This window comes from Cupressus sempervirens, chromosome 1 (assembly GCF_028749045.1).
Source record: "Cupressus sempervirens isolate cs-2001-9-10 chromosome 1, ASM2874904v1, whole genome shotgun sequence".
NCBI lineage: Eukaryota > Viridiplantae > Streptophyta > Pinopsida > Cupressales > Cupressaceae > Cupressus > Cupressus sempervirens.
In genome coordinates this window covers 676,361,019-676,505,197 of record NC_143118.1, presented here as the reverse complement: position 1 = coordinate 676,505,197, position 144,179 = coordinate 676,361,019, and the positions used below count along the sequence as shown (strand labels likewise).

Genomic DNA, 144,179 nt, shown 5'->3' with positions numbered 1-144,179 from the left:
AAAATTTCAAGTTTCAATTGTGTACTTTGCAAAATAATGGAAACATAATAAACTAATGATGATAATTACAGAACAACAAATACATGCAAAAAGTAAGTTTTTTAAAATTTTATTTAGATTAGTCATATAGATTCAGTACATACTATGACTTATCAGCAAAGATCTGATTTATTAAGTATTTGCTAAATTTAACTCTAAAAGTTACAAATCTGATATCCTCTCTTGAACAGCAATGGACAACTGTTTTCTTCTATTGCCTAGTATTGTCGGGCAACTCAAATCCCACTAAAATTAAAATATTAACACAAGACAAACTAAACTAATAACAAAACATAACTGCTCTTATTAGTTAGGTTTTTTGTTCATGCAGAAGATTCAAAAATACCATAGGCATGCAACTTAATCAATTAATTTGTTTGTGCGGTTAAGAAGCAACTTTGCACTGAGACATAAATCTTTTTCTAGTATGACCTTAAAAGCTAAAAGTTAGAATTGTGACAGTCCTAAGCACATGAAAATGATTACACTAAGTTATTAGATGGTAAAATGATGATTTCTTCAGTTAATGCTTCATGCTCAAAGACTACAGAGATCTCAATGCCCTTTTTATGCCCAAAATATGGCTTTCTGTAGTTTATAATTATTATCAAAAAATAATATTTATTTATTTTTCCATATTTCACGATGATGTATGTAGCCATGTGATCAAGAAATGTACATATCTGATATGAAGGCTTTAAAAGGATTAAAATAGTTTTAAGATAGCAAAACTAGCAAAATAGATGTTTCCTTCTTTGTTGTTTGCAATGTAGGTAAGGAGTAAATTATGTCCACAAAAGATGTTCTAAAAAATTACAAAAAATTAGAATTGATGCTTATAGGAATGAAGTCCAAATCTGATATATAAAGAGATTAATTTTAACTTTTGACATCGAGAAACTAGCATAGAAGAGAACATTGTTCCAAGTCATGCGAAGTCCATTAAGGATTGTTCGGAGGGAGGCATATTCTCAAGCATGAAATATCATAGAATTTGTTGAGAAGAGGGCATCACTGGCCAAGCAATACCATATGAGGAAAGTGAAGAATGGGTCCCTTGCACTTGCTACCAAGTTCAAAAGATAAGAAAGAACAAGGGAAAAAAATGCCCATCAAAGAAAGAAGAAGGAAAAAATACCCATCAAACTGATGGAAGAGAATTGGACGTAATGACTCCTTGGATTGAAAAGAAGTAGCCATGTACAAGTTATACAAATGCATTGAATAAAATCATGGAACAAATGATAATGAAGAGATGAAAGAATAAGAAATTGCTTTTGGCATATGTAAAGGCAACAAATATAAAGAGAAAACAATTGAAACTCTACCTTATGCATTCAGCATTGCTATTTCCAAATCTAAACTTCCAAAAGACCAATCACCTCCTTTTCAAAATATCAAGTTTCCAACTCCAACTGTGAGCAAGCTAGGGCAAAAATAGGGCATCCAATTTTTTGTCTGGTGATAGCACATCAAGTATCCAACTCCAACAAAACATCCCATGTGCGCAAAAAACAACAAACATGAAATGTTTTTATTTTTGACATCTAAGCCCCCCATTTTGACCAAAATGTGTTGGTCGAAATTTCAACCAATATGGGGCTTAGTTTTTTTTTTTAAATGAAAAAATTGCCTTCTACATTCCGACCAAACTAAACTTTTTTAGTTGATGGTCAAAAATTTTGGTAGAAAAATGATGTCAAATGTAGTAGTGTATTTTGATCTGATTATTGAATGAAAAACATTTACTAGTGAATAATTTCTAGTTTTCTTTAACTGTGATATGAAAGAGAGTATTTTCACCTCTGCATTAAACAATAGAATACAAACATTTCTACTTCTACTAGCATTTGTTCCTTACATTCAATCTCGAGTAGATCTATTTTTATAGTGTTTAAATATTAAACAAATGCTACTAATTAAACAATTAAAATGCATAAATGTTCGGTCATAGTTCCATTAAAATAAAATTAGAATAGAAAATAAGCAGCATAATTTATTTTCCAAATCTTTCCTAACTTCATATCCATAAAATTTGATATTTGAAAACAATTTGATGCATTTTTTTGTAATGAAGTATTATGTTATATAGCTTATTGATTAGATGCATTCTCAATTATTCCACAACCACATCAATGCAGGAAATGTGGCCAAGCAGTCCCAAATCATATTCTGAAAAATGACAATCTAAAATTATTGGTGAACCAATCGATTTGAAACTAAATTCTAAAAACTATAATATGAATTTCAATTTTCAAAATAACAAATCCAAAATATCAAATTCCAATTCCCAACTCTAATTCTAGCAACCAAATGGGCCTAGGAGATACTTGATAAGCATCAATATTTGGAATAAGTATACCAACAATATAGAATACATAATATATATGCATTACAACACACCCATGTTGACACAAAGATGTATTTTTAATATATTGTTACATCTATAAATGATTAGTGTGGGTAGTCTCAAATGGTAAGTATTCTATTAAGGAAGGTTACTCATCTCTTCAAGGTAGAAACAATAGAAGGCCAATATCTAGAGCATTTTCATTTTTTTAGAATAATGTAGTATTACTGAAAGCTACTTTCTTTGCTTGGTTGGCTTTAAGATAATGGATTTTGACAGTGACAGGTTAAATAAGCTAAGTATAACACAACCCTTTAATTGTGTGTTATGCCAAGATGAAATTGTGACAGTAGATCATTTACTTTTGAATTGTCCATTGATTCAAAAATGTTGGCAATCTGTACTCTCAAAACTAGATTATGTAATGCCTCTTCCAAATAATATATGGGATTTGTTCTAGTCATGGCCTCTTTAATTTTCAGAATCCATGTTTCATTTTATATGGAAATGTACTCCTCCAACAATAGTTTGGGCAATATGGTGGGAGAGAAACAAACATATTTTTAGGCACAAGATTTCTTCTTTAACTCATGTGTTAGAATGTCCTAAGGATAAAATTTTGGAGCCTATGAATGCAAATCTAGTCAACAACAGATGTAATCATTATTTTTCACGGTGGGATGTTAGAGTTTTGAGAGGATGGAAAGGCATCAATATTCCAATGATGATAGTACCTAAGTTTGGGACACAAAGGTAATTGATAGAGCTTCGGTTAAATGGGATCCATCTACTCATGGATTATATAAAATCAATTTTAATGGCTCCTCATGTGGAAAGATAAAAAAAATATGGGATTGGAGTGTGCATAATGGATCATGAAGGAAAACTAAAAGCAATTAAGCCTAGTCTCATTCCTCTAGGTACTAATAATGTAGCTAAGGCACAAGCATTGATAGTTGGATTAACATTAGCAAAGTAGGGTGGCTATATGAAGGTGCACATTGAGGGTGATTCAATGATTATTACCAATGCTTGCCTTACTAAGACTTTGCTTAATTGGTGAATGTCATACATTATGGATCAAATATGGAAACTCTTAGATTCACTTAATGACTATACAATATCTCATACTCTTCGAGAAGGAAAAAAACTTGGGATGTGATGGAAAAAAAATTTACTCCCTTAATCAAATTGAACTTCATCATCAATATCATGTTGTCATACAGTTGGTGATTCTAGAGAAACAAGGGCATGATAATATATGACACTTTGAGTTTCATTTACTGCTAACCGTTATCATCTTCCTTGTTGCTACTATAATGGTCAATTGATATGACCAAATATGCCATGCTTTGTAATATATGAGTGTTTAATGAGATTTTTCTTTCTAGTTCTTTCCCTTTGGAGCTCCTTTTGAACTAGTTATATTATCTAATATTTAAACAATGGTCTTCCACTTTTACCTTAAAAAAATGATCAATCAAATAAAGGTTAAATAATTAAATAAACTTAATTATTTGATTCAAGTTAGAGAATGATTAGATGATGCAAAGATTTAAGTTTTAGAGGAAATAAGATGATTGATTAATTATTACAGATAAATTAATTAATATTATAATTATTACTGCACTAAATTTGAACTCGCATGTTAGTCTATTTTTGGGTGTCTACATTTGCCCCTCTTTGATATAATGTGATTATGAGTGTTGTATCAAAGAATTTTAGGTGAGGTTATGTCCCAACTTGCCTGAGTGATAGCAAGTAGATTGTATGCCCCCTCAAGAGATTATCTATGCAAGAAAGGAATGGATGACCTCTCAATAGAAGATAGGAAATGTTAGATGAAATAATGAAAGAGAAGAATAGTTAGTAAGAAGTGAAGACTTAGTAGACGATGATGATTGTTTGATTAATAGAGTTTATTTGAAAAGAATAATGTCTGGTTTCAAGAAGGACCCATCCTATATATGCTTAGCGATAGTGTTTGATTTAAGGGAAGATACACTCTATATAAGACAAGTGAAAACACCTTCTTTTATAAAAGATACATCCTATATAAGACTTATGACAATTGATAGATTGATTAATTGATGGATTGATTTATTTAATTAATAGAAGAAATGTTAGTGAGAAGCATGGATGAGCTATAAGAATGAATTAGGAGATGTGATTTAGAGGAATTGAACTTGTGCTATCAACATAGATGATGTATTGAGTCATTGTTGAATATTTCTCATAGGTTTTCATCATTGTGCTTTATTAAAAAGAAAGAGATAAGAGTACACCTAGATATTGCCCATCAAGATACCACTACTATCTCTAATTAATAAGTTAAAAAATAAGGAATGTTTCAATATCCTTCTAAGTTGTCTTAGATTATGGGTGTGTGTGGTTACTAGATGAGTGACAGCTCTTAATTACATTCACCATAAATCATCCTTGCCCCAAAATTTTATTAAAATACTTCACAAATACAAACAAAGAAAATAAGATGATGAACCATATAGCCTCTCTCACCACTCATTAAGAAATACCTTGAGGAGCATAGGAACATAATCATGAAGGATAAATCAATAATGGACTGACATAAAGGACTTTGACAACAACCTTACTAATCATTAATTGGGTTGATTTGATGTTTTATTGATTGATCTATCTCATGAGTCCATTGTTGATTTGTGAAGCCCATTGTTTGATTTGGTTTGATGTTTGAACATCACATTTTTCTAATTTTCATGATGCAGGGATATTTTACTGCAAAACAAATTGATGTGCTTTGCTTTTATTTGAATTTTTTTCAAGACTGTGTGCAATGTTTTGAAAGAATTTTTCAGGACATTTTTTGAATGTTTTTGAAGAATTTTTTTAGGATATATTTTTTTAATGTTTTTGAAGCTTTTTTGGGACTTTAAGATTGCCCCATATGTCTAGAAAGGTAATAAAATTATGGATGGATGAAGACCAAAGGTTCCTTAATATGTCTTGGATATGTTTGGATGTTAAGGACTATCCACAAGATATGATAACATATTTCTAACAAGCTTATAGATTGGATTACGACAAGACAGGGTAATGATATGGTGCACTCATTTGCATCTGGCTTATAAGAATGGACATGTCAAGATGATGTTGAAAATATATTTTCATTTTTAGGTCTTTTTTTACTATCAAGATCAAGAAAGGAATTTAGATATGATAATAATAGGACAAGAAATATCAAGAATGGAAAAGATGATGGATATGGACTCGAGATTTTAATAGGATACATAATATGGGCCAAAGGGATATGGAGGGATAATGGATATGGATAAAAGGGATGCTTCTAAAGATATTCCTACCCTTGTCAAGATCAAAGTTGGGAAAAGGGGGAAATGGGTACTAATAAGATAAGGGATGTGAGTGACACAGATTAATGGAGGAAAGGAAATGTATATGATATGATAGGAAAACATGGAAGAAATTTTCCCCTAGTATGGAATGTAAGAAGTTCATAACTTACACATGATGCTAGTTTCCCAAGTTTTCTTCATGGTACTCATCCAAAGTGCATGTTTGCTAGGTTTTCTCTTTTGGATGAAATTATTTCTCTTGATTTCTTTTTTCTTCTTTTCTTTTTTGACTTTAAAAAAAAAAAATGGAAGATAATGGACACATGATAGGACATAGAGGAAGGTCTTAAGGATATTTTTCCTTGGAAAATTATCTTGAAAGATATGAAATAATGGACCATAGCTTTTGGTGGTATGCTCAAAGATGTTGGTAGGGTAATGACAAATAGAAATGAAAAGGATGTCTGGATGACGTGGGAGAAGGGTTTATGCAAAGGATTGGATATGGGGTATGGAAGGATTAAATGCAGGAGTTGAACAATATATGGGATATTGGGAGACTTGTGTAGGATTATATGGAAAGGGTGATAGGGTCAAAATTGGCACACACCTTGAAGGGTGATGTAGAAATGAAGGAAAAGTAGATTTGAAAGCTTCTGATTTTGATAGATAAAGTGCTACAAATTTTGGATTTGATGGGGAAGTAAATATGGATTTTGATTTTTGGGTATAAGGACTCAAAATAGATTTGGAATTGGATGGAAATTGTTTAGATGGTGAGATTGAGGAAGCCTTGGAAAACTTGAATTTTAATTTTGATTTTTCTTTAGTATGAAAGTCATTTACGAGAGACTTGGGAATCCACATAGTTCTTGAATACTCTTTTCTTTGTGATCCTTTTGAACATATTGCTTCAACAAGGGATTTAGGAACATGAATTGTCTTTGATGTTTCTTTCTATTCAATGGGCCATTTTGACCTTTTCGATTCTTTTTTCTTTGGATAAACATGTCAATTAGATTGGACATGTTGATTATTTGATTAATTTAAATTTTTGGACTTGTTAATTTTATGTTTGGCATCCAAGTTTCTTTCCAAGGTATTTGGATTAATGAAAGTATAGGAATGATTTGGAGGCATTTTGGGTGAGTGGATGGTTATCTAAGATATGTTCCTTTTCTAACTTTGATTTGGGAAAGGATAAGTGGATTGTGAGATACTGTATGAAGGAATATATGGGCCTAAGATGGATGGAAGAGGTGAAGGGGAAGGTATGGGTTCAAATCTTGATTTGGAAGGGATACCAACACCTTTAGAATGAGCTTTGTAGCTGAGATAATGATCATTTGAATTATTTTTTATGCAGAAGGCTTTTGATATACTTTTCCCATGGAGGTTTAACCCTTTGGCTTGATAATTCTTTTGACTAGTAGGATATTTCTACAAGATGTAATTCCCTTTCGAGGTGGATGGGATATGGAAGAAATAATAGGATTTGGAAGTAGACTAGACTTGATGGAAGTAGATAAACTTGTTTGACATGTATAGGGTTCATGAACAACTTGCACATATTTTCTTAGATTACAAGGAAAATCGAGATGAATAATGGAATTTGACAATGGAATAGGAGTGATAGGATCATATAGTATTATAGGATATTGTGGAAGGTATGGAGGATTAGGAAATGGAGTTGATGGAATGGTAGCATCATGAGGAGGATCTGGAGAGATGATGGTAACTTGTAATGGAAATGACTATGAAGGAATACTTTTATCTTGACTTTGAAGGTGGTCATTGGACTCCACTTTAAGGGTGGTTTTATCTTGACTATGAATGAAATTATTTTGAAGAATAGATAAGATTTAGCTATCATGCTTAGGAATAGGAACAAGAAGGTCCATAAGACTTGGAAGGAAACTTTGTTCTTGAGGTATATGGGGATCCTCATTGATAGGATGGACATGGATGGTAGACTCTTTATGAAACTCCAAAAAGATAGGTTCTTGGTCAAATATTGAATAGTGTGGTGATTATTGGGATCTTGATCTTCATTTGTTTAAGGAATTTTTTCTTGATGCTTTTGATTATCCTCATGGCATGGGGTATGAAATGTGGATTTTTGGAAGGGTTCAATGTTTTGACATGAGGGGAAAGGATTTTGAATGAGACTCTCAGATATGGTTTTTTGTGGGAATGGAGTATATGGTGGCATTTGATCTAGGAAAGTTGAGTTGCAGTAGGGAATTGCATCATAAAAGGGATTAACTTAGAAATCAATTATGGGTAGCCCTTGGAAAGTCTTATTACTTGACATATCATTAGTTGAAAATAGAAGAGATTAATTTTGTGACTTTTTAGAAAATGGGAGAATAGTGGGAATTATGAAGGCTTCTTGAAGGAAAACTTCAATACAACAAGTATATGTGGCATTGCTACACATGGGTAGATGACTTTGATTCTCTTGAACAATAAGCCTATGGTTATCCACCATTTTTTGACACAAATGATTGAGATAATTGGATTGGATTTTTTGTTGGTTATGTGATCTTGTTGGTGATGTCATATTCATTATTGTGTGTTGCAAGTCATTGGTTGATTGAATGTGTGATGTCATAGATTTATTCTTGATTATACTTTATTATTGTCTAAAGAATGCCATATTTTCAACTGAATTTTATTTTTTCTGAAATCCTTTGTGGTCGATTTGAGGAAGTAAATAATTGTCCATTGACTTGTGATGTGACTAAAGGCATGTAAATTGATTTATTGATAGGGTAGTGATTTATGTCCTTCATGGTGTAAGACTTTGGTTGCCTTTGAATTTTAAAATTATATATCTTAGTTCACAGGCCTTGCATTTGTTGTATGATGATACCATTTTTCCATAATTGTAGTATCATCTCAAAGGAACTCTATGAATAGACAAAAGGGTTTATGTCATAACAATAGTTAGGATCTAGTTCCTCTTCATAGGTGGGAAATAGATCAAAGTATATGTCATCTCTGTTGTTCCTTGTTTGTGATTGCATGAGTGGTCTTTAACCAAAAGGGTATGGAAGATACATCTTGCTATTAATTTGAGGTGGGTGAAGTGTGACTCAGATTGTTGTTGCAATTATTCCAAGGTTAAAGTGTGTCTTCATGATGAAGTCTAATAGAGAAAGGTTCATCTCTATGATTTAGACTTTTTGGTATTTTGATTATGATCTCTTGGTTCTAAGGACTTGGGATCTTTGATGGTGTACCTTGAATTTTGATTTGAAGGTTGTTTGACAAAAAAGTAAATAAGCACAAGACTAACTCCAACCAATAGTCCTAAGAGATAAATATTGAATGTTCGAAAAAAATTTGACAAGTCTTTTGCAAAAATTGATTCCATAAAATATGCCTAGTTCAATTTGGTTTGGACATGGCCAAAAAGGTGGTTTCTAATTAACAAGGATCTAGTTAGGATTTTTCGTTCAAAGATACTATTTTTGCCTCTCTTTCAAGATCTTCCCACCAATTCTAGGGAGGTTTTGCATAATATATGAGGACTGTTAGAGGAAGGCTATTACATGCTCTTTTTTAGAATTGTGCAATTAAAGTAGTTATGTCCAACTCTTTGATTTTCCTTTCATCAGTCTCGTTAAGGCAAGTCTCGAGAGGTATTTCCCTTAAGTTTTTATGCCACCTACTAAAAGAAATGAAACTAAACTAAGATTAGGTCTAGGATTTTGATCATGTAGAAGGATGAGATTATATCCCTAGTACTTTTAGCTTCAAAGCACAACAAATATGGTTGTTCTTTCCAAACCTTATCTATTGGAAAATAGAAGAATTTAATTTAATGATTATTCATTCCACAGAAGGAAAAGTGATTGATTAGATCATGAACTTGAAAATTCCATAAATTAATGACATAGAGAAATATTTTGAGGCCTACCTAATTCGAAGCTAGGCAAGCCTAGGTACATTTTTTAGATTTTTTATTTTTTGCATGTACCTTGGTGATAATTCCAACTCCTTAGTATCCACAAAAAATTCCATAAATGTTAGTCCAAAACAAGACCAAAAAAGTGAAGGATATAAATATAAAATAAAACCAATGAACTTTAGAAAGGATACACACATAGATTGATACTTTACTCCATATTTAATGTGATTTTTTTATAATTTTCAACCTAGTCATAAAGATGCAAGTTTTTGATGTATTATTGATCCGAAAAATAGAAGTGAAAGAAGAAATCCCTATCAAAATTAGTTATATTTCCAAAAATACAAGAATTTTTGGAAAATATTCTCATTTGTGGCCTAGAGACCCAATTTTTCAAAAAAGACCAATTTTCAAATATCTATTTATTTTGGCTATTATTTGTCATCAAAAATACAATCATAGAGAATATACATCCTCTATCATATTAAGACCTTTCTAGAAATGTAATAATTTTAGAAATATTATCTAATTTCTGATGAGAATTGCTATTTTAAGAAAAATAATTTTAAAAATTATTAAGAAACAAAAAAAAATTAGAAAATTTATAATAGATATGATTTCAAATGATAGTAAGATGATAGGAAATTGACAGAGGTTTCATACGAAAGCAAGTGATGAAATTGTGAGATAGGAGGATTCTCTATAAAGATTTTCAAAAAAAATCATAAATGATTGAGATCAATTTGGGAAATTGTGATCAATGGACAATGATGAAAGTCACTAGAGAGATATTAGGAAAGTTTTTAATTTTAAACTAAAAAAGACAGAGGATACAATCTGAGATATTTTCAATTTTTGGAGAGATAAAGTTTTCAAAAAGTGAAAATAGAAACTTTGAAATATTTTTTGATTTTGGATTTTCACAAAAAAATGATTTTTCAGTTTATGAGGATTTTTTAATTTCAAAAATAACAATACCTCATTATTTTGATATTTCAGTTTTTTTTAGAAGATTTAATTGAATCAAAAATTCATTTAAATTAGAAAGATGATATTAGTTGAATTTAAATGGAAATTCATCGAAATTGAAATTGAAAGAAATAAAGACAAAATTAAATTAAATTTGGAATTTGATTTAATGAAGATGAACAAATTAGTTAATTTAACTAATTAATAATTATTCTTTAGTTATGGGAAAATGAATTTAATTAACTAATAATGATCAATTAATTAAAGGTTAAATAATTAGATAAACTTAATTATTTAATTAAAACTAGAGAATGATTAGATGATGCAAGTATTCAACTTTTAGAGGAAATAAGATGATTAATTAATGATTAAAGAGTCATTAATTAATATTAGGATTATTAGTGCACTAAATCTGAACTCATATGTTTTTTTTCTATTTTTGGGTGTCTACAATTACATTGTGTTGATTTTTTTCTTGTGTTGATTTTTTTCTTATAATGTGGACTAGGATCTATCTTATATGTTTTGATGATTAAACATATGCTTTTAGTTGTTCATTGAAATGATGGAAATTGAATCATGTTTGCATTTAGAATGTTAGAGTAGTTATGTTTTAAAGTTAAGAATTGATGTTGTTGAGTATATCATTATGTTTGGATTTTGCAAGCATTTTATATGAACATTGCCTTAGAAAAGAAAAAGTTAATTAAAATTGAATTATGTATGTGAAATGTTGATTTCAATTATGTAACATTGATTCTATTTATATAATTATATGTGATATTTCCTTGGACTACTAATGCTTAGGTTTAGTGTGTAGCGAAGTAACCATGGTAGTAACTGGAGAAATAGGGATAGACCTATGTGCAATCTATAAAAGCCAAGGTCTAATCTATTCAAGATATTAAAAACTCATTGTGATGCATTTTATTTGTAAACATAATTTGAAATTATGTTATTAGATTAAATTCATTTTGTGATTAAATATGTCGCTTGTAATGTGTAATGTATTTTAATGGTGTCACTTGACACTTGTGATATCTCTGTAAAAGTGACATTTCAATTAGGGCTTGGCAAGAAATACATAACTTAATATTGAATATAATAGGCTACCTAAGTTAATCTCACTTGCTAATAGATGTCATGTGAGCTCCCATCAAGTTGAATTTTGAATTCAAACTTCATAGAGACTTTTTAGGGCTAAAAAGTTACCCTAGAATGTCATTTTTAGTGAAAAATTCCAACCTTTGTAAAGGTACTATTAATTAGGGGCCTAATTTTACCCATTAAAAGGTCTAGAATACTTTTATCACCCTCCAAATGAGCCACTGTTCAAAAGTGGTGAAAATAGAGAGGTCATAATCACTTAACCTTTCCCCCACTCTCAGTTGAGCTTACATTTTTAAAAGGAGAACAATAGTGGAAGAAAAGGGAGAGTTTTGTCACTACCATTTTTAGCTAGGGTTTTGATAGTGAGTTTGGAGGTCTTTTTAGAGGATTTTGGAAGAGTTAGTGAGTGTTCACCCACTCTCTACTTTTAGAGACACCTAGGGTTTTGGAGTTGGAAAAGCTAAGGAAAAAGAAAAAGGGTTCTTCTAAAACCTAGTTCCTATTTTCTTTGGAGTAAGTTTGGTGTTCTTGCCATGGAAGAGTAGCATTTTTTAGTTGCATTGTGTTAATGTAGGAAATAAATATGTAGTTCTATCATGGTATTCTTATTACATGTAAATTACATTTTTCATGTGTTTGTAAGTATTGGGTATGATAGATTATTGCATAATTTTATTATTGTTATTTTGAAATTTATGTTGTTCTTGGGTGTGCAAGGCATCACTCACCCTTGGGAGGGAATTTGTGGTCTTAGATGAAGGATTTCATTGGGAGTCTCATTATAGTGTAGAGTCTGATCTCTTGAAGAAGATAAGGGAAGATATTGTGTATGGACCCATAATTTTTATCTTGTTGCTCTTACATTTTGGGGGTGATAAGGGAAGATATTTTATGGCAAAAATTTTGTATGTGAAGCCTTGAAGATACATGAAATTCTTTGGTATCATCACTTTGTATGGTATCTCCCTTTTTATGAGGCCCGCCTTCACCCTTTCTTCATAGTTACATAGGTGATTCATTGTGAAGCTCATGTTTAAGGGAGTTAAATGTTGTGATTGTTTTATTAATGCATTTGTGAATTTGGTGTGTGTGTGTGTGTGTGTGTGTGTGTGTGTGTGTGTGTGTGTGTGTGTGTGTGTGTGTGTGTGTGTGTGTGTGTGTGTGTGTGTGTGTGTGTGTGTGTGTGTGTGTGTGTGTGTGTGATTTTTATCCTTGGCTACCCAAGCTTGGGATGGTCGTCTTATAGAGACCTAGGATGGGAGGTGAGATCTCCATGGTTTTGTTCAAATGTATTTGTAGGTTGTGTGCATCAATGTTCAAGTGGAAAAGCTTTGGAAATAAACTCCATGTTGGTTTTGTTGTGAAAAAAGAGGGATTATTTTAGATTAATGTAAAAATAGGTTTTCAAGGGACCCAAAACCCCTTAAAAAAGCATAAGATATATGAGAAGAATCACAAAGTTTTACAAGGACCTGAAACCTGAAGTTCATAGCATAGCATCGAAAACACCAAGTTTTATAGGGACCTAAAACCAGAAGAAAGAAAGAGGAATTGTTTCATTCATTTTCATACGTGTAATGAAGAATCCTTCACCTTGTTCATCATTAATGTATTTCAATGTTGCAAACTTTGTATTGAAATAAAGGATTTTAGATCTATTTTGAAATGTAAATGTTGTATATAAGGCATATGTATTCAAAGGAGTTATAGAAATCATTTCATTATGAAAGTTGAAGTGTAATGTATTGAATTATTCCTTCAAAGATTGCTTTCATTGCATTTAATGATTCTTGAAAATGAATAAAATTATGTGGAGTTGATTTCATATTTGACTTTGAAATTTTCTAAGTATATTCAAGTTTTCTTTCATTAGTGAAGAAAGGAAAAAAATTGATTTCTAAAAACATATTATTATTTGCAAACTATTGATACTTCTATTAGTTCTCAAGTTAAATAACATGCCTCATTTCCTAAGTAAATTTCTTAAGTCTTCAATAGTTTCAATAGACAATTCGATCAAATGAATGGCCCTAATAAGTATTAATAAATTAACATTTAGTAAAATTGAGACCTTAAAGTTAAATCCATGAAGTTACTAAAGAATATAGTAGGAAAATGAGAAAGAAAAGTGTTAGTAAAATGTATGAAAGGAAACAAAAAATGAGACCTAGAGGTCTCTGAAAATTTTATGGGAGGAAATTAATACTCCCACACAAATGTATAGAGATTAAAATATTCAAGTAAATTCCTTAGAGAATATTCACTTGCAATCGAAAAGTATTCATACGGTTAAACAAAAAGAGGAGCAACAAGAAATTCCCATACTCCAAGCTTCTAAATATATGTGAGTTGACAAAAAAAATGCATAGTGTTGTCTTCAATTAATTAAAGCAAAGAAAAATATAACACATACATATTTTACAACAAAAAGAAATATATTATCACATGGATTACACCCTATCCTAAAAGATTGTAGGTCTCACCCATTGGAGAAAAGAAGATTTTATTTAATAAAAGAATTAGGCTCCTCATGGGAACCCAAGCCCCTTTGTCTTGCAAGTTTTTTTTGGTAAAAATAAACTATCAATCACACCTTAGGGTGCAATGGGTACATCAAAGAGATATTAAAGTTAAATTAGAGGGAAAAATTGGTATAATATTTTGTATATAAGTGTGCAACTAATAAGGTCCAAAACCTCTTAAACCATGTTAGAAACATCTAATCATAATTATAAACAAGATCATAATAAAAAATATTAAAACAACCCTAACCTTGATCATGACATAAACCTAATCTATTTCCATTATCCTAATGTAACCCCAATAAAAATTACAACTTTGTCCATAAAAATAACTATATGTGTATGTCCAACCTTAAGACTAACCCTAATCAACATTCAAACATTAAACTTAATGTTGACTATAATGTAACCCCTCACCCTAACCATAATTATAACTCTAAACTCTAGTCACAACTCTAACCTTAACCCTAACTAAAACCCTATTCCTAAATAATAATAATAATAGTTCTAAACTCACTCCTAACCTTAGCCATGTCATAAAACCTAAATGTTTAATCTAATTACTTACTCACTCCTAACCCTAGCCATGTCATAAAACCTAGATGTTTAATCTAATTACTACCTCCAACCCTAAAAAATAATCGTTAATCTAATCTAACCATAATAATAACTATTGTACAACCCCTTACCCTAACTAGAACACCCTAACCATATTTACATCCCCTTACACTATCCTATTTCTGACCCTAACCTTCAACCAAACTCTATATCTAATCCTTATCCTAGCCATTGCATTAACCTTAACTTGTACATAATTCTAACCTTAAATATTAATCATAATTAAATCCCTAACCCTAAACCTAACCTCATTCATGATATAAATCTTAAACATAATCATAACCATAAATATAACCCCAAACACTAACCATAATGATAAAAGAAAAAATAGAAATGATTCAAACCTCAATCTTAATTAAGATTCTAATTATAATCCTACCTCTAAACCTAATTGTGAACTCTAATGCTAGTCAAAGTCTTACCTCTAACCATAATAACAACCATTATATAAACCATAACCAATGGGTGGTGTTTATTAATAATAAATAATAAACATGTTTTCTCATATACAACAAGTTACCATTTTAGAGTTATGGTTTGTATTAGGATGTTTTCATATGATGGTGTGTACCATGGTAATTGTTAGAATTCAAGTTTTAATTAGGGTTAAAGTTTAGGATTAAGATTATAGATATATTCATTGTTAGGGTTGAGCCTTATTAGAGTTAAAAGTGATAAACAAAAGAAAGGTCAATAGAGTTATAAAGTATCATGATTTAATTAACAAATAGAAATCATATTTATTTATTTTAAATATTTTAAATTAAAAAAAAAGAACATAAGTGAAACCAATTTCAACAAGTGCTACATAGTGGCTTAGTACTTGCCTTAAATAATTTTAATTTGTAAATTTAATTAAGTATTTAATAAAGTATTATATGTATTATTTTTAATTCTTGCAATATTTATAATAGATTTTGTAAATTTTATTGATAAATTAATTATATTAAAAATTAAACTTAGTTATGATTATTTAACAAAATAATATAATAATCTAAATTTTATTTTAATGTATAAAGTTATATATAATATTTTATAAAATAAAAAATATAATCAAAGTTTTAATGTAAATAACTACAAACATTGAAAAAGAAAAATTGTAAAAAATTAATTATTTCAATCTATTAATAATTTAACATATAAAATTGTTTCTATATGGTTAATTTTCTTAATTATCACAAAGATCTGACAAATTTGGGGAGACATGGTGGTTCCTCAAAATTTGTTTATAAGACCCCAATTTGTTTAGCCAATAAAATCAAAGTAAAATTATTTTGTAAATTTATAAATTTAAGAATTATGCATTTAAGATATACAAAATATTTATTTTTGATTGATAATTGTTTTTGTATTGATATTGATAAAGAGAGTATATTATGGAAATATGGTTAGGAGCCTTACAGTTTAAACCACCCTTGCCCTTACAGATACCATTAGATAAAATTAAAAAATAGAGTATTAACACTCTAATAGTTCAAAACACCCACCCATACATTAAACCGATCTTTAAAACAAAAAGAGGCACCACCACCTCCATTATTAGCTACTTCCTAAACCAGTTTGTCACTTCCTCACAAGTAAAATTTGGGTTTGAGCGATCATCCTTCATTGAGAACCCCTGACTCATCCTACGGTGCTTTTCGCAACCTTTCCCCTCATCAAGAAGCAAAGAGGCATTGACCCATATTCCCTCTGTTGTGGACACACCCTCATGCAGATGAGATTTCTTTGCAATCTAATGGCAAAGTTGTTATCCAGGGGCCAGCGTGCTCTTCCTCAGCATGGCCTTCATAAAGCTTTGCTCCTCCTCCTTTTTCACCCAAATGTTCTTAGCTAGATATTCCATGATCATTTTCCAACCCTATTTTACCTTGGGGATATGAGCACCTTTCAAATTTGAAGAAAGGCACACCACTAATGGTTGAATGGAAGAGTCCCCACCACCAATCAGTTGCCAAGGTTCAGTACCCATCTTAATTCCAACACCCAGAATAGCTTTCTCAATAATGTCATCCAGTCCTAGAAGCCATTGCCTATTCATGCTTGCAGCCACGACCCAACAAACCTCTTCTTTCAATCCCCCCACCATCAATGCAAGTGCCACAAACAGTGATTCCACATCCAAATTTGACCTCCTCTTCCAAAAAGTTTCTAGATACTCTGGCCCTAATAACTATTGAATGCCTTTTAGAAAGCTTGGGTCATCGATTACAAAGATATTTTTCAGGTGCCGCATGGATATTTGGCCTTCATAGGTTTGTATTTGAGAATCTGAACCAAGAGAAAAATTTGCCTCCATTTCTGTCTTAGAGGAAAAACAATGAAATTTCCCTACCTTTAGCCTGAATACAAATTCCTTGGAACTCTCTAAAACAAAGTACCAAATCAAACCAAACACTCCTTTGACATGTGTGAGTGATACATTGGAGATCTCTACTTACCCAAGGATGATTAATGTCCCCGTCATTTGAAATCATGATGACATTCCTATTAGACTCCAAAATGAGGTACCATGAGTGAATTATTAAATCTAATGGCCAAAAAAAAATTCTCTCTTTATTTAATCTCCAAGATGACAGAAGTCCTCAAAATTTTCATATTGAGGGCCTAATGTTGAATTGAAACCTAAATTGGCTAGTCGATCCACCACTCTATTCGCTTCCCAAAAGCAATGTGAAACTTTAAAATCATCAAAGTTCAGAAGAAACTCCTTGATTTGTCGTATACTTTGATCCAGATGCCATGTCTCCATTGTTCCTCTCTTAATGCCATTGATAATGATTTTCGAGTCTCCTTCCAAATGTATATGTTTACATCCAACTTTTGCTACTAATCCCAAAGCTTCCTTGGAAGAAAAACATTCTACAATGTTATTTGTACCATCCTGCAAGTGTTTGGTTGTAAACGTAAGTATGTTACCTTTATGGTCTCTTGTCACGCATCCACACCTTGATACACCTAGTTTTCCCATTGCTGCCCCGTCAAAATTAATTTTAACCCATCCCTCCTCTGGAGGTATCCATAATGTCTTCTCCCTTTTTGAGATTGGATTAACCCCAATATGCCCATGAACGGGCCATGATATACAAAATATTAATTGTATTATGAAATTAAAAATATATATATATTTGATTGGTAGAAATGGGTACTATTAATCATTAGTTATGAAATAGTGATTACAATAATACCATGCCTACAACAAGTACTAAAAAGTTAAAAACTAAAGTAAAATATTAAATTAATTAATTTTGTGAACTTTAAGAATTTAGAGGGATATTTTTTTAAATAAACATATTAATAATTGATTTATTTTAAGACATTAGCAATCATATTATGTAAATTATTATTTTAAAAAATTGAATTCTCAAAAAAATGTAATAAAATATTAGATTTTAAAAATCAATCAACAAAATAATAAAGTTTATATATAATAATTGAAATTATCTAATATAAACTAAAATATTATCTTTAAAATTGATTTTAATCTATTATATGTAACAAAAATTCACAAAAACAAAATTTAAAACATATGTATATAACTATTTTTACTCAAAATATTATGCAATATTTATTTATTTATTTATTTAATTATTTAGAATAATTTTTAAATTTTAAAAATTTACACTATTATATCACAAAAATAAATAAGAACAAGAATAGAACAGAGATATAGACCTAATTTTATTGATAAATTTTTGCAATTACAACAATACTCAGGTTGTGGCTATGCTTCTATTTATAGAGGACTTGAACAATCATATACTAAAGAAACTTCTAGAATTCAAATTAAAAACTACCTACCTTATATGTGGGCAACGATAGGATGTGGAGGAAGAAGTCTGCGTAACTAATTTTGATAGCAGTGATAGTTAGCTAGGAAACGCAACAAATTACGAAGTCAAACGACAGTTTCATTATAATAGATTGTCCCAGCAAAATTGATTGTCCTTACCCTCCTGGAATGGATATATTAGTCGTTGCCCAAACCTCTTCGTTGGGCTATCACAGTGTCTTTGCTCATGGAGTTCCTCACGACTCCGCATGATTTCTGCACGTCTTTGTCATTGATTTTGATTTGCATGGTTGTTGATCAAACATAAAAATGTAACCGAAGCAATACAACGTTCAAATTTTGTCCAATATCATTTGCAGGCAAGGAAAGGACGCTCATAGAAGGATCCTCTCATAGACTCAAATTGTCCTCCACTTTGTCTTTGCTGCCCTCATATTACTCATTTTCCCAATCCATGTGGAATTGAACTTGGTTGCATTTGAAGTGGGGTCTGAGGGTTTTCTGGACTCTCTTTTCTTTGTAGCTGGGCCTTCTTGTTTTAGTAAAGCCTATGTCTGGCATCAGTGTGCAGGCACTGGATAATTAAAGTGATTGATATGATATTTGTTGACCCCCAACATGCCATAAATATATTTTATTTTTAGTTTTTATTAACATATCAATTTATATATATGTGTGTGTTTGTAATATAGTATATAGCCTAATATATATTATATTATATGTTATTAAATATTGGAATGCATATTATTTAATAACAATAATATATGGTACAAATATTAAAATGTATTTTATTTTATATAAATAATATGTGTTATGAATTATTTTATAATGTATATTATTTTATCTAATTTTAGTATATTTATTATGAAAAATAAATTTAATAAAAAATATATCTTTTATAGGTGTTTTAGATAAGTGATTTTTTAAATATATTTAAGTAACATATTAAATAAAGGTCAGGGAGAATTCTATTGAGTAAATATAGAATTTTCTAAATTTCCTTCTTTATTAGTATTTGCCCATAGGCATATGCTATTGTAATTAGTTTGGTTTAATTAGTTATTAACCATACACATTTTAACCAATTAGAATGAACTCTTTTTATTTATTTTTAAGTTCTTAAATTATTTTTTAAAGTAATGTATACAATATTTAAATAACAAAATGAAAACAATGGTTTTTCTTCACTCTTGTTGGTTAATAATTTGACATCTTATGGATGGATTTTACAAAAAGCTAACAATTTTTAAGCCAATTTGTTTGCATCCGCTACCTCATTCAAATTTCCATAATATTATAAAAAAATATTGAAATTATTTTATTTTCCACTATTACATTTAAAAACTTAAATATAGTTTTGATCTATTATTATGTAATTACTTCTAAATTCATAAAATTTAATACAAAGTTAATTATTACTTTTTACGTTTTACTATTTATGCATAGATTAGATATTAAGTAAATATTATTTTATAAATTTATATTATATTTTGACATTGTCATTTCTTTCATTTATGTGCTCTAATTGTATAATCAATTATATTTCTACACTATATTTTTATAATTAAATTTTGAATATTAAATATTATAACTATAATTGACAATCACTAACCACTATGTGGCACTTGTTATTCATTATATCTGATAATCAAATTAGAAAATAATAATGTAGGATTAGTAAAGTCCTAAATGATTTTGGTAAATAAAAAAGTTAAAACTCTTAATGACAATTGTTATGGTAAAACTACGATCATTGTGATGATTGATCTTAATATTTACTTAACCTTCTAGTAAATTAAAACTTAAAGAAAATTAATTAGATTACTTATAATTGTAAACAAAACTAAAACCCTAAAACCTTGTCATGGTGTTAACATCAAATAATGTCATTTAGCTAGTAAATGTCAATGATAACCTAAAACCTAAACAATGTACTTAGACATTCATCTTGTTATTACAAACATTCAATTTTGTCATCATAATAGTTGCAACTCATATTTGTTTTGCATGCAGTTAACCTAGATCAACCTTTAAAAGAAAAAAATTGTTGGTTTGTTCTTTGCCCTAGATTTTTGGGCATCATATTTGATATTTTTAGTTTATCATATCTTCATGAGACATATATTTATATGTGAGCTCCATACCTTGGTCTATAGATAATTGTGTTTTACATTTATGATTTAGTTTATATATGCATTTATAATTTAACATTTATGATTTAGTTTATATATGCATTTATAATTTGACATTTATGTTTTATGACATTTTACATTCATATGATGTATGTGTATGTTACATTTATGGTTTGACATTATATATATATATGTGTGTGTGTGTGTGTGTGTGTGTGTGTGTGTGTGTGTGTGTGTGTGTGTGTGTGTGTGTGTGTGTGTGTGTTTATGAAGATGATGCAATTATATATTTAATGATTATATGAATTGATTTTACTAGATGATTGTATTTGATTAGTTGATTTATATACATGATTTTATTACATTCAATTTTTTTAGATGATTTGATATAAAGATTATTTGATTTGATGATTTGAATCTTAGTTCATATAGAATCAAATTTTACATATCTAGGTCAATAGATAGAATTTCACATGTATAATTTTAAAGTAACATGCACATGCACACACACATTATTTAAACATGTAAGATCAAAAAAAAAAGTATATTAAACTTGAATTTAAGTCATTGAAATTCAAATAAATGTTATCACTCAACTATATAATGAACAATCAAGTAAAATATACATATTAATCAAGTGACATCTATATATAGATCAAGCAACATATAATAAATATGCTTCTTGAGCATCATATAATTTAATATTCGAAAAATGTGTGTCTATCAAACTTAACATCTATAAAGATCAAAAAATAAAGTATATCAATCTAGTACAATCCATGTCATAAATTAAAATATATATCACCAACTTGTATTATATCCATCATAAATATAGATCAAATCCCAAAACATGAAATATGCATACGTAATATTATTTAGACCATTTCAAGTGGTTTAGAACGCTTATGGAGAACATTTAATATTTTTACATGATCTTCACTATTTAGTCTCCACTTATGACGTCTATGTTGAGACTAATAGGATGAAGACAAAGGAAGGAAGCAACTAGTTGGTGGCTATATTGAAATACCTTATTGACAAGTTGATGATAAGAAAAGTAACTCCATGTTGTATTATTTTTATTTTCTTGAAATGTGTTCCTTCTAAGACAACTAAACATGTACACCAAAAATGTTAACAATGCAATTAGAATAATTTTTTTATTTATTATCTATATATTTGAAACATAAAGAACAATTTATAGACATCCAAAGCATGCATAAATGTGTAAGGAACAACATTTCATCACTTTATTTGGTTTCAGTTAACTTTATTCTCTCTACAATACAATGCAATAAATAGTAAGTAACTCTGACATTGCCAAGCTCAATAATCACTGCAAAGTCATCTCCTACACAAAAAACATGTACATACATGAGAGAAAATACTTCAAAAGACACACATACACAGACACACACACACAATTTAAATTATAAATCTACCAATTTTGACCAATCCTAAATATGTTCATCATAGTCAATATAAATCTAAGGAATGTCATCAAAGTTTGTATCTTCATTTTCATTAACTATATTAGTAACAAAAAGTGGCACCAAATTTTATGCACCTACATATCCACATTCTTGGTAGATGCATTCATAATATTTATTAGCAATGCAATGACAATAAAAGAATATGAGTAGTCCCTCATGTACAGTGTCCAATTGTGAAAATTGGCACTTGTAACTAAATGTAGAGATTGTGCCTTTTCTACCCTCTTGCAACCATGCATTTTTTCCTATCTTGCATGAACACACAAATATTTATAACATAAAAATGAGACAAATTATGAATTTCATTTTTTAAATTGAATAAAGGACACATAAAATTTAAACAAGAAAAAATATGTATAAAATTAAAAATATGTGTGCTTACTTTTTATCTCCCAAAATACTCTATATGGTACCACTTAACTCATTCTTGATGATGTGCCAACCTTGTTTGATATAGAATTTGTGTTACACCATTCAACAACATTAGTGCATTATTTATACAAACTCCCTAATAATTCATTTGATACTTTTGTAGAGTACAATTGATGCAATCTCCAACACCATCAAGATCACCTTTATTATGTTTATTTTCAAAGAATCACCATACATGTATGTTTTCTCTATGATGATATCTACAAAATTCATAAAATGGTCTAGAATCTTATTTGAACTTAATAATTCATTTGATATTTTTGTAGAGTGCGATTGATGCAATCTCCAACACCATCATGTTCACCTTTGTTATATCCATATTCAAAGAAACAACATACATGAGGTATGTTTTCACTATGATGATATCTACAAAGTTCATAAAATGGTCTAGAATCTGATTTGAACTATGCAACACACCCATATGACCAAACATAATGTTTATCAAATAATTATACCCCTTTCTTTCAAATTTACAAAAAAAATCTTAAAGGATTGTTCTACATAATGAATATCATGTTCTTTATCATCACTTATGTAAAAGTGGTATTCTTTCTTGATGGCTTGTACTTCAAATTTCTTATAAATATCATCCAAATCTAACTATGGATGAAGAAAAAACACCTAGATCATAATAGTAACATGTTCTAAAAATAAAATTTTGACTAAATTGTCTTTTGATGACCAAAAGAATGGTTTTCTTCAAAATCAACAAATGATAAAATAGTTCCAAAAGATAAATTATCTTTCAATGTTTGAAATTGTTGTGATTATTGCTTTCCAAAAAATAATGATGAATGTATGGTTGATTTCAAAAAAATTTAATTTATACATAAATTCTCCAATAACTATCTCCTCTTCAACATATTATAATCTTTTGGATTCTTTCCCAAATTTTGTTTCATTCAGGTTACTTATTTTTAACTCATGTAGTTTAAACTCTTTGTCACATCAATATCTTCATTTTTCAAATGGAAAAGAATTAAATATCACATTGTTGATCTCTAAGCCTTGTTGTGCATTAGTGTCCAACACTTTGTCATGTCCTAGGCAACGTTGGTTGATCATCATTGCGATGGAGTCATCCAAAGAAGGTCAAGCTACATGGATTTGTTTGGATTTCACTACATATCAAACAAGTCAAAGGTTGTTGAGTACCCCAATATAGACCAAGTCAAAATAAATGTCAAGTGAAATATATGGAGACCGAGTGATGTAAAGATAATTTATATCAAACATGATTCAATACATTCTGAGCCTATAGAAGTTGATGAATAGCATAAATATCATTAATGACCAAGTGTCAAGATGTTAGGAACCTGTGTGTTCCTTCTGTTTATTTTGTTAGAGTAGTGTTGTTGGACGCATATGCTTTGTAAGTCATCCCGTGAGTATATTTTATTATCCCACATGCATAGGTAGTATTACTTTTCTAGATCGTACTCAGTATATAAGAATAGGTCGAGGCCCTTGATGGGCACGGACGAATTTATTGTATTGAGCTTGCTCAAAGGAGGTTACCCCCTCGAAGTGGCCTGCGATCAGTAGATTCATTCTGAGTTCTGCTATCACTTTGTATTCTGTTATTTCGAGCATTCTCACGATATTGCTATAAGGAGGTTCTTCACATCTGGTATCAGAGCACTCTCTTGGGCTCGCTGGGTGGAAATTACATCAAATTTTTTTTTTTCTGTCGTGGCCTTCAGGTTCCTCTCACTTCTAATATCTCTTGTTATTGCAATAACTCTTTTCAGTTGTTCTGTCTGTGAGTGAATTTTTCTAAGTCGACTGTTCAAAAAAAAAAAAAAAGAGTAAAAATTTTTCTGTTTTTTAGTCGTAGCTTCCTTGTTTGCTTTCTGTTTCTGCTCATACTTCCGCAGAACGTCTGCAATATCATTTCGCATACTTCCTTCCTTGGCAACCCAACCCCAAATTTTACATATCAAAGCCCTAAATCCCTCATTTATCTAATTTTAGGGTTTGCCCTATCTTTTTCACCTCTCATCCAATCGCCACCAAACTGAGCCACAAGATTCAATTCCTCATTTTGCTCCCTTATCCCTCTTGGACTGTTCGCCTCATTTCGCCTCCCTACCCTTGAAACCCTCATTTTTCTTTTTCCCTTGTCCCCAGATAGTCTCCCACCACCCGTCGAACACCCATTTCCTATCTGAGTTTTACCCAAATCCAAGTTTGCCGTAACTAAAAAAGTTTTTGTTTCTCATCTTCTACCCATTCCAAAAAAAAAAAAAAAAAAAAAAAAAAAAAACCTTGCTTTATGGTTGTTACACGTACAGGAGCAAAAATCATGGAAGAGGAAATGGCATCCCTCAAAACCAAACTTCAAGATCTGGATGACAAAATTCTGGGTCTTAACTTTCAGCAGTCAGCCATGAGCCGAAACCATTCAGGAGATACTGGGTCCTCTTCTGGCAATTTTCGTGGACCAAAGCTTGATTTTCCACGCTTCGATGGTTCTGATCCGACTGGATGGATCTATAGGGCAGAGCAGTATTTCAGCTTGCATAATACTTTGGATAACCACAAAGTCCCCCTTGCATCTTTTCATTTGGAACATGAAGCTCTTCAATGGTTTCGTTGGTACATCAAGGCTAATGTAGGCCCAACGTGGAGAGAATTGTGCACCCTCATTTTGGAGCACTTTGGCCCTAGTTCCTTTGATGATTTCACAGGAGCACTCACTAAACTGCGTCAAACAGGCACTGTAAGAGAATACCAGACAGAGTTTGAAAAATTAGCTAATTACACAGAGGGCTTGTCTGATGAATTCTTTCGTAGTTGTTTTGTCAGTGGTCTGAAGGATGCACTTCGCTCAGAAGTCAAAATGTTTCGACCTACTACAATGATGGAAGCCCTTGGGTTGGCTAAGTTAGCGGAAGACAAGATTAGTGCTCTACAACGCTCCAGATCTAATTTTGTTCCATTCAGAAATACAGGTTCTCACAACCCTCCAATCATACCAGCTCCCAGAACTACTCCGATCAAGCACTTGTCTGAAATAGAGATGCGAGTCAAGCGAGACAAAGGGCTTTGTTATAATTGTGATGAGAAATGGTCTCGGGGCCATAGATGTGTTCAGCAAAAGCTCTATCTCTTGGATGTGGATTCTCCACCGGAACTGGAAGAATATGTAGATGCTCAGGAAACAGTGGATGATGAGGTTGAGCCTCACCAGCCTGAACCTCCTTCACCAGAAGCTCCACCAGAGATATCTGTCCATGCTTTGGCAGGAGTCACTACTCCACAAACCATGCGGGTCCAGGGTTTCTTCAAGAAGATCCCTCTTACTATACTCATTGATTCTGGTAGCACTCATAACTTCATTGATCCACGAATAGCCAAACAGGCTGATTGCTTTATCCATCCCTGCTCTAGCTTTGAAGTCATGATTGCCAATGGGGGCACTTTACCTTGTAAAGGGAAATGTCGCAATGTGCGTCTCTCTATTGGAGATTATAACATGCGCTCTGACATGTTTGCCTTACCCTTAGGTGGCTGTGATGTGGTTTTGGGTGCCCAATGGTTACGCACTCTTGGCCCCATTCTCTGGGATTTTGCTGAACTTTGGATGCACTTTTCAGCCGAGGGGCACCAACACACTTTGAAAGGCTTACAACCAGGGTCTCTCAGCATCATCAGTTCACACCGTATGGAAAAACTTCTTAAGAAGAATTCACATGGTGTCATCGCTCAGCTCCATTCCATTCAGATGCAGCCATCAATAGTCTCTAGCACTCCTGCCGATCTCCAACACATTTTGGACAAGTATTCTGGTGTATTTGCTGAACCTATGGGATTACCTCCTTCTCGTCCAGAGGACCACCGTATTCAGCTCCTTCCTGGCAGTGTTCCGCCCAACATCAGGCCCTACCGCTACCCATTTCATCAGAAGACCGAAATCGAGATACTTGTCTGTGACTTACTGAAGCAAGGTATTATTCGCCCTAGTACCAGTTCCTTTTCTTCTCCAGTTCTGCTTGTTCACAAAAAAGATGGGTCATGGCGACTCTGCATTGATTTCTGAGCACTTAATCATCTCACTATAAAGGACAAGTTTCCCATTCCAGTTGTTGATGAACTTCTTGATGAACTTCATGGGGCTCATTTTTTCTCCAAGTTAGATCTTCGTTCTGGGTATCATCAAATTCGGGTTAATGAGGAGGATATACCTAAAACTGCCTTCCGCACACATGATGGTCACTATGAATTTTTAGTCATGCCCTTTGGCCTCACGAATGCTCCTTCAACATTTCAGGCAGTGATGAATAACATATTTCGACCATACCTCCGGAAATTCATTCTGGTCTTCTTTGATGATATCCTCATATATAGCAAAACTTGGGCTGAGCATCTCCATCATCTGGAGCTTGTCTTGCAACTTCTCTCTGATCATCAACTCTATGCAAAACTATCTAAATGTGTGTTTGGCCAGGAGGAAGTGGAGTATCTCGGGCATATTGTTGCACACCATGGAGTGCGGGTGGATCCTACAAAAATAGATGCCATGAAAACTTGGCCGCATCCTAAAACTCTCAAGAGCCTTCGGGGTTTTTTGGGGTTGACTGGCTACTACCGCAAGTTTGTCAAAGATTACGGGAAAATTGCAGCACCATTGACAGCTCTGTTAAAAAAGGATGCCTTCTCCTAGACCCCTGTTGCTGACACTGCATTTGAACAACTGAAACAGGCTATGTGCAGTACACTTGTTCTCGCGATGCCAGATTTTTCCAAACCCTTCACTATTGAGAGTGATGCTTGCGGAAATGGATTGGGTGCTGTTCTCCTGCAAGATGACCATCCTATTGCGTTCACTAGCAAAGCCCTCTCTGGTAAGAATCTAGCCCTCTCTACTTATGAAAAAGAAATGATGGCTATTTTGCATGCTGTACAGAAGTGGCGGCCATACCTCTTAGGGAGTCATTTTTGCATCAGAACCGATCACCAAAGTCTGAAATACTTGCTGGAACAACGGGTATCCTCTCCTACACAACAGAAATGGGTTAGCAAACTCATGGGGTATGATTATGAGATCACCTACAAGAAGGGTAAGGAGAATATTGTGGCAGATGCTCTTTCTCGCACATTTGATAATCAAGCTTCCCTTTCCGCTATTTCTATGCCCATTCCCAATTGGTTAGCGTCTGTTCAGCAGGGCTATGACAGTGACTCTTCTTTATCTCAAATCATTCACCAGCTAGCCAATAATCCTTCTGCTATACCACATTACTCTTGGGATGGTGCTTCTCTTCGATACAAGGGTCGGCTAGTGCTTCCTCAGAACCCAGCTCTACATCAGGCTATTTTTTATGAACTCCATGCTTCTCCTTCAGCAGGGCACTCAGGCTTCCTCAAAACTTATGAGCGAGCAAGGAGAAACTTCTTTTGGAAAGGGATGAAACAGACGATTCAACAGATGGTGGCTGAATGTGATACTTGCCAACGCCACAAGGGTGAAACGACCCTCCTTCCTGGCTTGCTCGAACCATTGCCCATCCCTACACGGATTTGGACTGATATTTCTATGGATTTCATTGAAGGGCTTCCTAAATCCGGTGGCAAGACAGTGATCTTGGTTGTGGTTGATCGTCTCTCGAAATATAGTCATTTTTGTGCCCTCAGCCACCCCTATACTGCCTCCTCTGTTGCACAAATCTTCATGGACCAGATATTTCGTCTTCATGGACTCCCTTCTTCCATTGTCTCTGATCGTGATGCAACTTTTACCAGTCATTTTTGGACTGAACTGTTTCAGAAAACTGGCACCAAACTGAAGATGAGTTCGGGCTATCACCCACAAACTGATGGTCAAACTGAAATTGTCAATAAATGCTTGGAAACTTATCTTCGTTGCTTCACTTCCGAACAGCAACATCAGTGGGCCAAGTGGCTCCCTTTAGCTGAATGGTGGTACAATACCTCTTACCACACTGCCTCTAAAATGACTCCATATGAAGCAGTCTATGGTCAGGCACCTCCAGTGCTCCTTCCCTACACTCCCAACAGCTCACCAGTCCAGGCAGTTGACATAGTTCTCCGCAGCAGGGATCAGATTCTTCGTACCTTACAGGATAATCTTCACATGGCCCGTAATCGGATGAAACAGCAAGCAGATCAACACCGTTCTGAGCGCTCATTTCAAGTTGGGGATATGGTTTTTCTTCGTCTACAACCATAGAAACAATCCTCCCTAAAGCTGAAAGGGCGTCATAAGCTGGCCCCAAAATTTTATGGGCCTTATAAGGTTCTGCAGAAGATTGGTTCAGTTGCTTATAAACTGGAACTTCCTCCTTCTTCCCGCATTCATCCAGTCTTTCATGTTTCTTGTCTAAAGAAAGTTCTGGGTACCACTGTCAGAGCACAAACTACTCTCCCTGAAATGGATACGGAAGGATCCATTATCCTGGAGCCGGTGGCAATCATTGACCAGCGCACTCGCCAGCTTCGCTCTCGCTCCATCTCTGAGGTCTTGATTTAGTGGCATGGCATGCAACCAGAGGATGCTACCTGGGAACCCCTTCTTCAGATTCAACAACAATTTCCACACCTTAAGCTTTGAGGACAAAGCTTTTTTCTAAGGGAGAGGGGATGTTAGGAACCTGTGTGTTCCTTCTGTTTATTTTGTTAGAGTAGTGTTGTTGGACGCATATGCTTTGTAAGTCGTCCCGTGAGTATATTTTATTATCCCACATGCATAGGTAGTATTACTTTTCTAGATCGTACTCAGTATATAAGAATAGGTCGAGGCCCTTGATGGGCACGGACGAATTTATTGTATTGAGCTTGCTCAAAGGAGGTTACCCCCTCGAAGTGGCCTGCGATCAGTAGATTCATTCTGAGTTCTACTATCACTTTGTATTCTGTTATTTCGAGCATTCTCACGATATTGCTATAAGGAGGTTCTTCACACAAGACATTCAATTGCCAAGTAAACTAGTTTTGGCATATATTTTTGTAACGATACAAACACTTATGTAAAAAAATTTGGCCAGCTTCTACACAATATTTTTTTATTATAGAGATAGCTAAGGATCTAATTACATGTTTATTCAAAGGACATCAATCGCCAGGAATGAAGAGTAACCAATCAGAACAATAGGACTAAGTAGACAAAAAATGAATTGTAGATTGTTGATTTTGACCTAGAACCTTCCACGACTATCTACTTAAGAAGGGATCAAACCCTAGATCATTATGAAAGAAGTGGAAAATCATGAATGCATGAAAAGGCTAAGGACAAAGCAAGTGATGGCATAGAACAATAGATGATTTTTAGCCCTTTTTATGAACATTTGTCTATATCTTGTTAAAACTTATCATCTTTTAAGCGTGGTATTTTGAACCTTTTGATGTATAAAGTATGAACTTATGACATGAAAATGATAGTTGATATTATGTTTAAAAAGGGGTTCATTATGTTAAATCTTTCTTCATGTATGCTTAACATGGGTAGGTCTTCCTACAGCTGAAAAGATTGTAGAATCGTTAGTTGAATGGTTAATGCTTTTCTTATAAATTAATAAATATGAATAGATGTTGGCAAAAGTTTTTTTTGTATCATTGATATCCATAGGAATTCAAGCCAAGTGGGAATCAACTAAATGACCACGAAAGACTCGCGTTGAGGAAGCATTGATGTTAATGGACTTGGCGGCAAAAATCAGAAGGGACCTATTTTCATGGATGACAAGTAGGACCTAACAAAGTAGTTAAGCAGGAAAGTAAGCATTGAAGCAATTAGTTAAGCATGCATGGAGCTGTTATGGATACCTGGATTCCTGGAGGATGGTTTAAGTCAGAGGAACAAATATAGCATCCTTTGTGCTCTATATTTGTGGGAATTCAAGGAATAGTTAATGCTTTTATTTTTGCATGCTGTAACAGACTATCCTTCAAGAGGAAGTTGTAAATTTAGGAGTTTGTTATTCCTTCTTTTTAAAAAGAAGACATTGTCTATATTCGGGAGGTCAAGAGAGGAGAATAATAGAAGGATAGTAGAATTGTTGGTTATCTATTTTTTTGTGTACCACTAGATATTTGAATGAATATATGGTTTTGCTAAGTTCTTATACTTTTATATAAGCTTATCTTTTCGTAATTCTTCCATGGGGGCCCACGCGAAAGGTGGAGTTTACTTTAGTCATTAGGAGTTGTTCAGTTTTCTAAGCTAAGTGTAGAACTGTTGTTCCTGCAGCCACTAGAAACAGAACCAGTTACTATTCCTACAGCAATAGGTGCATAGATGAATGGCTAAGTAGTTAAAATCTCCTTCTAAGCATTTGATAACTATCTTTTCTATTGGTAAAATAGATTTCCTTAATAGCACTTGCATTCAAAGTAGTAGTGGCTTTTAGTGGAAATTAGAGCATATACCTTGTAGACATCATCTCAAGTTCATGCTCTTGGATTGATATTTAATGGAGATCATCATAGTACTTTGGTAGTGAAGGATGTCTAATCCTATAGCTAAAAAGGTGTTATGTTGGTTAGACATTTTTGGCATCATTGCCGGGGATGGTGTCAATCTAGTATTCACTATAGAGTCACCTAGTTAGTTTCATTTTTAGTATTTTGCACGCATAGGAGAAGAGATCATCTTGGAAGATTTCTTCCCAACTTCAATTAGGAAGATCCTTTTTTTGAAGAAGAAGAAGAAGAACTGTTTGAGAATGTGTTTGCAAAATACTGAATCAAGAAGACTCACCAACCACATCTGAAGAATCCCTCCATTTAAATAATCTTTTGTTGAGCCTGAATATCAAGATAATCCACTAGCTCTGATCATTTATCAACCCGCACTAGGACACCCACAAATGGCAGCCGCTCAACCTACCTTTCCATTTCCAATCCCTCCTTAGCAGGGTAACTAAAATCTAAAGAATATACCCTCTACTGTCCTGCCAAAATTTTATGGTCTTATTATCAAAGATCCAGAGACCTTTCTCTTCGAGTTTGACCTTTCTCAAGGAGGCTACTTTGAGATAGTTTATGAGTCTAGGTGCCAATGTTGTGACAAACTGGCAACAAAAGAAAAATCTATTCCTTGATAAATATAAGGAATATTGTATAGGCCATGATTTAAAAGGAGATGAAATTTTAAAAATGTCATAAAGGGAGGGATGAGACTTTGGAGGACTATGTTTCCTAGTTCATGTTTAACTTGCAATGTAATACACAGCATCAGTTAAATGAGGAATCTCAAAAGCATCTCTTTTTGAAGGGAGTTCATGATAGGAGTATGGAAGCCTTAGACTTGATGGCTAGAGGTGACATTACATAGAGGACATGGGCTGAAATTCAGAATATTTGCTCAAATTATTCTAGAGCAACAATAAAAAAGGGACGAGGTGTAAGAGACTTACTCCAAAAAAATCCTGGTGCAGGAGTATCCAAAACAGAATTGTCATACCTCCTATCAAATTTCAAGCAAGACATCATTAATGATGTCGCTACACAACTAGATACCATGCAAGCACAAAGAAAGAAGGAGGATGTTGATCTTATGCTGGCAAACTATTGTCCTCACTACAGAGAGAAGAAGTGCAATTGTCGATGCTAACTTGTCTCCAGCATGGACTCACAACATGTGCCTACTGAGTTCGGGGCAATTGATGAAGATGAAGAAATCATCTATGTTGCTCAATGAAGAAAATCAAGAACTCCTCAAGACCCACTTCATAATTATAGTGGTAATAGTCAATGGAAATAGCAACAAGGTAGTCATAATAATTGGCAGCAGCCTAACCAAGGGTGGCAGCAGCCTAACCAAGGTTGGCAGCAGCCTAACCAAGAGTGGAAAAAACCTCAACAAGGGTGGCAACAACCTAACCAAGGTTGGTAGCAACCTTAGCAAGGTTGGAAACAACCTCCTCCAGGTTCTCAAAACTGGTAGCAACAGCATCAGCCAGCCTTGCTAGAGCCTCCCCAACAACAAGCTTTAATGCCTCCTGTAGCCAATATAGCCCCTCATAAACAACCACAAACGCCTGCACAACCTAGACCTAACCCTAATAATGTAAAACCCTCAGCCCAACAAAAAATTTATTCCATCACCTTGAATGATATTAATCTACAATTTGGAACAACACTTGTGTCACTTCAGTAGCCCATTATAACATAAGTAGATCATACAAATGCTAAGTCAGTCCAAGAACCTACCAACATTGTCTCTCCTGCAGCCAAGAAACCACCATTCCCTAGTAGGTTGGCAGAACAAGTATTGCCAAATGAGAATCAAGTTGTATCATATTTACTTGATCAACTCAAGCAAATGATGGTGAAAATCCCCTTGCTTGATGCAATAAAAGAAGTTCCCATATATTCAAAAGCTATCAAGGAAGCATGTCTTAAAACTCTCGGAAGGAAAAAGAAAGACCCAAAGACCATCCATGTCCTTGGCCAACTTTCTAATCTTATGCTTGATAACCCAAGGATACCCAAGTATGCAGATCCTAGAAGTCCAGTAGTAACCCTTGCTATTCAAGGAATACAAGTGCAGAATGTCTTGATAGATTTAGGAGCATCCATTAATGTAATGACCAAGGAAGTGATGTGCAAGCTAAACATTATTGGTCTTAGACAAATTCCAACAATATTGCAATTAGCAGATAAATATACTATTGTTCCTGATGGTATGTTGGAGGATGTCATTGTTACATTACCTTCATGGGATTACCTAGTTGATTTTCCAAAAACAAGTATTGGAGGATATCCTATCATACTAGGATGACCTTGGTTAGCAATAGCAGATGCCTATATTGCATGTCAATTAGGAAAGATGACCATTTCAGATGGTATGAATACTAAAAACTTAACCCTGTATTCTCCTACTCAACCTCTACTCCAAGATGACCAAGTTGTCTGGCCAAACATGGGAGATCCTGAAATGGACTTGGATTCTATTAAACAACTGATGATGATCTCAAGAGAGTCATTTTTAAGCATCAAAGAAGAAGATGATGTCATTTCCTATATCATCCTAAATGAGTATGGAACACAACCTGAGACATCTTCTAACCATGAGTGTGTTTTAGAAAGCATCCTGCCTTTTCCATTTCACTCTCATTATTCTGAGTCTACACAATCACTACATTCTCTCCTTCCACATGAAATAGATTCATCACCAATTGCTCACATCTCAATGATTGAAAAAGTAGTCAAGATGGAAATTGCCCCAGGGAAAGAACTTAAGTAAATCCTTATCTCAAGAACAACATCAAGCTGTCCTATAGCTATTACAAAAACATCAAGATGCTTTTGCATGGGAATATACCAATATGAAAGGTTTGGACCCTACACTCTGTACTCATAGAATCTATATAAGTCCTAATTGTAAACTCGTAAGTCAACCTCAACATAGGATAAACCCAACATTGTGGGATATTGTCAAAAATGAGTTGCAAAAACTACTTAATGTTGGTTTCATATATCCTATTATAGATAGTCAATGGGTTTCACCATTGGTTATTATACCAAAGAAAGGAGGAAAATGGTGAGTTTGCATAGATTATGGAGAACTCAACTTGGCCACCAAAAATGATCATTTCCCATTGCCATTTGTCGACCAAGTTCTTGACAATCTTGCAGGAAAGAAATATTTTTCATTCCTGGATGGGTTTAGTGGCTATAACCAAATTTAGATAGCACCTAAGGATCAGGACAAGACTACATTCACATGCTCGTGGGGAACATTTACTTATTCTGTCCTACCATTTGGTGTGCGCAATGCACCTGCAACCTTCCAAAGAGTTGTCATTAGTATTTTCTCTAATATATATGTAGACTGTTTAGAGGTATACATGGATGACTTCACTACATATGGGCAGACCTTTGAGAAAGCCAAAGAAAATTTGGATAAGGTCCTACAAAGATGTAAAGAGTACAACTTGTCTTTAAATAGTGAAAAGTGTTTCATAATTATGTAGGAAGGAGTGGTGTTGAGGCACTTTATTTCTCCCAAAGGGATTGAAGTGGATCCAACAAAGACAAAATTTATCCGTACATTATCTATACCGACCAAATTGAATGAAGTTAGGAGTTTTCAAGGGCATGCAGGGTACTATCAGCACTTTATTGAAGACTTTAGTCAAATTGTAGCCCCTCTATACAAGTTGCTTTGAAAAGATGTTGAGTTTGTATGGGACTCTGATTGTACACAAGCTTTCTTGTAGCTTAAAGAAGTCCTTTCAATGGCACCAGTCCTCTAAGGACCAAATTGGGAGTTACCTTTCCACATACATACTCATGCCTCAGATCATGCCATTGGAGCATTGCTTGGTCAAAAGTTGGATTCATGCAATATATTACATTAGTAAAAATCTTTAGGGAGCCAAATATAACTACATTGTAATAGAGAAAGAGTTGCTTGCTATAATTTATGCTCTAAATAAGTTCAGACATTATATTACAGAATATCAAATATTTGTACACACAAACCACTCTGCTATCAAATATATGATGAATAAACCAACAATCTCTGGATGATTGGTCAGATGGTTGTTATTGATGCAAGAATTTGACATAACCATTATTGATAAACTAGGTAAGGAAAATGTTGGAATATTCAAATGTGGAAAGAGTACTTATGAGAGGGGGGGGGGGGGGGGGGGGGGGGGGGGGGTGAATCAGAAGTACTAAAATTTGTCCTTTAAAACTTTTATGTGGAAATACATTGCATGCATGTAATTACATTAAGTAAACATGAATAACACATAACACCTGAAATTGGTAACTCGGAAACCCTCCAGGAATAAGAAGGTAAAACTGGGGTGGGGATGATACCCACAAAAATTACTGCAGCAATATTGTTTAACCACTTCTGATGGTTTGCCCTGTTAAAGGCCTGCCCTGTTAAAGGCTTTACACTGTGTCAATAGTGACCTGGTTAGAGGATTTACAAACACTTAACATGAAGTGTCACCCTGTTAAAGGATTTAATCACCTATCTCTAGGATCAATGAAATAGTTGTTAAGCTAACCTATTACCATAGGATTTCCATGCTAATACAATGGCTAGAAAGTATTAGGTAAAATGAACCTGATAGTTTACAATCCTTGATTGTTGAATGCAGGCTCTGTTCTGCTTCGTCTGATCTTGATCCTTTGTGATCTGATATCTTTCGCTTCTGAAAATAGTATATCAACCACTCTATATCTTCTCCTCTATATCATCATCTTCATCATCTCCTTCTCTATCATATCTTCTCTATGAGATATCGTCTTCCTTATAAAGACATTCGAGGATTTAGGGTTAGGTCTAGATCTACGATCCATATTCAATCTTCATTTCCTCTTAATACTTATCTTTTGCTGATTGGTTGCATGCTTTTATCATTTTTCTTATTGGTTGCATGCAAATTACATAGGAAATATAAAAGATTCGATCTGATCATTAAATCCTTCGAGATTTCCTTATGTCGGCTGTAAAGACTGTTTTCATCATAGTTTGTGCGATTCCAAACTCTTATGCTGATATCCTGGATTAGTCGGCTCCTGAAATATTTCTGTTGCTCAACACATGCTGTTCTACTAAGTTACTCGGCACTTACAAAAAACTGTGTTACTCGGCATCTAAACTTTACTCGGCACCTGATCTTCACTCGGCATTTACACTTTACTCAGCACCTACACTTTACTCAGCATTTACACTTTACTCGGCACCTACACTTTACTCAGCACTTACACTTTACTTGGCACCTACACTTTACTCAGCACCTGAAGATTACTCGGCATCTATTGCACTCGGCACCTATTCTTGATCTTGGTTAAGTGTATTGACACTCAGTTGTCAAATTTATTCTTTAAGCTAACAATCTCCCCCTTTGACATGAGTGGCAAAAACACTTAACCCATGTGACTCAGTAATTAATCCTTCATTCAAACTTTGCTTTTTGCTTCCCAAAATTTGCTTTCTCCCCCAAAATTCCAAAATTTTCTTATCTCTGCTATCTCCCTGTCAAAATTTCAAAATTGGCTATCTCTGCTATCTCCCCCTTTTATTATACTTATCATTTCATTCCTGTACTCAACTTATTTCTTTAATTACTTATTCTCCCCCTTTTTTGACACTTATGTCAAGGGTCTTTACAATGAAATGCCATATTTGGCCAAAAATGTGTTATTTACTTCAAGGAGTATCTTCAGAGCTGCATCCCAATTTGCTAATGCGACATCTAATGTCTTATGCTGGATGGCAATCTCTGCTGCTAGGTGTACAAGTCCATCAAATGAAGAAAGATTGGGGTCTTTCCTGAGGACTGTCTCTGCATTTATTTGCTCCTTATGAAGTAATCCCAAATGAGGAGTAATTGATGATTGCATTTGTATCAATTTGGCTTTTGTAGTCGCCTCTTCTGCTGCCAAAACGGCTAGCTCTCTTTGTGTGTGAAGCGATTGGACAAAATGCTTCTCACTCTGAGCTAGATCTGTAGGGAGTTGCATACTAGAAGTTTTCAGATTGCTTTCCAAACTCAGTATTTTCTGGCTAGTGTCTTGTGTGAATGTTGAAAAATCACACAACTTGTTGTACAGGGAAAAGATGTTTCCTAGTACAATTTTAACTGTTGTAACTTTCTTTGCTAGTTCTTCTTGTGCTAGTGCTATATCATTGGATATTTTACTGTTTACTTTTCCTTGGAACTTTTTTTCTGACCATTCAAGTAATTTTACATTTGTTTCCTGGTCTTCATTAGTCACCTGGTCAACTATATCAGAAAGTTGTTCCATGATTGGTCTTGACTCATCTGTAGATTGTAAGCAAAAATCTTCTGTGAATATGTCCTTAATTTCATTCAATGTACGCTTATGCTTGTATTCCTTTCTTAGTGCTTCTTGTCTCCTTCTTTTGTCTAGTGCACTCTGAATTTCATTAATCTTTTCTTCTGTAAGAGTGCTAGATTCATAATATGGGATTTTAATTTCTTCATCAAGCTTAGGAACTCCATAGTGAAGTCTCCTGACTACTTTTGATGAACTCGAGCCTGGTGTTCTGATTTTCAGCTGTAATCCATCTGTGCTCGGCTACTGAAGAGTTTGTGTTGGAGTCCCAGATTTGGGTAATGCAACTAGTGTTTGTATTGCAGTCTCCTCCTTTTTCTGTGTCTCTTTTTCTTCAGCTTGAGTATCCCTTTTTTAAATGCTAGATGGGGTTAAACTTGGTGGCTGTTCAGATTTTTCTTTTGTTTCCCCTGCTGCTGTACTTGGCACTTGGAGTGTATCAGTACTTATACTTGGTGAAGGTGGTGGTGGAAGGAATAGAATACCAGTAGTTTGTGTGATCAAAGGTGGCATTTGTGCTTTTACCCTTGCTTTTGCTTTGACTTCTAGATTCTGTAATTCATCAACACTGACCAATATAAGATTTGAACTTAATTTTGCTACTAAAGATGATTGGTCAAGGATTTCCAAATCCTCTGCAGTTAATGGATTGATGTTTTGAACTGAAATTTTTGTAACATCCTTTATTTTTATGAAATCTGCAGGTGTGATGGTGGCATGAGGAGGACTAGGAGGAGATACATGTATGTCTTGCATACTTTGATCTTGTGGCTCAGTTGTATCTTTCTCTTCCTCTTTCTCCTCATTGAGTGCCTCTCCTTCCTTTTCTCCTTTACTCTCCTACTCCACTAGTTTCTTCTCTTTTATTTCTGATGATCCCTTTTCTTTTATCTTGGCAATTTCTTCTACCTTATATTCCTCATTATATACATCTTCAATCTTCTTGTAAACTATTTTCCACAATCTTGTGGATTTGGTAACTACCTCTTCAATTTTATTCTGTAGAATACTGAATGCTCTATACTTGGGAGTGAATCTGTTATTATGCCTTTTTATGGCATTTATTATTTGATCTCTAGTCAAATCAGGCAACAATCTTGCCAATGTTGACTCCCTTATTTCTTTTTCCATTTGTAAACAAAAATGTCATTTATCCTCTATGATTGTATACAGTTCTCTCGGCATAGAGTCATCTAATTCTAGAGGTGTATGCTTATATTCAGCCATCATAGCATACATAGACTCCTCTAATTTATTTTGCTCTCCTTTGGTGAGCTTAGAAAAATTTAGATTCTTTAATCCTTTCAAATTATTATTTCTAATTTTTGTACATAATTTATCAACATCAATCTGGGGTATTTGTCTTACCTCTTGAGATTGACTGTTGTCTTCTAACTTTGTTTCCTCCTCATCTGTTTTAGGCTGGGGAATGAACTTCCTCTTCTTTGACTCAGCAGCAGTCTTCTTTGAGTCTTTCTTCTTCCCTTTAGCCTCTTCTTTTTCTTTTTGAGTTGTGGCCCTTGTGGTTGGTCTTTTTGGTGATTTAGGAGCAGATGGAGTTGTGGTCTTTTTCTTGACTGGTGCTTCCTTGGCTACTTCAACCTCAACACTTTCCTCTTTGTCTCCTTCTGACCCTTGAGTCTAATCCTGAAGTTTGTCTTCTTCTTCTTCAATGACTTCTTCTTTTTCAATGTCATCTACTTCTTCTTCTGCTGTCCCTTCTTCTTCTACACCAAACTTTCTTTTGATTTGTCTTACCATTTTCTCTTTCTTCTTTACTGTTGAAGTAGTCTTCAACTCTGTTATTATCTTTGATTTGATAACATCATAAGTTCCAAAGATTTTTGCATTTTTGTCTACTTCTTCTGCAAGTAAGGCTGTTATTGCTGCAGAGGCTTGATCAACATCAAGTTCATATCCTAGTGGCCTAAGCCATCTTATTCTAGGTATAACTGCTTGCACATAAGTATAATCTATATCTACAAGAAAGCAAATATCTTTTTCATATTTCTCAGTCATTGAAACTGGAATTCTCATTCTTTGTTTCATGGACTTTTTGAAGTCCTCAAAATAACTAGTCATTTGGGCATCAAAATTTTCACTCATCTGTTCAATGTATCCATTAATTTGTTCAAAAATTGTTTTGTCTGGATTCCATTTAACTTTCCCTATAGAAGGAAATTCTTTCATCAGATAGAAAAACATAAATATCAAAACTGATCCAAATTTACATTGAGCTCCTTTGCTCTTCCTTATAGCTCCCAGATTTTCATTAATCTGTTGAAACATGAGCTCTGCCAGATCATAAGTGTGATCCCTTTTTATTATCTTGTATGCAACATCAACTGCTATACAATGTACACTATTTAATCTGCTTGATTGATAGAATTTTTGTGAAATAATTCTTACAACAAAGTCTAGTAGAGGATCAGTGACTGTGTCGATAGTCATCCCTCTATTGTTCCATTTTGCACCTGTATTTCTCTCAATTACTTCCCTTTTGTCACTTCGCAGGGTCTTTGGCCAATCTAGGGTTGGAATACCAGTAACCCTATGAACGATTTTCTTGGTGAATTTTACTGGCCCTGACTCTAACCAAAAAGCTCCATTATGTATTCGGCTCAAAACTATCCGTACCCATTCTATTTTGAAGACAGTCAGAAATGCTAGGGTTTTGGTTAATCCTTTTCTTTCTACAATGGAAAACACATTTTTCAGTACTTTGTTTTCACATAATTTATCATATGCATTATGAATTTCTAAGTCTCCTATGGCACCAATTTTACAATTGTAGCATCTGCGAACATCTTCTACCATAACAACTTTATCCGGAATAACTGATAATGCACCTGCAGGATCATTCTTGTATGCTACTTCAGGTATGGGCTTAAATTCAGGTTGTTTTACTTCGTTGCTGACCAACTGAACTTCATGGCTTTCTAAACCCTTAGTGGTTCCTAACCTGGATGCCATTGTTTTCCAAACTAGGGTTTTATAATTCAAACAAGTTTGTGAGACCTACGTAGCTCGAAACTTAAGAGAAATACCTTGAATCAACGAGATCATTGTTGGAATCTTTCACAAATTGCTTCTGAACTTTTCTTGATCTTCTCCGCTCCTTTTTCGGCTTTGCTTCTTGATCGTGATGCGAAAAACTGATTGAAATCGCGATAATATACCCTGATTTCATCACATTAAATGCTCAACTGCCAACTCATCTTTTGAAGAAATTTCAACCTAACTCGACGTCTACTAAATTTCCTTTCTACTTGGCTTCCATTGGAGTTTTTTTTTTTTTAACTTGGCATCAGTTATCAGCTCGGTCGCTGTTGGGAGCTCGGCATCTGTTTTGAGTTTTGACTCGATATCCAAAGGTAGCTCGGCATCAACATTTAGTTTTTGTCTTGACATCTTGTTTCATGTAGATTTATACTTTGAATTGCTTCTTTGTCCTGGGACTGATGTCTGATATAACTTTGTATATCAATCCCATACACTTCTCATGCTTAGTTTGATGAAGTGTGATCACTTGACCCATTGGGTGAAGTGATCCCTTCACTTGATGTATTGCACTCATCTCTCTTTTTCCAAGTCTTGTTCATTTGCCCCCTTATCTTTTCAATATCAATCTTTTCTTTGCCTTTATTATCTTCAGACTTGGGTGCCTTTGATCTTGTAGGAAATTTTTTGCTGATATGACCAGTTTTCAGACAACTGAAACATGTGGTTTGGTTCAACCATCTTTTGTAGTTCCCTCTGAAATGTGTTCTTATGCAGTTCTGTGGTGTATGTCCATATTCTTGACAATAATGACAACTGTACCTGGTATTGTAATCCCAATGATGATGACTTTCTTTTCCTTCTATTTTTGCTGGTTGATTTGATGTCCACATAGGTTTTGATCTGCATTCAAATGCCCTATGTCCATACTTATTGCAATTATAACAATGTCCATCAAATCTCTGAGTCCTTGTTAAATTGGATTTGCAATCTTGTGTCATATGTCCTTGCATGTTGCACTTGTGACAGAAACTCTTACTCTTGGGTGTGTTTGGTTGATTGAATCTTCTGCTCCTACACACATTAGCAGTATGTCCCTTCTTATTAAAATAATGACAAGTGGGTTTAGTATTCTTACCTTTGTCACTTCTTTGTTCAACACTTTTTGATGATTCTCCAACTTCAGTGCTATTGTAACCAAGTCCTGATGTATCATGGGCAGATCTTGGAGTTTTCAGCAACTGTTCAAAATACTTGATGGCTTCACTTGACTTGTTGAGATTTTCTGCTACCTCTTTTTCTCTGTTCAATTCATTCTGCATTTGTTCATTCTGCATCTTCAGAGTAGAGATCTCAATGTCCTTCACATTGAGTTCATGATGAAGGTTCATCATTTGAGCAAGTGTATCCATCTGCATGTTTGAGATCCTTGTCAGTTCAGTACATTTTTCTTCAAGTCTGTTTGCAAGATTCCTTTTGTCATTTTCCATCATGACCTTATCATCAACTGCTCTTTTCTTTTGTTCTGTAATTTCACATATCATTATGGCCTGTGATTCATGTTCCATCTTGAGAGATCTAATCTCTTCTGCTTGAATTTTGTTTTTCTCCATCAGTTCTACTATTGCTGCATCAAACTCTTCGGTATCTTCGTTGGAAAATATGTTGGTGGTATCAATTTCCTTGTAGTGTATATCATTCTCATCTATGGCTAGATCTTTCCTTTTTTTTAATGGGTTTCTCAAATTGATTCTAAATTCCTCCAAGCTATGTAGAGCAAGTTGCACATCTATCACCTGATTTTCAATGATCTTTCCAAGTTTGAAAGCTTCCATCTCTAGATCTTTTCCTCCAAGCTGTTAAACTTTTCCTTATGAGAACCTAGTAATGCTCTTATACCAATTGTTGGAATATTCAAATGTGGAAAGAGTACTTATGAGAGGGGGGGGGGGGGGGGAGGGGTGAATCAGAAGTACTAAAATTTGTCCTTTAAAACTTTTATGTGGAAATAAATTGCATGCATGTAAATACATTAAGTAAACATGAAACTAACACATGCATCAATAACACATAACACCTGAAATTGGTAACCCAGAAACCCTCCAGGAATAAGAAGGTAAAATTGGGGTGGGGATGATACCCACAAAAATTACTACAGCAATATTGTTTAACCACTTCTGATGGTTTGCCCTGTTAAAGGCTTTACACTGTGTCAATAGTGACCTGGTTAGAGGATTTACAAACACTTAACATGAAGTGTCACCCTGTTAAAGGATTTAATCACCTATCTCTAGGATCAATGAAATAGCTGTTAAGCTAACCTACACCATAGGATTTCCATGCTAATACAATGGCTAGAAAGTATTAGGTAAAATGAACTTGATAGTTTACAATCCTTGATTGTTGAATGCAGGCTTTGTTCTGCTTCGTCTGATCTTGATCCTTTGTGATCTGATATCTTTCACTTCTGAAAATAGTATATCAACCACTCTATATCTTCTCCTCTATATCATCATCTTCATCATCTCCTTCTCTATCATATCTTCTCTATGAGATATCGTCTTCCTTATAAAGACATTCGAGGATTTAGGGTTAGGTCTAGATCTACGATCCATATTCAATCTTCATTTCTGCTTAATACTTATCTTTTGCTGATTGGTTGCATGCCTTTATCATTTTTCTTATTGGCTGCATGCAAATTACATAGGAAATATAAAAGATTCGATCTGATCATTAAATCCTTCGAGATTTCCTTATGTCGGCTGTAAAGACTGTTTTCATCATAGTTTGTGTGATTCCAAACTCTTATGCTGATATCCTGGATTAGTCGGCTCCTGAAATATTTTTGTTGCTCGGCACATGCTGTTCTACTGAGTTACTCGGCACTTACACAAAACTGTGTTACTCAGCATCTAAACTTTACTCGGCACTTGATCTTCACTCGGCATTTACACTTTACTCGGCACCTACACTTTACTCGGCATTTACACTTTACTCGGAACCTACACTTTACTCGGCACTTACACTTTACTCGACACCTACACTTTACTCGGCACCTAAAGATTACTCGGCATCTATTGCACTCGGCACCTATTCTTGATCGTGGTTAAGTGTATTGACACTCAGTTGTCAAATTTATTCTTTAAGCTAACAGAAAATGTTGTAGCTGATTTCTCGTCTCGCTTTTAGACACCTAAGGATCCTACAGTCATAAAAGATAGTTTTCCTGATGAGCATCTCTTCCTTCTATCAGCAAAAAATCCTTGGTATGCTGACATTGCCCACTATCTAACCACTGGAAGAACACCCCCATACTTCTCTGCAAAGGAAAAATGGTTGCTGGTAGAGAAAAATTTTAACTTCTCATGGATCTCAAGGTTCATTTTTATACTGGGCTAGATCGGGTGACACATCGATGTCTCAAAAAAGATGAAACTTATGATGTTCTTTGTGCTTGTCATGATGAGCCTTGTGGTGGTCACTTTGCTAACAAAAGGACTACATTAAAGATTCTAAATATAGGTTATTATTGGCCCACACTTCACAAAGATGCAGCTTATTATACAAAAAGATGTGACAAATGCCAGAGAATGGGTCGACCAACAAAGACAAATGAAATGCCCCTACAGCCACAGATAGTAGTAGCACAATTTGATAAATTATGGGGTATTGACTTTGTTGGTCCTATTGAACCACCATCAGAAGGAAAGAGTTACATCTTGGTATGTACTGATTATGTTACTAAATGGGCAAAAGCAAAGCCTATGAAGCACCCTCATGATAACAATGTTGTAAGGTTCCTATACGAGTGTATCTTTACTAGCTATGGTGTTCCAAGAGAATTACAGTCAGATCAAGGGCCTCAATTTACATCCAATCTGATAGCTGCACTTATGGAGGAGTACAAAATCCAACATGGTAAATCTTCCCTATAACATCCACAAGCCAATGGATAGGTTGAAGTGACAAACAAGGAGTTGGAAAATATGTTCACTAAAATAATGTTCTTACATAAGAAGGATTGGGCAGCTTGACTTCTTGAAGCTTTATGGGCATATCAAACAGCATGGAAATCCACTACTAGGTTTACCCCTTTTGAGCTCCTCTATGGAAAAAAAAATTTCATGCCCATTGAGTTTGAACACAAGACTCTGTGGACAACCTTAGAACTTGATATCACTCTTCCTACAGCACAATAGGACCGCATATTGCATCTTAATGAGTTAGATGAATGGCACAAGTCATCTCTTCATAACATAGAATTGATACAAAGATAGAGGAAACAATGGCATGATAAATTTATTAAAGACAGAGAATTCTTAGTTGGTGATTGGGCACTCCTATATGATTCATGCTATCAACACCATCAAGGAAAATTTTAGACCAAATGGCTTGGACCATATGAAATTGTTACAATTTTTAATAATGGAGCAGTTCAGGTATCTACAATTGATTTGGTCAAATTCAAACTCCTACTTAATGGACATCATCAGAAACTATATCATAAACCAGCCACCCAGGAGGAATTTCTTCAACAGTTCCAAACAGCAGAAACATTTCTTCCTGCAGCCCCTTGAATTTATTTCAAGGTCCTCATAATAAAAATTTTGCATTTATGCATAATTCATTTCTTTTCCGTTTCATTCCATCTCATCTTCTTGTCTTCCCATTATCACTCCATCCCATCATCATTCTATGGCATGGTATTCTTCTGAGCACGCTTCCTATCACACTCTAGGTTGGCGACACTTAACTTCTCTCCATTTATTCATTTTATTATTTATTTAGAAATGCATAATTATTTTGAGTTTAGAACTTGCAATCTTTAAGGCCTGGTGGGACCTAGTCCATGATAGGTTGGGGGGGGGCGGGGGCGGCGGGGGTGGTTGCGGTGTGGGGAAATTGAAGTCATAAACAAAAATCAAGTGACTTGAAATCATAAATGAAAATCTGAGAAAATCTTATGTTGGCACAAAGAATGTACGGGGTAAGCTCATCTCAAGGATGAGCTAGCATCACTTCATAATTCCTTTGTATGTGTGAAGTAATTAAGCAAGTGTAGTCATTATTTTATGATTTCATCAGTGCATAACTTCTTATTAACACCCCCCATTATATTAATGTTGTTATGTAGTACTGAGGAGATATGATGTGATGTTTGAAAAGTGTGTTTTAAAACTTTTGTTTCATTTTCAAATTCCATTGTAGCCATTGTTGAAACCTTGTAGCAATCTCCACCCCACTTTTCAGTCATTTTCAATCCCTTTTAGTTTTTTTTAAATGGGTGGAGAGCCTCAACGAAATGAACCAACAGACCATAGAGTTTTGTTGGTAGATTCTGCAACATGCAATTTATTTCAACAACGAGGCTGGTTGGCATATTCTCTCAGTTTGAAGTAATTCGACCAAAAAATTGTGCTTCAATTTTACAACATGTTGAGGGATGGGTATGCTACTGTGAAAGGAATTCATATAGAATTCACAAAAGAAGTGGTTGTAAAAGTCACTAGGTTACCCACAAATGGGGAGCGATCGATAGAAGACATGGATGTGTGGGTAGAAAAAGAGCAATTCTCAATGCATGGAGATCCTCAGCTAGAGGAAAATAAAAAGCAAGGTACTTTGCAATTTTATTTTCCTCTACAATTTATCCAGCCAATTGAATTCATTATAAGATATTTTACTTGTGAAGGAAGATACTCTTATCTACATGCTGGGCATTTTAAAATTTTAAGTGGGTTATGACATGGTGATCACCCTATGAATCTTCCAAGCTTTCTCTATAATATTTCAAAAGACAAGCTTCTTATGTCCAGCAAGGGAAAGCCTAGTCAGTGTCCCACCATTGTTTAATTAGGGTCATAGTTGAAAGGGAATTGACTAGGCGGCACTTAGGAACATGGGAGGATTTTGTTAAATTAAAACCAGTGGGACCTCGGAGTAGTGGGCTAGAGGGAAAGGAATGGGGACACAGGAGAAGGCTGTTGTAGGAATTAGGAAAGTAGTGTATAAAACAACTCCAAAAGCTTCAGCTTCTACATCCCCACCAAAAGTTGTGAAAAGGAAAGTTTCTCCTGCAGATGCCTCTACCTCCAAAAAGAGGAAAGCCCACATAGCTATTGCAGAGGAAAGTTTAGAGGAGGCATCTCCACCATCACATGAAACTGCACTTAATTCTAAAAAAGGGAAAGTTGTTGATAAGGGCAAGAAACCAATTTCTACTCCACAACGAGTCACCAGAGTGTCTGGGGTAAATTTGAAGACTGGACCTTTTGCGCCACCTATTGAACCTTCTATGCCACCTACTAAATCTCTTGTGTCACCTATTAATGTTGAAACTCTAGTACTTACACTTGCACAATAACCAAAGAACACAATACCTACTCCTAAACATAATAGTGATCTTGTGGAAATTCTCCAAAGACCAATTAGTCCTATCAATATTGATAGTGATACGGATTCCTCAGAAAGAACAGTGTCCAGGTTTGAGCAATGAGTGGAAGAAAATGATAGTTAAGGAAATAGTTCAAGAAATTGTTGAAACATTCCAAGTTAAAATGGCTATTGTGTCTTCTCCTACAACCGTTGAGCCACAAGAAGAAGTTGACAATCCTATTGCTCATTGAATACCTAAGGATGACAGCAATTTTGTTGGACCGAGTGTCAATCCTTCTACTAGCCACTTTGATGATAATCATTCTGTTGTTCGGCATCATACCCAATATTCTTACTCCACTATCAACCAGCCTTAATGTTTATCAACAATTTCAGTGGGAAAAAGAAAATTGTAATCTAGAAAGAAAACAATTGCTCAAAACCATTAAAGAATAGGCATGGCAAATTGAAGACAAAGACAATGAAATTAAGGTCCTACAACAATGTGTTACTAAAGTAATAGAACTTCTAAGTTGTAGGTCATAATCTCCTATTTATACATTGTTTTTAAAAGAGTAAATGGTCAATTTTTAACTATCTCAGGTCATTCAGGGGTTGAATCCTTCCTTGAACACACCCCAAGACTTTTATGTAGCATTTGAATTAGTTCCAATGGCCCTCCAAAATCTTCTTTGTGAATTGTACATCCATAATCTTGCAGTGCCAAATAACAAAGATTGGAATTCACTATTGTATATAGGAGATGTGCAATTTAGAGCCATTATGTCTTGGATGCAAAATGAAATCAGTCAAGAAAGTTAGGCTGCCCCATATAGGGAAAAGGAAATGTTAGAACTGTTATACATTAGTCTCAAGGTGTAGAATACTCAGAGTATTCTTTGATTGGCTCTCCATTAACAATAACCCCAGCGGTGCTACAAAAATTCATCCCATACGAGGATAGGCATTCCTAGACTGGGAGTAGCATTGTTCTGCAATTGCTCTAGAAGCCATATGAGCCTCTATTCAAAGGTGGATTCGATTATCAGAAGATCTAAAGACAAGGGAGTTACAGTCACCTCAGAACTTGGAATTGGCCACCTATAGGATGCCTAGGTATGTGACATTGGCCAAGAATTAGAAAAGCTATTGGGTCCCTCTTCGCTTTCAACCACCTATACTGCTACATCCCATGCTTGGATAATATGAATCATTTGCTAATTATAATCTAAATCATGAGGAATAGAAATGGGAAAGATTGAAATAGAACATGGATACTTCAACTACAGGGCTCATGAGTCAAGGGAGAAGATTCCCAATGATCTCAGGTTACAAATGTGAATCAAGAACTTGTGAATACTGAAGGGACCCGCATTAGGGCGGTTGGGGGGAAAATGATGGCACAAAAAAATAGATAATTTTTAGCCCTTTTTATGAACATTTGTCTATATCTTGTTAAAACTTATCATCTTTTAAGCCTAGTATTTTGAACCTTTCAATGTATAAAGTATGAACTTATGGCATGAAAATAATAGTTGATATTATGTTTAAAAAGGGGTTCATTATTTTAAATCTCTCTTCATGTATGCTTAACATGGGTAGGTCTTCCTACAGCCGAAAAGATTGCAAAACCGTTAGTTGAATGGTTAATGCTTTTCTTATAAATTAATAAATATGAATAGATGTTGTCGAAAGTTTTGTGTTTATCATTGATGTCCACAAGAATTCAAGCTAAGCAAGAATCAACTGAATGACCATGAAATACTTGCATTGAGGAAGAATTGGTGTTAATGGACTTGGCGGCAAAAATTAGAAGGGACCTGTTTTCATGGATGACAAGTGGGACCTAACAAAGCGGTTGAGTAGGAAAGTAAGCATTGAAGTGGTCAGTAAAGAATGCATGGAACTGTTATGGATACCTGGAGGATGGTTTAAGTTAGAGGAACAAATCTAGCATCCTTTGTGCTCTATATTTGTGGGAATTCAAGGAATAGTTAATGCTTTTATGTTTGCATGTTGTAACGGACTATCCTTCAAGAGGAAGTTGTAAATTTAGGAGTTTGTTATTCCTTCCTTTTAAAAAGAAGACCTTGTCTGTATTTGGGAGGTCAAGAGAGGAGAATAATAAAAGGATAGTAGAATTGTTGGTTATCTATTTTTTTATTTACCATTGCATATTTGAATGAATATATGGTTTTGCTAAGTTCTTACACTTTTATCTAAGCTTATCTTTCCTTCATTCTTCCATGGGGGCCCACGTGGAAGGTGGAGTTTACTTTAGTCATTAGGAGTTGTTTAGTTTTCTAAGCTAAGTGTAGAACTATTATTCCTGTAGCCATTGGAAATAGAACCAGTTACTGTTCCTGCAGCAATAGGTGCATAGGTGAATGGTTAAGTAGTTAAAATCTCCTTCTAAGCATTTGATAATTGTCTCTTCTGTTGGTAAAATAGATTTCCTTAATAGCACTTGCATTCAAATTAGTAGTAGCTTTTAGTAAAAATTAGAGCATATACTTTACAAACATCATCTCAAGTTCACGCTTCTAGATTGATACTTAATGGAGATCAGCATAGTACTTTGGTAGTGAAGGATGTCCAATCCTATAGCTAAAAAGGTGTTATATTGGTTAGATAGCAAGGAAGGCTAAGTTTGATAGAGAGATCAAATAGAGTAACCTAGTAGTGAAGGGAGGAACAAAGAAAATCAGATAAGTAGATCAGAGTTAGACATTGAACAGAGAAGATATGTAATCATCTTCATGAGAGAAAACTAAAGGATCATGTATTAAGACATTATAACCAGTGTGTTAGGGGAAATCTCTTAACAAAGTGATTTTAATAGACCTAGTTAAATCTTCTAACAAAATGCTTACTTCATTGTAAGATTAAATCCTTTAATCAAGGTAGACTTAATAATCTTGTAATTATTTTAACTGAGAAGACCCCTCGGGGTAGTTAATCAAAAGTGATCAAAATTGTATCCCTAATAGGCAAACTTTGTTGTTGCAACAGTAAAGATTTTTGGTTGTCATTCCCACCCCATTTTTACCTTCACCTTGGAGAGTTTCTGGGTTACAAAAATCTTTGTATTATGTGTTTATATTTTGATGGATGTCATATAGTTAGATTCATTTCAGTTTTATAGTTCATGATTATAGGGTATATGATCTAGATGTGAGATGGATTAGGAGTGAATGCAATTAATCTTTCCTTTTTAAGGAGTTAAAGATTTATAGATCCTTATTCACCTTCCTCACCACCCCCACCCCCCCCCCCCCCCTCTCAATATATTGCTTCCCAATAAGACTTCCAAAAATATTTCACATATTCTTTAATGCATTTTATTTGACCAATTGCATCATATATTTTTTAACATAAAATGGATGAGATGAACTCACTTTGTCTATTAGGAGAAGCATTTTGAAAACCAAAAGTATCTTCTGCAAACTTTTAGAAAACCTGATAGTGGAGATCAAATTCAATATGATAACAACAAGAAGTTTCAAACATTTTGTAAGTCTTCTCACATGATATGGCTTCAATATTTTAAACAATGTTTGCCCAATATTTATATTAGGATTTCAACTACAAAATAATGCATACATGTCATGTTGTTTGTGTCCAACCAATTTTTTGTATGATGTTCATTTTGATTATGTCTAACTATATGTTTAATAACATCTCTAGTGTTTGATGAAAGATAGGTGTTATCATTCCAAAATGATATGACTGAATTCCTTATTCCCTTCTCAATCCTATTAGAATGGGGAGCTCTAGACATAATTTCCTAGTTTCCTTCCAATATGTTATCATCCAAAATCATTCTCCTCTCAACATATTTTGATATAAATTTCATACTAAAACCAATTTGAGATAAAACTAGTGAAATTTGTTTTTTTAGGGTATTGTGTTACCAATAATGGATGTCAACATAAATCATTTTATAATGGTCTTATCTTTAGTTTGAGATTACTTTCATACACAGATCAAACATTTTATTAAAAAAATTAATAATATCACTTTGCATGTTCAATTTTCTTCTTCTTTATTTTTATGTTGTCTTTACATGCAAAAAAATGAATGGCTCTTGCAAAAACAAAACATAAAAACAAGAGAAAGCAATTGGGCTTGTTCAAGTGTTTCAAGATGATCAAGTTTAGTTGTTGTTTGTCTTTTTATTTTTTTTAAAGTTCTCTTCTTATAACAACTAAAGTGTTTAATAACTGCAAGCTATCTCAAATTCTCCACATCGATCACAAGCAAATGAACTGAGCTTCTATAATTGGTTTTTTTTCTTTACAAATTGAGCTAGTGCTATGTGTTCCTCCATACCAATAGGAGCAATAGATCTTGACCCTTCTCTAACTTCCATTCTTGAGATTTTGTAGGGATTCATATTTAATCTTCTCCAACATCCATTTGTGCAACTTGGTTTGACCCTTCCGCTTGAGCTTCTGGTTGATCTTGTATTTTTTTATTGCGAGCTACATGCATTAAAATTAATTAAATTAGAACAAATAAAGAAAAAAAAAAAAAAAATAGAGACATATAAAACTCACACATGTGAATTTATAGATGCATACCTGTTGGTAAACAGATTTGTCACAGAAGAATTTTCCCAATGGAGTGTATGCGGCAAATCGTTCACAACAGTTGGATAGGCCCTTGATATCCGGCCTTCCTCTGCATTTTGAGGGGCAGCTCCCTCGTATGATATAATTTTTAACAGATTTTCAAATAAAGAATTCAAACTTTAAAGTTCCAGGAGAGAGTCATGGAAGACAAATGCACCACACGCCCTCACAACCCTCTGTGGTTAGCAAGATCGATAACGGTGGTGTCCAAGAACTACGCTTGAAAGCAACCAATGTTATTAAGCACATTCATTATCATCTGTAAACATTCGCATAGCACCATGAGAATGTCCACTACAACGTATAACAATTTGGATTTTAAAATAAGAAACCTAAAGTAGATCTCATTTCATTTCCTTGCACCAAGAAAAACAATAGAGATTTTTCAATTCAGAGATAAAAAGTGTACATACTTTCCAAAATTTATCCCTAGATCAAAATTTCAGCATAGTGTTCCCTTATTTTTCCAACCAAAAAGTCCCTTTACAAAGCCAAAAGGTGTCCTTATATAAAAATAGAGGTTAACAACTACCTCTCTGAGGTTAATAACTACCTCTGAAATACATGATTTGGGTGAGGTTAATTAACCTCAACAAAATTAACCCGAAAATAATCAAATCCTTAACCTATAAAAAAGAGATTTTAAAACACTAATCACAAAAAGATAACTTAAAAGCTTGAAACTTCAAAAGACTTGTGACTTTGGTGGTGTCTGCATGTTGCGCCCTTTACTGGAGTCACAATGCAAAGACAGCTTATGGGACAGTGAAGGGTTATCCTTGCCAGTCCTTCTGATACTTCATCATCTGATAAAATTGTTGAAGTAGAGGGAACATAATCACACAGCTTTGAAGGTGGTGAAGCGGATGTACAGGCACTGATCATTATAGTTATGGAAATTAGATAATTACCATTGAAATCTCCAATGGCCTACAATAGATTTGTGCTAATCTTAAGCATGCTTGTTACATCTGTTGGCAATTGTTGACCTATATCCATTGACAGGTTGCATCTTTTTCTAACACCCTTCCCATTTAGTAAGAAATTGACTTGAGGTGGAGTTACAAGACAAGCAGATGTCTCCAAATCATCAGTGCGAACTACAAACGATCGTATTTTCTCATGTGGGGTAGGTCTTTTGGCAATATGAAAGTCAGTTGCAAGAACTTTGTAGCCTTTCTTAACTTTGGGAGAAACTGTAATGCCTGCCAAGATCAACCGTGGATAAAACCGAGGAATAATACTTGACATGATGCTCATAGCATTGTGTGCATCAGAAAGTCGTCTCCCCCATACTTGTGAAGTAACTTGTTAACTCCTTAGATATTGTCAGAAGTTCATCTGTATCTGTAACACGAAACTAACCATTTCTACAAGCATTCTTGACAGATGGCATAAATCCCATTATTGTTGGCTGAAGTTGAGTGTCTTTTTCTCTTTCAAAAATCTATTTCACTAATTGAGGCAAATCATGTGCCATAGCTGGAACTTGATTATAGACAACTGTAGAATCGATTTCCCTCTGAATTAGTTTCTCCATGCTTGGATTGGAAAATTCATATAGCTTGCCAGTATTGGAGAAGATGAGGAGAGCCACCTCTGCATCGCATTTGGTATTATTGGCATTTCTTCAAACATTTGGTGTGCTACTACCACTGTCCCAAGTTTCTTATGATCTATCACATGTATTGCTTAATGAGCTGGATAATTTATCATTATCGCTGCACTCACTCTAGGTATCAGCACTGGTATCGCTGAGATCAAAATCATTTCCATCACTTTCTTCTCCTAGTGATACTCACTTCCTGCGGATACTTTTTTGTTTGGCCACAACATTGTTCGAAGTGGGTATTATGGGAGCGTCTATGCTAACATATCCATGAGCTCTCCTCTGTGAAGGCTTCTCTCTGCACACAAACATCGACCCCCAATTGCAACAACTGTTTCACCAGATTCAGGCGATATAATTTAACTGCTAAATGCATAGCTGTATTGCCTCGGTTGTCCTTCTCTTTGATCAATTCCTTTGACGTCGTTGCTAAATCTCGTAGGAAATCTGGGTCTCCTGCCAGCACTGCCAAATGTAAATATGTTCTCCCCTCTGCCGTGAAAGACTTGTGTTTTGCAAAGAATAAACGTGCTTCTTCCTCATAGTCTTAATCTCCTCGTAATCCAATGAGAAATTCCCAATACTGGCCTTGTCCATGGTATCTCCGCTGGTTATGCTCCAATCCACTGACACGTCGCTGGGTTCACAACATGAACTTCTCACAAAGGGCGTCACATCTTAGTCCATAAACTCGATGACCAACCACAAGTCACCCCTGTCAATACCTTCAACTTGACGCCTTTCTCATGTTCTCCTCCGCAATATCATTACAGCTGATTCTAGATTCAACTTTCTTGTTGCCACAGCAATAGTCGGCAGGCCATCGTTGCTCGATAGATAAGCCAGTAACACCAGGAACTCCTATAAGAGCATCCTTCAAATCATCTAATTCAACTAGTTGCATGACTTCCAATACAAAATGCTTCTTTGACTTAGAATCTATTTCAGGTGCAAAGCGTAACCAAACTGAATAAAGCGGTGACATCATGAACACTAACTTGTGGAGAGTGGATATCATTCTACTCACAGTAGCCTAATATTCGGGTAAATGTTTCTTGTGCTTTCAAGAATCTAGAGATTTGTATATCTCCCTCAATACAACCTCCGATCTTTCTTCCCGCAAGAACATCCATTAGTGTTATCTTTCTAGCTCTACTGACACCCACCAAAGCTGTTAAAACTCCTAGCCTGAAAATTCTTATCACATCTCTCAGCCGTTGAAGCCTTTTCTCTGTCACCCCCTCTCATTTCATTTCCATAGGCATGTCAACAAAATACTGGATATCTTGGAAAGGTAATATCATTCCACGTTTTGCATCTATGGACTTGGCAGAATCAGAACCTTTATACTATCATCAAATGCCTGGGCTTGTTGGTAAACAGATTTCCAAAATCCATCAGCATGTTACTTTTCTTCTGTAACCTTCAATATGTCTTCTATCTGGGCACCCACATCGAAGAGGTTAAGAAAAACGTGTTTTTGGACATTATCATTAACCTATTATAGAGGTTAAGAAAAATGTACTTTTGGGTGGTTAACATTAACCTTTTATTTGGAGGTTAAGAAAAACACGTTTTTGGTGGTTAACATTAACCTTTCAAGAAGTTAAAGGTTAAGAAATACGTGTTTAGGCAGCAATCATTAACCTTTTATATCTGGAGGCTCAGAAGTTGGATTTTAAAAATTTCAAATGCTGCGCGGAGCTGGGAACGAGCCGAAGATGTGGAGGCTTAAAGACTCACAAATTTCACAAATGGAATGATCCATTTAAGGCTTAAAACCAGGCAAGTTTTAAAAATTAACAACAGCTTATAAAATTTAAAGAATTTTATAACCGGGCAACAATACCTTACTTAGTTCTATAATAATATGTCAATTATGTTTCATGATATTTATATTCTCTACCAAGTGACCTTTTTCTTGTAGATGTTTTGTATCTTCCCTTCTTGTTTCCCATTTTTGTTCTTCAAACAAACTCCTATAAAAAAATTGCAAGATATAATAAACTTGCTTCCCTTATAAACTTATCATTTACATGTTTCTATTATAAAATACCAAATTAAAATGATTTGATTCTTTTAAAAGTTCACAAACAAACTTATTTATTTATAGCAAAATTAAGAAAAAGAAAAATGGCTAACAGGGGTTCAAATGAACACCTTATGGGATAAAATTGATCATGGAAATTTTCATTAGATTCTTCCAAGGGGGGTTCATTCGAGACCCCCTTCACCAAAGGCCTTTGGACCCCTTCATTTGAAGGGTTGCTTGTTTAAAGGATCAAAAATGGAAACTTTGGTGAAGGATATGAAAATTCTCAACATGTTGCCCTTTTGAGGGCTTAATCAATGGCCAAATTAGACTATATTTTGAAACTTAAAATTGGAAAATTGTAGTCCTCTAAACAAGCTTTCCACTGACTATAGTTTTTTTTATAAGAAAGATGTTGAAGCGACTGATCCAAGGTTTAAAAAAATAGTACAACCCAACTCATTGGGCATATATAGGACAAAGTTGGGTAGGAGTCTTGTATTTTTTCCCAATAGAAGCCCCAAACTGCCCATAAAGGGTATTACAATAAATTTAAATTCAATTCAATAAAATTGAACAATAGAATTTGAATGCTTGTATAACTGTAACCCATTCATCTTTAGTTTTCCCTTCTACTAGATTTGCTAAAACCACAAATCCACACTTGAAAAAATACTCTAATCTACTAATCAAGCAATTAGTAAAACAAGATAAGAAAATTCCATGATAAGACAAATTAAGAGAAATAAATAAAATATTAAATACTAATAAAAAGGAGTAGAAGTTGAAAAAATAATTTTGAACTTAAATACAAAAAATTTTGGGTTCAAATGAATACAATCAAAGCTATCATGCCAAAAAAGTTCAAGAAACTATGAAAAGTTAATTGTAACAGATTTCCACAATCCATGCTATTTATTTATGCTTTTGGGTGAGATTGTGTGTAAATTTATTAGCATCAATGTTTTAGATCATACTCAATGATTTATCATCAGGATGGGAGAGCTAAGAAAAATTAATCGATAGGCATATGGTTTGAGGAAGAAGAGTCTTCAACATTAGAAAATTATTATTCTTCCTTAGGGGTAGAAAATTCAAAGCATTCTGGGCTCACTTCTATTTCATTCTCCCATGCCCCAATCCTTTCTTCTACCACATTTCTCTCCAACCAGTTCATTACCCAAGTTCTTGACGCAAGGATGGTAGGAGGAATAAGAAAAATAAACTCAATTAAAACCTACAAACACCTTGGCAAGAGTACATACAAAATAAAAACACATAATTGTAACAAATAGACCATTGAATTCATAGGTTTACTAATTAATTACACCTATAAACAAAAACCAATGTGTCTAGTTGTGAAGCCCTTTGGGTTGTGTCCTTATACAAGAATTACAACCTCAAAGTCCAAGATCGTGGTATTTATCTACTTGTCTTGATCATACTTCTCCTTTCTCCCTTTCTTACATAAAATTCAAGTTCTTATGTATCTGGCTAGACCACAAGTTGTCTAGTCATACATTTAATTATAATATAGGTATGGTCTTGGAGATGTAAACCATAACCCAATTAATGGGAATCAATTGTTCACGCACTCTTGAAGGTAGGTCCAAACATAATCTAGGAGTCAACTCCCAATTGAATAAGATGCCAATATTGTCATAAGAAATTGTGCCTAATGAAACAATACACTTTACTAGATGAGAGCATCAAGAAAAAAAGACTAGAAAGAATGACACAAAAATTAAAGGATATGACACCTCATCCCTTTCGCTCTTAGGGTAAGGATTAAAAATAGTTCCTCAATAAGATGCTAACTATGCACAACAGAAAGCTCAACGTAGCAATGACTACATCATGAACAACAAACTAATACAAAAACCTTGAAATGTTTTTGGGTGATGTAAGATTTCTCATTGACCCAAGATTCTCTTGCATTAGATACTTAGGGTAAGTAAAGAACTAATTGTTGGAAACTACAATTAGAACAATTGTTATGTTTTCATTGATGTCAAACCTATTGGAGAGATATTTACTAACATTGTAGAGTGTCATATTTGTTGATTGATGAAGAGGATTTGAAAAGAGAGATGACTAGATGATCTAATGATGTTGTTCAGTGATGAGGAGAAAGTATGATGGAATTAAAGTGGGCATTAGATTAGTTATTCTTTGACTAGATGATGTATTGTTCAATCATCCCATGAAGTGTAGATGTGTTGAGTTAAACACAAGCAAAGTTTAGTGAAATGTGATCAATCAATGAAGGAGCTCAAATAGAAGAATAAGGAAATTAAATGTAAGCCAAGCAAACAAGTATTAATTAAGTGCTAGTTATGGCCAAGCAAGTTGAAGAAGCAAAGTATAGTAGCGACTAGGCATACTAATGATTGAGTGATCTAGTGGAAGTTGGGTGAGACAGAAGAGTAGTGACCAAGTTAGACAATGTTGGTTGAGTGTCAACATAAGTTATAGTTTGTAAATTAATTGAGTTTGAAGCTGACATAGTTGAATATTTTGGATTAGTCAAAACATGTGGATGATAAGGATTGATGAACTGGCTTATTTAATGAACATATTGAGTTTTTTATGTGATCAAAGGAAAGGATTGAAAGAGAAGTTTCTAGAAGTATCAAGAAAGGAGTATAAGGACAAAATGATAGATAGACTTGAAATGGATCTAACCTAACCCTAAGATCTACAGTGATATTTAAGCAACAAAAGATCAAAATTACCTATTTAAGGAGGCATGGGATATGTTTTATAAGCTTGGTTCATTGTTGATTATCGATGTTAAGGTGAACCAATGAAAAACAAAGTAGCTGAAAAGAAGTGAAGATATTGGTGAAGTGTGATTGACTATTGGTGAAGTGTGATTGACTAAAGGGATACCAAGCATATCAATGATTATAGATATTAATGAAGTCTATTTAATGAACTTGCAAATGAGCTAAATGAAGATCTAAATTTATAAAGTGAGTTGTGATTTATAGATCAAACCTAATGATACTTTCTAACCATTGTAGCAATCAAAATAATTTAATCAAGGTATACCTAATAGTCATTTTGTAAATCCTTTAATCAAGGTGATATTCTAATGGAATGGTCTAATGTCCTCTAACCAAGACCCTCCTAATAGGGTGATTAAATTTTTCAACAGTGTGTTTTATAACCTTTAACGGGTTGGTTCTTAACCAAGCTCACTTTAGAAGAGTGAAAAGTGGTAGCATGTTACTTGGTGGTTTTTCCTAGATTGGGTTTCCACATTAAATAATGGTTTCATATATGTGTGAATTTTTTATGTGTGATGTGTGTTATTTATTTTACTCTTGGTCAACATATATTGAAGAGAGAGATAAGTTAATAAACAAAATGTTAAGTTGTTGATGAGTTGCTATATGGACCGAGTGATTGAATGAGATTTTTAAGTTATTTGGAGTTAGTAAAAATTGAATTGGTAAATTTGGACCTGAGGGTAACTTATTAACCCCCCCGACCCTCCCCCCTCTTAGTTATTCTAAATATTCTAACACTAATGTCCAGATTAAGAAACCCTAATTCTTTGACCTGAATCATAAAGATCCAATTTAGATTGTGTTATCCATGAACTATCTTCATCTGGTTTATCTTTCAACTGAATAAGGTATTCCATGTAGTCTTTTTCTTAGTGCTCTTGTTTATTCTACTATCCAAAATTTTATCAATGTTGACAGCCTTCTTCCTAGGACAAACTAGGTTGTCTTTTAATTCCTCACCTACTTCAATCTATTTAAAAATATCTACAATATTGAATATAGGTGAGATGTCCATGTCTCAAGGTAATTCAACTTCAAAAGCATTTTCAGTGTCAAACTCCAACATAATTTTACAAGGACCAAACTCCTTCTCTTTATCTTACTATAAGTACCAACTATAATTTTGTTCTTCTTCAAATGAACCATCACTTTATCTCCAACCTCAAAAGATTCATGCCTCCTCTCATTGTTTTCTCTTTGTTTATATTCCAATTTACTATCTTCCATATTCCTCTTTACTTCCTCATGCAAAATCTTCATGAAATCTACAAATTTCTTTACTTCAGCACTTCTCTTCATCTTAGTAGTCAAATATCTCCTACTTATTAGTTCCTTTAGGATTCAGTCCATTAACAATCTCAAAAGGTGTCTTCTTGGTGCTTATGTTCATAGAATTTTTATATACGAACTCTTCTTGTGCTAAAATAAAATCCCAATTACCATGCTTATTCCCAACCAAACATCTTAGTAAGCTATCCAAGATTCTATTCACTACTTTTAGTCTGTCCATTTATTTGTGGATGAAATGTAGAACTAAACTTCAACTCTACATCAATTTTCCTCCAAAATGTTCTCCAAAAATGACCAGTAAACTTGGTATCTCTGTTTGAAACAATAGTTCTAGGAAACTTGTGTAATCTCACTATCTTCTTGAAGAATAATACATCCACGTGTACTGCATTAGATGTATTTCTTACAAGGTAGGAAATGAGCCATCTTTAAAATCCATCAACTACTACCAAAATAGAATCATTACCTCTTTGAGTTTTATGAAAACTAAGAATAAAGTCCATAGTAATATATTTCCAAGGTGTATTAGGTAAGGGAAATGGTGAATACAACCCCAAATTCTAACTAGTTCCTTTTGTTGTTTGACAAATTCTACAACTTCTAACCATCTTATGTACATCCTTATAAATTTCAGGCCAAAAGTACCTATCAAAAATATAGTTCATTGTTTTATCAATTCCAAAATGTCCAGCAAGTCCTCCACTATGTTTATCCTTCATAATATTATATTTCATAGATCCTCTAGGTATGCATAGTTGGGTTCCTTTAGAAAACATGTCTTCCTGAATGAAATAATTGGTCTACTTATTCTTCTCACTCATCAATTAATTCTTACAAGATTTCAAAGGTTCTACAAAATTAGGACCAATTTTATACAAATGCTTCAAATCATCAAAACCAAGTACCTTAACTCTCATTTCTATCAAAAATCATTCTTCTTCTAAAAGAATTAGCAACCTTATTTGACTTTCCACTTTTCTATTTCAACACAAAGAAAAAATTCTCCAAGTACTCAAACCTAATTCATATGTCTCTAATTCAACTTATTATGACTTCCCAAATACTACAAACTCTATTGTTAGTGTACAACAAAAAATATCTAGGCATCAAGTAATGTCTCCATTTCTTCAAAGATTGAACAATAGCATAAAATTCTTGATCATAAATTGAATATATTTTCTAAGCATCATTCACTTTCCCTATAAAAAGCTACAAGTCTTCCTTCTTGACTTAAAACATCTCCAATGGCACTTCCACTAGCATCACAATCAACTTGAAAAACTTTACTGAAATTAGGAAAATATGCCAAGAGATTTACATGAGAGCCAACATTCTTTTAAATGTCTATTACTTATGATTACTATATTCATTCTATTTCCTTGATTGGTAAGGATATTTGCATACACTTCCTTATTTCTAACATTTTCATAAAGATTTGTTATTTTGGTTTGATAATTTCCCCCCGTTGAAGAATTTGACCCAAATCTTGGTTTTTTTACTATATATGTCTGGCACCAAGCATTTAAACCCTTATATTGTATGTGGTCATAATTGAATGTATTCTTTTCTAGATTATTTTTTGAGGAATTTTGAACTCATAATGTACTAGGTGTGCCCTAGAGGCAATGCATTTGCTCCCAATTTTAGGGGGAACCCACAGGAAAAAACTTCTATTACCCCTCATTTTTTTTTACAACTTCAAGATTAGTGCAGTGAAAGTTTTCAAACAATAAGGTGAATCATAGGCCACTACAAAAAGCATTACAATACAATCAAGCCCATTTGATGCCATGGAAAACAAAAAAATATTTTAATAAGTTTAAGATCTCATATAGGGAGGAAGATATTGAAATTTAGTGTAAAGCAATAAAAAGACTAAATAATGAGAATGCATTATAAGAAAAATACCACAACAACAAAATGCAGAGCAAGGACGTAGCTAGGAAATCATAGATCTCTACACAGCTAGACAAAATGTAGAGCAAGGACACGGCTAGGCAATCGTAGGGCATGGCTAGGAAACTTCTTTATATCCTCATTCAGAGATCTACATAATCGATCAAATAGGAATGATTAATGTCGTGTTTCTTTTTTTGTTTATAATCACATTGATGTCACAATTATGACGCCAATATTGGTATTACGATGGCATCGGGGGCAATTGCAAAAAAAAATGAAAATCACCACAAATTACACTGTCATTGCAAATTATCGTCACAATTTGATCCCAAATGTTGTAGTGTCCAAAATTGGGTTTCTACATTAAAACCTGGATACTTGTGCAAATGGTATTTTATGTGTTTTATTACTTATTGTTTTACATTCTACAAGTAGGTTACTATTGGGAGAATGAGCTCCAAGTTTATCTTACTATTATGTATATATAAAGAAAGAGTGGACTAATGAATAAATTTGAGTTGTTAAAAGTGGTTAAAAGTTTATTTGGAACATCTAGACCTAAGGATAAATGGTAAAGATCCATGCTGGAGACAAGAATGTACTAAGAGCTAAGCCAAAAAGCTTGAGAGGCAAGTTTTATGATATGAAGATGAAAGAAAGTGAGAACATTGCACAATATTGTGTCTAAATCAAAGAAGTGGTGAATACAATTAAGGAAGTTGAAGGAAAAATGAGTGATGAAACTATGATCAGCAAGGTACTAAGAACTCGATTTCCTATTTATGCTATTAGAGTTTTTGCAATACAAGAATCAAGATGTACTCTCGGTAATGATCTGACCTTGGATAGTCTAATTGGGAGGCTTACTACTTTTGAATTGTCAAATATTAATAATGTTATTGCCCCTACTATTGAATTTTTTATCAAGTCATGATTGGTTCTACATAAGTCTAAAAGGAAGAAACAAAAGTATGAGGATAGTGATAGTGAATCATCTGATGATCTTGAGGATCTTGAAGCATTAATGGCTAGAAGGCTATCTAGAGGCAAAGGAAAATTCAAAGATAAGCTTCCTATTAATTGTTTTTCATGCAATAAAGTTGGTCATATTGCTACAAGATGTCCTAATAGGGATGACAAGGATGAAAAGAAAGACATCAAGTACCAAGGAATAAGAGATGGAAGAGACAACAAAGGATACAAAGACTACAAGGGAAAAGGTAATAAGTCTTGTTACATTGTTGAAGAAGAAACTAATAGTGATTCTGATAGTCATGATCAAGAAGTTGTTTATGTTACAATGAAAGATGGTTTTGGTGAAGATGATAAAATTGCACTTATTTCATATGTGAGTAAGGTGATAAATGGGTAATTGATAGTGGTTGCTCACATCACATGACTGGAAATAAAAGTAACTTTGCAACATTGAAGGAAGCTATGTTAACTTTGGTAATGTTGCACCATGTCTTATGAAAGGTAAATGATCAATAAGATTGACTAACAAGATCATATGTGATAATACTTATTGGGTTGAAAGATCAAATTACAATTTGTTGAGTGTTGCATAGTTGAACAGTTTTGGTTACAAAGTTGATTTTCAACACAAGAAAGCTAAGATCTACAATGGTTCTAGAGAACTTATTGGAAGTAGAGAACAAAAAAGAGGTAACTTGTTCAACCTAGACCTTTCTAATGATACATGCTTGTTTGCAAAATATGAAGACATTTGGTTATGGTATACGAGGTTATGTCATGTCAACTTGAATAATTTGATAAGCATTAGTAAGATAAAAAGAGTAAGATGATTACCAAGATTGAAGAAACTTGATAATGTAATGTGTAAGAAATGTCAATTGGGTAAAATGACAAAGTCTAGTTTCAAGAGCAAGACCTATACATCTAATGATATATTAGAGTTAGTTCATAGTAACCTTTGTGCACTTATCGGTACTGTGGTGGCAAATATTTTATTCTATTTGTTGATGATTACTCTAGAATGATGATTGTGATGTTTCTTAAAGAAAAATTTGATGCATTCTAATTGTTTAAGTGGTATTTGGCTAGAGTTGAAAAGAAAATAGGTAAAAGCTTGAAGTGTCTAAGATCTAATAGAGGAGGAGAATATATATCTGAGGAATTCAACATAATTTGCAATGATAGAGGAATCAAGAGACATATGTCAACACTAAGGACCCCTCCACAGAATGGTATAGTTAAAAGGAGGAATAGATCAATCATGGATTGTGCTATGACATTGATGATGGAGAAGAATGTTGCACAAAAATACTGGAGAGAAGTTGTAAGTACAGTTGTTTATACTTTGAACATAGTACAAGTCAAGAAAGGTACAAATATCATACCCTTTGAGTTATGGTATGGATATGCACCTAATGTGAAGTATTTCAAAGTATTTGGAAGAAAATGTTATATACTAAAAGACAATAGACATGGAAAACTTGATACTAAAAGTGATGAAGACATATTCCTAGGATATTCCACTAAAAGAAAAGCGTATTAATGTTTGAATTCTAACACTAACAAAGTTGCGGAAAGTGCAAATGTTAGAGTTGATGAATATGCAAACAAAAGTGAAGTTGAATGTAAATGAGTACATGAAGACTACAGGAAGTTTGTATATGTCTATGAAGGACAGCCTAATACCCTACTTGAGCTTGAATAGAAAGTTTTTGAGCAGTAGTAGCAAGTGAATGTTGACCCACAACATCAGATTGTCAAGCATCATGCAATTGGAGACAAGCATCAGAAAGTGATTTTCAACCAACTAGAAGAAGAAGTTGAGATACAAGAAGTGCTACCAAAAGTGAATTTACAAGATGAACCTGAAGAGAAACAACAACAAGTAAGAATACCATAGCCTACTTTTGCAAAGTATGTAAGAAGAAATCATACACCACATCAAATCATTGGAGACAAAGATTTAGGAGCTATGACAAGAAAAAGACTGAGGAGTGATGCATGCTTATTGTGTGAATATGAGGCTAGATCAGTCAAGGATGCACTTGAGAGTGACTATTGGATTACAACCACGAATGAAGAGATTGAGCAAATAGAGAAGAACAAAACCTGCACTCTAGTACCCAGACCAAATGACAAGAATGTTATTAGTACAAAATGGGTATTCAAAAACAAACTGAATGAGAAAAGTGAAGTCACAAGAAATAAAGAAAGACTAGTTTGCAAGGGATATGCACAAGAAGGAGTTGACTATAGGGAGACATTTGCCCCAATTGTAAGGTTAGGAGGAGTGAGAACTTTGCTTGCATATGTTGCTTACAAATGATTCAAAGTCTATCAAATGGATGTCAAATCTGCATTTCTAAATGGAATTTTGGAAGAAGTCTATATTGAACAACCTGAAGGATTTGTTGATCCAAGCAAGAAGAATGTGGTATGTAAGCTACACAAAGCATTGTATGGATTGAAACAAGTTCTTAGAGCATGGTATGGAATATTGTACACATATTTGGTGAAGATTGATTTTGTAAGAACTCATGATAATGATAATCTAGACTTGAGTGAATGTTGAAAAGAGATATTGTTAGCTAAGATATTTGTGGATGATATCATATTTGGAGGACAAGATTTAGTGAGTAAATCATTTGCTAATGAAATGAAGAAAGAATGAGATGTCTATATGTTTGGAGAGGTCAAATTATTTGTTGGTTTGCAAGTGTATCAAATGAAGAAGGGTATATACATTACACAATCGAAGTATATAAAGGAGATATTGAAAACCTTTGTTATGGAAGACTCAAGACCATTTAGTACACATATGGCTATTGGACATAAACTTTCAAAGAGTGATAATATTGTAGATGTGAATCAAACTTTGTATAGATCAATGATAGGAAAGTTGCAATATGGTGTTCACATCATACGAGATATTGCATTAGTTGTTGGGATTGTTGCTATATTTTTTGCAAATCCTAAGGAGAAGCACATAATGGTTGTAACAAGGATACTAAGGTACCTAAAAGGAATAGAAGACTATGGACTGTATTAGAAGAAAAATGACAGGTTTGAATTGAAAGTATTCGCTAATGCAGATTGGGTTGGAAATGTTGATGACAGAAAGAGTATAAGCGGTGGAGTTTTCTTTCCAGGAAAGAGATTGGTTTCATAAACAAGCAAGAAATAGAACTACAAACTTGGCATAGCAACATTAAATTGTTCTAACATAGTGTAGATCAAGCAATTGTTGAAAGGAATGATGGAAGAGATCATTGAACCTATTATCATATTCTATAATAACACAAGTGTTATAAACATATCTAAGAATCTTGTGATGCACACTAAGACCAAGCACATTACTATTAAGTATCATTACTTGAGAGAGTTGGTACAAGACAAAGAAGTGAGATTGGAGTATGTAAATACAAACAAACAAATAGTTGATATTTTCACTAAAGCACTACCTAAGGATGATCATGAATATCTAAGAGGTAAATTAGGGGTAATTCCCCTAAATGAGGCTATGAAAAGATAAGCTTGAGATGTTGAACCAACCATAAGCAAGATGAAAAAGGGAGAATCTAGTTTAAAGAGCTAACACAAAGTTATCTACATGATAAAAATCTATGAGATAAATTAAGGTGTCTTTGGCATTGTTGTCAAAGAAGAAGAGTTTATGCAATTACCATGGGAAGCATGAGTAAAGGGAGAAGTTATACATGAAAGAGTGAGAGTATGATCAAGAGAGATGATGTTCTTATATGATAGAGGGAGTTGTTATAATTGTTTCTACAATTGGTGTCTAGAGGTGTTGCATACCAGAGTTGCAAAGATGGGAATCAAAATGAAACTAAAAGATGAAATCAGGGAGATTGTTAGATCATGAGATGCGCATCAGAATGAAACTAAGTATATTAATGAAGATCTATTACTAAACACATAAGGAGTTGCAGGAAGAAAATTGAGTAGGGTTCTCGAATGACTTTTTGGGTTGCATGGTAACTTGAAGCGTTGTCATCAATGCCAAAGAGGGAGATTGTTGGAAACCACAAATGGAAAAATTGTTATGTTGTCATTGATGTCAAACATTAGTGGTGAGACAGCTGCTACCTAAGTAGAGTGTCATATCATTTGATTGGTGAAGACGATTTGAAAAGAACAGATAACAAGAAGACCTAGTCAAAAGGTTGAGTTATGTGGAACTACAATGAGAACTTGCTTAGTTGGCACATTGAAAAGATAATGTGTTGTTTAATCATTACACTAAGTGGAGAAGATAGTTGAATTGAAGCATAGTAGAGATTATCAATGGAAGACCAAATGCATAGGCTAAACTAAGCAATAGAGAAGAAGATAAAGGAACTTATAGTTGAAGTCAAGTACTACTAGTTTCAACCAAGTGACAGTAGAAGCCAAGCATATATAGTGTCGATCAAGTACCAGAAAAGATAGAGTATTCTGACCAAAACAATTAGTATTGACTAAGTTGTATATTGATAACCATGGTCAAGAAACACAATATTGGTCAATTGACAACATTTGATAGTTTGTGAAGAAATTTAGATTCCCAAATGACACAGTTAGACTTTCAAATTGGTCAAAGCACGTGAAGGATAAGTATTGATGAGCTGGAGTATTTGATGCATGATAAAGTGTGTTTGAGCATTCCTAGGCATGGATCCATAGAGAAGTTTTCAGAAGTATCTAGAAGGAGAAGGAAGAAATGAAATGATGGAAGGATTTGATGAATCTGAATAACCCTAAAATCAACAATGATGTTTAAATGACAAAAGATCAAAGCTACATAATTAAGGAGGCATAAGGATAACCTAGAGAGGTTAGCAATTGTTGATTTTGTTGATAGGCGAACTTGAGCAAAAGGTTGTGAAGAGATGCGCAGAGGTGAAGGGTGATAGCTTGAAGGGTTTCCAAGAAAATCAATGATGGAGATATTAATGGAGGCCAATCCATAGATCAACAAATGACCTAAAATGTGATATATATTTTCAAAATGAGTTGTATTTATCAAATCAACCTATTGTTACTTTCTAACCATTGTATCAGTTAAAATCCTTTAATCAAGGTTGACCTAACATTCATTTGTAAATTCTTTAGTCAAGGTGACATTCTCATTCGTTTAGACCTACAAAATCTCATATCTAGAACATATGACACTTTTCACACAATCCATATGATGAAGGGTGCTCCCCTTAATACATTAAACACATAACAGAAACAAAGAAATAATAGAAATTTTGTGAGAACAAAATATAGGCTTCTTATTATCATCGCAAATGTGGAATTACATAATTAATGATTACAATATGCTAACCCACATGGCTGCCTTCATTATAGTAATTTGCAAGACAAAGCTACAAACTATCACCCAGAATTGTGTTAGACAATGTATGGGCATTTCTTGAATAGGTAATTGTATGCCATTCTGGAAGGTTCTAGACACTCAAACTTAATACCTAGGGTTGATAGACCCTAACAATACATATAGAGTCGACCAAATACATTTTTGACATTTATTTTGGAAGTTTTGGTCGACCCAACTTCAAAAGGCCATAACTTTCAAATCATTTCTCTGATTGGCTATTATAACCACTATTCGGGATCCTTAGCTTCTAATCTACTAGCTCAAGTTGGCTCAAGTGCTCATACCTCAAGTTTTTGGGCCTCATCCAAGCACATTTAGGTCTTCAACAGTGAACCTCAAGTTTTTTACCAAAATTGCATACCAAAATTCCACAATAAATCCATGAATACTCATGATATGGTAGTAAGCATCAACTGGTAGGCTAATATATCCAAGATGAACATCCACATTTGAAATTAGGACATTCTAATATCGTATGACTAACTTACTAAGTAGCAAGCCTCCAAAAACAATAACTATGCATTAAGACAACCCTTATTCAAACAACTTAAATGAAATATTTTTTGATGATGCAAGATTGCTCTAACACCCAGGATGCTCTTGCATCACCATAGGAGGCATCTTGCTACCTCCCATTATTTGTTCTTTCAAATGAATATCTCTTACTTTGTCGTGATACTATATAATACTATTAGTTTTGTGTGTATTATCTTGTTACCAAACGTTATTGCCCAACTAATGTAATGCCATGTGAATTACATGTGCAACATCTAGTTGTTAAGGGGTCATATCTTTAATTTTATTTGCAATTACTCAATAATTATGTCTATGTAATTTTTAATGCTTTATGGAAGCTACCTTTTTTGATATCTTTCTTTTGTGTGTGTTATTTTTTGTGTTGGACACTCAAGGGAACATGCATTAAAACATTGTAGACTTCAATGCATAACCTATTTGAGTATCTGACCAAACATGCATTTTTGTTCATTTTGTTTTTCAATCTTACATGCATTCTCATGATAGTTCACATGCAGTTCAAAGGGACAATACAATGGTGAAAATTGCATAACTAGCAATTTTACCCTTCACTTAGACTCATTTTGAACTATTTGTCTCTAATGCAATAACTACTTCGTGAAAGACACCAATTTTTAAATGGAATTTTGTAAACTTGAACTTGGATTAGTTTTTATTTATATTCATTCTGAAGGTCTAGACCTAACCATCAATTTGTCTTTTTTTTTCAAGATCAAATTTGCACTCACAAAAGTGATCCCCTTGTTTCAATTTCAAATTCAAATTTTGACCCTAGTTGTTTCATTTTGAATTGATTGTGATGAATCAAATTTTCATGTGAAATAGTTCAATTGTGCATTTTTATTTTTATTTTAAAAATGAACACCTTATTCATTTAAAACATCTAGCAAAAACAAGAATTGAACACCTACCACACATCACAAAACTAAAATGAACCATATCTTGGGATATTAACATTCCTTAAGGCATCCACGCAAAATTATCTAGCGCCCTTGATTTTGTTCAAAGTTTGTTGACTCTTATACAACAAACAAATTACCCACCACATGCAAATAAATGCATGCAAGAACGTCATTTTTTAAATTTAATGCAAGGACATCATTTATCTTAATATATGAATAGGCATGTTCTATAGAGGTTAGCTAAAAATAGAGTTATAAAAAATAGGTGATATTAAATCCACATGTAGAGATCATATTTTCATATTTCGTTTAGATCTACAGTTGTGAGTCTGATTCAATACTCATGATAATGATCCTAATAGGAGAATCTAAGTTATAAAAATTCTAATTTTATAACTATAATGTCGTAAATATGCACCCTTGTAATTCTATCATTACACATTGTCCCTACCTTAGCCAAAACACAAAATTTCATGTTGCCCTTTGCTTCTCTTGATTTTTCCATGCCAATCGTTCATTGAGATTCTTGGTCACATGGATTGGTTTACCCAAGATCCATGTAAAGTGTGGAGACGTTTGCCCAATGCACACTCATCCCATGGATCTGCAATCATGCAATGAGTTTGTTTAAATGTTAAATGTAACATTTTTGCAGTGTAATGCCTCGTACCATCACCCAATAATGCTAAGATTTGAGTTCTTGTTGTTATAATCATATTTTTAAACCTCACTTAGCCCTCTTGGTCATTCTCTCTTGGTCATTTCACTCGACTTGATTTGAATTTTGTTTTTTGTAGTCACTCCATCAAATTCTTGAGCTTTTCATTGTATTGGGATACCTTACTTGTGAGCTCTTGGCCATCTTTACCTTCAAATCCCTAAGATTTGGCTTCATAATCATGAAGGGTAGTTTCTTAAATTGTCTCATTGTATATTGTGTTTAGCATATCAAGTTCTTTATATTAATCTCATTGTATCGCTGTCTTTATCATTTTATCTATTATCCATTATGTATCGTAGTCTTGTATCCTATTTGGTTGTAAAGGTTGTAGCACCAAAACAGGGATTTGATTGAGACAAATCTTCAAACAATCACCCAATATTTTTTCATATCTTTGTGTATACAAGTTCGTTGGAATAAGAAGCAAGGTTCGTCATCAATCTCGTCAACTCCCTTAGTTCATAACTCTCCTTTTTCTTCCATCTTCACCCTTATACCTTTATTTATCTTTAATTTAGTTATATTTCTATATTTCATTTTTTATTAAGGCAAAAACAAGTTATAAAGGGACTTAAAACGTTTTAAAAGAGTGAAAATGGAACCAAATACCCAAACATTGTCAAAACAAACAAGCATGACATAAATAAGCTCCCAAAACTACAACATGGGTTTTACCAATAGGCTCCCACAACCTAAAACAATAGTTGCAAAAAATAGCTAGCAAGCAGCCAAGGACTAGAGAGGAGACAAGACAAACTCCAACCCAAGTACCCACAACTAAGAACCCTCAAGATTTACCTTTAGCATTGCCCTTGTGGGAACAAAGCTTCATATCAAAAGAGGGTGTAGACATCTTAGTTTTCTTACCCTTAACAATTATACATCCCTCTTCCACCTTTGGTGTTGCAGCATGCCAAACTAACGAACCCATTGTTGGTCCACCATCATCTAGAGAGAGGTTGTTAGTAGAAAAAACATCCACCCTCTTAGAAGTATCATCACAATTCCTTCCTAGAGAAAAAGCATTACAATGGATGCTACCAAAATTGGTAGGCATGGCACTATCACTAGAAATAGATACTAAATGCCCATTCCCACTCACATTCAGGGAATCAACATGAGGAACCTAAGTCTTTGAACCAGTTTCAACACCCAAACAATTTGTAACCAGCTCAACCCATTAAGAAACTACATTATCATGTGCTACCACTTAAGAGGATCTCCTTTGTTTTTCAAATTTCTTCTCAATCGTATAATGCTGATTAAAATGACATTTCCACCATGAAGCCAAAAAAATCTTATTTCTAATCCACAATATTCAATCACATGACCAATTTTTTTTTAAAATCTTCAACACCTTACAAGGATCTTCATAGTCCAAGTATTGAACCCAACAACTGTTTCAGAATTTAATTAGGATCTTAGCATGCAACCCCTTTGAAACATCCAAGTTTAACAAAATATGGGCAAAGGAAGAAAGAAGAATATCATATGATTCCTCATCCACCATCACAAAGTCCCCAAGAGCATTCTCAAATTTTGCAATAAAAAATCCTTTAGCCATGGGTTAAATATAAACAATACTAGAAACCATAGGCTCCCAAAGGTAGAGATCCAAGCATGCAACTCAAGGAAGCTAGGCCAAAAGCCCTTGAACCAACAGATCACACCATGAGAAGAAAGAAATGACTCATTATGATTTATCTCAACCTCTATCACCACATTCAACTAAACAAAATAAGCACTTGAAATAGGAATAAGTCCTCTCTCAAAGTGTTGTCGCTTCACCATCAACTGAAGACCAGAATTGAGGCCACAAGAACCCTAGTGATATCAATGGAAGACAGATCAAAAGTAACATTATCTTTCCAAAACCACCTGATCTAAGAAGTGCCACCAAACCAAGGGTTGAATGGGCAGTGGGGGAAGACAACCCAAAAGTGGTGGCAAAGAAAGGGGTAAATTGTGCTACAAAAAGGGGGATGCCAACAACAAGACCACGCGCCCTAGAAGCAATCAATGGAGAAGCACCTCCCCCAACTTTAGCCACAAAAGCAAGAAGCCCAAGCTTGGGTGTGATCGAAAGGCAAGAACAATACAAAGTTATTGCAACGGATGAAGATGGCATAATGAGCAAGAGCTTCCTTGTTTAAAAAATCCAGCTTAAGTATTTCTATATTCTACTAATAATCTTAGTTTATGCTCTGTTATCCTAGATAATTTATGTCCTTTGTACAATGTTTGTACACGATGTGTGCACGCCATGTTGTCATCTTGTACCCATATGTGTGTACCAAAAAGTGAGCTTGTGGACCTCAGTATCTTATCTCTAGTGCACTTTTTCATTTTCTGTTAGCAATTAGTAGTTATTTTGCATCCCTTATATTTTGTGCTCTAGTTTATTGTAATTACCATTTCTAATTTAGTTGTCTTGATCCCATAGCTCACTAGAGCACTAATTATGTGAGGTGGTGTAAGGGACAGTTCATTATTTAAAACATTAACCATATTGAGGTTGGTGAGCTCTTCCTTCACATTTTTGCGAATTTGACATGAACTAGGGGCCTCTAGATCAAACCTTACCCTTCCTAAGTGGTAGTCTCTTTCTAGAAATGGTGACGATCACTTGTAACTCCCACCTACCCAGAGGATGCTTGAAACAAGCATCACCTTTGCTCCCTTGATGAGCCACACAATGAAGAGTCATCTCCCATTCATATCTTGGCATTGATCAATGTCTCCTTTGTTAGGGGCATCACAATTGATCCTACATGTCAGGTTGACCTTATAACCAAGGAGGTGTTCTTCATCAATGACCTAAATCGTGGGAGGCACAATGAGTGTTCTACTGCAATCTGAACGCATGACAATTTGTCACCCCTCCCTGTGGGACTACCACATTGATGTTCTAGGTAGAATCCAAGGAAAGTTCTATTTAACATTTGTTTTTCTGAAACTAGACCTCTACAAGTTCAAGCTAGGTATCCCTTGGCTAGTGTCCATGGGACTCATCCCTTCTATTTTACAGAAGCATTTAAAGTTTTGTCTTGAGGGCACTATTTGTACTATCTAGGATAGTAGCTATGATCCTTTGGTATCTTGTGGAGGCTTCTTCAATGATCATTTCTAGCCTACTCCAATAGTGAACTTGCATCCCTAACAAGATGTTTTGTTTGTGTCATACTAGAGATATAAGGTTGGGGAATTGAATCTTAAATTCGTAGCTCCTATCCTCAATCTTCCTGTCTAGCCATCTCATGAGATTCAACATTCATCATCTATCTCTTCGTCATTATGGGCTCAAGGTAGGCATGTGCTTGAAGGGAAACATCCTCATCCACCTTGAGCCTCACAACCTCCCATGGTTTTTTTGTTCACATGTATGCACTCAGTGCAAATAAAGGAAAGGCACCTATGTTTCCCAAGTCCAGCGTGTGCCCACCTTTTCCTATCTCATTCATCGCAGGTATGCCTTGTTATTTATGGAAAGGGTAAGAGGTTTCCTAAACTATACCCTCTCCCTTAGCACTTACTCCACAACCTTCAAGGACGTACATAGTCCCTACCACCGCTTGTAGGGTGAAAAGAGAAAGAGCATACATGACTGAACCAATAGTTGTTGTGTCAATGATACCTCCTACTCCATCAATGGGGACTTCTTTGCAAGCAATAACATTAATGGCTACTCCTATGGAGTAGGATGACATTGTGCCCTCATAAGCTTCTTGGCTCTGTCAAGATCTATGTTAGAACCAACTTGTGTGCAAGCATACGTGTCCCCAAAGAGAGAGATTTGGCACATGAGGTCACTACAAGGTAAGAGAGGTGAATCTTCAAAAACTATGTTTGTTGTGTATGCTTCCTCCCTAAGCCCTGCTCCTCCCACTCTAGTGGTTTTAGCCTTTCTCCTTACAACCTCTTCTACTTTGCTTCCCCCTGCACCACAAAGGACCATTGGGCATCCAATTCGTCATTTCTCCATCATAGAAGTCATAAGACATCACCTCTTTGCCAGATATCCCATCATCTTCACACCATAAACATGTTGCATACACTTATGGTGTCCAATACAATTTTGCCTACCCAACCTATGTCAACTTTGTCTCCTAACAATCATCCTAGCTAGCTTCCCTGTGGTGCTCAAGGTTAATAAATCAATAGGTTTCACCTCCATCCTTTAAGAGGAAGTTTGAACAAGGCCTTACGTTAGAGTTTCATCATCGCAAGTCTCTAGTAGATCCTCTTTCTATTTCAATTCTTGCAATAAACCAAGCTCTAGCTTCTCCCAAGTTCATCTATGCCCCTTTTGCAAAGGTTGGTGGGGCATAATCTTCACATCCAACCTCAACTTGGGTCATTTGCAACCTATGAGGCTTGTTTGTTTGACTCTCTTGAGGAAATCTCTATGTTGACAAAAATCTTCACACAATCCTCTTATCAAGCCTTAGTTGAGTTTTTGAATGAGTCAAGGCAACACTATCCTTGGCTTTGGTTAATGGTAGAGCACCAAGGACCACCATAGCAACCATACCATTGTAATCTCAACCTCCCTCCCCATATGATCAAGATTTGTAGGACAATTATCTACTAATGGACGACCTATGAAGGTAGAACTCACTTCCACATCATTAGATTAGAACAAGTCTTTGTGTGTTCTCCAATGCTTGTCTTCTAATTATTTTTTCCCTCCAGAAGATCCTTGTAATCCATTTGTACTTCAAAATAGAGATTTATTTGTCATATACCTATTTGGTGACTTATTCTTCTATTTCTTGTGCCTTGATTTTTGACATTCAAAGACAATGCAAAGTGTTTCGAGCATTTGGGCTTCCCTTCAATGTTAACCAATATGATATTTTATCTTCTCTTCATGTTTCTGAGCCATGTTGGCCATGACGAAACACCCCTTAGAGGACTTGTATAGCATACATTCATCCCTATTCTAAGTTCTAATATTGATTCATTGTATCCCTTTATCCATATTTGGATGTTGTGGAGATCATGTATCACCTACTATGGGGTGAGATTTGATGGAGACATCTTGTAAGTTGACATGCCACAATGTGATCTATGCCTCTCCTAGAATGTCTCATGCTCCCCTCTAATAAACACGGTCCCTTCTAAACAAGGGCTATTGTATTTGTTAAATTTGATTGTTTGTCTATCTCATTATCATGTTATCATCACACCATAGGTTTTTCTATTTTCAATCTATCTCATTTGCCTTTGTAAGGGACAATCCCTTCCCTTATCTAATATCACCCTATCATATACCTATCTAGCCTTTTCTGCATGCATCATGACCATCTAGCTTTTGATTCTCTTGCCAGCTAATGTCTTAAGCTAACCTACTGTGTGACTATCTAGCTTTTGTTATTCCCATCAATGCATTGTCTAAAGTCACCCTATCATGTGACTTTTTCTATTCATAGTAGCGCACAATCACAGTTGCCCTAACATACGGCCATCTAGCATAACGCAACTTGCTACCCACACCAACATATAACCCATGGTCTTTATCTATAGGTTATCTTCACCATCTAACATGCTCATTTGCAACTTGGTTGTTGAATGCAACAACAATTCGAGACTTTCTCATTGGGGGTAGCCTTATGTGGGCGAAAACCCTGCACGTAAGTTAGGTAAGTTCCATCCCACAATGTCACTACCTTAGCCAAAACATAAAATTCCACATTACCATTGGTACCCTACATGTTTCTTTATAAAAAGTTAGTTGAGATTCTTGACATGAATCCTAGTTAGTTCAAGACGTGTGTGCATCACAGATATGTCCGCACATCATACACTCATCCCACAAACCTGTAGGCATGCAGTAAGTCATTTAAGTGTTACAACTACCATCTTTGCAGTACAACACCTCATTCTACTACCCACCAACCCGAAGATTCAACTTCTTGCCTTTATAATCCCATTTTTAAACTTCATTTAGTCTTCTTGGTCATTCTCATAGGCAATTTCACTTGACTCGCTCCACAGTTCATTCTTGTAATTACATTGTCAAGTTCTTCAACTTTTCATTGCATTGTGACAGCTCAATAATCTTTACCATCATCTTGCCAAGTTTTGGCTTCATAATCATGAAAAGAGTTGCTAATACTATGTCAATTTATATTGTATTTGGAATATCAAGTCATTTTATCTTAAACTCATAATATCATTGTTTTTATCATTTCATCTATTATCCATTGCAATTATCTATCACCATTTTCTTCTCTCTTCAATTGTTGTGGAGGTGAAAACACTAAAACAAAGATCTAAGGCAGATCTCCAAACAACCACCCAACATTCTCTCATCTACGTGTGCAAGCCCCCCTAGAAAGAGAAGAAAGATTGATCATCAATCTCATCAACTCCCTTAGTTCGTAAGTCTCTTTTTTCTTCCATCTTCATCCTTTACCATATTTTGCTAAATAATTTATTTTATGTTCTATTATTCCATTTTTCCTAATTTCTATGGCATCCTCCATACTTTGTCCGTACATGACCTATGTGTGTCGCATTGTTATCCCATACTTGTGTTGGGACGCGTCTGCGACTCCCAAGCAATGAGCTTGTGAAGCTCGATATTGTCTAGGGGAGAGGACCCAGTACTTGAGCGCGTTCCAATAGTTGTTAACTTAATACCCATATTTGTTGATTTAATATCCAACATTTTTTACAAGATTGTACCAATGGATGTGACTTTAAAGTTGTTTTTGTTAATGATGATTACCCATAAGTGAATGAAAAGTGTCCCTTTTTCCAAAAAACAACCAATAGTGCGATGCCACGTCAACCACACAAGTATGGGGGTCTCCAATGCACTATGATTGGTCTCACTTTTTTTTTGGGCTGTTTTGGACACTTTGACAAAAAGCATGCTGATGTGGCATCATATTTGATGATGTGGCTCTGAAACCTTAGTTATAAGAAGGGGACTTGCCAAATAAGTTACTATCAAAAAATGAGAGTGATTTGAAATTTCCACATAAGATTTTGAAAAGCGCAAAGTTAGGGTGCACAACTAGTGGGTCCTCTCCCCTATGCAGTGTGCTCTCTCATTTCCTGTAAGAAATCATTTTGTGTTAGCATTAGTAGTTATTCTAAATCCCTTGTTTTTTTGTGCTTTAGGGCCCGTTTGGTTGCTGGAATATAATTTTAGAATTGGCTTTCAAAATCTTGGATTTGGGATTCTGGAACTTGAAATTCGGATGACAGTTTTAGGAATTTAATTTGGACCATTTGGTTCATCAAGAATTCATAATGACAAAACATTTCCTCTGTTTGATTGCACACTTGTAGAATTAGAATAACAACCAAAATATACTTTTTTACATTTTTTTTACAATAGCTTCTCCACCTTCTATTCTTACTAATTTTTTCATTCCTAAGCTCCAATTGGCTTGGGCTATCACTCTTTCCCTTGGATCTATTATTAAATTACTGCACAATCTCCTCCAAGGTTTTTCCCTTCATCTTTGGCCAAAAAAATGCACAAAACACAACTGCCAGAAAAGAAAAGCCCGCATAAAAGAAGACACCAGGAACAGTGATTGCATTAGAATAGCTTAGAAATATGACGGAAACCACACCGCTCACCAATGAAACCGTCTGCCAATGTTTGATAGAATGTGCGGTTTGATGAAGGATTCAGTAGCAGGCTACGTAGGGGGTCTATGCCAGCAATACAGATCGAATTCAAGATCACTTGCACACCATTCTCAAAAGGTGGATACTACAAAGATTTGCACTCATTGTTAGGTCCATGCTCAAACACCCATTTAAAATTAAATAAAAGATAGATGGAAGTGTACCCAAAGGGAGATTTGATTTATTTGTCTGGGTGACCCAAAAATATGCCATTGCACATAGTACAACATAGATGACATTGTAAAGCTCAAAACTTTGGATGATCCGCCGATGAAATGAACATGATCAACAAATACAATCTGGTTTAAGCAATCCATATCTAAAACCTGAGCAAAGGTGGCAACAAGTTTCAAAATCCTGTGTTCGCATAGCAGAAGTGAGGGTCCAACGTGCGCGGATGCCAAAAAGAAATTTATTTCAATTAATTTGGAATGCCCATTTTTGACAAATTGGAATTAGAATGGGTTTTTGACTAATTCCACCTATTTAGATGGAAGACCAAATCTTGGCTTTTGGAGGTAAATGAGGATATAGGATTCTATATTTTTCGAATTCTCATTCCCATTTCGCAGACCCAAACAGTGGATTAGAAATTTTTAAAGATTCCAAATTCTAATTCCTGTCCAAATCCACGATCCAAACGGGCCCTTAGTGTATTTCAAATCCCATTTGCCATTTAGTCATTGATAAGCTCGCTCAAAAAAACACCAATCACGTGAGGTGGTGCAAGGGACGGTTCATACTCCGAGACTTTCATCGGTTCTGAAGTCGTAGAACTTTTCCTTCCCCACAATAACTACCCCTAATTTCCAGCAATTTTCTGCAATCGTGAAAATTCCTCCAAGGTATTTTCCTATAGCTAAGTACTTGCATTTAATTTTTAAATTCCATGCAAATAATTACAGCGTATATATATCATTCTCAACTTTTGTTCCTAAAAAAATTGATGATAATGATGATTAATTTATCCTGAGAGCTGCGTATTGAAGTATTTTATTTCTTTGGTTTGTGTTTTAAATATAAATATTGTATCCAGCTGTATCCATATTGGGGGCCTTGAAAGATAGGAATATATCCATATTTCTCGCCATTTAACTACGGATCTAACAAACCTACGGATTGTATTAACGTTCTAGATTTAGAGCAATATGACAATTACTGATTGCTAATTTTATATTGATTTCACTTTTGAATTGAATTACGATGACACTATCAGCTGTGTTCTCAATTTTGTTCTTTCACGGGAAAAAAAGTGAACAATCAGCCAATTACTGAAACCCAAACATGAGCTACCACATAGCTTTTACAATTTCTGTTAGGATTATATGTGTAGACAGCAGTAATTTAGGTTTATTTAAGACTTTCCCGCAGTCCTAGAGATTACAGGGGTTCTCTGCTGTGGGACAATCCCACCAGAAATCAAATTTGAGACTTCATCAATTTGTACATCGGTCTAGTTCAATTAAGCAGTCATCATACTTCAGACATAACAGTATCCATCTTTCACCTTGATTTCTTTGCACCTGCACGTACATTGATTCTTCTCTCCAAGGTAAAGGGTGGTGGATGTTTGCAATTTTAATCATGTAAATCACTAGCAGGACAGGATATTACAGAGCGCTCGGACTCTTAAATATTTATTTTCCTGTCATATTAACAGTTATTTCCTTGTCTTGTTTGAGAGATTCAAAGGAAAAGAGAAATAGCTCAGTTTACAATCTGTCTATTGAGTGAAATGGGTGTGGAAGAGAGTCTTCTCCTTATGTATGAAGCCAAAATGATATGAGGTTTGAGACAGATTTCTGTACAAGATTCTACCGGTAAATTTGGGATCACTACAATATATTTTCTTTAAAAAATTTAATCATATAAGCTGCATGAAGAAGACAATTCTTCATCGACTAGCCAATACACACTCATCTGTGATAAATTATCTGTTTTTACCAGCCATGGTATAACTCCTAACTGCATCAGTGGGTGGCAGATAATACCTTTTACCAACCACTTTTCTATCGGTCTGGAATCCCTAAACTCCAGGCTGTCGAGAAAACAGTGTTGTAATTATCAATTCTTTTGTTCTGTGCACATAAGTTGTCTATTCATATGAGTCCAAAGCTGTCTATTCATATAAGTCCAAAGTTGGCCATAACATAAATTGAGAACAAGATATATTTTGGGCACAGTTACCTGCTTACAGGAAAAAATTATTTGTATGACATAATGAAATTTTGTTTGACTAAGCTGAAATAACATAATGAATGACCAAAAACCACTTGAATAAAAATATGGCCACCATGGTCATGCTAAATGTGTGTGCTAACTACTTATAAAATACATTTTTTACATTTCTATGACAGTTCAAACTCTATTCGACAAATAATAATCAATAATGAATTTGAAAGGAATCTTTACAAAGAATTTATGGCCCTTTGCATTGCATTGGCTAGCCAGAAATATAGCAATCCTCTTCCTATGTACATTGAATGCCTTTGTAAGAAAAAGAATAATAGACCAAGCCTATTGAAAACAGCCCAAATCTCGCATCCATGACTGTCTCCATGTATAATCTCCAAATTGTCATGGACAATAGTGGATTTCAAAATTACAAGAATAAGAATCTGTAAATTCAGTAAACAAATACATGGAATCAAGTTCAGTATTATATCACTTCAGTGGAACCTAGAATGAAAATACATATAGAATTGAAAGGAATAAGAAAAACGTAAAGTCTAATAGCATAAACCTTTAAATACCATCATTGTTAAAAGTCCAAGCAACAACTTTAATATGAGAAGGAAGTTGCCAATAATGAGATTTACAGATTAAAGCACATGAATGTTTATCAGCAATTGCTTACTTCAACTATAATAGATCTTAATCCCTCTTTGTTATCCGTTATATCTTTCTTCATATATATACTATCAGCCTTTGTCTGTTTCCCAGGACATTCCAAAATGTTAAATGGTGAAAAAATTGGTAAATCATTATAATATGCACCGACAAAGCTATCCAAGAGATGCCAACAACTGCTTGTTGGAAAGAATCCTGGAAATTACTTAGAGTTAGGGTTATAAGAAGCATAATGAGCATCTGATAGTAGCGTGTAATATCAAAATCAAAATCAAAATTGATAGTTTGCAGCTTAAGATTTGCATTTGCCAGGCAGATCCCTTCCATCATCTATGCAGTGGTTCATCTACCCAACTCTGAGAAAATTTGACATTGCCACTCTTTTTTGTATCTTCTGCCTAAAGATTTCACAGGTACTTTTTATTTGTCTTCTGCACTTATGTTTTTTTAGAGTTGCTACCTGTCTTTTGAGATACCTGGGTGCTTTTGTTGGTCTTAACACTGATTTCAATTTTCTGGATACTTGATGGATTTTAGCTGTCATTTCTTTTGCTACTTGCACAGCTGGTTTAAAGGCTCGCCCTTTGGACTGCAACACTACAACCTACCCCCTCAAGTGTTGCAGAGCCCTCTTTCCAGGGGTTTGGCATCCAAACTTCTCATCCGATTTGGAATTGATGGTGCTTTCTGTTGATGTCTCTGGGAAGGAAACACTACTGCTTGTCATTTTTCTGCTACTTCCACAGCTGTTTTGAAGGCTCCTCCTCCACACTGCAATGCTACAACCTACCCTGTAAACTGGTGCAGATCTCTCTCTCTCTCCAGAGGTTTGGCATCCAAACTTCTCATCCAGTTTAGAAATCGACAATTATTCCTCTGCTGACAACCCTGTGGTGGAATAAACAAAGCTGCTTGTCAAGTATCAGAATTGGCTCTCGTCAGCAACTTCATCAGTGTCTGGTTCTCTTATAAATTACTGCCTTACTGGGTAGATGGGGAATGGAGATCATTGATCAAGGGAATTTTGACAAACCCCTGTGTAAGGGGCTTCTTTGTGGCAACCTGTAAGAAAAAGAAGAGAAATAGTTGATCTTTTGGAAAAATGGCCCTTTGTTTATGGATTTATGTAGTCTGTACCCAAATTACTAGACCATTCATTTTATCAAACAAAGGAGAAAACCTCTCAGGTGTCAGTTTTGGTAAAGATTAATGGTGATGCTATTGGAAAATGTAAGACTTGGGCTCATCCTAAATAAAGAATCTATCTTTAACAAATTTGTGTGGATGTGGAAATTCTTAATGGACATCTTGAATCAATTAATCTAAATTTAGAGTTTGAGCACTCTTAAAAAATGGACCGTGTATCCCTTTCAAATGCAACTTCTGTCATGGGCATGATCATTTTCAAAACTTTCCAAAGGTACCTTGTCCCTCAAAGGTTAAAAATGATGTTCATATAAAATCAAATAGAAAAGAAAACATGCAAAAGGAGGATCAAAATAACATCTGACAAATAACTCTTTTCCTCCAACTCTTTGTCCCTCAAGATGGTTCCTATGGAAACATTAAGGATTTCTGGAAAAAGAAAATTATGGTAAGATGGCCACTGTATATGTCCAAATTGTATAGCCTTACATGACAGCTCAATGATGACTTGGCAGTCCATCTTACATCCCACATAACAAGTCATATCTCCTCACAACTACTTAATCTCAATAGTATTAAGTCCCCTTCCATTTCTAGGAGCCTCCCTTGTAGTTTCAACGTCCTTGCCAACCACATACTTTTGCACATTCTTGATCTCATCTAAAGCTAAGATTCTACACCTAGATTTGTAGGGGCACCCATAAGACCCTATGCTTGCAAAGGCAACCTGGGTTATTACCCTGGTAAATGTAGTATCCCACCTTGCTGAAAGGGAGTATCCTATCATTTATAGTTGATGCATGAATCATTCAATTCCAACACTTCATCTTCCAGTTTCAAGAAGGGTTTTGTAAATGGCATGTCCTGCGGAATTTGAAGTGTGATGATTCACTTGATATGGAGTGAAATATATAGGAGCCTTTTCATCCATATAATGAGAGAGAGAAACCTAGCGTATTTGGAATTTAACAAGTGTCATTGACACTGAAAATAAGAGAAATAAAACTCTCTACGAATTTAAACCAAGTGGATTGACAATATTAAGCCAAAATCCAAACAAAAACAGATCAACACACGGTGAAATTATCAATTGTATCATTTTTTTAATCCAGTGTTGTAAGAAATTAAATTCTAGGTGGCTGACCAAGGATAATGAGATGCATGTAATACAGAATATCGTTATATGGTTTTTTAAGCTTAAAGTTTCTCAGAAGCAGATTCTATTTAAAGATGTTCCTAACAAAAAAATTGGATTAAAGCAGTCTTTTGGTGATACTGTTTCACAAGTTGGAGTAGCTACAGCATACGTAATAGTATGTTTTTTAATGGCTCTAAGGTATCTATTGCAGTCTTGTGCACAAGACAAAAGTCTTATTTGGTCACCCTTTTTATTAAAAGTGCATATGAATATTATGGCATCTTATCTACCTGGTTTTCTTCCTCTGCAAAATGTATTCAAGGCCCATTTATCAAGACTCTAATAGGGATTCTCACTCTTGCAAACTCAGATTATACCACCTCTTTAGATGGCTCACAGACTAAGGTTCATATAAAGCTTCAAGTGCTGATGAAACATATAGCAAATGTCAACTGGAGGTATAACCAGATATAGGACATTCTTGCGTGCGTGAGTATAGATAGCTCCGAAACCAGTCTCTAGATGATATACATTATATCAATAAATTCTATAAATTGCTTTCATTCTTTATAAATGTTATAAAGAATGTCAATTGGAGGTATAACCAGATATAGGGCCTTCTTGCATAGGTGAGAATAGATAGCTCCGAAACCAGTCTCTAGATGATGTACATTGATTTTATTCTTATATCAATAAATTCTATATATTGCTTTCATTCTTTATAAATGTTATAAATTGTTTTTATTATTTTTTAATAAATGTTATAAATTTATAATCATTCTAATAGATGTTATATGATAGCAATTGCAGAACTTATACATGTTATAGCAAAATAAATGAATTATATCTTACAGCAGCAAAGCTAATGACTAGGAGGTGTAATTAACTTTATCCATATCCTTAAAATCAAGTAAACGAGGAATAAAAATCCAAAGACTTACCACAATCACAGGCAGGAGCTTCGAAGTGTTTCCAAATCATTTTGCCTCATTATTTCTTTCTTGATCAATTTCACAACATCAAGGATCTGGAAATGCAATTAAAGTCGGCATTAATTAAATCGGAACACCAAAGAGTTGCATATTTTTTTTATTGAAAAAGCAGAAACAGAATTTTCATACTGGCACATCTTGAGGACAAGCATGCTGCAAAATTATTTCTAAATTCCAATGCAATATGCAAATGCGGAGAATTTGTGCTTAATGAAACCGTACATTCATTTTGCATCAAAATATTTTAAATTGACAAATGAATTAATTTAACTGACTGGATTGCACTCAATGCTTATAGCCCCCAAGACATTCGTCGACATAGGGATTGGCATTCGTGTCAAGGAAGCTCAATATATAGAAAAAAGCTTTGAGCTCCACTTCTAATATCCAAGTCTAATATTCATATTGGGTGTGTTTCAAATTATTATGGAAATCAACATTTCGAGTAACTAATTGTCAAGAAAAGATCTTTAGATTACCCTTTATGAGGTAGGGTGTGTGGATGTGTGTGCACATACATGTGTATGTGTATTGTACAATGCAATTTCTTTATACAAGCTAAATCTTTGTCTCAAGTGTACTATGTTACTCATATGAGCCAGATTTGTAAACATTCCTCAATATTTTTTAGAAAACAGTGCACTGCCCCAGAAAAACATATTGATTAAATATTAGGATTATATATCTGATATTAAATAATGTGGCTGAATACCTTTATAGTAAATATTTGATATTAATTTAGATTAGTTTTAATTAATAACTGCTTTCGCAAATGCTGATTGTCACATGTTAGACGACTGATTTATGTTGATGTTATTTGATTTTAATAGTTTATACACGATTGCAACTCACAACTAATGTGTTTGACTCTTATGGATTATGCAAAGTATTTCCCCTAATTGGAAGGAGAGCATCATGCCAGATGTGCTATCATCATTAAGTACAAATGTGGGCACAAAGGTAGTGTGTCCAGTATATTTTCTGGTCGAATAATTAGCAGCTACAAAGGGAACTGTGTAAATGTTTTCTAGTCATTATGGTTAGTCAAATCCTGGTTATGACATTATACGGATTAATCACATGCTGTCATATGTGGTTTAGTATGTTTGTGATTTACCCAATTATATCCTATTCACATGTACCAAAAGGTTAATTTAGACGTGTGGTGTTGATATTGCTTGATGTTTGCTTCATATGAGCACTATATAGTATGATATTATTGGTTACATTAATCTCTGATAAGTCAACAAGGGCCAGCCGTGATGACATATTCCATGGGTCTCATCATGGACTAATGTTTGTTATCCTTTTTTATTAGAACCCCTCAAACCCTAAAATGAGGCAAAGGTATGCATTGTGAAAAGATAGATATAGCAGTATTAGTGGCTCAGCTACCATGCTACGGGCGTTCAGCAACAGTATCATCGAGTCCTGGAAACTTTGCAAAAGGTATCATCCATAGATGAGTCAAGTATTGTTGAGTGAAATAAGGGGAATTTGCATTATAATACCAACAGGGAGTATGGGATGAGCTGGGAAACTATATTTCATTTGCTGGGTTGAGTGTTTATAAGCATCACTATTAAAATATTTGGAATAGGCTTTGAGTCAACTGTTGACAATAAAGGAGATAGAGTAGTGTTACAAGCCAAAGCTTTGGTTGAAGGGTGACAGAATTTCTGTTCACTACAGTATCAAGCTTTATCAGACATCACATCTTTTCATTGATATACATTTTAAATTTTGAAAGAAAATTTGTAGTCTGTTGTTCGGAAAGCATGTAATGTCAATTGGGGAGTATAAAAAGCGTGCTCTATAGGTGGGGAAGGAAGAAAATAGCCTCCCTTAACTTGATAAAACCCAAGAATAAAGTTGTCAACAGGGCCCAAAGGGTTGACAATCAGGCTTGTAAAACTCAATATGTCCTTGAATCATCAGAGTACTAAACAGAGCACATGGTTGTGAATCAGGCTTGTAATAAATCATGTATCATGTTTTTCAAGATTAGCAGCTATCTCATTCAAAACCATGTATGCCTCATGACATCTATACAATTGCAAATATTTTCAACCCTACATAAAAGCCATAAATTAAATTACATTGATCTGCATGCGTGCCTTCAATAAATTAGTTGAAGGCTGCAAAACTGTTCCCTGGTGATGTGCTATGGAAGAAGTTGCAATAGAAAAGAAAGCTAAAATAGCTTTCTTGAGATCGGGCTTGTAAAGAATCATGTCCCAAGGTTTTGAAGCTTATTAATCTTCAAAGCCACCTAAATTTCAAGACGTCTATAAAAATGCAAAATATTTTTCAAAGTCCAAACCTACATTAAGACTATAAATTCCGCACAAATGCCTTAAATAATTAGTTGAACTGTTGAGTACAACGTGGGAAGTCTTTTCTACAAGATAGTTCCTTAATGATATGCGCCAGAAGAACTTACAGTAGAAAGAAAAAATGAAATAGCTTTCTCAAGAGTTCAGCTATGCCTGGAAAACACAGATGACTGGCCTGGCCGAATCTGAATAGCTTTCTCAAGTGAGATTCTGAATAGTAGTATGTCGTATAAATGGATTTTACAATTTATGGATAGTGAGCAATCATTTAGGATTGAAAAATGTTAATTATCAGAGGCCCATTAGAGTATAGATAGGATTGCCACTCTGCTTGATAATTCCTGAAAATTACCATTTGTTACACACTATGAGATTGTCTCTTGCTTCAATATTTTTGGTAAATGTCAAAGTATAATTATAGTTAATGAGCCAAAATGCATAGAGAAACATATTAATCATTAAAATATTACAGAGTAACAGATTCTATTGCAGTATGGGAAGAATCCAGCATTTTAAAGACTAAAACTGCTGGCATTGATGATGATATGTAAATGCAAGTATCATATTTAAACCTGTTATTCATTAATAGTGATATGTTCGGTATCATATTTAATAGGAATCAAACCTACAAGCATGCAACTCGCCTAGAATTACTACAGTTTAAGGTGAAAAGTTACCATAAGGAAGTTAAATGTTGCTAAGCATGTGCAAAAAGTACCTAGAGAAAATAATAAACACGATTCAATTGATTAGTTAACTTCATGATTATGCACCTAGCATGTATACATTTCTTAAAATATGACTACATCTTGAAAAATGATCTCCAGCCATTAATCTGCCCAGCTCAATCTACACAGTAGTTCGATGCTTATTTAGAATGAAGGGTGACATTTCAGGTCTCAACAGTCAACTTTAGTCATTCACTACCAGAAGACAGTTTGTAATTGATTTTATCTTTACTCTGATTTTAGCTTAAAAGACCATATAATGGGAAAGAATGCATGGAAGAATTCCCTTACAAATTACACTAATTTATATCTAAGAATACCCAATGGTCAATTGAAAGAAGAGAATCAAACACCATTTGATAGAATTTATTCATCAAATGACAAAAAAGAATATTCCAGGTGCCTACATGTACTCTTACCCCTGGATAATGTTGCAGTATTGGTGCATAGTGACTGAGTACTGCATATACTTTCTCAAGTAAGCCTAGAAGACTGTCGACATCATCTCCCAACAAATCCACCTATAGTTGTACATGGAAATTAAAATCCGGCATAGAAAATAGCAATAAATTGTGAGAAAAAGAAGAAAAACTAGTATCTCAATGAATAAAATACAATTAAAAATATAACTTATATACTATCAATGTTATATCAAAGTTAACGATAAAAATAAAACAACTATGGTGATCTAAGAACATCGACAAGACAATCATAAATATAGTGTAAACTGTGGAATCAATCATGTGAATAATATAGGAATTCTGTCTGGTTGGTTAATACAGCAATCCAAGCTCTGTCTCAATTTAGTGAAAAACTAGATGCTGCATATTGAACACGAAGACCCGTTTAAAAGACCATTCATATTTGTTAAAAACCAATAAGGAGATAGCTACTTCAAGTGCAAAGTTTAATACCTATTGGTTTTTGCAGTTGAAGAATTAAATAAAAACAGGAGCACTGTAGGTGTTGAATGCACTAAGCACTGTTAATGTATTACCTGATTTACCTGAATAAGAAATAATAGTGGAAAAAAAAGTTTTCTATCAGAATATTGCAAGTTTTTTGGAATTTTTCCTCTGTTGTGTGAAGCCTGGATGATTAAGATTTTCTGTTTGCAGTTTTAAAAGGAAATACTATAGATATCTCTCAGTTTTGTAAGTTTAAGATTTCTTGATTTCGGCAGTGTAAGCAATTTCACCACTTTCAATTCATCCTCATTCCCAATTCAAGATCTATTCCATGATTTCAACATTATTTTAGATTTTTGAATTTAGGTTTGGACCATTTAAGATTTCAGTTGAATACTTTAGCTACCAACTTCTTATTGCAAATATCTCACACCTATCAACCAATCTAATACATTCACAGATTCAAATTGGGCCCTCAACAGTGTATTGAAGCCACACTCTTGCCTATGTGGGTGGCAGCGTCCATAGATTTTTGTCACCTACACCAATTCAATTGAAAATTTCAAATCAGAAATTACTGTGAAGGAAGGAACATTACAAGTATTAATAGAAGAGATGAAACAGTGTGTGGATTGAATAAGAGAGGCCCAAGATTCATTGAACAGAAATCAAAAGGAGGGAACAAAACATTGGATTGGTGACAATGTGTAATGTCCCCTTTTTGGGTGCCCTGATTTTTGCCCTAGAATCACAAATTCCATTAAACTGAGAATCGTAAGATGGTTAGAGATAAAATTATACCACTTAAAATGCTTTTTAACAAGATAAACCCTGATTTGGGTCCTGCAATCACAAAATAAGGAACAAGTATATACAAATTGACTATTTTGTTAGTGTAATATATCTGCCTTTAAGGTTTCAAATTCTCACAATAATTCTTCCATATGGTCTATCCTTCACAAATAGTACCTTTCTATGATGTAACTCATGCCCATTCCCCACAAGGCTTTTTCCCTTTCCTTTGTATGATATATCCATTCCACTGTGGAACTCTTGCCTTTGTATGATGTAGCATGGCCCATTCCAGCATGGGCCTTATTCCCTTACCTTAATATGGTGTAGCTCATGCCCATTCTGCTGCACGACTGTTGCCTTTGTATAATGTACAAAGGCTTATTCCACCAAAAGAATTATCCCTTTCTTTTGTATGGTGTAGCATGGTCTATCCCACTGCAGGACTTACCTATCTTGTGAGGCATTCATACTACTTTCATTGTTTCCTTTGAGATTAATATAATCTTCTCTTAATTGATTTCCCCTTTTTATTTCCTCTTCAAATGGAGCCTGGAGCCTCCTCCTTCCTTAATACACCCTTTCATTCATTAACGCCCTTATGAAAGGATCACACCCTTTGATTATGAAGATGTATACATCTTGTTTGACAACTTTCACTCCTTATTTGATCTTCACCTATCTCTCTCTAATCAAACATGTCTTTACTAATTTCCAACTCAGCACATATCCCATTTAAGATCTGTGTATCCTCTTCAAGAGTCATGAGCATTCATAATTGACCCTCTTTCGAATAATCGCAACCCTTCATAATTACAACCCTTTCGAGTAGTCACAACCTTCATAACTATAACATTCTCAAAGAGTCGAACCCTATTGAAGAGTCACAACCCACAAATAGTCACAACCCTTCACCTTTTGAAAGTTGCTTCCATATTTTTTTCCTTTTCCTTTCCCTTTATACCTCCTTTATTCTTATGGTCTACTCTATTTTCCTCTTCCCCCTTTTCCCCCAAATGATGTTCTCATCGCTCCCTTTTAAACCTCTCATTTGAGGGAGACACAACTTTTCCATTCATGCCTTTCTGCTTTTTGTTTAACTTAACTGATATTTTATTATTATTATTATAATTATTATATATTTATAGTTTTATTATTATTGTTTATTAATTAATATTATTTGCAAGTAGGGGGCATCACACAATGATCGTTGTAGGAAACCATACGATAGAAAAGAAGAGACTAATTTACATTATAATGAGTAGAAACCTTTGCAAAAAGCCTCCATGGGAGGATCAGTCATGAAAATTTTGAAAACCAGAAAAATTGACATAGATTAGCATCACTCAGAGATCACATGAAAAGCATTTTGTCCCATGTTTGATGGCCAATAAAATATGAGGATGAAAGGACCAAAAAAACTGATCTGCTATTCTATACCACGAGGAACCACCATTTAGTTAGTGACACAAACGATGGAGACATAAGTAGGTGATGGTGATCAATTGGATATAAACCACCTGGGACCAGTTTATGCCTGCATTTCACAATTGTTTAATGTATATAAAAAGATTTTATCCCTTCAAGACATGGACTGGCAAAGCACTGTAGTATACTATTCTATAAAACTTTTCCTAGCTAGCTTCTTATAGAGAATATCTCTTCATATAAAAAGGTTACTATATGCTTTTATGGACTGGGGGAGTCCACCATAGGATATGCTAAGGCTTTGAAGGCTGACATTCTTGAAGAAGTCATGCTAAAAGCAATCCTAATGCTGGATCTTGCCCCAAATTCCAATATTAATTGTAGATTCTATAGCATTGTAAAATTTGGTTCCTCAAGTTTTAATTAATGATATCAAGTTTCCATTATCCATCATATTGTTCAATATTTTTTTTGGATTTGATTGTGTTGAAGCTTTTTCACCAGTATTTTGGATCACAATTTGTAGTCCATCATCAATATGATAGCGCATTATAGGAGAAGAAACAATTTACTGCAGACCACAACAAGCTAAAAAGATAAAGGGGAGAAAGGGTAAAGGTTGCACACAAATCAAAGACCATGGCAATAAATCAGGCAAAAAAATTATGAGCTAAAATTAAATTACAGGGAATAATATTGTAATAATAATCAACCTAGATTTTCTTTTTGAGAATAACTTCACAAATTAAGATGCAAACCAACTTCCTGCTTTTCAATCATCCAAATCCCAGTATGGGCAGGGTGAGACCATACAATGCTTCAGAAGAATTAATTAAAATGCAGTGTTGAAAGGAAAGCATCAGGCAGCAAGCCAGCTAATACCACATATTCAATGGGGCTGCATGTGCATTACAATAAGTAAATGAACATCTTCCACTCATCCAACATGGAGCAATAGGATGCACTTTCTTTTTCAATGCAAACATTTATACGACACCGAAATGTACTTATTCAGTGGTGAGTGATTACAATAAAGTATAAACCACTTATTCAGTAGGGTAAGTATCAGCAATATCAAAATTCAGAACGACTCACTGGCAATATTACCATCTAACGTTACAAGTTTAACGCCTATAAAGGAAAAACCTTTTGGCAGTATGACACTCTGAAGCATTACGATGTTAGCTCATATGCAATATTACCACTGATTAATTGTTGACAAAGATGCTGATACAACAAACTGCTGTTACAAAGTGCTGATAAAACAAAATAATGCTGATATAAAGAAAATTGCTGCAATACTCTCACACGTGCCAAAATAACCAATACCAACAATACAAATAACAATCTGATATCTTACATATATGAAGTAGATGGCTTGTGGAGGTTTGGAAATTCGCTTTTTGCTCCTCTTCATAGAATAACCAGGCTGGCACTCAAGCTGATAATGCCCTGAAAATTTTGATTAAAATAGCAAATATTCCCAAACTAATCCATCATCAAGATCACACACTCAACACTTCAAACCAAGGTTGCACAAGTACTTGGGTACTTGGTGCAGGAGCATCAAGAGATGCCATGAAGGCTTTGAACACATCAAGGAATCGACGGAGTGATATTGGGTCTGGAGAACCTAACTATGAAATAAGGTCCATAGTTTTAATGAATTCAAGAATGTGATCAAATGTCCTAATGGTCCTGGTAAGGACCATAGGACCAAAAGTTGTCAAGTGGCACCTAAGATGCCAAATGGGATAAAATAGATGTAACAAGTCCTAAATAATGGAATAAGGTCAATTTTGATCATAGGTAAAGTGGTAGGAGTCTAGGGGTTTACATTTCATAAGTTCACAAATTTGAAATTCAAATTCCTAACAGTTAAGTATTGGTGGGCGTAAACAAATCTGTTGTTTTTGGAATTGTAATGATCAGAACCAACTAGAATCGGCTGAGGAAGGTTGGAACAGGATCTATAAATCCTCTAAAATGTGTTTGATGTAGGAGAGAGACAGAGATCTAAAGAGTTGTACAGGAGATACAAAGTGAAGTCAATAATAAACAGTTTTCTTGAAAACTGAAGTTTGTCACATGATTTATTGATTCATTTGAGTAAGCAAACATTTGAAAGTAGTTGTGAATTAATCTGAGATTTTAATACTGACTTGAATGTTATACTAACAAAGTTCCATCAGAATTTCCATTTTGCGCTGCTGACAGATTCATTTCATGCTACTGTTTTTTCTGATTCAGAAGGGTTTTGATGGTAACTAGGGCCATTCTGTGAAAGTTGCCTCTGTTTCACCTAGAATGGGCCATCTGTAACATAAATGAGATATTACCAACCTAATATATGCAGGGTGTGTGGTTTGACTGGTGTACACCAAGAGAATTGACAAGTAAAGCTAATGAATTTGAAGCCAACTGGCCTTAATAAGGGGTTTGTTTCATGTTGGAACATGTCAGTACATGTTTAATGAATGGTGAAAAACCTGATAGCAGAGTCTGGAAGTGAGATTTTCTGAGTTATCTAGAAAGCCCTAGGGCGAGTCAATTAAGTGAGGGTATGGTATTTTGGTGTCTTAGAAGTTGTGGCAAATTCTATAACTGGCAAAATCGTTGGTTTTATGACAAATTGAGATACTATATGGAGTTTGGTGGAGTTTGATCAAGTTTTGGAAGTACTTCCTTTGGAAAAGAGGGCTAATTTGCCCCTGGAATTGGTGAAATTGCCTCATTTCATACATTTAGATAAAAACAATTATATCTGGGGTTTTGGTATGTTGTAGTAGGCTTTAAAGGGTATTTGAATCAGGAGTTTATTTGGTGAGTTGTTTGGAATATTTGAGAGAAGAGGTCAGAAAACTGTCTCTGGAGACCTAATTGAGAGATTTCTGATTAAGCCTAGTCAAGGACAGCTGTTGAGTTTGCTTGAAATGTCAGAGATTGGGGTTTGGAAAACTGTTAGGGCAGGTATATTTGAGAAAAATAAAACCATTCAAAGTGATAGAATCCATGGTTAGGATATAGTATCAAAATTTGGCATTTGGAGGCATTGCAATAAAAAGGAAACCTAATACAATTTTGAAGAGTTGAAGTACTTTAATCTAACAACTTAGAAGTCTTTTTAGGAACCACAATCCCTCTACATCATTGTGGTATCAGAGCCACTAGTAGATTCTAGTGTGAGGGAAGAAGTTGTTGTATGTGGTGTGGTTGTGGTATAGACAAGATGCCACCAAAGAACCAGATCACAAAGGAATTGCAAGAGTTGAGAGGAACGCTTGAAAGGGAAACAAGTGAATGAAGGGACCAAGAAGTAGCCAGAGAAGAGGCTAGGGCTAGCGAGGAAAGACAGTGGACAAGGGAGAATGCAACACTGCAAGCAAGACTTGAAGTCTTGGAGAAGAAGAGAGCATGTTGCACAAGAAGAGGGTGAAGAAGAAGAAATACATGTGAGAGCAGGGCATGAGCAACCTGTTGAAGAGGAAGAGGATCCAGAAGAGAGGAAGTTTGTGAGGATACTGAAAGCAGTGCAAAATGGTGGAGGTGAGAATTACATTAATTTACCGATTTATCAAGGGAAGATGGATAGTGAAGTTTTGGAATGACTAGATGCTTTGGAAAATTTATTTGAATGTGAAAACATGGAAGAAGAGAAGAAGGTGAAGTTTGCAAAAACCAAGTTAAGAGGGACTACATTGACATGGTGGTCTAGTGTTCCAAATGACAGAATAGCTAGAGGCTTGGCAAAAATGTCAACATGGGCTTGGATGAAAGAATTGATTGGAGAACGTTTTTTACCATTTGATTATGCAATTCATGTGAAGAGGATGGGACAACATCTGAAGTAGGAGGACATGGATGGGACGTCCTATATTGAGTAATTCCATAAGATTGGTATTAGAAGAGGTGTGGAAGATGAAGATGAGAAAGTGGAAAGGTACTTTAATGGGCTGAGGTACAACCTTCAGGATGAAATAGGTTTGCAAATGCCTAGGACATTGGGAGAGTGTTTCCAAATGGGAGTTAGAGTAGAAGAGAGATTGAAGAGAAAGCAAGAAAGACAAGGAAGTGGACGATAAGGAGGAAATGCAAAAAGGGGAAGAGGTAACAGATCAATTTATGAGCAAGTGACAGAGCAGTAATGAAAAGTGAAAAGAACCATTTTCTGATCCAAAAGGAGGCTACGGAAGTGGTGGAAGATTTGGAACAGGAAGGGGCACAGTTTCAAGAAGATGTTACACGTGCAATTAGGTAGGGCATCCCTCGTACAAGTGCCCTAACATGTATCAGTCAGATAAGGGCAGAGAAAGGAGAGTGACCTTGACTCAAGGGGAAGACAAGAAAGAGGAAAAGAAAGTTTTGGCAGGATATTCAATGCTGGAAGGTGATTTTCTCATGGTGAGACAAGGGCCATTGCAGCAGCAAACAGAACCTAAGGTATGTATTTTTTAGAACCTAATGTTTATATTAAGGTAAGATTTGTAAATTGATTATAGACTCAGGGTCTCATGATAACTAGTTTCCTATGAGATGGTCAATAAATTAGACTATAAAGATTTCCTCATAGATGTCCTTATCATGCTACTTGGGTCAGTCAAGAACAACATATCCTCATTAGGGAGCAAGCATATATAAATTCTTCTATTGTGGAATAAAGAGAGAGTGGTACCTATAACTTGTGCACACTTATTACTAGGAAGACCTTGGGAACATGAAAGGAAAACTATGCATGAGAGATGCCAAATGGGATAAAATGGATGTAATAAGTCTTAAATGTTGTAATAAGGTCAATTTGTGATCATAGGTAAAGTGGTAGGAGTCTAGGGGTTTACATTTCATAAGTTTACGAATTTGAAATTCAAATTCCTAACGGCTAGTTGGGTATTGGTGGGCCTAAACAAATCTGTTGTTTTTCAAATTGCAGTGATAATGACTGATTAGAATCGACTGAGGAAGGCTGGAACTGTTAAAGTTGTAGCTTCAGTCGGATTGATTCGATCTGATATACATTATTGTTATTGATAAATCATTATTTCCTATATATACTTATCCATGTTAAATAATATATATATATATATATATTGTTATACATATTATGTAATAATATATTATATGTATGGTTATTTACATTACTAATATATTAATATGTCAACTAGTGATGATTAACCGTAGAGACGTGTCTCTTCCTCTCTTATTTATAAGTCTTCATTTGCATTTGGAACACAACCAATACAATGGCAATTGTTAGTACATTTGCAGCGATCCTAGAAAACAACATGGTATCAGAGCTAGATTGCAGATGTACGAAAGCCAAAAGGGAAGAATGATACCATTCATGGAGAGATCCAATGATGAAAATCAGAGGTAGAAGAGCATTTTTTTAAGACAGAACTGGAACATAGCTAAAGACTGTAGAATGAGGATCCTCGGACAACATCAGTCTCAACTGTGAAATACTATCAAGATACCTTGATGCAGGTCATACAAAGTGGAATGGATAGACAACATAAATGTTAGTCAAATGCATACCGCCTTCAATTAATCAACAGAGAGTGGTCTACTCAAGGCACGCAGGATGAAAATGGGAAGAGCTAGACCTGTGTAACCATGTCATTCACATCATCTATTGGTTAGAAGCGGAGTGAATACTACACATGACAGCTACCACCGCTGAGAAATAGATGGGGCAAAGAATAGATAACCGCCAAAGGCACAAAAAATGAGCGATATGACCCTGCAAAACAAACAAATCAACCAATGAAAATTATATGAAATTGATGAATGAAAAACATTTCTAAAAGATTCTGTAGTGAAGCCAAAGGAGGATAAGAAAAATATTATAATGAAGACCAGTATAATGGCGCACAAAAAAAAATGACAATCTAACTTACTCGGCAGAGTATCTCCACGTAGATACCTCCGAGCAGGTGTTAAAAGATTAACCACATCATTTTTAATAAAAGTGGTACGACCAAAAGTAAAGAGGCCTTCAAACCAATAAAAGGGACCCATTGACTTTACAGAGGATAAAATAAGTTACTCCCTATCCCATGCTATGTACACTCAGCGCCGATCCTTCTGCCACGTAAAAGCATCAAGGAGGAGAAAAACATTGCGGGTCCCAAGTTCGAAGGATGAGCCATGTGTTTGAAGAGAATACGAGACTGGTAAAAAATAGGACTTCATATTATGGAATGTACCAGTAGTGAATATGTTATACCAATGAAATAAGACATTGCAGAAAAAGGTTCGACATAACAGTGGCCCCACATATTCGTTAAAGCCAAGGGCATTGATTAATCATTGACCCAGGCAGGACTTTGACGAAAGACTAAGTTATTACAAGATTGGTAGGGGCTTCTGGTACTGACTCTCGTAAACGTATATGAAAGCCTTTAAGAATAATATTTTTAATTCAATAATGAGGGTCAAAAGAGACATTGGTTTCGATTTTGAGAAGAAAACTAGTACAAAGAAAATTTCTGATAAAGGACCATAAAACATTGTGCATTAAATAAACGGCTGCCAATAAGAACTAAGGCAGAAATAGGAGTCAAGGGAGAACACAAATGTGAATAAAAACACCACAAGCATAATAAGGAATCCGATGTAGAGTGAGTAAAGGAATCAAATCCTTAGAAGCACGACCATAAGAGAACATAAAGGTGTTTCAATTGAGTGTGAGGGAGACAAAGAAACACCACAAGGGCATCTAGGTAAGGGAATAGGAAGACAAGATTCGATTTACAAAACTCCATTGGCATATATAACAGCAATGACACAATTAGTGGACAAATTAATAAAGGATGGGCATTGCTAAGATTTGGAGATTGATTTGGTGATTGGGCAAAGGTCGAGTTTGTAGGAATACCAAAGGATAATATTGCAATTTCTATGGTTTGAGACATATTGAGATAGTTTATGATTTGATGCAAAGGAGAGAAGTATTTTTGTTATGTCCAACAATTATTTCAATTTATTTGTGTGATCATTTTAGGTGAAATTAGTAAGAAAATAGTATGTTAGAGTACAAAATATATAGAAGATTGAATATATGTATATATGTTCAAAATATATATTTATCTATATTTTATTATAATAATATTTATTTGTAGACTTATTTCTAATTTCAATACATACTATAAGAGCTATTTTCCTTGATTTTTCCTCTGAGAATGTTATTGCAGGAGTAGGGAGATTGAGAGGGAGACTGACGTGTTATTAGAGGCAACCTTGAAAGAGAGGGAGAAGACTAAGGATGTTATTCAATTAACCTTCAGTGATCTTTGTCTTATTGATTGAGAGGGAGTAACTGATAGCATAATTTTAGTGATAAGGAAGGAAGTGTGAAATGGGAATGTCAATTCAATGAATAAGAATGCACATTTACCGTCAAAATAAGATATTCATATTTATTACCACCTTAAACAAATCGAGAGTTTCAATTAATACAAAAGGCGCTAGGAACTGTAGGCCCACTTTTGAGAGAAACTTACTAAGGAGAGGGGTCATCACAGTGGTAGCTAAGATAGGATATATGTGATTTAGTTGAACAACATTTTGTCAATAGGATGCATATACATTGAGATCACAAATAGATTACAAGCTTACTCCTAAAGCAAATTGGTAGAAATTTTCCGACTACATAAAATAAAATGAGTGGAAATTATACATTGTAGGGGGAATAATAATAATCAATATTTCATTCCCACTTAAACCATCTTTAAAAGGGGGAGATGTCAGGGAAGGGGCATCATCAAAGTTTCAAATCTGAATCATCATTTCATTTATGCATATAGGCTTTCATTAAAGTAGCTTGTATCAAGGATTTATAGATAACTATTCTTCTTTTTTTACAATCATCTACTTATTGTAGTCTTTCTCTTATTTGTAATTCTATACATACTAAAAGAGTTATTTGACTTTATCTTTTCTTTTTTCATCTGAGGATGTTCTTGCGAGAAAAGAAAGCTAGTACTTTACACATGCTACCAAAATATTGTGTAGCCTCAATCTTATGATAGTAGCTCGAAAGAAGCTGTGATCTAAAATTCATTAGTCCTCTGATGACGAAACTAGATAAAATAAGGCTCTTAAAGCAAATATTCTTGATGATGATTAAGAGGGAGTCTGACACTTCTTCAAAGGCAATATAAGAGTTCAAAAGGTTGATATTCAGAGGGAGTCTAAAAATACATGGTGTGACTACGTGATTTTAAAATGGACCTACCCATGTCTATGTCATGAGGAAGTAATAACTTATCACCAAAATGTCAAAAGATTGATATCAGATTTACAGGGAGTTCGACAAACATCCTTAGGCGAAGAGAGCTCTAAGGAGTAACTAGAGGACCTGACTTCCCAGGATCATTGTTTAGAGGAAAATTTTGAGGTGCAATCCTTTGTAAATGGTATCTTCTCTATGAGGAGAAGTTCTAAGCGAAATTCCTTGTAATGCATTCTTCTCTGTGAGAGAGAAATGAGGTGAAAGCCTTTGTACCACCCTCTAACTTGGTTTATGGTGGTTACTATTTCGCATATGATATGTAATGAAAGGTGACAATCTTTCATGTGTGTAAGGTCACTATTGTAAGGTGACGACATTATCAATAGTTTGACCTATCTCCTAGATATGCTACATTAACTTGTAGCACCTAAATGTGTTGGATGTCTAGGAGCAAGTGTTATCATGGTTCTTTGGGCCAGATTTTGCTAGACCCCATGATAACCAACTCATCATGGCTCTTTGGACCAGATTTTGTCGGACACCATGACAACCAACTTGTTATGGTTCATTAGGCTAGATCTTGACAAACACCATGACATAATTACTATTATAGACCACACTTAAGGTGGTGTTTAAGCTTATATTAAAGTTATGGTAATTGTTTCAATTGAGTTATGCAAGGTGAGAAATTTTGCCTCATAGTGAATTGAATATCATACTAAGATGATATCTCTTTATATACTTGAGAGCATAATGTGTTCTACAAATCTTCCCTAGCTAAGAGGGAGTGTTAAAGTTGTAGCTTTAGTCGGATTGATTTGATCTAATACACATTATTGTTATTGGTAAATCTTCATTTCCTATATATACTAATCCATGTTAAATAATATTAATTATTGTATATAATACATATATGTATGTATGGTATATATATAATTTGGTGAAGCACGGTTGTGAGCATCAATTAGATCCAATAAGTGCTAAGTGTTCCATTTATTCTCATGAGAGATGGATTGTTGTGAATTACTAGTCATGAAACTTGAGTCGATGAGTTTGACTCAAAAACTACACAGTTAAATTGTGAGATCAATATCATAATTTGACTTGCTGTGGAAAATTATCTCTTACTTATCAATTGATGAGCTTAAGGGGCTTTCTAATGAATGGTTCATAAGGCACAACACTTGGTGAAGGTTTTGCAAATGGGGTTACAAGTAGAGTGTGTTTAACCATGAAGGAAACTTTGTAGTTATGCGCACTAGAGCTGGAGTAGTACTAGGATGGGTAACCACCCAGAAAGTCTTGATGCTTCACCTCTGTGAGCATCACCTATATCCAATGAGTGCTAAGTGATCCATTTATTCTCATGAGAGATGGATTGTTGTGAATCACTACACATGAATGAGTCAATGAATTTGACTCAAAAACTACATAGTTAAATCCTAATAGCAATTTTTGTCAACTAGATTGCACTCTATGGTGAAAAGAAACTTTCAGCAATCTAGTGAAACATGGCATGATCCTTGGCCTGTGAGTATGCCATGTTAGGGATCAACCTCTGGTATAAAAAGTTGGCTTCCCTTGAATCACCTATTAAAACTTGACTTAAACTTTGTAGGAAAAGGGGAAGAGAGGAAACAAATAACATAAACTTTACTTGAAATGAATGTGATTCACCAAAATTATGAGGGCGATTCAGCCTTGAATAGAAAACCCACAACTGGAAATGAATATAATAGTTTGATCATAGAAAGATCTTGCTAGCTTTAGGTGCATAAAATCTAACAAGGTGCAGATGTTTAGAAGAAAGAAACCATGTTCACGACTTCTAAACTTGATTACACACAAATTGCACTAACTTATTTCATGAAACTACCTCCCATATGCCTCATAAACATTAACCTTTGAACCAAGGATTTATTAAAGATCACACTAACTTGTTAACAACACTTCGAAGACAATGACAAGTAGAAAATAGGACCAAAGAAGAATACTGTCATATCATATTCAAAAGGACAAATGCTCAAAAACTGCATCGCAAAATAGGACTTGAGATACACACAATACTAACTCTCCAAGGAGAAATAGCCAACTCCAAGGAGGTAGAATGCAAGAACTAACTAAAAAACACCAAAGACGAGGGTATAAATAGGTGAAATCTGGCATCTCCATGGAATATGCTGAAATCTGAAATCTGACATTTTCCCAAATTTGGTTGGTAGGTGTATGCAACATGGGAAATATATATTTTGAAAATCCTTCAACAAAATCAATCCTCCAAATCCATGACTTGTGCGTAATTAAATCCAATTATCTCCTCAAATCTTGCATTTTATAATTACATTCAAATGGAATGATTTATAAAAATATCATCCATTTAAATATTTACATTAAATGCGGATGCAAAAATAAAAAAGGCCCCCTTATACATATGATTTAATTACATTTCAAACGTAAAATTCCCTTATAACTCCATGGAAAAATAAAATACCCCTTCTTACATACTTAGGCTTTGATAGTTATCAATACCCACTTTGCATACATAAACACCCCCTTTTGTTGGATACAATCATTCAATCGTATGTTTTCTTTGATGTTACACAAATGTCAAGTATATACCGAGCAATCAGTGTCTACCACACTCACTTGGGAGTCAAAGGACGTTCCAGTGTATGACGAGCATTTCAATGTTAACCAAGTTCAGAGCCAGTGTTAACCAAACTCACTTGGTCACCAAAGGGAGTTTGCAAGAAGGCAGTGTTTACCAAACTCACTCGATTATCAAAGAAAACTTGGCATGCAACCACTGTTAACCGAGCTCACTCAGTTACCAAAGGAAGTCTGAAGGAAAGTCGTTTCTAAGTTAGTGTTGACCAAGTTGGGTCGACTAACAAAGGACTTTCCTGTACCAGTTTTGTTCGTTAGTTTAGCCGACTCATGGGATGAATTTCATTTGTTTGAAATTGTATTTAAGCTGACTTGACAAGGTAAAATGTATAAGGTCAAGTTGAGGATTGAATAGAAGAAGAAGCATGGGAATGAAAAGATAAATCAAGGAAGCGAATTGGAAGGATATCAGAGTATTCGAGTTGACCAAGTTGCAAAAAACATTTTGATCAAGAAGGATCAAGTATTCAAGCTAGAACAAAGATCTAAAATCAGCAAATACAGTTGCATTAGCAATCAGGTCATATCTATTAGAATCTGATAAGATTAATAACCCAGAAAACTAGTGCAAAGAATAAATATCTAAACTATGAATGCAAATGATACAAAATCAAAATAGCATCATAGAGTTAAGTCTCCAAGAGAGTAATGCAAATGCTGGAAGCAAAATAGCATTAAGAGGATGCAAAAACAAGAGATGCAAATACAAGTTAGGTAGCATGCTTATATAGGCTAGGAAGAGGGAGGAGGTGGCAACACCAACCAATGAGGAGCAACTATCTATTGGACTAAAGATAGCAAAGTATCTTCCCAAGATAGCTAATGGATGCTCATATGTAGGAAGGTGACACCTCACAACCATTCACCTAATAAGACATGCTTTATTAACCTAAGCGAGATTATCAAAAATGTAGGAAAAACCTAGCAAAATAGGAAAAATAAAAAACTACACTAACACCCCCCCATAAGCAAAGCTTAGGTGGATGTAGAAATGGGTCCCGGCAAGTCAAGCCTGATGAGGTACCCATGTACATAAAATTCCTCCAAAAGAGAGAGAAAAGAGACTCCCCAAAGAAAATTAGGACTCCAAGTGAGAGGAAGAGGCCCTCCCAAAAGATGACGCATCCCGCACCCCCAGCAAAGCTTGCAAATTTTGTCCAGTAGATCCACTTACATTGAACAAGTTTTCTTCCCTTAGGAAAATGGACAAGATCCCAAGTGTGGTTACTCATCAAGGAACTATACTCTTCCTGCATAGTTGTATCCCACTCAGAAATACCAAAAGCCTCATGAAAGGACTGTGGATTTGAGGCAGTAGCAATGAAGATATGTAGAGCATCCTGGAATTGTGAACGAGTCTGCTTGGTGTCTGATGGATCTCCAACCCAATCACCTGCAAACTACAAGGTTTGTCTAGCCCAAAGTGGATCAGAAGATGGAGAATTTAGAGGAGAATCATCAACCTGTAAATGATGACTAGGAGAGGAAGGAGGTGAGTCTTCTGAATCACTCTCTGCATCAGAAGTGGAGGTAGAAGACTGCTCAAGTAAATCTGACCCATTAGAAGATCTATCATGTATTCCAAGTGACTCCAATGTCAAAGTAGAAGGCAACCCTGTGACCATGCTCTAATGGTTAAGCTGATGCAAGGAGTGGAAGTTAAGATGGCCAAACTGCTCATCCCATAATCTGCTCACATCATTAGAGTGAGTGAGTGAAACAGTCAAAGGAGGATCAGGAAAAAAGTGAGAAAACATATAGAGTCGTGATTGATGATCTGCTCTCCCAACTGCAACTGTAGAATCATTGTGCAACTCACATATCTCCACTGAACTAGGAGTGAACTCAACCTACTTGCCTAAACTTGTGTGAGTGATATGGTATACCGATAGGAGATTAGTTGACAATGAGGGTACACAAGGAACATCATGGAATGTGCCATCCCCCACATCAACAGACCCTCTCCCACACACCTCAATAGGAGTGTCATCACCCATCAAAATAGAAGGCATAGTACATGGCTCCAAGGATGCAAGTTCTTCCTTAGATGAAGCCATATGGTGCGAAGCACCCAAATCAAGAACCCAAGTGGATGGTGAGGAAGCAACTGCAACAAGAGCCTTGCCCTTTCCTTTCCCTTTGTTGTTTTCTTTTGCCTTGTTAGACTCTTCATTAGAACTTTGTTTGATAGACTCAGGAACACTAATATTATTCTTCTCAAAAATGTATGTCAAGTGATCAATTTGTTTCTTCAAACATTTATGTTCATCATGATCGGGTCTTTTACAATAGGCACATTTAACCTTTTCTTTCTTAGGCTTATTGCCCTTAGAGGATAAGGTATCAATAGTTGCTTTTGAAGCAATTGGTATTTGATCCTTCTTTTCTTCACTATTATTTTGTTTCTCATCCTTACTATTGTTGTTACTACTTTGTCCTTTTTGTTCTTTTGTGCCTTGGTTGGTTGCTAAGGCATGTGACTTAGAGGACTTAAGAGTGCCCATTTGGATTAGCTTGTCCTGTTCTCAAGTGAGATTGACAGCAAAATCATCTAGAGATAGCATGGTGAATTGAGTACCAAGTGCACCCTTAGTAGCATAGAAGGTAGAGACAAACACAAAATATTCTGAACTTAGCTTAGAGAGAATACTAAGAATCAGTTGTTCATCTTTCTTTTCAATTCCACATTGTTTTAATTGCAGCCTTAGTGATTTCAATTTGGTGAAGAAATCTTGAATTGTGTTGAAATTGCCTGGACTCAAACTAATTAATTCATTTCCCAACATATGACCCCTCATTGAATCTTGTGTGCCAAATAGTGTTTCTAGCTTTGTCCATACTTCATTTGGTGTATCCAAAGACTCAATGTGAAATAGTAAGTCAGGAGAAACAGACAAACACAATGTTCCATATGCCTCATCACATTTGTTAAACCACTTAGGCTTGTCTTCATCTTTAGCAGGTTCAGTTTCAAGTTCCATAGTTATCCTATTTAATCCAACTTTCCTTAAGTGAATTGTCATGCGTGATTTCCACTCAAAGTAATTGTATGGAGTTAGGATAGGCATATTTGTTTGATCCATGATGAAGAAATGCAAATAAATGCTAAAAAGAAGAGAACCCAGCCACGACAATGCCCCTCCCCCCCCCCCAAAGAAATATGATTTGGCACTTTATTTTAGTGCGTTTACAACTACCACTAGAAAGAAATACTTAGTGGTCTTGATTTCTATGCATTACAAACTCTCATGAAGAGCATATGTTGAAAGTAAAATTTAGGCACAATAATCAAGAAAACAAATAGCACCACTGTGATCTACTCGAAAAATCATGCACTTTCAAAAAAAGAATCGCCTCGATACGAGGTCGTATGAGAAAGTTATGATCCTCCGAAGTTTTCAAAACGAGAACTGTGCACAGTCACGGCCAAGAATCTGCAATTTCTGAAGAATTAATGCATGAAAATCAAAAAACAACTCCACTAGTGGATAGAGCACAAAAAAATAGCCAAGTTCATAACAAGAATCATCAAAATCGGAGTCTGTATGAGTAAGAACGAGACATTTGAAAATTGCATTCAAATCTGCGATTGCCAGCGGAGAGGGGTATGGTCGTAGCCTTTCATGCTCGATTCTGCAAAATATACAGCTTGCATGCAAAATCTAAAAGATACCCAAATGGTTTTTTGGGGCTGCGAACAAAACCCAGAAAGCGTTTTTCTTGTTGATGTATAGAAGATGCTGCTGTAGTATAAATTAGACGCCTTTAACAGTAAAAAACGGCTCCAAAAATCAAAAAACGACCCCAGCAACCAAAATATGACATGCAAATACTGGATCAGCTTCCTAAGTCCATCAATGGCATGCTGGAACCTGCAATATTGATTGAAAACTCCAAATATGCAAGTTGGTTGTCAGATTTGAAATTGAAACCCCAGAGAAAAACCGTTTTTGTCAAAACTTTTATGATTCTCAAGATCATCCAAAAATGCAAGAGAAGAGCATACTTCGTTTTTCAAAAAACTACAATAAAGTTTATTAGCCCCCCCCCCCCGAATCTCTCCAATAAAGAAACTAAAATCTACTCTTGCACATAGAAAAGCTCTGATACCATGTTAGAATCTGATAAGATTAATAACCCAGAAAACTAGTGCAAAGAATAAATATCTAAACTATGAATGCAAATGATACAAAATCAAAATATGTCATGTCCCTTTTTTAAACAACATAACTTTACAGGGGATTTGCCTATCATCGACTCTCGTAGGCAAATGATTATGGGAAGAGGGTCATTTTTGTCTTCCGATAATTACAATTGAGTAAGTGGGGCCTACTCGTCCTAATATTAAATAAAGGTTGTACTCCAACTTTATCAAGTTATTTATTTAATTTTATAAAGTTTTATATCATAAAAGATGATTCCGGAAAACTTCCAGAAACTTCTCAGCGAAGGGAATAAATAGAAGACATAGGGCTCCCATTTGGAACAAGCGATTTTGAGGATTCGATTTCTATTTCAATTGAGGCAATTTGTGGTCATAAGTCTGCAAATTCCTTTAAGGTCTTTGGGAACGGAAACTCCCCTGGATCCGCATAACTGAGGAGGTGAAATATTCCCCCGAAGGGTTGCACATTGGAGATGGTCTTCAGCCGTTTCATGTTGTGAATTATTTGCATTTACGTGATGTCTTGAAGTTTGAGGACTGACGAACTTGACACCGAAAGCAACAGCGATATTTGTGAATAAAACTAGTTGGCAACAGGAGGAGCCGGCCGGAGGAGCTGGGGTTATCATCAGCAGCCGACTTTCTGAGGACCCGACTGTCCTACAGCGAGCATTTTCGGACAAAACTGAGAAAGGAAATTCGGATCCACAGATCCCCTAACCCCTGATCACAAAGATAAGGGCTTCATCCGTCAGCAGTACTCCAAGGTAAAAAGGGGCGGCAGTTTAAGATCGAACCACTTCCATCTCGACATTACAAACCCCAGCGGCAGATTCCAGCACGGGTGTTCAGACGGGATCAGTAGGCACCGATAACAACAGAGCCGCACATGATCAGAATAGGGCGCGAGGTCCGCAGATCAACTGGAGGAGACAATAACGGTGGAATCGCCTCACAAACATTTTTAATCAAGGACCACGCGATACGCAGATCCGGGATTATTGAGTCGCATTTTCAGTTGGAGCAGCAGATTATCTTCCCGCGGGGTCTGAACATTATCGGCTTCTATCGACTCATGGGAATCTGTCATGGATCAGGTTCACAATAGTTTAATCCATGTTCTCTTCAATATAACGTCTGGTTTTATTATTGAAGAATGAATAAATATTGTGCAAACGGTTAGTAAATCATTTTCCATAATCAAAGGTTTCTTTCCATAGCAGAGTTAAAGTTTAATATCAATAACATTGACTTGATATCCGTTTGGATTTTATTAGTGATTTCAAGTTTGTCTGTTATTTGCTTGACGAAATGCCCAACCTATGAAATAGTTAGATTTTAGGTGTTGAGAAGAAGGTATAATCCTGCAAGGGATATCTCAGTGGTATCAGAGCAGTAGTCCTGCCATCCTGATTGGGTAAGAGTACTTTTATGCAACCATATTCCCAGTGTTATATTCGCAAGAGAACCATATTTAAGGACGGAGATATGGGTGAAAGACAAACACAGAGTCCACCAAGATTTCCCAGAGTCGATGATGATGAAACCAGAGAATTTTACAGAATCATGACTACCGGACAACAAGAAATAGCTCAGACACTACAAGCTTTGACTACCTTAATGGAAAGAGTTATTCAGCCCAGGATTCAGGATCAAGGAAGAGGCACATCTGATCACGATGATAGGAGTGTGGCAGGATCACAGGGTGCTCCTAGGCGCAGATCATGGACAGCAAATAGGCCTACTCGTCCCACCTTCCTAAGGGAAGAGGCTCAGGAGATGGGAGAAGACGATGTACCGGAAGATTTCCAGGATGATCTTAGGGCTGCTACTGCAGAATGGCAGGCATTACCCCCGCATGTGCGTGAATTATTGAACTTTGATCGATATCTAAACCAAAGAAGAGAACATATGAGGAATAGCCGCCAGAATAGGAGACCTAGAGGAGGTCATGATAATGAGTTACAGCGAGCTGTCAGTAAACTTACTTTAACTTTTTTCGATGGGAGTGGTCAGATGACAGCGCAAGCTTGGATTCATAAGTTGGACACCTTCCTAGCATTACGGCCTATGTCTGAAATAGATGCCATCAGATATGCTACCTTGCATCTGGAAGGCGTAGCTCATGACTGGTGGTCACATGGAATGGTCACTTTGCAACACAATCAGGTAACAACGTATCAGGACTTTGTGGATAGATTGGTTGAACGTTTTGATAAGAAGGATCCAGAAATTTATTTTCGCGACCTTGCATAGTTAAGACAAACTTGCAATTTGGAGGTTTATATTAGTGAATTTCAGAGGTTGTCAGTCATGGTACCAGATGTATCGGAAAGGAGGTTAGTTATCTTATTTACAGAAGGTTTGTCTGAACCCCTCAAGGGATGGATTAAGGCATTTGACCCACCAACACTGCAGGAAGCCATGAGGAAAGCACGAAGTATGGAGCTAACAGCCCCTTCTAGCAGGTTCACTCCCAGGAGTACTACCTCTTTCAGAGACAATAGGAAGTTTGATAAAAATAAAGGGAAGAGCATTGAAACCAAAGGGAAATCTACCACACCCCTAGATACAGAGGCATTAAATGACTTACGAAGGAAGAAATTATGCTTCTATTGCAAAGGTCCATATGACAGGGATCATGATTGTCCCTTGCGACCAAAAGGAAAAGCCAATAGGGTTATGTGGGCATATTACGAAGGATCGGATTCCGACAGTGCGGCAAAAGAGGATGAACACACTGGTTCAGAATCTGAGGAAGAGACAGGAAAGTCAGAACAAAAAGAAGAACCTGAATTGCACCTACAGCAAGGGCGTTTGTCTAGCATTCAACAGGAAGGATCTTTCAGATTACGTGGTGTTCTAGTAGGACAGAAGGTGATTACATTGGTTGATATCGGAGCTACACATAACTTCATTGATGCACGATTGGTTGAGCGTCGTGGTATTAAGACAGAAGAATTCGAAGGTCTTCGAGTACAGGTTGCTGATGGATACACTCTTAAGTGTAACAGGATAGTCAGAGACATGCCTTTACGCCTGAATAATTATGAGTTCAAAGCAGATTACCACGTGGTCAATATGGGTGACTTGGATATCGTTTTAGGGATGACATGGTTACGTTTATTGGGTGAGGTTACTTTTCGACTCAAGGACATGGAGATCAAGTTCGAAGTAGATGGGAGGCAGCATGTGTTGAGAGCTATTCGAAATAGTGACATCCGAACAATTTCTCTTAGACGATTGGAAAGATTGGTGAGACATGAGGATCTTGAATGGGCAGCCATGTGTACCCTCATGCCTACACAGGAGGAACAACAAAAGACAGAATATCATCCTGACATACAGATATTGAGGGAAAAGTATAGTAAGGTATTCAGCGATATTCCACCTGGTACACCACCTGATAGAGGGATTGAGCACATCATCGAATTAGAAGAAGGTGCTAAACCAGTCATGATCACTCCATACAGGCATCCAAAAAGGCTCAAAGATGAAATAGAAAAAACCATCAAGGAGCTTCTCGCGATGGGACACATCAGACCTAGTAAGTCTCCTTTTGCTTCTTCAGTAGTTTTGGTTAAGAAGAAAGATGGTTCGTTACGGATGTGTATAGATTACAGGATGCTGAATAAGAAAACCATTAAGAATAGATATCCTATTCCACGGATTGATGAGCTAATAGATGAACAGCATGGGGCATGCTACTTTAGTAAGATTGATTTGAGATTAGGTTACCACCAGATTAGAGTCAGAGAATCGGACATTGAGAAGACTGCATTCAGGTGTCACTGTGGGCATTTTGAGTTTGTAGTAATGCCATTCGGATTGACCAATGCACCAGCCACTTTCCAGTCCACCATGAATAAGGTCTTCCATCATCAGCTGAGAAAATTCGTGTTGGTATTCTTTGATGATATCTTGGTATACAGTCGAACATGGCAGGAGCACATGGCGCATCTAGAAACAGTATTGAAGACCTTGCAAGAAGAGTCCTTGTATGCCAAAGAGTCCAAATGCGATTTGGGAATGATTGAGTTGTTATACTTAGGTCATATTATCAGCCGAGAAGGAGTACGGATGGATCCTGATAAGATTCGTGCTATTGTGGAGTGGCCTACTCTTGAGAACCTAACTCAGTTAAGAGGATTCCTTGGTTTATGTGGCTTCTGCCGCAGATTTGTTTGCGGGTATTCACGACACGCGGCTCCTATAACAGATTTGCTTAAAAAGGGAGCTTTCGTTTGGACAGCAAAGGCACAGGCTTGTTTTGACAGATTCAAGGAGATCATGACTTCATGTCCGGTACTAGCATTGCCTGATTTCTCGAAACCATTTGAACTTCAGTGTGATGCCTCAGGAGATGGTATTGGGGCTGTTTTGATGCAGGATAAACACCCAATTGCATATGAAAGCAGGAAACTCCGTGGGCCAGAGAGATCATTCAGCATTTATGACAAAGAGATGTTAGCTATCATGCATGCATTAGCTAAGTTCAGGCAGTACTTAGTAGGTGGCAAATTTTGCATAAAAACTGACCACAACAGTTTAAGACATTTCCTTGGGCAAAGGGATCTCAATGATAGGTAGCAGAAATGGGTCAGTAAGTTACAGGCATATGACTTTGATATATCTTATGTTAAGGGCACACAGAATGTGGTAGCAGATGCCTTGTCACGCAGACCACATCTTAGTTTGATGATTGAGATCTCTAAGGACTGGAAGCATTTGATTATTGCAGAATATGCCAGAGATCCATGGGCATCTAGGATAGTTGATGGGACACTTGTTGATACTAGGTATACACTTGTGGATGAATTGATTATTTACAAGAGCAGGATATTTTTAGTCCCAGGATCGAAGGTGAAGCAGTTCATTATGCGAGCTCTTCATGATTCACCTATAGCTGGTCACCCCGGATACTTTAAAACATATAGACAGGTACGAGAAAGATTCACTTGGAAGGGACTCAAGACAGATGTATTGCGGTATGTCCGTGAGTGTCCTGTGTGTCAGCAGAATAAGCAAGAACACACCTTCCCCACAGGACTCCTACAGCCACTTCCTATTCCAGCTCAGAAGTGGGAATGCATATCCATGGATTTCATTACCGGGTTGCCCAAGGCTCAGGGTCGTGATTGCATTTATGTAGTGGTAGATAGACTAACGAAATACGCTCATTTCTTTCCCATCACCACTACCTATACCGTAGTTCAGGTAGCCGAGGTATTTTTCAGAGAGATTTTCAAGTTGCATGGGATACCCCGCAGTATTGTCAGTGACAAGGATAGTAGATTCTTGAGTCATTTTTGGCAAGAGGTGTTCCGATTATGTGACACTGAGCTCACACCCAGTACCAGTTATCATCCACAAACCGATGGACAAACAGAGATAGTAAACAAATGGGTGGAAGGTTACTTGAGGAATTGTGGCTGATCAGCAGAAGACTTGGGTAAGATGGATTTATTTGTGTGAGTATTGCTATAACACCACTTTCCACATGTCTATCCAGATGACACCTTTTCGAGCATTATATGGCTATGATACACCCAGTTTCATTGACTTATTGATGGGAGATGTTCGGGTTCCACGTGCTGGGGATTTGATGCAAGAAAGTAAAGATATTATTAGCTCTCTACGTGATAACATCGCTCGGGCACAGAATCAGTATAAGCAATATGCAGATCAAAAGAGGACGGAGAGGAGCTTTGAGGTGGGCGACATGGTTTATTTAATGCTTCGGCCATTTCGACAATCTACTCTCAAAAAGAGTGGGTCAGAAAAGCTTAAGCCTAGGTATTATGGACCTTTCAGGATCACCAGGCGAATAGGGGAATTGGCTTATGAACTTGAGCTACCAGCAGATAGCAAAGTATATAATGTGTTTCATGTATCACGCCTCAAAAAGGCGTTGGGACAGAATGTAATACCTTCTGCAGTATTACCGCCTTTGGATGATGAAGGGAAACTGATCCTAGTACCGGAATTCATTTTAGAAAGCAGAGAAAAATAGCTCCGCAGAAGAGTAATCAGAGAATATTTGGCTAAATGGAAGGATCTACCAGTCGAAGATGCTACTTGGGAGAATGAGACCATTTTGCAGCATCCAGCTCTGAGATTGCTTGAGGGCAAGCAATTTCAGGAAGGGCGGACTGTCATGTCCCTTTTTTAAACAACATAACTTTACAGGGGATTTGCCTATCATCGACTCTCGTAGGCAAATGATTATGGGAAGAGGGTCATTTTTGTCTTCCGATAATTACAATTGAGTAAGTGGGGCCTACTCGTCCTAATATTAAATAAAGGTTGTACTCCAACTTTATCAAGTTATTTATTTAATTTTATAAAGTTTTATATCATAAAAGATGATTCCGGAAAACTTCCAGAAACTTCTCAGCGAAGGGAATAAATAGAAGACATAGGGCTCCCATTTGGAACAAGCGATTTTGAGGATTCGATTTCTATTTCAATTGAGGCAATTTGTGGTCATAAGTCTGCAAATTCCTTTAAGGTCTTTGGGAACGAAAACTCCCCTGGATCCGCATAACTGAGGAGGTGAAATATTCCCCCGAAGGGTTGCACATTGGAGATGGTCTTCAGCCGTTTCGTGTTGTGAATTATTTGCATTTACGTGATGTCTTGAAGTTTGAGGACTGGCGAACTTGACACCGAAAGCAACAACGATATTTGTGAATAAAACTAGTTGGCAACAGGAGGAGCCGGCCGGAGGAGCTGGGGTTATCATCAGCAGCCGACTTTCTGAAGACCCGACTGTCCTACAGCGAGCATTTTCGGACAAAACTGAGAAAGGAAATTCGGATCCACAGATCCCCTAACCCCTGATCACAAAGATAAGGGCTTCATCCGTCAGCAGTACTCCAAGATAAAAAGGGGCGGCAGTTTAAGATCGAACCACTTCCATCCCGACATTACAAACCCCAGCGGCAGATTCCAGCACGGGTGTTCAGACGGGATCAGTAGGCACCGATAACAATAGAGCCGCGCATGATCAGAATAGGGCGCGAGGTCCGCAGATCAACTGGAGGAGACAATAACGGTGGAATCGCCTCACAAACATTTTTAATCAAGGACCACGCGATACGCAGATCCGGGATTATTGAGTCGCATTTTCAGTTGGAGCAGCAGATTATCTTCCCGCGGGGTCTGAACATTATCGGCTTCTATCGACTCATGGGAATCTGTCATGGATCAGGTTCACAATAGTTTAATCCATGTTCTCTTCAATATAACGTCTGGTTTTATTATTGAAGAATGAATAAATATTGTGCAAACGGTTAGTAAATCATTTGCCATAATCAAAGGTTTCTTTCCATAGCAGAGTTAAAGTTTAATATCAATAACATTGACTTGATATCCGTTTGGATTTTATTAGTGATTTCAAGTTTGTCTGTTATTTTCCTGATGAAATGCCCAACCTATGAAATAGTTAGATTTTAGGTGTTGAGAAGAAGGTATAATCCTGCAAGGGATATCTCAAAATAGCATCATAGAGTTAGTCTCCAAGAGAGTAATGCAAATGCTCAAAGCAAAATAGCATTAAGAGGATGCAAAAACAAGAGATGCAAATACAAGCCAGGTAGCATGCTTATATAGGCTAGGAAGAGGGAGGAGGTGGCAACACCAACCAATGAGGAGCAACCATCTATTGGACTAAAGATAGCAAAGTATCTTCCCAAGATAGCTAATGGATGCTCATATGTAGGAAGGTGACACCTCACAACCATTCATCTAATAAGACATGCTTTATTAACCTAAGCGAGATTATTAAAAATATAGGAAAAACCTAGCAAAATAGGAAAAATAAAAAACTACACTAACAATATCATTGTTACTTTCTAATAATTGTAGCAGTGAATCAAATCTCGTAACAGAGTTAGCTTAACAACTATCTGCCAAATCCTTTAACAAAGTGGCATTTCTAGATTGAAGTGTCTAAAGACCTCTAACAAGACCACTCCTAACAGGGTGAACTAAATCCTTTAACAGAATTACACCCAATAGTGTGTTTTGTAACCTTTGACAAGGTTGGCTCCTAACAAGGCTCACTTTAGAAGAGTGAAAAACAGTAACTAGTTGCAATTGGTGTTGTTTTTCCCAAATTGGGTTTCCACATTCAATCTTGGTATCTCTTGTGTTCATGTTATTTGCTTTATGATTCTGCAACTAAGTTAATTAAGGTTAATCACATTAAACATCTTAAGAAGCAATTATTTCAGTGTTTGCCGAGTGACAGTAATTCTTAGTGTTAACCGAGTGTTCTTGTGTTAACCAAGTTACAACAGTATTTCAGCTTTAGCAGAGTTTGGTCTTTAATTGTATTGACATCTTAAGGGATCTTGGATTTGTTTTTGTGGTAACCGATTCACCCCTCCCCTCTCAGTTACTCCTCTTATATTTCCAACACCTTCTCACACTTAGGAAAAATAAATTTCTCCCCCAGTATATACATATTTCCCCATACAACATTAAAAGGCTGCCCACCTCCAAATATTTAAAACAATACTCACAAACCTTTTAAATATTAATGCATCCTTTCTTTTAGTTAAAAAAAAGAGCCTTCATAAAACTCCACGCTAAAGCAAGGAAAAGTCTTGAAATGCCCAAAAAGGATGCCCTAGCGTGATGCATGTTGGAACTCTGAGATTTTTGGAAGAAAGTTGTCATTTTTTGCAGCACTTGGATCAATTTTGAAGGTTCATGAACTTGGAAACAGAAGACTTCATATGCAAGGTAGATATTTACTTACATTTCCCTTCACATGGATCATTTTGGTTTGAGAAATATGCAGCCACCTATTTGCATTTGATCATTTCATTTCCATGAATGTTTCTTGCTATTTGGGTCATTTTTCTTCATGCTCTTTGCTGATATACTTGGTAAATTTGGTTGTTCATTCTATGCCTGCACTTGACTTCTCTATTCTTGCAATGAGGGTTTGATCATTTGCAGGGTTGCATATGCAAATGTATCCATTGTTTTAAATGTTTTTTTGCCACGTTTACTCTCCTCTATGTAGGCCATGGCTGCATGCTTGAATGGCTTGTATTTGTTGTTGTGAATCATGTCATTTGATACATTTAGAGGCCTCACTCCATTTGGTATTCTACTACATCATTCCATTTGACCATTGGCTATATTTCAATAAGTAGAAAGCCTGATCTCTTGGTGTTGTTTGCTCTTTATTTTCTTCATGTTTAAAATCTGATTTGCTGCATATTTTTGCTCTCTTGTTTTGCATACTGATGCAAGAGCTGATTGGGCTCCATGTGCATAGTTAGATTGCATCATTTTTTATGCGATAGTGCAGCCCCAATATGCTATGGCTGTAGATGCACACTTTATTGTGATTCTTTTGCTCCCTCTTAAAGGCAATGGAGAGTGGCATTACATGCATAAGTGGGATTTCTGATTTTAATGTATTTGAATTGTTTTTTCCTCTTAAATATACATCACTTGTTTGGATGCATGTACTTGCTTCATTGTTGGAGATGCATATGTAATTTTCTTTTCGTTCAATTTTGCTGCTGTACATATGGAGATCCATTATATATGCTGCTTATATGAGCATCATTTTCAGCACTAAGTATTTGCATTCATGTTGAAACTCTTGATCTAGCATTTGATATATCTAAAACAATGAACATGTTTCCATTTGATGCTATGCTATGTAAATGCTGATTGGATTTTCATTGCTCCATGATCCATTGAAGAGCATCAATTTCCATTCTTGCTCTCATAGGCATGCTGAAACTTGGTGAATTTTTTCGGTTTAGCATTTGTATACTTGCATGCCAAATGCTCATGTGGCTGCTACTACAGGGCCATGCACATGTTTTTGAATATGTATTGCAGCATCTAGCATTATTTCATACATTAGATGCATGCTGATTACAACCTATCCATTCTTTGCTCCACATTGTCGTTGATGTATCTATGAGCATGACACCATGTGTATGTGCATTTTATGATCACGGAATCATGTGTATATTTTCAAATTTGGAACCTTCATGGATGCATACTCAATGGGACTTATGCATATGTAATGCTTGCTCCTAATAATGTGCATGATGATCACAAGGCATCATGGTGGCTGATCTACCTATGTTGGGCTGAAAAAGAAGCATCATTTGTTCCTCCTCTCTTTGATTCTTTGTACTTACGGAACCATGTATTCATGTTGTCTTAATACTCTTGCCTATGCAATATGAAATGCATGGCACATGGTGGCTGATCCATTTATTTGACATGCTTGAGTTTCTATGAATCATCATGTTATTTCACTCGCACTTGACTGAAAACACTAAGCATGCTGATCCACCTTTTATAGCATAACTTCAGTCATTTAATAAGATAGATATGCTCATGTACCTTGGCTTGAGATGCATATCTTGATGTCAGATTTGCCTTGGCTCCTTTCTTTCTGTAACATGAGATTGCTCCTATAGCTCTGTTTTTGATAGTGCAGTACTTCTGCAATGCATGATGAAACAATTGCTCGCTATAACAGTGATCTCCTTAGCCTGTTGCTTTGCCTCCAGTGTGATCATCTTGAAACCTGCAACAGTGAAACTCCTTAGTGCTGGAGTCATGCTGGTAACTTTCATGTAAGAGTTTTAACCCAGAATATTCCAACACGAAAGAGAGCTCAAAAGAGCTACCCTCCTAACTTGCTGGATATTCTGGGTGAGGGCATTTATTGCATTAGAAAGAAATAATCAGCATCTTTTAACTTCACATGGAACAAACATTGTTAGATTAAAACATGGTATTTCTTTCTCCTTTTGCATAGTTCCTTTGATCATTTTGCACTTGTCTTGGGTACAGCCAATTGGATATTGTATGCTGTAGAAATGAATATCTATGTGCATGACTGTAGGATCAACTTGTATGATATCAGGCATTGCTTAGATCTTTCCAGATCTAACCCCCCCCTTTCTCTTCTGACAGCCATGCAAGTTCTGTAGCATTTGGACACTGGAGAGATGTAGAGTCAAGACAAAGGGTCAAATTCTTCTAGGTATTCACAAGCAATGTCTAGAACCCTATATGTTCCTTATTTTTATATACACGTGCTCATTTTTAGGATATATAGTAAGTGGTTGGCTATGCTCACAACCTGTGTGAGGCCATGCATTTTGTTTTGATCATCCTTTCATACACTTTACATTATGTAATACTTGATACTTCAGTGAATATACACAATGTTTCAGTTATATCTCTTGCTCTTCATTTCCCTTCGGCATGTTGCTTTACTTGAGCAGATTATACATGTACGTTTTCATTCCATGCAAAATGAACAAAAAAATTTGATCAAGACCACTTAATAATCACAAACTACGGTACTATAGACAACCAATACACCTAGTAATTAGGCCTCTAACTGGCACCAAAATGAATGAATCTGTTACATCCCAAATTTTGACCTAATTTTAAATTTACTCATATTCGTTAGACTGAACGGATTTTTCTTTCATAATCATGCAAAGTGAGTAGTTATTTATATTCGTTGTATTAACTGTTAATGAAGATGTTCGTTATCCATTGTTTGTCATGTGATGATTAGCAGTTGCTTGATTTTGGAATTATGGATAATTAAATTCTTTTAAATGTTTATATAAAAATTATTATGGAACTTGTTACTATCCTGGAAGTATTGCACGGGTGTTTGCAGGAGAAGATGAAAGGGGGAAGCATTGCTAAATAGGATCAACGGAATGGGATACTAGCTTAGTCCAGTTATCAGGTTGACAGGTATGCCCTTAAATTGCCTTGGTAAGGACCTAGCAACTTGAACTTTAAGATACAATTGAAGGACTCGTATGAGCTATTAAATAAACAATGTAAAACATAAATTAACTTAATTAAAGTATAATGCGTACCTCAAAGGTTTTGAGTGATCTTTTCCCCATATTATTATAATATATACCTATGTACGTACACATAGATATAAAATAAAGTGGCAACATAATATTATTTTCTTTATAATAAAATGATGCCACCTTACAAATATATCTATGTGCATGTAGATAGATTTAAACCATAATTATTTTCGATTTATAACTTTCAAATCTTCTTCCATCCTTTTATTATTTTTCTTTCTTGAAACCGATTGAACACTTGGCACATTTATTTGGCATCCAAGAGCCAAGACATTTCTTTTATGTTACGGCTTTTTGGAAGCCAAAGAGACTTATTATCTCTCAATGTTATGAACTCGAGGGAGGCGGAAGACATTCATATTTTCCATTTCCAAGCACTCGACTTCCATTTTCAAGCACCCGACTTCCATGTTCAATCACCCAACTCCCATGTTTATCACCTTATCTTAGCACCAATCTCTGCAGTTATCATTAGTAACCATTGCATTGTTCCTTCCACAATTTCTTAGTTTATATTGGTGTTCTGTTTTAAATCATGAGCAATCTTCATACTAGTATATGAGTTCAAGACCTCTCCTGCAAAGAGTGAGGCAGATAGATCAAGCATCCAACAAGACATCATCTTTCCTTCCATATTATATAAGGTCATGTTGTTAACCGAAACCCAAGTATTGCGATATGTTTTTTTATCAGTTGTTACTACATTCTAATTATACAACAGTAAGCTACAGTTTACAACATTATGCAAATCATTTTACTTAACATCATAGGATTGACCTTCTCTAAGTTAGTGTGTTTATGGCAAATAAAAGCCAAGAAACCATGTTATGAAATAATGATTTATTTATGCCACTAGAATTAGAATCAAATGATATTTTCTACAAGTCTTGAAGAGCACATTTTTCAAATCACAGATTGTGATAAGCTGAAAATATATAATGTTCATGAATCAACAAACAGAACTAATTGCTTTGAGATCAGAGCACTTAGGACTCGCTAAGTATATAGTCATGGAAAAGATGAAGAGGTGAGATGGAATCTGCATTGACATGAAAATAAAATTCAGATATGATACAATAAATCTAAAATAATTTCATTTAATAGTTCATGCTTGTCCATTTTATTGTTCCCCTATTGTCAAGTCAAGCGGTGGTGATCGGATCATTGAACCTATCAGAAAACCTTGGCCAAGGTTGTTTTAAGGCATGTTTTCCATCTATGATCACTTGATGTCAGTGGTGCCAATTATTCAAACATGTCTGTCCATAACTGTGCGGACATTCTAAACACCAGAATGCTCAGGTGGCTGGACTAAAAGTATCCCAAGCCCAATCCCGGGGTAGGGAGGGCCTTTCTAATTTAATAGACTGTGTGGGAATAAGTATGGTCCAAGATTGGGAGGTTAAGCCTAAGTCAATGCTTCTCCTCTTACCAAAAGTTGAGGCTTGCACAACCAACTAAAGACTCACTGGATATTACTTGTATGTTTTCCTTCTTTTCATGCTAAGCATTTACCTTACTTGTATGAAAGATAGTCAATCATTATAATAGTTATTTCAGTTGATCATTGTTATAGTTAATTCAATTAATCATTATTCCAGTTATTTCAGTTAATCGTTATTATAGTTATTTCAGTTGATCATTGTTACAATTATTTCAGTTAATCGTTATTATAATTATTTCAGTTGTTGGTAGTTAAAAGCAGTTAATGTTCCATGAAACGCGATTCAAAATTTGTTGGGGAAAAACTCTTTATCGATCATCTTATTTTGTTATGAAAAGACCATTTGTTACAAAATTTGAAAAATGGTAATAGCAATATCACAATTTGACTTGCTCTAGGAAATTATCTCCTACATATCAATTGATGAGCTTAAGGGGATTTCTAGTGAATGGTTCATAAGGCACAACCGCTTGGTGAAGGTCTCGCAAATGGAGTTGCAAGCAGAGTGCATTTAACCATGGAGGGAACTTCGTAGTTAAGTGTGCTCGAGTTGGAGTAGTACTAGGATGGATGACCACCCAGAAAGTACAAGTGCTTCACCTCTATGAGTATCACCTAGATCCAATGAGTGTTAAGTGTTCCATTTATTCCAATGAGAGATGGATTGTTGTGAATCACTACTTATAAAACATGAGTCAATGAGTTTGATTCAAAAACTACACAGTTAAATCCTAATAGCAATATCACAATTTGACTTGCTGTGGAAAATTATCTCCTACTTATCAATTGATGAGCTTAAGGGACTTTGTAAGGAATAGTTCATAAGGCACAACACTTGGTGATGGCTTTAAAAATGGAGTTGCAAGTAGAGTTTGTTTAATCATGGAGGAAACTTTGTCGTTAAGCACGCTCAAGTTGGAGTAGTACTGGGATGGGTGACCACCCGGGAAGTTTCGGTGCTTTACCTATTTGAGCATCACCTAGATCCAATGAGTGCTAAGTATTACATTTAGTCCAATGAGAGATGGGTTGTTGTGAATCACTACTCATAAAACATGAGTCAATGAGTTTGACTCAAAAACTACACAGTTAAATCCAGATAGCAATATCAGGATTCGACTTACTGTGGAAAATCATGTCCTACTGATCAACTGATGAGCTTAAGGGGCTTTCTAATGAATGGTTCATAAGTCACAATGCTTGCTGAAGGTTTTGCAACTGGGGTTGCAAGCAAAGTGTGTTTAACCATGGAGGAAAATTCATAGTTAAACGTGCTCAAGCTAGAGTATTACTAGGATAGGTGACCACCTGGGAAGTCTCGGTGCTTCACCTGTAAGAGCATCACCTAGATCCAATGAGTGCTAAGTATTCCATGTACTCTCGTGAGAGATGGATTGTTGTGAATCTACTCATGAAACATGAGTTAATAAGTTTGACTCAAAAACTACATTGTTAAATCCTAATAGCAATATCACAATTTGACTTGTTGTGGAAACTTATCTCCTACTTATTAATTGATGAGCTTAAGGAACTTTCTAATAAATGGTTCATAAGGCACAACATGTTGGCCTGATTTAACAGGTTTTAAATTACCTTTTTGGAAGTGGAAAATATCTAGGAGTTAGCTAAAAACCATAAACAATATATCCAATCAAACCAAAAGGACCAATTAACAAGACAATATAGTCTTCGCCCCTTTGAATTCTGCAAGATCTAGGCAGGTGTACCCAAGATTAATCAATATCTCTCTCTCTATAACCCTTGAACATTAATCCTCATTAAAGCAGAAGGTAGCCTTTCAATCTTCTAACTTAGAGACAACAAAAGAGACATAGGATAGCCAATCTTTCCTCTCCGGTATTTCCTAAGTATAGGCCAAATCTCTCAGATCTACAAAATAACATGAAATAAAAAGCTTTGGTTAGAAGATTTTATCACTGTGCACCCTTTCATGCCCATTCAAAGTTCAATATGACCATTGTTTAATCCATTGGGTTCCAAAATCTAAATCAAAACTCAGCATCTTGAGTCAAAGTCCCAACTCTATAGTCTCAACTCTCAGCACAAACATGCATCCTTTAATATCTAATTAAGATCATCTAGAAACAACAACCCATCCAAGTAATTTCTAATTTATTGCTTGTATTAATAAATTCATGTTAAAGAACCAAGCAAAGCGACCCCTCATGCACAATGAAAGAATTTAGCTCCAACACAAATGTAAATCTAGAAGAATTCATCAACACTATTCTACATCTAAAAGAATGAAAACTCAAAAACAAAAAACAAAAACTCTCTAAATGAAATGCAATGCAAGGATGTAATAAGAACCCTTGATTTTCAAATTTTATTGTTAAGTTAGCTTCAACTGAAAATAAGGTGTAAACAACTCCCCTTCCACTTTCTAATCACCCAAATCTCAAAGTGGGCAAGGTGAGAGCGTATTGTGTTTTGGGATTACAATGAAACCACCAAGGCAATAAACCAAGCAAAACACTTATACAGTTGGGTACATATGCAATGCAGTAAATAAGTAAAAATCCACTTATTCAGTGGAAATCAAAACTCTCTCTCACTTTTCTGTGTAAAAGCTTATATAGGCACAATGATTTAGTCAATGTGAAAGTTTATGCAATATTGAAATGTTTAAAACAAGCTTCTTCCACTTGTCCAATGGTGAGCAATTACAATAAACCATTTATTCAATGGGTAAGAATCAACACATAAAAGAAGCAACTCACTGGCAGTACTACCATCCAATGATACAATTTAGTTGCTGATAACACATCATAAAAATCATCATGAGAGGATTAGGTTGCTGATACCAAATGTTGATGTAAATAATACAGCTCTGAAACCCTGAAATGATGTTAAACTATGAAACTAATTCACCCAACTGGAAAAGAACAACATATACCTTAAATGGAAGAATGGAAAGTTGATTGTAGGACTAGAAATACACATTTCTATGCTGGAAAACAGATAATACAGGTCTGATGCAAATTTTCAGCACTGTAAACTCTAACCAGCTTAATAGATATATCAAAACTCATGCCAAGGCAAGGAAACACACCTCCAAATGTCTGTATTCAGCTTCTTTATGTCTAAACGCCATCAACCCCACAGGAAAGAAAAAGAGAAAGAATACAGAATAGACTATAATGAAAATTAAATTTGTAAAAGTCTGATAAGAGCTTTGGTACCTTAGATACAGACCCTAAATAAACATCAAAACACTCCTACAATCCATTTCTCCACCTTTCTATGACTTGACACCTTCAAATAGTATTAAGGCGCCCCTTTAATGATGAAATAGGCTTCAAAAACCAGGTATTTCATCTCTTGAGTTCCAGCACCCCCTTCACAGGCATACACCCACATGCGATACAGCCTCATAAACAACATTTGTTATCAGCAACCTAATCCTCTCATGATGATTTTAATGATGTGTTATCAGCAACTAAATTGTATCATTTGATGGTAGTAATGCCAGTGAATTGCTTCTTTTATGTGTTGATTCTTACCTGTTGAATAAATGGTTTATTGTAACTGCTCACCACTGAACAAGTGGGAGAAGCTTGTTTTAAACGTTTCAATATTGCATAAACTTTCATGTGCAAAGTACAGATAATAGCAACTGGAGAAGCCAAATAAATTGTATCCGATCACACTTATACCTTCATCCCAACTCCAAATGGTTTGGCATGGTGATGCTACAGCCTAGCATGTAAAGATGGTATGCCCAACTACATATAGCTCCTCAATATCACCAAGATTCTTCAACAAAATCCTCACAAAACTTACAGCTTAAAAGCACATCAAATTCATCCATGATGCAACACCATATCTGAAATTCTAATTAGTAGCAATGGCGATCCCTGAATGATACCACACTAATCTAGCTATGGGTTTTTCATCTCCAAAACTAGAAACCTTGAGAGGTTCAAGGAACATAACAATATCATTAACAAGTCTCCTTCAAAACTGACCTTCAACTTCCTAATATAGCTTTTTAAAGGGAATATTCAATTTAAAATATAATATTTCCTAAGTTGCTGATTCGGGTTCGGGGACGGATTCGGGTTCGGGGTTTAGGTTCGTGGGTTCAGGCAATTTTTTTTTCCCATTTGGGTTCGTGGGTGGGTTCGTGAGTGTGTGTGTGTATATATATATATATATAAACACACAAGAGAAACATGCATAGTTGCAAAACAAAGTCATTTCACAATATGAATAATTGTTGCTTGATCATTGATCAATGCCAAATGTCAACAATAAACATTAAATACTCGCTCATTAATCAATCTTCATGATTGTAAAGAAAATTATACATTGAATTATTAAATTGCAAAACATAGACTAGTTCATCAAATAATAAAGTTTGAAACATCATGATAGATGACAAGTGTTTAGTAGTTTATCAATAATCATCATATCAAATGCCCTTCAAGGGTCAACTGGATCATCATAAAATGATATCTAGATTCTCATCATTGGAACCCAAACTGGTTCCACTAGTCCAATATGCTGCTATATCCTCCTCCTCCTCAACATAAGAGATTAGATGAGTGCAATATCTTTTCTTAAGTTCCTTTTAGAGGTACATAAGGGGAAAAACACACACACACACACACACATATTCTTTAAAGTTGTTTTAGCCCTAGGTCCTCTTGGGTTCACTGTGGGTTTGTCTGGGTTCGCTCTAACAAGGACCCATGCGAACCCGGACCTGAATCCGAGCAACAGGGGACGAATCCAGCAACTTAGAATATTTCTCTTTTTTCCTCATAGAGACCTGTTGTGAGGGTTTCACACCATCTTCACATCGCAACTATGGACCCCCTCTTTTTGTTTTGGCAAAAGTAGTGGTCTTGGTGGCAATTTTCAAGTTTCCAAGTCCAGGAGATGAGTTTGGACAACTTTGGCTCATTGGGAAGACAAATTTGTCAAGGGTGTGAGTGAGTTGGACTAAGCTAACCAAGGATAAAAGGCCAAGGCCTCCTCATTTGTAACTGATGTGATTAGGACATAAGAAGAATAGATTAGTTCTAGAGGTAGAATAGGAGAGGGGACTTGTTGAAATTGTTGCCATAATACTATCAAAGTAGTTGTTGGTTCATTGTTGTTCTTCAAGATGGATTACTTGTATTGCTTTAAAGTATTGCATGGTTTCTACATTTCCTCAATCACCATTTTATTTCATGTTAAGTAGAAGTAGATGTAGATCAATGGAAGATATTGCTAAATGGTGATTAGCAGTGGACCCAGTGTCCACACCTTTTGGTACATGTTGATTGTGACTAGTGCATTTAATTTGTGTTGTGTGTGATCGTGACATGGATCGACCATAAGATGTGTGAGAACCTATTTAAGGTCTTGGTTCTTTCTCGTATGTGCATTTAATGATTGTTGTAAGCCAACTATGGCATGTTGTATTTGTTTGGGTTCTAGATGATTCTATTTGCAATAGACTGACTTGTGGCTCTATCATTATAAAAGACAGGTTTGGGTAGTGATGTAGGCAATCAAAGGGAAGTCAGCTAGAGATGTGTAGCTAAGAGTAGCGAATTCAAGAGAGCTAGTGACTGATTGTGGGCTTGAGAAACAAGGAGATTGCTTGGTGGCTTGCGAGCACAAGTTTAGATCTTTCTTGGGGTTTTCTACTAGACTATTGTGGTGTTATAGATCTGGGCTAGCTAGGGTTTGGTTGGATCTTGTGAGATCTTGCAAAAAAGAAATTACATTCTGGCACATTGCATGTAATCAGTTGTTGATGAATAAAAGTGTTGAATTTCTATCAGATCTTGAGTTGTGTGTTGTGTTTCCACTGTGTGGTTGTTCGCTAGGGGCTTGGTCACCTCCGTTGGGGGTTTACTCAGCCTTGCACTGCATCAATGCCTCTCTAACTTATGTTACCAAACATTCATTCTTGCTAACGTTGAAATCAATAAATGCTTAGCATTGCATTTGAAGTTTGGAGAAATCTAATCCTGGAAAATATTGCAGCATTATGGCCACCAATCTTGATCAGCATAAATAAAATTAGAATTAGCATTCATTATATTCACAACTATAGAACAGAAATAAAGTTAAAATCTGATATAAATTTAATCATCATTTACAAAAAAGATGAAAGAAAAGACAAAAAAATACAAAGCGAAATACCCAAAAAAATTTGAAGCTATAAGAATTACCATAGAGGAATAAAACAAAAACAAACTAAAACTAGCATTTTTCTCTTCTTCCATTTGAGTACTATATGTAATATGCTTCTTTGTAAATGTTAGGTTTTAGTTGTTTTTGTTTTATTCTTTTATGGACTTTCTTATAGCTCTTGAATTTTTCATGTATTTCTGTTTGTGTTTTCTGTGTCTCTTCTTTCATCTTTTTCTTTTCCTTATTTCATTTGTTTCTCTTTTCTTGATCTTTATTTTTATTTTATTTTATTGTTGCTCTCCTTGTGTTTCTTCTTCTTATTTTTATTACTCATTTTTGTCATTTATTATTGTTTTTGGTTGGTTTGCTTGTGCATCTTGTTCTATGCGCCTCTTTCATCTTGCATGTCTTTCAATTCTTTATTTCAACAAGTGTGCAACTTTAATTCTCATCACTCCTTTGATCTTCTTCATCCTAATGATGGATCACAGAATGAGATTTAAAACGTTGATAATAAAAATTATTATACAATAAAACCCAGATGTTAATCAAGCAAAACAGTATGGATTGTGGAAATCTAATAGCATCAGTAATAAAAAAATTCTAAAAAATCAAATATACAAAAACCTGGTTTATCTTTCTTTTGCTTTATCTTTTTTGTTTTGATATCGTAAATCAGCCATACCTTCTTCTTAATACAGTTTTAGAACAAAAAATGTTATTTTCAATTTTAAAATATAAGTACAATGAAACCTGAATTAACTCTGGTCCAAAGGTACAATTTTTTATCAAAATGCATCCAGGCTCTCCCAAACACAATAAGTTCGATTGGTATTATGAAATGCATAATACCATCATGATGGCTAACATATTAATCGCCAAACATAGGAAGAACTAGCACCAGGAAGGGTCCATAAAATGGATAGCTGTTCACCACCATTAGTGATTAGCTGGAAATATTATTATGTGACTGCTCACATAATGTACTTCAATCCAGAAATGCTGAATGTTTTTTAATTATGTTTCAAAAAAGAAACATAATCTTGAGTAGTTTCATATCTTTTTGATAAGCTGCAAGGAGTCCAATGCCTTGGTGTCAGATACAAGATGAGCGTCTTTCAGATAGCTAATTAAAACAGGACATACAGATTCCTTTCTGTACCAGTTATCACTCTGCAATACAAATAAAATAATTCTGTATTTCATGAATGGTCTCACATTGTGTATTTATAAAATTTATAATGGATATTTTCTTTAATATCATCTCTTACTCAATGCAATCTTGCATCTCTATAAATTGCTAGATAACAATTCTTGTTTCCAGGAGTCTTGCATGTGAAGCAATTAGTTCTCCCATGGATGTAATTCTATGCTACAAAACTTCCTTTGGTTACATTAAGAACTGAACAACCACCTTTATTTCATTCCTGCTGCTTAGCATTGTGGATTCCTCACTAAGTGAAGTTGTGAAATATGTTTCAAATGAGATGTTAAAAAAAAAGTGCAGACGAAATAATCCAAAATGAGGTTCTTGAGACAATGATAGTATTGGTTTCTAATATGAAATTCTGCAAGCTCTTACACAACATCAAGCCTCTTGAGTGAAGGAAACAACCCAAAGTTAAAATATCAAAATTGTGTCCTTTTTTATGTAGAATAAAAGTTGTAGTATTGGTTTCTAATAGGAAATTCTGCAAGCTCTTACACAACATCAAGCCTCTTGAGTGAAGGAAACAACCCAAAGTTAAAATATCAAAATTGTGTCCTTTTTTATGTAGAATAAAAGTTGTAGCATAGTTCAAGTTGAGATTTGACTTCCACAAGTTTGAAGATTTCACTCCTGCCAGTGAACATTGTCAATTCCTACCTTTAATGCCTGAAACTATGTTCGGCCAAGATGTCAAAACAGAAAGAAGTGTACAAAAAATAATCCAAAATAAGATGCCTGAGAAAATAATGGTATTGGCTTCTAATAGGACTTTCTGCAACTTGGTACACAGCATTAAATCTCTGGAGTAAAGGAGACAACGTAAATGTTAAAATATCAAAACTCTGTCCTTTTTTATGTAGAATAAAAGTTGTAGCATAGTTCAAGCAGAGGTTTGACTTCTACTAGCTTGCAGCCTATATTCTTTGGTTAATGCCTATTTAAATATGTAATGAGGTTCTAGTAAACAGATGAACTCGTCCTTATAAAATTTGAGCTTCTACAACGTCTAAGACCAATTTACTTCCCAACCTAGAAATAGATGTAGGCTTTTTATTACGATTTGTTAATAAATATATTCTTTGGATGATACATTTATCAGTAACCAAATAATATTCTAGTTAAGGAATCCATTCTATTATCCTTCCAACTATTTGAAAATCTATTAATGTTGTTTTATAGGAAATTTATTTTATAAGAACCAATTCATTGAGTTCTAATAATAACTCTCTAATTATTTCCCTTTATGTGGCCACAGTTTTTATGATCTTCGTGCAGCTATTAGACAGTCATGGTACCTGAAATAAGTTTCTTCTGTTTACTTCATGTGTAAATGTTTAGTCATTGCAACAAGAGAAACTTTTAGCAATAAAGAGAAGAATAAAAATTCTTAAGATGAACTCAACATATCACTTCAACATGGCATAAAAGGAGATGTTATATGAAGATCCATTACTAGAACTGATGTTAAGAAAATGCAGTCATATATACCTTCAAATTGCCATGATATCGTAGAATCAATATTGTTTAACCTTTGTGTTCCACTAAATTGTACAAATTTAGATGCTTCAGTGAGTTAAGTATAAACACAAAAAAAGCATCCTGTGATTATTCATAAACTAGTCATAACTATTCCTCATATAACCAAGATGTCTTGAATAATGTTACTGTCTATATTCTAGCATATGAACTTTGACTCCATTTCAGATCTTCATGAAAGTTACAAAACTTTGCTTACCTCTTCCTCAGCCAACTGAAGATTTGAGTGCTTTCTCTCATAAATTTTCCTGTAATGTGAATCACTGAATACATATGAATTAGCTCTACTGCGAAGTTTGATTAGCTGCCTCTCAGCTCCTTTCAACCTGATAAAAAAAATTGCATAGTCCAAAAAGCAGAAAATTCAATTCATATAACCTTGGCCAGTGTCATTTTCTAAAAAGTTCAAGAAATAAGACATAATAATCATGCTATAATGTTTAAGAAACATCACAGACAACACTGGTCTATATCTTTTACTGACATGCTTTAATGTTTAAGAAACATCACAGAGAACACTGATCTATATCTTTTACTGACATGCTTGAAATGATGCCATGCTGTACAATGACTGCAGGGACACACACTTAAAAACACTGGCAGTCATATACTGACTGAATTCATAAATACTTAATGCGTATTTCTTTACCAGTTCAAGTGTAAAATTATGATAAGCAATAGACTTGGCTAAAATCTCACAATCAAAATGTATGACACATTTGCTGGTGTAAAAGCTACCAAAAAAAAAAATCATTCAAATATTGAAATCTGATGGTTGCAAATTATCCCATGTTTCATGCAAGAATCAAAAAAACATGAATTAAATAATGGTGATGACAAAAGTATACTACCTTAAGAGGTTACCATGAAGCTTTTCCAATGCCAAGTTTTCCAACTTCAGAGATGCATCCATGATATTCCTAATGTACCTGGATAATTCCATTTGACTCTGCTTCTGCTCCATTTGTAGGTCTCTGTGCATGCTTTGGAGGCGGTCCTCAAGTTTTTGCACATTTGTCTCAAAGAACTGTCTCTTTTGCTCTTCTTCTTTAATCTGAACCATGGCCTGTTCCAGCGCTACTTTCTTTTGTTCAAAAGATTCTTTGATGTCAAGTTTTTCTTTTATCTGGTTTTCCATTTCTATGGCATAATCTTTTTTTGTAATGATTCCTCCAAGATCTATTCTCTGCCCTTCCTCCTCCATAATAATGCCCGCAGCATTTACCCTATCCTGGATAGCATCCTTGAGCATCGATTTCTCCTTCTCTGTTTCCGCCAAAACTCTTAAGGCTAGATCTGCACGATGTCTGTTCTCTTCAACAGCTTTCTCCAGCAAACTAACTTGCCTTTCAAGTTCATCTTGTAAACTCTTGGCTGAATCTAGAGACTTCTCTTTTTCCATTAGAAGCGTTTCCATATAAATATTATTACTTTTCAATTCTTCACATTCTTTCACCATATTCTGAAACAAAGCATGAAGTTCTTTATATTCTTTTCCCCTCCGTTCAAGCACATTCTCCATTGTTGCTAGTTTCTGCCTTTGATCTTCCTTTTCCATTAAGAATAAACTCATAGCCCTGTCTTTATCATGGATCACCTTATCAAGTGAATGCTTCTGCATCCTAAGCTCTGCACATTCCTTCAATGCCATATCAAAGGCAATTGCTTTCTCCTTGATAACCTCTTCAAGACAAATTCTTAGTGTCTCTATTTCATTCCTGTTTTTCTCTTCTATTTCTTCCTTATCATTTTCCAATGCTAATATTTGATTAAGTAGGTAGGATTCTCTTGATGAGTCGTCCAGCTCATTACTGTCAAGTAACGTATTGAGTTCCCTTTCTTTCCCTGTATGCAGCTTTGACCTCCTTCTATCCTCAGCTTGCAATTCATCCTGTGAATCAGAAACCATTCCAGATTTCTTGTTTTCAAACCTTCTTGAAAAGATCAATTTTTCATTCTCTTTCATAACTTCATCCAATTTTCTGCTCATATCATTCAGCACTTTTTTTAAAACACGCATCTCACTCTCATCACCTTTCTCCCTCAAAAATTCCCGCTTAAGCCTGTAAATCTCTTCTGTTTTTTCGGCCAGAACACGGTCCTTATCCCTTCTTGCTGCTGCTACAACCCTTATGTAATGGGATATTAATTGCTCTTTCGACATTCTTTTCAATGGTGCTTCCAAAATTATATATGCCGTATCTTCTGAAATACTGTTTGATAAATAAGGCTCTCCATTCAAACAACCTTCAAAATCTTTTTTCATATCATAAATTTTGGTATTTTCTTCTTGTGCTGCCAAAGTATTTGTGTTTCCATTGTTAACTATTTGTGACAGATAAGGTATGGATAAAATCTCATTTGAATTACTACTGCCCAGTTTGACTGGTTTCTCAGATTTCAGCAATCTGGACTCTTGTTGCAAATTTGCTAATGCCAGTGCTTCCACATTCCATATCGACTCAGGCAATCTAGAAAGAAAATAATTATCTTTGTCTGACCTTCCCAGAAGATCATTGGTAAGTTTTACTTCAGTTTCCCCCTTTTTTCTAAGCTCACTGATGCTTTCAATAGGATGCCCATTATGCAGCAAATCATTCTGATTTTCCAAAGAAGTTGATGTATTCTTTACCAAGGTTGATCTATCTGACGAAGCTAATTGCTCATCCTTCTCCAAAAGCATCCTTTCCATATCCTTTACCTGCCAATTGCCTTCTTTTGATCCCAATTGTTTTTGCCAAGCCACATCTCCATTTGAGAAACAGATCGGTTCACTATCCATTTGTATTTTGTTAAGATGGCTGCTCAAAGATAACATCAAGCTTCATTTTCAATTTACTAGCCTCCACAGTGTCGTATTCTGTCTTACCAGAAAATCCTGTTCTCGTCAAATTCAAATGAATTTCATCGAAGCCTTTTATCAATGAAAATTACTCGGCCTCAAGATCTGACAAGTGAAAATAACAATCATATGATTCAAACATCCAGTAAATCAATAGCCTAGATTGCAAACATTGTTCAAATGTATCTCCTCTAAGCATTTTCTGTAGAAGACTATCTGCTGTCAAACAGTGGTGAAAAAGAAGACAGAAATGGGATTTCAAGCTTTGAAAACAAGTTCCACTCAAAACAGGAAGGCATGGGAACCATACTCTGTGCTTGATACGGACATGATATGACTGGTAAGTTTGACATACGAAAATATGAATATAGTTGAAGTATTCTGCTAAAACCAACAAAATTCAAATTTACAAAAGTTCAGTAAGGAAAATGTTCATATTTGACAAAATTGGAGAAAAGACCCGTTACTTTACATTAGACGTTGTGCAGTACTATCATAAGATACTCCAATTTGATATAAGTCCAAAGGAGATTCTATATTGCAATTCTACCAGCATTAAGTACAATACTATCAAAAGTATGATTTTCTATCCTTGTAATAAATATGGAAAATCACCAAGCAAAGCCAATCAAACAAAATTTGTCTAATCTGATGATCCAATGCCTGGTTGGTGAGAGTGACAGTTTTCATTAAACTTTAAAGCTAACTGTTACAGCACAATATTTCATGTATATCATAAAAACTAGAATTTTTGCTTGAAGAGGCAAATTTCAATATTTAAAAGAATCTGTCTACATCTTAAGCTAGTGGTCCATAAGCATTTTAGAAGTTGACCAAGGATGGTTTGATTCTAGTTGTAGGAGGATAAAGACACAAATGCTACATGGAACGTAAGAATGACAGCTTTACAACAGAAAAGCTGTGCTATATGGACTGAAGAAGCCTCTTAATTGGTTTGAAGAATCCACATAGTTAATCTATGCAGAAGAGAAAAATATGAAATGAAGAGAGAACAGTTCAAAAAGGGGGATCTTTCAAAACCAAGTTACTACACAGTGACACACAATCCTCCCTTAATTTATGACTAATTAATTATTTAAAAACTCAGATAATAAATTTTTTCTATGTTGTTTAGTGTGGAGCCTGATCAGTCCCCAAGTGGGAGATTGTTAGATTGTGGTGACTGATCAGGAAAGTACTGCACATACTCCATAATTCTTTGGGGCCCTATTTTATCGGGATTTTGGGCCGACATGTAATTATTAATTATAACCCTAAAACGGCATAAAATACTTGTATAAAAGGGGTTAGTGTTAGGTATTTTTCATTATGATGTGATGTGAAATTGGTTCTTGCGGCGGCATTGAGCTGTAAAGGATTACGGATTGTAATCAGGTTGTAATCACTGGATTGTAATAAGATCGGACTTGCTGTTTGGTGGACGTAGCCCAGGGATTGGGTGAACCACGTTAGATCTTGGTGCCTTGTGTTCATTTCTGTTTGATCTATTATTTTCTGTTATTGGTTATATTTGCATGTAGTTTTTATTTCTGTACGTGGTTTAATCCTAACATTCTACACAGGGACAAAGAGCCATATGAACCTCAAAAGGCACCCTCACTGACAGAAAAGTCATTACAACCATTGCTTTGGCATCCCAAACTAATCAGCCATTACAAAATTGATGCTAAAGATTTTAAAGGTATCTTATGATTTAATCATAAGACCATTATAGAGGTCAACTGCTCATCTCATGAGAATGATGTTGCAGACTCATCAACTTGACATCTTATGCCAAGTTTATTGCATTGTCCCTTCATGACATAAAAAGACAAGCTTTCACATTTGGTTGAACAACCAGCTGGAGCCCCCAGCTTGCCCCTCAAAAGCACAATTTGGTGAGCTCCAAATATATCCATTTATTTCATCAATAATGTTTTTCACATCTCCACAAAATATTAGTACTGGCTAATTGTGCAATACATTTTCATCTCGTTACTTTAATGGCAAGACATCGTTCAGCAAAATAAGTTGGTTACTCCCAATTGAAATGAAAAGGATGCAATTTAGGCCTGTGGAGGAAGTCCCGGGTAATAAAGTCCTTAATTTCATCTACAAGGTTTGCAACCTACTATCAGTATTAATAATATTTTAGTATTAGTCCTTGGAAGATCGGATGCTCTTAAAACCTAATGTCTCAACAACCCTTTTCTCAGTGCATTTACAATGTTATCCTGAATACTAATAAGATATAATCAGACGGAAAGAACCTTGTTGATTATTACATATGCTGTATACTAAGATTCTTAGAGCTTCTCTATTTTTTAATGTCTGATGCCAATTCACCACGTTATTGTTCTACCATCACCTCTTCACCAGTTCCTTTGTTGTTTAAATTTCTCTGAATATAGGCTTTTGTTACTCTGCATTCTAAGTCAAACAAATTCTTCTTAGCGGTGAATGTGTAGCATGTTAATATACGCCTCAGTCTTCAAAGAGATGTTAGTTGTTCTTATCTAAGTGGCAGTTCAACATAAAGCTTTCCGCACATGCAGTGCCCCTATGACTGTCTTCTTCTACACATTCCAAGTGCAAAAGATAGACAAACAGAGGACCCTAAGACATACCAGCAATACAAAATTTTGGGCATACCAGCAGTACAAAATTTTACTAAGTTTTGAATCTTCTGCTCTAGTCCCGTTCCAAGGAAAACAATTTGACCATTATCTGATCGATTTCAAACAAGCCTTCACAGGCTCCAATTTACTTTAAAATATACATCAAGGTAAAAGTTGAGTAGTTATTCAACATCATGGCAAATCAGTTTAGTAGTTTCCATAACTCGTCTTTAATTTAAATATTTTTTGTATTTTTTAATATTGAACAAAGCTGAATGGTTACAATGTAAGAAGCAATCCGAGATAGGACTGCACAGAAAGGAAAAGAATAAAAAATGTACAGCGAAGTTAAATCATTAAATTTACCAGTAGCTGATCCAACCAGCTCACCAGACATAACAGCAAATACAGATAAGCTTGAAATTTACAGATATTTTGTATTCTCTATCACATCTAATCCCATGATTGCAATAAAGCTACAGGCTACAAGATAGCAAAGAGGATATCACATCTGATCTCATGATTGCAATAAAACTACATAGGATACAAGGTAGCAAAGAGGATATACGACCAGCTGATCCAACCAGCTCAGTAGACATGGCTGCAAATACATATTAGGCTTGAAATTTAGAAAGAAATTGTAGTTGTCTCGCAACTTAAATTTATATATTGGAACTAACAACTTATGAGTTGAGAACTAATTGGAGTAAAGCTTTTCTAACTTACCTGTAATGTTCTAAAGTCGTTTTACTCTGCTCTTTTCGGAATATATAAATAATAACTAGCTCGTGCCTTATTTTTGAAATAAAATTTGAGGACAGTTTCTATGTTCTCGTACTCAAGTTCAACATAATCCTCTGTACCATAAAAGGTAACCAATAATTAACAGAACAAAACATCTTTCAACTTTCAAGATAGAACACCTAGCAGAAATTTAATTGTATGCTATGCTCTCTCCCTAATCAAACTCTCGTATTTCCAATAGAACAGTTCCCATACCAGGAGACGAATCTTCGCCGTGAAAGTTCCAACTCTCTATTGAATGGAAACGCGTACACTGCACTGCAAACTGCAAACGGGTAAGCAGAAGCTGGAAAAGAACATTTAATCCCTGTAAATGTCCCTCATCTCCTTTATCTAACAAAACATCATATTTCACACGAAAAGGACCAAAAGAATACCTCAGTTCACAGAAATTCATCGACTTTAAAACCAAAATCTATTCTAAATCACAAAATATTGCACACGAAAACCATTACCCTGCGTCACATCTTACAAAACTAGAAAGTCTTGCGACAGCTAAATAATGGAAGATCGACCTGAAATTACGCGACTGTATCAACACCAAGTGATTTGACCAATAAAGGGTTTGAAGCACTGAAATCAACGCGATTCGTTTTGCGTAACTACCCATCCTATCGTTTTTCGCACGACCATGTGATCTTCGGATTGCTATTTTGTTCTTTTCTTCCGTTATATGACATGCTTCGGCGTGACGTATATTAATTTATTTGACATCTTGCGCCGCCAAAGTCGTCGTGTTCCCGCCTATTTTGCTATCGAGGATCTAGCCTTAGTGGGAGTAGTCCTGGCGTTTGGCAGTTGACTACGATGCTTTACCCCACTCCCACTCCGCGGGAAGGAAGCTTTTTAGTGGCAATTTTAAAAATGTTCGCCTCCTGAATAGACAACCTTGTCTTATGTATTGTCGGGGCTTTAAAGTTAGCTGCTGAGGAATACCTATATCCGCGGAGTCTCCTACCATATCTTGGACTTTTTCCTCCTTTTGAGCTCCGTCAGTCCAATTTTTGGGGCTGAATTATTTTGGACATCAGTCAATTATTTTGGGCTAATTTAGATTGTAAGAGGTACAAGGCATAGGTTGTACTTCTAGGTCTATAGCTCTTATTTGGAAAAATATAAATACATTTTAATATTATACTGGCACGTGTCAATGGTGTTTCTCTGTAGTAAAATGTAGGTCAATAATTATATATTGAACATTACAAAACAAAGGAACGGTCGATAATAGTATGTATATTCTCTCAAATTAATGTCTTATTTATGCTTCATCCAAGTTTTCTTCTTAAGACCTTTCTTCACAACCATTTTGGACTAGTAATGATTATCTATATTTTCAACCTCTTTTCAAGAAGTGATTAACTATGCTTCGAGAGAAAAGGTGTCTCCTTCACCAATCAAATTTTTAAACTTTTTTGGTGTGGTGAGAAGTTGAAGATAGGGTTGAGTGGCACTCAATTGCAAAAAGTACTATCATACTCGGGTTCAAGATCAATGTTCTAACAACTTATTGAAAGTAAAAGTGGTTTTATGAATGAGTAAGAGTCAAATCTCTACATATTTCATATATTGTATCTATAATCCAAAGTCTATTTCAATCTTTGCTATTACTAGTAGGGTTTGGGTTTATCCAACTTTGATCTAGCATATGTGTATAGAAACATTGAATGGGGTAGTGGTGATTCATTAGTAGGTGGAATTTTCCAAGGGTTGGTTTTGCTTAATTTTAAGCTTTATGTTTAGAACTCGTATTATCAATTATATAGATACTTTTACCAATAAAAAATATAATAATAATTTCAAATATTTAATTTATATTCATAAGTATTATATATAATAATTTTATTATAATAGTCAAGAGCCTACAACATAATGGTAAATTGTGATCTTCCTATCTAGGAGGTCTTGAGTTCACATCTACTCAAGCTCAATATATTATTATTATTAATCACAACACACAATAATTAACTTTTTAATTAATCTCAGCCTCTTACTGCTTCCTAATTCTTTCTCATGTAATCCACAAAAAATTGTGGGACGCCAATGAAGAATTTGTCACAACTTTACCAGTAGTTGTAAAAAGTCATATGCAAAATCCACAACAGAAAATATTTTTTTTCATTTATAGTTTATGAATCTTACATGTGGGTACAATGGATTTGGTAAGAGACCTCAAATTTTTTATTGTTCTTTTGTATTGTGTTATTATTATTATTATTGTATTTTTCTTATATATTGTACATGAATGTTGCATTAGCAAATGGTTTGTCTCGATTCATGCATTTGATTATGTACTATGTTACTATATTCAATCCAAGTGGTTGCTACAAATAAAATGTGAATAATCAAGGAATTCAAACTAATTTTTTTTGTTATTTTCTTTACAATGTTGAGTCACCATATAGTAAGCAATCTGATGGTTATTCAAGCTCTTCATAATTTCTAAAAATATACTTACATAATTAGTAATGGCCTCAATGATTTCAAGTTTCAAAATTTCCTAATACCTGCATTTGGCCTATTCATTTTGCATACCCTAGAATATATTAAAATTCTTATATGGGCTAATCCTCTTCATAATTTCTAAAAATATACTTACATAATTAGTAATGGCCTCAATGATTTCAGGTTTCAAAATTCCTACATTTGGCCTATTCATTTTGCATACCCTAGAATATATTAAAATTCTTCTATGGGCTAATCCTTTTAGTACATGTTTTTCTACTAGATATGACAATATGAAGCATTTGGGAAGAGAGAAGTTCTATGCATGTAAGAATTCTTTTTGTTTCTTGATCTTGGAATATTATGTAAGAATTCTTTTTGTTTCTTGATCTTGGAATATGTACTCAAGCTATGGCATACTTATTTCATTTAGCTTACAATGGGGAAATGTGTTTTTATTAATATTCAACCTTGTGTGGATTTGAACTCTTTAGGCATTTTACTATGTAAGTTATAGAAAGCCATTCTATTATTTATTTAGGTGGATCATAAGTCAAATAAGGAGAGTTCCGACAATTTTAGCTTAGGTCTATTCTAAAATTATATTTCATCCAATGGTATGAGAGTGCCTTGAATCAATGCCATGACTGCATCTTGATTTGGATTTCTACTTATGTTCATTTTTCATTAAGTATAATTAGTAATTTAGTAGTAGTATCATTTCTCTGAATTGATCTTAGCTTACATTTCAACTCATGCATAGCAACTACAAAAGAAAATGCTATTGATACTAGATCAAACAAAATTTAGAGAACCTCATATTTCATCCTAAAAATAGTATATGATTTCAACACAATAGGTTTGACTATGGTGGATAAAGGTTTTGATCTACTACCTCTTTCTTATGTTAGTTAGATGAATATGTAGTCTTGAATGCCTAAAAATATCTTCATGTGATCTTTAGGCATATTCTATGTCTAGGAGCATCCAAATTATTGCACTTATAGTATTCTTTAGACTTCCACTTTAGCATAGGATTAATATAATGAAGTAATGATGCATAGTGAGAAGTTGTTCCTTGGAAACACTGGTTTGTGTGGTACATGTATGACAAAACTACATGTGTAATGTTTTTTATATGTAATGACATGTTTTGATGACTTTTAAAGGGGATTTCTTTCAGTTTCATATCAAAACTAGTTAGTGTATTATAGAATTGAATCTTGATTTTGAATTAATTATGCACATTCCATGGGAGTTGGATGAATTGGACTAGATCGGATTTATATACCTTCTAAGAAACATTGTTGTTCTTCAAACTTAAAAGGTAATAATATATTTTAAAAATGTAACATAATTTTTATTTTTTAATTGTATATGTGATACTTAAATCCTAATTATTTTTTGGAATATAAATTTAATTTATTTATTATTAAGAGATAATTTATTTTCTTAGAACCTTAAATACATTAAAATATGAGCAACAATTTAATACTAAACTAAATTATTTTCTATAATTTTTATATCTATTTAGAAATTATTCATGTATAATCATTTTCAACAAAAATGGATAAATTAATCAGAACAATAAATCTGAATATTTATTTTTTATTTTCACTCTTGCACACTTTCTAAATCTAACACATAGTTCTCATTGAGGGCCTTCTTAAAACATTTATATGTTGGTTATTTTCATAACACCAACACCCACACAACTCACACTCTTTTAAAAATTCTAATACAAAATAATGAAAATGATTACATATGTTTTCATTTTTACATTACACTTACTGTGTTCTATTCATTCACAGTCATCTACATCAAAATAATTGTGTTTGTGTGTATATTTGTGTGTGTATACATGCAAACATATGTGTGTGTGTGTGTGTGTATACATACACACACACACACATATATCTATATATTTATATGTGTGTGTATATATATACATACATATATGTGCGTGTGTGTATACACACACACACACACACATATATGTATGTATATGTGTGTGTATATGTATATGTATATTTATATGTATATGTATATTTATATGTATATATACATATATATGTATATATACATATATATGTATATGTATATATAGATAGATATATGCATATGTATGTATATATGTACATATGTAGATATACATATGTACGTGTGTGTGTGTGTATTATATGTGACTGTTCAAAGAAGGGTAATGCATTTTTTGCTTTGTTGTTATCTTTAGTTAATATATTAATTATGTCATTTCATCATAATTGACTTTAGTACTCATTTTATTTTTGTCTTTCTTGACAAAATAGTGGTCATTATTAAATTTTAAAAAATTTATATTAAAGATCAAAAATATTATTCATCTTTTAAATGTCATAATATTTTTTCTAGCTTTGGGTAATGTAAGTATGTTATTAATGACTAGATGTTATATATAATTAAAAATAAACAAAACATTATAATTAAAATAAAATTGTGAGGCTTTTTAAAAAAATCAAGTAAAATAAAATAAAATAAATTGCACATTGCATAATAGTTGTGACTAAGCACAAAGAGTGTATATTAAGAGTTTTAAGGGTTGACAAACAACAATTTGGGGATCCAAAAAAAAGATAGGGTGGAAAATGATCACATTTTTTGTGCCCCAATTTTTTGCCTCCAATAAATGTGTCCAAATTAAGGAAAATCCATATCCAATGCTCGATCAGTAAAGAATATGAATTCAACTTGTAAGAGTGTTACTAAAAAATTTAATTTGACCCTAATTTAGGATATTTTGATGCCTCCAAAGCTCAATCTTCAACCAAAGGTCTCAGATACGATTGCCTCAACAAGTTCTAATTGCTTTGTAGTACTAATTACCTCACCTTGAATAATCACGTTCAAATTGGGGAAAATCCATCTCTAGTGCTCGATTAGTAAGAAAATTCATATTCAACCCAAAAGGGTGCTACCAAAAGCTATCAACACTAACAACCTATAAAAAAGTCAATTTAAGTTGAGTGAAAACAAAATATGAGATTGTTTTTTATTGGAGAATTAAATGATTGAGATTAAAGAAAAAATATGCATTACAATAATGTTAAGAATAATTTGTATCATGTCATCTAGGTAACACATAAACAAACATTTCTCAGTTCCATCTCCATTGTTTCTTATTACTTTTCTAGCATCATATCTCATTGCCACAACTCTTTCTCTCAACTGCATGTCTTTCTCTTATGACATCAACATCTTCATTTTAGTGCCTGCCCCTAGTTTACTTTCCATGTTATATTGTCAAATTCTTTTAGGCCAGCTTTATGGTTATGTTTTATTATTAGTGATACTTGGTTACCCAATTTGATTGGATGTTATTCATACTCAATTGTATGTGATGAATACTTGATACTTGGTTTTTTCATGTATTCATGATTATTCTTTCGATGATGATACTTATAGTAATTTTAGTTATTTCATGATGATAGTTAGATGGATGATTTATATGCAGTTTCTATGGATACTTACCTTATACTTGCATGTGTATGGTGTACATGTATGTTTTACTTTATGTTTGACATTTTTGATGTGGTTGAGGGAGGGAGTCATAGTCACCTACTAGTCGAGATCTACACGATGCACCCCTCCCCGTCATTGCATGTTTAGTTTAGATTTATATGTACATGCTTAACTTTTATGCAGATTGTAGGTACCAGGCATCGACTTCCTTGAATTGCTAGGATGAGTGTGCCCTATCGCAATATCTCAATGGTAAAGAGGGGAGATAGTTCTTGAGTCCAAATCCTGACCCTAAGCCAATTGTCCTACTAAGTAGGACAAGTATCTGAGTTATTTACCCTTTTGAATTCATGAAGTGATGTGAATTCAAGATTTTGACCCTTGAGTTTCATTTAGTACTCTATCTTATTAATGGGTTTTCTTATTTAGTTTTGTGGGTCTATTGTGATTTTCAATTATAATTAAATCAAATTAAAAAGTTTATTAAATGGTTTAATTTAACAAAAAAAATTATAAAGAAAAATCAAATTTTAATTGTATTTAATTAATTAAGAAATTAATTATATAAAAGAAATAAATTTAAAAGATTTAATTAAATTTCTAATTTTGGTGTAATTATATTTATTTAATTTAATAATAATTTATTTAGGAGTTTCATTTTAATAGCAATTTCTAAATATTATTATTTGTTAAATTAATAAATACATTATTAAATATGTCTTGTGATTTAATATGAGAGAGAGAGAGAGAGAGAGAGAGAGAGAGAGAGAGAGTAAATTTAATAAAGTTTTTTTTAATTAAAATGCAAAAAAGTTGCACATGAAATTAAAATAAAATAAAATAACAAAGAAAATTGGTTTGTGTGATTGTAAAATTGAAACCCTAAAGGGAGAAAGCTCTTTATTAATAAATTAGAGCTCATTTCTCCACACACAGGTTTGGAGGAGCAAATTTTGAGAAAGAAGATTTTTGAGAAGATGGGAATTTCTTACGAGTTCTATGCATTCGTCTGATTAGCATCAAATTGAGGTAGGATCTTGTTGAGATTTGCATAGTAATTCCCTTCAAAATTTCTTTGTCTTCTCCATGTTTGTTATGGATCTATTTTCAAAATTAATTCGGGTTGAAAACCTTGTGTTAAAAGTTATTGTTCTTTGAAGCCGTCTGTGAACAAACTTAAATTGGAAACCCTTGCTTCAAAAATTCAATGATTTGTAATTGGATTGATTGAATTTAGGATGGGGTTTGGAAAAGAATACTAATAATTTCATTTAACAAATTTGATTGTTGTATTTATTTTCCTATTAGATCTATACTAAAAAGTTTGTGTGTGCGTATATTTATATTTATGTGTATACATACATACATACATACATACATACATATATATATATATATATATATATATATATATATATATATATATATATATATATATATATACATATACATATACATATACATATACATATACATATACATATACATATACATATACATATATGTATATGTATATGTATATGTATATATGTATATGTATATATGTATATATATATATATGTATGTATATATGTATGTATGTATGTATATGTATATATATGTATGTATGTATATGTATATATATATGTATGTATATATATGTATATATATGTACACACACACACACACACACACACACACACACACACACACACACACACACACATATATATATTACCATAGTAAATCATTACTGTGATAGTTTTTATAACAAAACTAAAATTTCTTTATTACCACAAAATCATATTTTGTGTACTATTTGGAGGGGGAGAGCATTGTTTTTACTTTTTTATTAAAAAAATATAATATTTAAAAAAAAAAGGAAACTGGGGGGCATAACATTCGTTGCATCGTAGCTTGGTTGTGAAGATAGCCAAGGCTATCAATAATAGTCATAGTTGCTATGACAGTCAAGGTTCTTGTCGGCAGCGGTCGACAAACCTAAAATGCATATTAATTATGATTTAATTTTATTTTTTAAATTATTTTATTAAAAAATATATGTCTTTTTAATTAATAATTAATAATATTATTTTATTCTATTTTGATTGGTAAATGATTGAAGCCTTTGAATTATATAAATAAAATAAAAAATTACTAGTATCTCTAGTATCTTAGTTCAAACAAGTTCTGGTAGGATAGAATGGAGAAGAAAACCTCTAGTCTTGCCTAGGACTTTCATCCTTTACCCTTTTACATTAAAAGGGGCATAACCTAGTTTATACAATTTTTAGGAAACTATAATACAACTTCAGATAATTTGAAAATTGTAACTATCTTTCTCTGTGACCAATCTCGAGAAGATTTTGTATCTATCTTCTTTAATAGGATCAGTCATAAAATGACTCATTGATCTTGATATTTCTATTTGTGATTGAGGTAATGGATTACTCCTTCCCTACCTACTGGCATAAATTGAAACTCATATGAAACATTAGTACAGTTCGACAAAATAATATATCATCAAATTTGATTCCTATGTTTGCCTGACATGTGTTTTCCCTTAGTAAATTTTGAATGGCTTTATAATATATTATTCCATTGATATACTATATGGTTCTTAGGTTACATGATACTTCTTAACCGCTTTCATAACAACCATCTATGCATAATTCCTTTGTCTCTCATTCTAGTTAGGTTAATAATTAATTCCAATATGATTTAGATTTATGACCTTCTTATTATGGTTTTGACGTGAATGCTACTCTTAAATCTAAGTTTCTTCCAATTTTACTGATTTAAGGATATTAGGCTTCTAATCTAAATGAAACTGAGCTTGGTAAAATATTACCTATATTTGGCTTTGTCATTGACATACATAGCTAAATTTAATATAGAATTATGAGTTTAAATGTAAACAACTTACTTATGGGTTTGCTTCCTTACTTTAAGTTTGTATGAATGTTTGGTCCTTGTATGTTTAAATTAAGATGAGCATATCTTGAATCCGATTCCAAATATATCCATCTATCAATGGACATTCGACTTTCAAGATTAATTCAACATTTAGAGTGGTCAACATTCTATCGTGGCGGAAATTAAGTCATTATAAGCCTCTAGATTTTCTTTTTCATTTCCTATCTAACATACAAATTTTACAAAAAGAGGAAGGACAAGAGTCATTTGTATCCAAAGAGTATTATATATTGAAATTTAGAAAGATACATATTATCCTTCAAGAGTTTCATATTATCCTTAAAATATAGACATATTTACAAGGCTCTTAGATTTCAAGTTCTATCCAAAATTGGTCCCAATTCTTCAAAGGACGAGTCCTTGTGACAACTTTGATTCCTTTATAAACCTTAAAAATGTCTTCTTATAATTTGCTGCAAATAGGCCAAGAACTAGACTCCTATAGAGGGAGTTCCTATAACCCAAAGTTTCACATGCACCTTGGGTAAGTGCAAGAAGTTGGGTCTCACTTTTGGGCAAAAAGTGGAAACATTTTTCCTATTTTTGAATTTTTTTTGTCAATTGATGTTAAAATTTGAGGCCTTCAAAAATAAAAATTTTAGTGTTCAAAATCTAGTTTTTGAATATGTAATTTATTTGTGTACCCATATGATAGATTTTGCTTTTGGTATGGATCTTTAAAAACCACTTTTTCAAAATGCCTATTTCAGGACCATACCACACTCGTGTACAAACACCATAATTTGACACAAATAAATGAATTTTCGTAAATCCTTTTAAAGAGAGTTACCTAATACACCTAAGATTGATGTTTTCTTAATTTTTTATTGAATAATTTTTTAATTATAATAATTAATTGGCTATAAAGGTAAATTTTAAAACCTCTCATGTACGGACACCATAATTTGATCAAAATTTCACTTTTTTCAAAAATTATTTTTTAAACCTCAAAAGAATTGTATGTAGATTGATGACATATAAATTAATTTAAGAAAAATTATAAAATAAAAAAGTTATTAAAGTTTTAGTGAACTTCATTATTTTACATTTAGGTACCACCTTTCATTAAAAAATAATGCAAAAATATTAAATAAAATCATAGCACTATAAAATTTATATTTTTGAAATCAGGACAATGACAGCTCTAATGGGTTTTTGTTTCATAAAAAAATTGATTGAGAAGACCCTCTAAAAATTATGGCAAGGCATGAATTTGTTAGTTCAATGCCTTAGCCAAATCTTGAGAGGTCAAGGCATAGGCTTGGTCTCACCAAGCCTATCCCGAACCAAAATCCAAGGTGGGAGAAAAAATCTTGCCCAATGTTGTAACAAACGGGCACCCGTTAATTGAAATTCAAAAAATGGGTACCCATTTTGAAAATGTAAAATCAGCATACAAAATCTCGCCAAAAAACAAAATTTAAAATTTTTAGAAATGGGTACCCATTTTTTACTTTTAAAAAGCGTGTACCTATTGCTAAAAAATACAATTTTTTTATGTTTTCAAAAACGGGTACCTGCCTTTTGAAAATAAAAAAAGGGTACCCGATTTTTTTAAAAATGAGTGCCCATTTTTTAAATTTAGGATCGGGTGCCCGAGCCTAAAACGGGCACCCGATCCTAAATTTAAAAAATGGGTACCCATTTCTAAAGGAACACGATCTCAATCCGTGGACTCCTATGGAATCAAGGCCCAACTCCTTGCTTCTACCCCCCTATCAGATAAGGGTGTCCTATAGAGACCATGTTGCCTACAACACAATATCTACCAAAAACCTAGACAACATCTAAACCATATACAAGAAAGATAGTTCCACTAATTCAATCAGAGACCAAAAGTCATAAATCCCCTTTGTTTTTGGAAAAGACCATAATGATATCAGTCGCCTCTTCCATGGTCATTAGCTTTGAGCCTAGGGGAAAAACATGAGCCAAATTCTCTTTTTCAGATTTAACCAGATTCGGGACTGAGAATTCCAATTTTCTTAAATCCCTCAAATCCACCCCTAGTTATATGTAACCTTCGAAGATCCTCAACTACTGTAGCAACCACTCCATGTTCTAGACTTGTCCAATCCCGCTCCATCCAAGCAAGAAAAAAA

The 144,179-nt window shown here is 34.7% G+C and overlaps 1 protein-coding gene and 1 long non-coding RNA gene across 18 annotated transcripts; one reads left to right on the top strand and one right to left on the bottom strand.

Moving 5' to 3' along the window:
* Positions 1-78,006: 78,006 nt before the first annotated feature.
* LOC149579686 (uncharacterized) lies at positions 78,007-115,906 on the top strand. The gene is made up of 2 exons (XR_016352675.1): positions 78,007-78,137; positions 115,641-115,906. It is a non-coding gene; the product is annotated as an uncharacterized LOC149579686 (long non-coding RNA).
* LOC149579685 (uncharacterized) lies at positions 79,566-133,842 on the bottom strand. 17 transcript variants are annotated; one of them, XM_089786665.1, is made up of 8 exons: positions 133,698-133,841; positions 133,378-133,435; positions 133,105-133,235; positions 127,770-129,865; positions 127,118-127,244; positions 86,902-87,003; positions 83,368-83,453; positions 79,566-79,910 (listed from the first exon to the last, which is right to left on the bottom strand). In XM_089786665.1, the coding sequence occupies exons 4-7, from the start codon at positions 129,734-129,736 to the stop codon at positions 83,373-83,375; spliced, it is 2,277 nt and encodes a 758-aa protein (XP_089642791.1). In that variant the 5' UTR covers positions 129,737-129,865; positions 133,105-133,235; positions 133,378-133,435; positions 133,698-133,841; the 3' UTR covers positions 79,566-79,910; positions 83,368-83,372. The 17 variants fall into 17 exon arrangements, with proteins under 17 accessions (XP_089642791.1, XP_089642740.1, XP_089642805.1 ...); XM_089786614.1 differs by having other exon boundaries at positions 133,378-133,440; positions 133,698-133,838; XM_089786679.1 differs by having other exon boundaries at positions 133,638-133,832.
* Between the last annotated feature and the right edge of the window lie 10,337 nt (positions 133,843-144,179).

Excerpts from the sequence above, each read along its gene's own strand:
- LOC149579685 (XM_089786703.1), bottom strand. The coding sequence starts at position 129,736 with ATGTTATCTTTGAGCAGCCATCTTAACAAAATACAAATGGATAGTGAA. Across the intron at positions 127,245-127,769 it reads CTTCATGGTAACCTCTTAAG|GTTGAAAGGAGCTGAGAGGC; the intron begins GTAGTATACTTT and ends TTTTTTTATCAG. Across the intron at positions 83,454-86,901 it reads TACTGCAACATTATCCAGGG|ATCCTTGATGTTGTGAAATT; the intron begins GTAAGAGTACAT and ends TTGCATTTCCAG.